A 128,467-nucleotide genomic window follows, 5' to 3' on the forward strand; every position below is an offset into this window, starting at 1 on the left:
TTCTTTGGAGATCATAATGAGAACTGTGGAATTACAGGAGGAGATGAAAGTTTCCTATTTAGCAAATTAAAGAGAGGTTTTGAGGTTTTCCAAGAGCTTCAAAACAGAGTGGACCAAAACTAAGCATCACCCAGACTAACCACAGCTCTGGTCAGAAGAACAGATCCAAGAATATTCTCTCTGAGCACCTGAGTCACAGCTGATGGGAGTATTCCCACTGACTTCCCTGGGTTTTGGACACATGTGGAGTTTTTTCCCCTCAGACAGACAATCTTAGACCCCTGCCTAAAGCTGCTACCAGAGGCAGTGTTTGCCTGTCTGCATTCCAGAGCTAAAGCACATTCCAGCCCCTGCCAGGAGGACTTTGCCTCACCTCGGATGCACAAGGTCACCTCACCTTTGATCCTCTGCCTCTGTGTCAGGCTGCCCCAGGAGGGCTGGGGAATGACTCAGCAGCTCCCAGCCCGCTCTGCTTCTCCCTTTAACCGGATTTCTTGCTCCAGTGGAGCTGCTCCCAGCCTGGCTGGAGCTCACATGCCCCATCTTGAAGCGCAATTACGCAGCAGGTGTAAAGGCAGCACAGCGTGCCCCAGGCACCACAGGCTGGCAAATCCTGCCACGGGGAGAAGAGCATCAGGTAACAACACACTGTCACATGTCACCTTCACCTGCCCCACCAGGAGGAAGGGACAGTGAGCTGGGAATGCTGGGGATCTTTGGGACAAGTTTGGTGAGTTCCGTTTGAGTTGCTGAACCCCAGCAGTGACTGGTGTAGCCATGATATTTTCTGAAAAATCCTTTCCTTAGGATTTTTCCTCCTGAGAAGCTGAGAGGCCTCAGGAACAAAATTATCTGCTGCTGTGGAATGCAACAGGTGGATCTGTGATTGGTCTCATGTGGTTGTTTCTAATTAATGGCCAATCACAGTCAGCTGGTTTGGACAGAGTGTCTGAGCCACAAGCCTTTGTTATCATTCCTTCCTTTTCTATTCTTAGCCAGCCTTCTGATGAAATACTTTTTTCTATTCTTTTAGTATAGTTTTAATATAATACATATCATAACATAACAAATCAAGCCTTCTGAAACATGGAGTCAGATCCTCATCTCTTCCCTCATCGTCAGACCCCTGTGAACACAGTCACAGACCGGTTGTCCTGAGCTCATGGGAGATGTAGCAGAAATTTAGGATGGTCAAAAGCTATAAGATCAGTGACCAGTGGAATGACAGATTGAAGGTAGGGCTTGAGAAGCAGCACATAGACCAGGTTTGTCAGCCGCTTCCCCTTGTGGGAAGGGGTCTGGCCATCTGATTTAGAATCACAGAATGATTTGGGCTAGAAGGGATCTTTAAGACCATCTAATTCCAACATCCCTGACATGGGCAGGGACAGCTTCCATTAAGCCAGATTGCTCAAAGCCCCATCCAGCCTGGCCTAAAACGCTTTCTGGGATGGGGAATTCACAACTTCTCTGTGCCAGTACCTCACCACCCTCACAGTGAAGATTTTCTTCCGAATATCTTACTTAAATCTGTCCTGTTCCAATTTAAAACAGGTATGGGCCAAGACACAGGGTGACAGCCCTAGGTGGTCCATGAGAGTGACTTCAGTAGGAATCTTGCCTGGATTCCTGCCTAGTTTTGCTTCACTCCATATCACTGGCCTCCCACAATCATGACTCAAAAGTCCCACTGATCACTGCCCCACATCCCACCACACCACACAGCTCAATTTAAAGCCCTTCAGGACCTGGCTCTGAAGACACCACAGGTACCCCCAACACACCTGCTGCTGAAATTCTCCCTGAATTTCAGCCATCATTTATGTACACTAATTAGTACTGGTTGGAGCCCTTGAGAAAAGCATGGATAAATACTAAGAAACTACTTAATGCCCCAAAGCCTAAAACATCTTGGCTTTAGCTAGTTTATGCTGTATCATAGTACCCAACTTGCAGCACAGGGCACAAAAATAGCTTCCAATGATATTATCACTTTGTTCTAATGGGCTAAATTCAGCCCTGAGGGGCTGTAAAAATTAACAGAGTTTGGCCCAACATGTAGTTAATGAGGATGGTCTATTTCAAACCCATAAGGTACCACATTCTGCCACTACAGATTGGCTGGGAATAACTCACCTCTTTAGAGACACTGTATTCACTTGCAGCCCTGGCTATGTTTGCTCTAAATAGAGGCAGCAAAAATAGACATCAAAAACAAAAACATTTCTTTCAGCCTCCAAATGCCTCTGGCTCTGATTTTGATCTTGCATGCAGTAGAAGCTCAAGTGAGTGGAGAGGTTTATTTCTCATTTGTGTCAGTAAAAATGAAATGGGCCCACTATGTTTAACACTGCTTTAGGATGCAGAACATTTAAGACAGTATCTAACAACTTAGAAATTGTTAATCTTGGTTCAACAAGGCTAACCTGTACTTCTTCCAATCTCTACCTATGGATAATCTCTTGGCATCTTTTGGTTTCTGTACCCACTTAGTTTCTAACTTCCCCTTCCCATGCAGCCAGACTCTCCTTGGCAGAAGTCCCTTCTCAGGAGCTTCAGAATCAAACTCATCCAGCATCAGATTTCTAGCTCTGCACAGCCCTCTCTTCATCTCTACAGAGCTTGTTCATCTAGCCAGACCAATATGTGTTTACCTGTTAGAAGAGATGCATAAGCATGGAGTTTTCTTGGAGTCTGCCCTGCTGCTCCCTCCTTTTGCATCTCAGTCTTAGCCCCCAGCTTGAACTTGACCTTTAAGCCTTTGCTGCTGTCTGTTTGTTCTGAAACAGGGCACAACCACAGAGGCTCAAAATGTACCCTCAGTTCCTGTACCCCAACTCTCCATCATGCCTTGTATTTTCCACAAACACTCTAATAAAAGCAGAATGATCCAGAAAGTACTAAATTTCAAATCAAGTGGTGCCAGATCTTCCAAACAGTCTTGTAATTTTTCATGTGGATGATTTGTGTTAGAAATTTCCCACCTTCCCTCTCCCTCTTACATCTTATCCCAGCTGTTCTTAGAGAGTAAGCTGAGGAAGGATCTCTCCTGAACGTCTCTTTTGGCTTCTTGGAGTGGACTAAATTCAACCAGGGGACATTTTATGGTCCAGAAGCCAGCTGCCACATTCCAGCTGTGTCAGAGTCCTCCAGCCCCCAGAAAAGGGTGACTCCATCCACACTGCTTATGGGGAAAGATCCCTCAGCCATGCAAACCTCCAAACACCAGCTGGAAACTGTTTGGGACAGGTCCAGGTGGTCTGGGCCAAAAGTTGTGCCAGGGATAATTCTAACAATAGAAAGAAAATTCTAGAGGCTCAAAACTATTTCACTATTGTAGATGTATACTTTAAAATCTTCCCATCAGTATATCATGGAAAACTATACTGGATCTCTTTTTTTTTTTCCTGGATCTCTTTTTTTTCCTGGATTACTTACTTTTATCTTAAGAGTTGTTCTCCTTTTCCCAGAAAGAAAGAGAAGTGTTTACTGCTGATGCAGGCTGAGCTGAAGAGGAGCACATCCACCTCTTTCCTTTGGAATAAGCTTCAGATTGAATTCTTACAGCTCATAAACTGAACCCCCCAAACTTGCTGACTTTCAGCATGACAGACAAGGGTGGGACTTGGGACTGTGAGTGTGGGCTCACACAGACTGCAGCTTTGGAGATGAGGACTTTCCAAGCAGGAGAAAGAGCCCACCTCCCTCCCAATCCAATGGTTCTTCCCTGACACAGACAGCACCTCCCAACACCACTCCACGTTCCAGTCAAGATGAATGGGCTGATAACCAGTTTATTATATTTGATCTTTTACCACATCCAAACACAGTCCATTCATTACTTGGATCACAGAAAATAAAGAGCTGATTTGAGATTCTCATCCACTTAGTCATTTGTTAACTTCTGATAAAACTGAGCTTTGTCTTCTTATCTCTCTTTGCCAAACAAAGAGGCCAAGGCCAGCAAGTGAACCTCATCTTTCACACTACCCTCCTGATTCAATCAGTCACATATTGTAGTTGATCATTAAATTTTTTGGATAACTACTTGCCCTCTATTCTAGGATGTAAGAAACATTTGGTGCACTAACCAGCTAATAGGAAGGAGGAGGAAATGCAAAGCTCCACTGATATCACATTGTTATCAATTTATTTGGTGTAAAACTGGCAGTAATTTCACAATTTATTTGGTCCCTAACCAGATGGAATAGCTTATCTGAGTGGAATGAAAAGAGTCTTTATCCTCAATGTACATCCATTATACCTCATTCCCCAGGGACCATTCTAATACAAGTTTCTCAGCAAACAAATGTCACCATCTTATCTTTTATCATTATAAAAAAGCTGCTCTTTCTTCAGGGAGTTGAGACACCACTTACTACATCTCACAACTCAGGTTTAAGGCCTGGCCCTTACTCTGTGAGTATCCAAACTTTCTCTCAAATACCAACATCACCAGGTCCATTTTTCTGGCTAATGTTCACATCTATCAGGCCTCTCATTTGGAGGATATTGGGACTTTTTTTGGGAACAAGATGACATCTCTAGCCTACACTCTTTGAAGTCACATTCCTAATTTGTCACCACATCTAAGGGAAAATGGAAATCTTGAACATTTTGAAAATCAACTTTAGAAACTTCACAATCAATTCTGAAAATTCTCAGTGTTGGGCTGATGCCCTAATGGTTGAAAGATCTGACTTCATTTTGTGGCAGTTGATAAAATTTTGCTCTCATTTTGAACAGCATCATTTTGCAGCAGATTTAATTATTCCCTGCAAACACTTCCTTTGGCTAAGGGTAGATTTACATGTGTGTAACAGATCATGACCTTTCTCCCACCCACCCCAAAGCTCTGGCACCACGTGTGTTCATGGCATGGTGCACACATCACCCTGCAAGACAGGAAGGCAGCTCTGGAGACTGAGTTGTTGCCAACAGCAAAGAAGTGGTTGGTTAAAAGGGTGGTTAATGTTCTGACATACTGAGTGGTTAACAACACGTCAAGTGGCTGTGGAGAGAACGCTCATATTTACTCAGAGGTCAATTATTCACTCATAAATTTATTGGTTTAATTTCCTTGTAGTCTATTTCCTCTATTACATATTCATAATCATCTTCTCATAAGTTCTCCTCCTACAGCTACTAATTATTCTCTATGTTCACCACACACCCTTTTGTGCCATATAGATGGAGAATATTAATTTCTGTAGAGCAGAGATTTTTTTCTTAATTAAAGCAACGTTCTTTGGAAATAAATGCAACAACCATCAATTAAATTCAACAAATAAGGAAAAGTCATTACACAAAAATGCCAATCAAGATGCTGAGCTGAAATTCAAATGACATCAATCACACTTCTGTTGTTCCAAAACGCTGATTTAATCAATGCAAAGTCCACAGGGCTTCAGTAAGGGAACCATTCTCACACATTACTTTTTATTTCTCTGGAAGATGCAGTTACAGCTCTGCACCTGGAACAATCAAACATCATCTCAGCTACTCTGGGAAAAGGTGTGCAAAAGGTCTGCTCCATGCTCTGGGTGTCTGAGAAATCAACATAGGACACATCTCAGACTCTGCATGATATCTTCACTCCTCCATGTGAACAAGAGTGGGTACAAATAACTGAAGTATTTGAAATATTTCACTGAAAATAAGGGCTCACATCCTCTAGGGGCTCAGAACTATTTACTTCTATGGGAGACAATCAGGTGTCACTCCTTTTTCAATGAGGATCTTCCAAGATCCTTGAGCCTTTTAAGGTCTGCAAGGGAGTCTTTCTGCATCAATGCTTCTCTGTTGTATTAAAAAAAAAAAAAAAAGCAGCAAAGAGGGAAGAACAGTCACCAAGAAACTAGAACTAGATTAAGAAAAGTAATCTGGTGGGTCTTAAAAAATTTAAGGGAACAGGGTAAGAAACTTGCAACTCTGTAACTGGTGATGATGGAGTATTTATTTCATACAGCTACATGTTACATAGGACAGAGCAGTTTCACACGGTCATTCATGCTGTAGTTACACAGAACAACAACAAAAAACCCATAATGTGCAACTTGCCAATTGTGTTTGGCCCCGAGCTAGAAAAACTTCTGCAGCAGAGGAGCCTCTTGGTCCAGAGGCTGGATTGTGTCCTGGAGCTATCCCATAGATCTGTTTTCCAGAGTGGTGGCCAGACGCACACAAGGCCCATTAAAGTAATTGATTGCTCTGTGAGCTTAATACTTCAACATCCCGGGATCCACAGATTACAGCACGATGCACTGGCTCATAATATATGGCAAATTGCACTGGAGTCAGCTGGCCCTGGCCAAGCAGAGACCAGGGAGAAGATGGATATCAGAGTCCAGGAAGAGGCATGAGGGATGTGTTAGAAGCCAGCAGCCAGCTGTGCAGAGTTTAACCTGTCGACGATATTTGTGTGAGGGCTGCACGCAGCAAATCCCATCCCATTATCTCCAGAGAGGGAAGAGGGATCATGAAGAGAGAAGGGTGAATTATTAAAGGATGGGCCGGGTATGACTGAGAGCTTATTAAAAAGGGAGGAGGATGGGTAAGTGGAGAAACAGCTTGCTTGGCTGGTTCTATTAAAATCTAAGGCCAGATCCTCTGTGTAAATTAGCATAGCTCCATTGACTCGGGTCGACTGGTTGACTTCTCTGGCTTTATGGCAGTTTACCAGCTGACATTTTAGCCCATTAACTTGAAGCATTGCATGTTTTCCTGGGAGCTTGGTCTTTGTTCTGTCCCCCACTCTTTTTTTTTTTTTTTTTCCTGCCAGAACCGACAAAATTCTTCAGCTGAAACATCTGAGGAACGACATCTCATCAAAGATGGACGTTTCCATGGAAATGTGTTTCGGATGAAATTTTTTGAGTCTTTCACAGATAAAATATAAATAACTGGTTGGACAAGTTTTCAATAAATCAAAATAGAAACTTTGCTGGAGAAACTGAAATGTTGTTTGGGTTGCATTTTTCCTCTGTTTTCTCAAATAAAGAACATAAAATGCCTAAAGAAAAAAAAAGGCCAAAATAAAAATTTGCTGAAAAACTTCCAAGAAGAGACGAAACCTTGTATTGGGTTATTCCCCCACAGATGCCTACATTTATACCCCTGAGGGCAGAAAGAGATGACGAAGAGCTGATGGCAGTGAATGCAAGGCAGAGGAGGGAGAGGGAGAGATAAGCACTCCTGGTTTTTCTCTGGATGAGAGCCTTTTCTTTTTTCTCCCTCTTTTCCCTGCTCCTTCTCTTCCCACTCCTTGCAGCTAGTGCATCAAAATGTAATCTGGTGGAAAAAAAACCCAGAGCAAGCTCTGCCTCCCCTGCACCAGACATTGCTGATAGAGAGATCCTCTGACATGGATCCAGAGGGGTTTTTCTTCCTCATTTTGAACCCTGATTCACCCACACAAAGGGACCAACATTTAATCATATGGGGAAATACATTCCAGGGGTGAAACTGCTGGGGCTGTTTCCCAAAATATGATCCTCAGGAAGAAGAACTGGTTATGGAAGATTATGCCCTGGAAAGCATTTCAAAAATGAATATGTAAAATAAAATAAAGAGCTTTGTTCGAACACATAGAGGAGTCTGACCACAATAGAAGTTGGTAACTACATCCCTGAGGGTCTCATGGGGAGTTTCATCCCAAGAATATTAGAAGAGTAGGAATGCACAGAGGATCCTGGACATATCATTACACCTCCACATGTGCTGGTAGTCCCATACCCCAAAATAGCACTGGGGAACCACTCCTGGGGACCTTAACCTGATAAGTTTAGTGACAGCCAAGGCTGTGATTTGCAATGCTAAGAGATTATCAGAGATACAAGACTCAGTTGAATATTTCCATGGCTTTACCTTACATCAACGGCCCAGAAAGCTCTCCATTAATGAAATCACAGAGTTATGGAAATATAGAATGGTTTGGATGGGAAGGGATCTTAAAGACCATCTCATTCCAACCTCCTGCCGTGGATAGGGACACCTTCCACAAGACCAGTCCAACCTGGCCTCAATTGCTTCCTGTGATGGGGAGTTCACAACTTCTCTGGGCAACCTGAGGACCTCACCATCCTCACAGGGAAGAATTTCTTCCTAATACTTAATCTAAACCTGTCCTCTTTGAGTTTAAAATCACTTCCCTTTGCCCCATCACTATCTGCCCATGTAAAAAATGTTCCAGCTTAATCAATCCCTGGTTCTGGAAATGAAGTTCCAGCTTCCTTGGCACAGCTCAGAATACCAAAAAAATTAAGACGCCTCCTACGACTGGGGAAGAGAGTTTGAGCTACCAGCTGCTTTGAACATTTGTAGATGAATACTTGGGGACTGGGTTGCAAATACACTGCTATATTCCACTTTCCAGCAGCCTGAAGTGTGTTTGGCAATATACAAGAGAGAACTGCTGTTGATGTGAAACACCAACCAGAACAGGGCCTAATCCTACACATGGGTGAATATGGCCATGCCATTTTACTGCTGTGCATGAGGTCCCATAAAGAATATGTCACTTGACTTACTTTCCCCACATAAAGAATAAAAGGTATGTTTAAGTCAGTGCTTAGCTTTAGGCAGTGATTAGCTTCTGACCAGCATGGAAATCCCATCTGGAAAAGATGCAGATTCATCATCACTGCCAAAGTGGTATTCTACAGCAAGTGCTAATGCAAAATGAGACAAGAACTACTTACTTTGGTGCAGGCAAACTTCAGCTTTTTCTGTGAGCCTGTTGGGTGAGGTCAGCCTCATTTAAAAAAAAATGGTTTGCTAAACTATAAATACAATTAAAACCAAAGAGGGTAAGAGGGTGCATATTCAGATTGTTTGAGGGGATGCCAGAGTCTGGCTCTGAATAGTTTTGATTAACAAACCTGGGTCTGAATTGCTGGAGAACTGTTCATTTCGTTAAGCCATTATTCATGGCCTGTGACTGGTCATAAGTAATGTTCTGCATCCTGATGAGAGGATTGAAGCTTAGGCTGGCATGATGAATGCCTGACAGCAGATAATGAATAGTGTACTTCCCTCACAATTCACAAGTGCTCCAGGGTTTCTGAATTGTAAACTACCAGGCCAACTCACTGAACAAGTACATTGAAATAACATTCCCAAAAGCAGCAGGATTTCAGCTCTTTCTCTATGGGGCAGAGCTTAATTTCCTTAAATCAAAGCAGTACAGGTCAAGCAGGTGTCCTAAGAGCTGTTTATTGGTTTTGTCTCAGGCCCAAGCACCCTGCAAATAAAACCCAACCCCTGTGACACAAATCCCTCCTCAGGGAGAAAGCTCAGGGTCCCCACCAGGTCAGAACACAACTTTCCCAAAAAGTACCATCCCTCCATGACTCTACCCGTCCCACTTGTAGCTGGAGCTGTTTAAATACTTGCAAACAACAAACCACATGGTCACATAAATAGCAGCCAATGGAAGCCCAAGTAATTCATTTATCAGTATATTGGCCAGCGGACTGTTTTAATTATTTAACTATTCTGGTAAAAGCTAATACATAAAGAACCTAAACAGTGTGTGGATCTTGCACAGGGCCTTCAGCCAAGGGGAAAATTCAGGCTGTTCAAAGCCTCCCCTGCATGCAAATGGGTTGGAGAATGTTCCTGCTGCGTGGAGCTGTGGGATGACTGGCCAGGGGCAAAGCCTTGCAAGGGATGCTTGGACCAACACACTGCCATGCTGTTTTCCAGCTTTATCACAGTCTCTAAATACCAGTTTGACTTGTCCCCAAATATATCCCCAGCTGAACATAACACAAGTATGCAAGGAAAGTATTTCATTCACTGACCCAAGGGGAAGTGAACTGTAGGATAGCTGCACTGTGAAGCCTGGAGAAAATCACCTGGGAACATCAAAATGCAGGTGCTGCAGCTGAACACTTGACAGCCAGCCATGTATAGAACACTTTACCCACAGCAGACAAAGAAAAAATTGTTTGGCTTGAGATGTTTGTATTTCATAGGCTGATCTCTCAACCACGCTGAAGAAGCAATTAATTGAATTAACAGGGCATATCAGTCTCTGGAGCACTCAACACTGTTGCTGTGACAGGCCTGCCCACACATCTTCATCTGAGCGTGCTGCACCTCTCTGCTTCCACTCCAGCCACGTCCTTGCTGTGCATGACAGCCCTGGCACTCATTAAATTGGTGGCTTGGGACAGGCTTTAGGTTGGGAATGGCTTCTGTGAGAATCCCAGTTCAGCGGGATCCTGCTGGCATGGCAAATCCAAAAATAAACAAGTGGAGGCTTCCCACTGACCCAGTGACCCAGCATGGGTTACGTTTTCACACTTGGCACCTTCCTAACAAACAATTATTGCTCTGGGGCTGCGTGAGGCCATCGTGCACGCTCCGTGAGCCCTTTGTGTCCGCTCAGAGTGCCGAGCTCCCCATCCCACTGACCCACAAGGGCTTCTCTTCCTCATGCATGGGGGACAGCACCAGGAATTATGGACACTGCCTGTCTTCCAGGAGGGGTACACTATCCAAACAGGACGACCCCCGTGGCAGGGAGGAATGATGAGGAGGACTCCATCTGTCGCCCTGATTTTTTAAGATTTTCTAAGCCTTCTGATGTTTACATTCTTGTAACGAACTTTCTCACACACTTTCTGTAAATAACTTATTGTTTTGCATTCTTTTATGGAAGAGGAGAAATTTGATGGACTGTTGGTTTGTCCAGTGTCACTGGAGAGGTGGCACTGTCACCCTCCAATCCACTGTCACTTTTGGAAATCTATAAATGTTGGAGTCTGAAAAGAAACTTCCGTTTTTTTCCCTTGAGAGCAGCGGTGTGTGTGTCGTGTTGTTTCATGTCCTATAGTGACATCCATCTTATCAGAAGGCTAATTAATTGCTTTATTATACTATATTATTCTATATTATATATAATATTATATATTATATAATCTATATTATATTACACTATATTACATTACCTCTAAACTGAACCTGCCAAGCACTCAACTCTGCACACACTGCACAGAATCTCGTGACTGTCACCGACAGTCCCAACTCACACACACACACCTGGCCCTGACAGGCCAAGGAACAAAACACCATCACTGTGGGTAAACAATCTCCATATTGCATTCTACTTTTGCACAAACACAGGCACAGCAAATAAGATAAGAATTGCTTTTTCTTTCTCTGAGGTTCAGAGAATGTGAAACCCAGAAATATTCTTGGGAAGAATTGTGCCTTGCTTTTCTCTGTGAAGAGAAATGTGGCTACAGTACACACCTTATCACACCACCCTACCTGTGCCCTACCTGCCATTACCAGGTTGGTTTTCAAGCCCTTCAAAGGTAGCTTGAGCCTCAGACAGGAGAGGGAGCAGCATGGGTATTCCCATCCCTGCCAGAAATTCCCTGTGTAATTGCAGTCCAATTACTCTTTTTATGCTTCAGTTTTCCACAGGAAATTATATTTCCTTTGACACTTAAAACTATAGATCTCTATGCTGTGGGTCACTTCCTACTACTTTTTGTACAGAACCCAGCACAATGAGACTAGTTTTGACAGGATTACTGAACTATCTTGATCTCACAATCAAATATTTTTATTAAGCTCAATTTCATCCTGGTCGTCCAACATAAGTGCTTCTTCCTGAGGCTTAGACACTTCTGTTATTTGTAGATATTTATCAGGGAACATTTTTCATGGCCTTTTTACTGGAACACAAATTTTACAGTAAAAAGTGGAGGATATTGCTCCAAACTGTTGGTGGGTGGCCAGTGCCTCTGGCTTTGGGGATCTCCAGAAACCAGTCAAGCAGCAGCAACTGTGTTGCTTTACATATTCAGAAAAGCAAAGGTATATGGAGCCCTTGCTGCATTCAGACTGGTTCCTTTTTATTACACAGGCAGCAAAAGAGACAATTGGAGAAGACAAAAATACTATTTCCAAGGATAGCCACAGAACTCCTTTAAATCATCTCTGCTTTTCCAATAAAGTGCCTTTTCCCAACAAAGGTCACCAGGTTTCTTTGCAGCTCTCCAGCAATCAGGTGCTGAAGACTACCCTAGATTTGAAATTCCGAGGGGAAAGACACTAGGATTGAAATGTCAAGATTCCTTGGGAGTTTTTCTTCAAGGATTTCCTATTTCCTCCTCTTTCTGTAGTCCATTTTCCTTTCCTCTGCCTTACTATTTCCTCCATCTACACTTTCCCCTCATAGCCTGTGTACAGAATTCACAGACGCCTTTCAAAAATCTGTCCTCTTTCCTTCACTCAAAGCTCCCCACTTTCACTCTGATTTCTCTACTAGCCACACAGACCACACCACATCATGAAAAATGCTCTTTCACATTCCTGACACTCTCAGGTTCCACTAGCAGCCACGTGAATGAAATCTCAATTGGAGGAATGGTGTAAGTGGAAGTGTCATAGCTCCAAAGGCTTCAAAGAGTGCCTGTGGTTCCCATGCCAGCATTTTTTGTGGTAGTCACTCACTGCTGGTAGGGTCTGGTATCAGCCTTAACCAACCAAGCCACTTCACTTTCCACAGCCAGCCCATAATTTTAAAAGGCCAATGGACTCTCGGTGATGATGCAATGATGTGTTCTCAGGTGCTTCTCTAGGCATAAGGCCAAAAGCTAAGTTACCATTTATGCGATTTGAAATGAAAAGCACAGAATTAGGCAGTGACTAGAATTTCTCATTGCAATTCTTTAACATTTTGACTTTATTTTTCCAACAGTCAGCAGGTTTTTCCTGTGAGGAGTCCTTTAAAAAATAAATTAGATGGCTACTTACCATGACTATCAGTTGACTCAGATGACAGGACATTGCACTTACAAGACCTTTCACGTTCCTCACTCCTCCTTTTCTGTTTCTCAATTAGGCCAGATTCTACTGCCTTTATTCATACTATTGCTTTATTCCATAGCTCACACTAATGATTTCAGCAGTGACTCCTGGAATAAATTACTGCTCCTGTGTGCCAAGATGACCTGAAGTCCTTGCTGAGGGCTGTTTCAGGCCTTTGTCATGACTTTCTTATCCCGTTTCATCCTCCACAAAGCCAGGAGTTTCTCACAGCTCATCAGCTGGTTCCCCCAGAATCAGAAGACAAATACCTTCCCATGTTTGCTGTGCCTCATGGGGAACCACAACTGTGTCACTAACATGGCATGTACCAACCATTGCTCTCATTAACTCAGAAACCCCACCATGGAACTATCAGTAAGAAGGTGTTTGCTGTCCTGTTTTATATGTGACAATGGTCAATGCCTCACTGAATCAGGTATTACACAAACATTTCCCACATTTACACACTTTTAAAAATGGGTACCAGCAGTTGGAATGAGAATGCTGAACATTCAGAAGCATTTAAAAATATTAACCTCTAAGACTTACCAAAGCATCATGGACCCATCCTATTTCCCTGCAGTGAAAGTCCAGTCAATCCCTTTTAAATGCTATGAAATCCTCACTGGAGCTGGTGCACAAGGAAGAGCCTAATTATGGAGCCTCCTTTAAATCAGTTGGAATCTTTGTAAGCATAAATCATAGAGCAAAATCAATTGTTTCTGAATCATGTCTCAGAAAGAATTACCAAGAGCATGCACAAAGTCAAATCCCCAAAAGACAGAGAATGCCAGAGTTAAGATGATCATGACCTAGTCTGGAAAGGACAGGCTGCTACACTTGATGCTGCGTAGCCTCAGGGGAATGTGCAGTAACTGGTTACCCCAGTGCCTTATAAAATCCACTCTCAGGCTTTCCACAGTTGCTATTAATAGGAGTTATAAACAGCTACGGAACCATAACATGAGATTAGCTGTTGTTATATCTGTTTCACAGATAAACTCTCTGACAACCAGTGAAACTGAAATGGAAACCAAGTCTCTACAGCAGTATTGGCAGGAGTGCTGCAGCAGGATTCTGGAGAACAGAGTGCTCACAATGGGCAACCAGATAAGGGCAGAGCCACCTTTTATCCTGCCCCACTCTTGTGCTCAAGTGAAACAGCACAACAATCAAAAGTGAAGCCCTGCTACTGTTGACATGTCCCACCTCTCATCTCTCACCAACATCAAACGGTGGTAGAATCATGGAATGGTTTGGGCTGGAAAAGACCTTTAAAAGTCTCCTAGTCCCACCCCCTGCCATGGGCAGGGGCACCTTCAACCAGATCAGGTTGCTCAGAGCCCCATCCAACCTGACCTTGAATGTTTCCAGGGATGGGGCATCCACCCCCTCTCTGTAGCATTAATATGGTCTAAGGCAGCAGATAAATAAGTATTTACACTGATGCCTCCTAAATCGTTGGGTTTTGGCCCTGTGCTATTGCTTCTGGAGTTTGAAAGATTCAGAGTAATCTCTGATCTGATCTAGGACAAATTATTTGGGCTAAAGAACTCAGCCTGCTGCCTTCAGTCACCTGGGTTTGATGGAGGGAGAGCTTTGGTACAAATGTTTCTGCCAGCTGCATCCTGGCAGCAGCTCCCCTCCAGCTCTAAAAGGTAGAGGAGCACCTTAGGGCAGCAGGAGATGGTTTAAACTTGACCAGATGAACTAGGAGATGCAATGAGCACATGAATGGGACTTTTCACCAGCCTCTGACAAGGCTGGAAGATGATTTGGTTGCTTGCCAAAAGAAAAAAAAATTAAAAAAATAGCAGGCTGCCTTGCAAAGGTGTAGCATTTGCAGTTAGGTAGAACTGGATATGTCACTTGTAGGTCACCTGGTGATGAGCCCTCAGAGCCTTCCAGCTCTGGGTCACCAGCTGAATTCAACCCAGAACCAAAATTACAGCCAGGCATTTTAATTATATGTTTGCTTCCCTCTGGGTCGAACACTTTCCAGGCATCGTTTCTCCTGGGGGTGTCTGACATCTGGCACAGTCAGGCTTCGTTTTAGTTGGATTCCTTAATCAAAGCTTCTGGATTAGCAGTCTACAGAAATTTGGGATTAAACATAAATTGTTAATGTTAGTAAAAAACCCATTCACCTTGTCTTCAGCACTAATTTAGCCCAAGGTAAGGAACTACATTTTCTATCATGTGCACAGTAAAAATCCCAGGAGAATAAAAAAGTCACAAGAACTCATAATTTCCAGTGTTATTTTTTTCCCTAAAAACCTTTATTTGGGAGAAAGAAGAGAGACAATTTCTGCTACAGTACTTGAAAGCCAGTTTCATGACTCTTTCTCAGATTGACAGTAATACTGATTCCACCCAAACAACTCAGCCTGAAAGAGACAACTCATAATGTTAAAGTTCAGGACAGTTACAGTTGACTGAAAAAGGGACTCAGAATGGAAATTGTTGTACAACTGCTACGTTATGACTTGCTGCCAGATCTGGAGATAAAACTAAAAGCAGCCATTTCTTCTGATTGATTTGGTTCTCTCTTATCCTTCTGTGGAATGACAATAGTAACATCTAAATGACAGCACTGCTTGGAGTTTTCTCAATTTTTTTTCCACAGGAATAAATGCATTGTATTCAAAGGCACAAAATCCTCAGAATTCACAGCACTCAGTGAAACCAAAAGTGATCAAACAAGCACTAGTTTAATAAATTCTGATATGCACACATATGTTCCAACAGGGAATATGCTGTGTTTTACTTGGGTAAAAGCAGAGTCCCAGCACACTTAAAGCTCAACTCTTTTCTCATCAGAATCTCTTCTGTCATAGCAAATAGGTCACTGTGTGGAAATCACAGCCACATTTTGAGTAGATTGAGTTAACTTTATGAATGCATCATAAAATGGGAACTTCATAACTTCCTATTGACACTGTTTTACTGTTGCAATTTACCATTCTAATGGCACTATTTAGGAAACAATGACTGAGCTGCAATGAGATAATTAAGGAATAATGTCCATTACTTCAAAGTATACAAAGCAGTAAACAGCTGCCAAACGTGATTAATAGCTGAGGTGAAGTTAAGACATTTAATCAATCTAATAAACCATTTATTGCGAGAATATAGCTGCTTACACTAAGTATGAGACATTTATCTTATTGATACAAACTGCAGTATTTTCCTTTCTTTAGGATATAATATCACGAGACCTTGATTGTTCTCCCTTTAAAGTCAAGGATAAAACTCCCATTGTGGGCCCAGGGTCAAGACTTCACAGAACTGATACCAATGAAAATAAATGCTTCCTTTTAATGTAGAATAGTTCTGCTAAAAACATCCCCCCTCCCCCCCCATTATAAAACATCCTGTGGCATTGAGAGAGGGACACATTTTAGTAGCAAGGACAAATGTCAGAAGTCATGATGAAAACCTGGATCTCCTATAAGCTGGTGCTGCAATTCCTTGCTAAGTATTGCTTTGTCTGTACCTCCACCTCTGATCTGTGACAGGGAGATGAAACCATTCCCTTGTTCCATGGGATTATTTAGGATTTAGCTCATGTAGCACACAAAGAAACATAGACAGAAGATACTGTACACACTTCAGAGTGTTCCTACAGTGAAACCAGAAAGGATACACCACGGATTGCTCTCGATTCTGTAACATCTATCTCATAGCTGGCACGGGACTGGGAGTGGTGGCGGCGGGAGAGGCTGATCCCACGGCCAGGGGAAGGGACCTGTTTCCGAGGTTACAGCCGGGACAAGAACAGCCGCCTTTCCTCAGCTTCCATTCTGCTTCTCACTGCCCTGCAGGAGTATGGACTCTCTACAGCTCCTTGTGTGCTGCCAGTATCTTCCCTGTTTGCTCTGCACCTTAGGCTGGAGGAGTGAGGCAGCTTCATGCAGCAGCAAAGGGACAGGCACGGGAGAGACAGCCCCTCGGGCACATCCTCCCACCCTACTTCCCCCTTTTATATCACCACAAACAGCAGTTCCCCCTCTAAACTGAAGCAAAGACCAAATTCCTGACGAAGATGAGAACACAGGGAGCCGTTGGACTGGAGTTTTACCACATGAGTTGCAGAAACAATCTTACCAGCATTAAAATCACACAGACCACATTGGCTCGAGGTGAACATTGTATTTGTCAAGCCTTGCAAAACGTGCTTTTCATCAGACAAGATGTTTCTGTCTCCTCATCCCTGCATAGAAAGGAGGCATTGGAAGGCTTGTTCTTCCACCACACGTTACAATTTCCTTTTCCCTGCACAGAAGTGGAAGGTGTTCTTAGTGCTGACTGACTCCTGAACTTGCTCTGAAGCAATTCTTTTGTCTTAATGGTAGCAGGAAGCTCCTTTGGTTTTTACCCAAATATAAATATTGATACAGAAACTCATACCAGATAATAACAGAGGTATGAATTTATTGTTTCAGCAAAAGCTCCTATGCAAATGAACCCTCAGATAATTAAAAATGCCTGCAGTGCCTGGGCGGGTAAAAGATCAAGCACTTGCAGGGTTACAACATAACCAGAGCTGTGATAAAGCTGCATAATAGCTCAGGAGCAGCAGCTCCCAGCCTTCCCAGGCAGCAGGGCTAATTCCACCAGCCAACATGTACCAACTCCTGCTCCTCTGTGCCCAATCCAGCCTGTGAGGGACTGTTTGCAACTGCAAGGCTCTTGTCTGGGGGAGCCAGAGCCAAGGAGCAGGTTGGAACTTGCACAGCTGGATGCAATGCAAGCAGTGGCATCACGCTCACTCCCCGTGCGAGTGTTTGTCATAAGAGTAGGACAGGAAAACCTAAAATACGAGTCCCAGAAACCTGCAATACAGGTATCTCTGCCTGTACTGCTCTGTTGGGAGTGTAAGTTTTGGAGACAGAAAGCACAGGTAGATTTGGAATGACTTTTTCTACAGTGAAAAAAACACAGTGATTTGAAGGCTCGCAGCAAAGTGTTTAAAATCTGTTGACTGCAGGAATGAAACAAGGCCCCCGAGCTGTTAAGTCATTTTCTCCAGAAACTGGATGTGGCACTGCTGCAGAGCAGAAATTCCTCGAGGCTGGGCCCATAGTCTTCTTTCACAGCAAGGAAGAGCTGCAACAAAAACAGCTGCTTAAATTGCTTGAATTAAACAAAATGGTCGTTTCTGCAACCCAGCTTGGCAGCTGAAAGGAATCACAGAATCCCAGAATGGCTGGGGTTGGAAGGGACCTTAAAGATCACCCAATTCCAACCCCCTGCCATGGGCAGGGACACCTTCCACTGTCCCAGATGACTCCAAGTCCTGTCCAACCTGGCCTTGGACATGTCCAGGGATGGGGAGTCAATGCCATGACTTTGTTACTGTTAGGGAAAACTGTTCATAAATAAATTTCTAAATATTTTGTTAATGTAAATTGTCACTGGTTTCCCCTTTAGTGCAAAAAGAAGATAATTGTAACCGACATTACTAAAAATTCATGTTGCCTGGGTTTCTGCTGGCTACAGAAGGATTTTCCTCATTTATTTAATTAATTATAAAATTATACCTATCTTTAGTGTAGCAAGGTTACAACAGAGGCTTGAATATACATGAGTTTGTTTTTTTCTAGGAGGTGCAGGAAGTTACAGTTCTTTATTTATGTTAAATACACCACCATGCTTTTTTTAAAGGTTTTCTCCTGGTTTTACACTCTGGCAGTCCCACAAAAGAGCCATAATTTGGGGTGGGCTTTTTCCCCATGTACTTTCCCCAGTATTGGGCCCGAGGCCCTGGGTAATGGCAGGTACCAAGAAGGGTGGGAGCAGGACAGGTACACCATAATTTATATCCTCATGCACCAGCAAACAGCAGCTCTGGGAATTCCTGGAGAGCCAGACATGCCTTTTAGGAAAAAGACAGAGGGTATTTGCTGTGAGAGAAGCAGCCAAGCTGCCATCACTACCTCTGCAGTGCAAGAGGGACATGGAGCTCCTGGGGTGGGTCCAGCAGAGGCTACAAGGAAGATTAATTGACTCTTTTGTGAGGAAAAGCTGAGGAAAAGCTGTTCAGCCTTGAGAGGATGCACTGAGAGGACCTCATCAATGTCCATCAGCATCTGCAGGGAGGGCTTGGAGCAGGAACCAGGCTCAGCAATGGCACAGGAGGAATGGGCAGGAATGATCCCAGGAATTTCCCCCTGGACATGAGGCAGAACTTTTTGTGCAGTGACCAAACCCTGAACAGATTGTCCAGAGAAGGTGTGGGGTCTCCCTCCCTGGGGATATTCCAGAGCCATCCAGACACAATCCTGTGCCATGCCCTGCTGGGGTCCTCTCTGCCGGAGCAGGGACACGGGACCAGGTGACCCACTGTGGTCACTCCCAAATGGAGCGATTCTGTGATTTGAGCTGCACACTTGCTACTGAAAAAGACACATTCACTGGTAAAAAGACTTCACTCCATACCTCTTCTAATAGAAGGCTTATATCTGTTCATGAATCTGTTAATATTAGGTCCAGATGGCCAACGGAGCTGAGAAGGGGTTGGAGCACCAGGAGCAGCTGAGGGAGCTGGAAAGGGGCTCAGCCTGGAGGAAAGGGGGATCAGAGGGGACCTTGTGGCTCTGCACAGCTCCTGACAGGAGGGGACAGCCGGGGGGATCAGGCTCTGCTCCCAGGGAACAGGGACAGGATGAGGGGGAACAGCCTCGCATTGTGCCAGGGAAGATTTAGCTTGGACATTATGAACAATTCCTTCACAGAAAAGTTGATTGATTAGACATTAGAAATAGGACGCGCCAGTCCTATTGGTGGTGGAATCACGGTCCCGGGATGTGTTTGAGGAAAGCCCGCACGTAGCACACGGTGGCTGACAGAGCAGCGCCAATCCCACAACCCTTTTCCCACCTAAACAATTCCGCCGCCGTGATTTATTTTTTCCCGCGCAGCCCGAGGCGGGAAATGGCGGCCGGGCCGGGCCGGGCCCGCCCCGCGCCCTCACGGCTGCCCGGCCCCACCCCCGCTGTAAGCCCGGCCCCGGCCCCACCCCCGCGGTGTTGTGCGCGCTGCCCGCCCCGCTCCGCTCCGCCCGGCCCAGCCCGGCCCGGCCCGGCCCCGCCCCGTTGTTTACCGCGCACCGCCGGGCGCTGCCGCTCCCGCCCCTCGCTCCGGACCCGGCGCGGGGCGGGCCGGGCGCGCTCACGGGCTCGGGGCGCGGCGGCGGCGGCAGCGGCGGCGGCAGCGGCGGCGGGCGGGTTGTGGCGCAGCGCGGGGAGCGGCTCGGCCCCTTTCCCCTCCCTTCCTCCCCTCGCACCGCGCTTCCCTCCTCGCCCGCGACCCGGGAACGGGGGGAGGAGGAGGAGGAGGAGGAGGAGGAGGAGGTGGAGGGGGCGGCCCGGCGTCGCTCCGCCGAGCGCTGCCCGCGGGAGGAAGGGGGGCGCGGGGATGAGATAAGCGCGGGGGCGGGCGGCGGGGGGGGGGAATGTAGGGGCGGCTCAGGTGGATGCGGGGGGCGGCGTGAGGCCGCGGGGGGAGGCGCGGAGCGGAGGGACGGGGGCTCTTCCCCCGCCTCGGGAGGCGGCGGGGGCTCGGGGGGCAGCGCTCGGCGGGCTTCCCGCAAGGGTGAATTGGATTAATTCGCTTTTTTTTAAAGGGGGGGGGAGGTTTGCGCTCCTTTCCCCCCCCCCTTCGCCGTGCAGAATTGGCGCCGGCAAGAGGCCGCTGTGGCATCGCGTTTGGCGTCCTTCCCGCCCCCTTCCCCTCGGTTTCGCTCCTGGAGGAGTTGCTTGTTGAGGTTTTGGTTGTTTTGGGTTTGGTTTTTTTTTCGATAGTTTTTTATTTTTTTTTTAAACAAACAAACAAACCCGCTCCCCCCCCATAACCCCCCTCCGCACACAAGCCTGCCTCTGAGAGGGAAATAGCCAGGTGGAATCTCACTCTGTTTCCATGGACAACCCGTCCATTATCACCCAGGTGACTAACCCCAAAGAGGAGGAGATCCTGTCCTGCACTCAGGATAAAGGTGAGCTGCTTTCTATCTTTCTCCGTGATTTTTTTTTCCCCCCCTCTGTTTAAAAATGCACGTAGTAACAACTCGCATTCTTCAGTGGCCGTATAATCCTCTCCAGGCTGCTGGGAATAGAGGAGGGCTTGTTGGGTTTGGGCTGGTTGTTGTTTTTATTTTTTTATTTTTTTTCGTGCGATGAAGGTATTTGCGTGAAGGGTGTCTGAAACTGCTTGTTGGATACAGCTGAGAACTTGTTAAAAGTGTTTCAATACCGAATTTCATCACTCATTTCAAAAAATACTCTTGTTCCTTGATGTTTGGGGAGGTAACTTTATAAGGTGGTCACTGTGCATTAGTGCCCTGCTTCAGGGAAGGGATACCTGTGCTGGGTGTGTTGGAAGGTTTTGAAATATCTGCTGGAAAGATTTTAAATTCTTTCCCCCCCCCCCCCCTTTTTTTTTTTTTAAACCAAATTTCTTTCATATATTCCTCCCTGCCTCCCCATTTCAGAATCTGTGCAGCTTTTGGGTTTGTTGGAGGTTACTTGTGCCTCTCAGAGAGAGACACAGGCTACTTGTTAAAGCAGGCTCTGTTTGACTCCTTAGATAAATAGTTGTTGCTTGCGTAAGGCATCACACTTGGACCGGGTTTTACTCCCAAATGAGATGAATCCAGCCTGGCTGAAGGAGCTGCTTCCCTCAAAAGTCTGGATGTTGACGAGTGCCTTTAACCTTGTTTGCTTTCAGAAGCTTGGAGCACTCTTGGGGCTGTAAGTGGTTCTGTTCTTGTGTCTGGTGGGTGAGCAGGAGGGTTCAGGTTTTGGGGGCTCGTTCACGGCTTTGGGAAGTTACTTGGATGTCACTTTTATGCTTTGTGACAGGCAGTGCTGGTAAACAGGGGAGAAAGGGCAGAAATCAGAAGTAAAGAGTTACGTCTCCATGTTCCTTAGTAGGTACGGTCAGATCTCTGAGCAGTCGTCTGAAATGGTAGATTGATAGCTCTCCCCCTGAAATTGGTGAATTTAGTGCCCAAAAAGCTTGCATTTTTGTGTGGCTCATCTTGGAACTAGTGAGGGCTCCTGTATTGTTGGAGAAGTTGCTCCCAGTTACTTTTGACTGTAAGGCCATACATGAAATCTGTGTCTTCTTGCTTCACTAGTGCTGACTGCACAAGTATGGAAGTAGAGGAAAAAAAACAAAAAAAAAACCCCAAACCTGATGGTTTGGGGGGTGTTTGAACAAAAAATTCTTTATTTTTGGCATAGGAGTGTTTATGTAACTCTCTAATTCCTTTTGCTTGTGAGATGGTAGTTCCACCACGAGGCCTGGTTTGGCTCAGGAGATTTTTGATGCTTTCCTCTGTTTTGGCAGTGTGGAGTGTGGGGTATCTACAGTAACTGAGGTGCTGTGCTCTGCCTGCCCCATCTCCTAAGACCTGGTTTAGGGTAGACATGTGTGATACTGAGCTCAGAGCTTGTGGTTTTAATGGCCTAGATGATTGTATGTCATGGAAGGGTTTCGTTGATATCTGTAGCAACTGCTTGAAATTTTAGTGCAAAAAAAGCCAGTTGAGACAAGCAGAGGAAGATTTGACAGCTGGGAATAAGAGTAGGCATCCACATCAAACAAGTGGCTTCAGAGTCCTCGGCAGAGCGAGTGAAAATATGCATCTAACTTGCATAACTCTGCAGTAACTTGCATAATGTGCATTGTGTTCTTGCTATTGGTTTGTCTTTGGCAGAAAATCGTGATGGTCTTCTTCGCAGAGAAAGAGCTTTTCAGGCTTGGTGTTAGCAGGGCTGGGGGAGAGGGGAAGGAGGGGACCTGGAGTTGGAGATGAGGAAACTCCAGCGTCATCTTCAAGCAGGAGGTGAATTACCATTTTTTTCGGCTTTTGGGGTGTGTGTGGTTTTTTTTAAACGTGGTTGGGTTGACGATGAGCTCTGTGGTAAGACTTTCACATCACTCCAGAGCAACTTTTGCAGCAGGAGAACCGCGGGTCTGTCAGTCCTGGGCTCTGGAAGGAGAGCACTGCCTGCTCCAGCCTCTTCCACTACAGGTTTTCCCGGTGCTGGAGGTAGGCAGCTTGTGGGAACCCGTGGCTCTGCCTGCCTCCCTGGCGTGGCTGCACATCCTCACCCAAATTTCTGTCAGATTTCAGAGCCTTTAGGTCCGGTGAGCTTCGAGAGAAAGAGCCCGGAGCGCAGATAGGGAGCCCAGATAACTCAGCTGTGCATGAGTCTCTGCTGCTGGTTCAGGGGATTGGTACAAAATGGCTCACAAGTGTGTTAAGGCATAATGAATTAACTCTCTGTTTCATGAAATCCACAATCAGCTGAGGCTGAATTCTGGAATTTTGTGATAAGGTGAAATACAGCAGCACTGTGCTGTGTGAGGCAAAGCTGTTCAGTTTAATGAAAAGCTGGGTTTTTTTTTTTCCTCTGAGTTTAGCATTTGGCTGCAGAAGGAAATTCCAGGGTACTAAGTGGCATGTGTTGGCTTTGGGAATCAGGGTTTCCTTAGGGTCCTTGAGACCTTGTGTTGGTGTTTGTCGTGGAAGAAGAATCAGTTATTTTCTTGTTGTTCAACTGGAGAGAGGCAGTTCCAGAGTAACTGAGCAGCTGCTAAATAATGCATGTGTATACCTTCAAGGTTTTGATTTTTTTCCCAAGATTTTTTTTAAGCTTTTAATCAGATGTGAGGCCAGCATTTAGCTTAATTTATTTATTAAAATGTATTTATGTTTTAAAAGGAATTCGATGTGCAGTTTAAGCTTTTGCCAGATTTCTCCTGTGTGAGGGAGCGAGGCTGGCAAGAAACAGAGCTGGTTCTCTGGTCCTGGGGCAGTTGTGTTTTTAGGTAAATATTGTGTTTTACAAATGCTCAAGCTTTTTCTTGCTAGTCCAGGTGTATTAACAATAGCCTTGGAGATGAGTGAAGCTGTGGCAACTTGTTAGGGGGATCTTTTAAACGCTAAGAAGGATTTGTTAACATTTATTTTTTAGGAAATAAAAAATTTTGAAGGTGGAAAAAACCAGGTCTTGGTATGTGAACCATTCCCTAATATGTTGCCACATGGTGGTGCACTGGATTTAGTTGTCTGTCAAGATGAAAGCTGAGCATGGAAGGTTTGCTACAATCATATTTTGTTATTATTGTTATTGTAATGTTCTCAAATGCCTGTGGTGTTGGTGCTGCTGGAGGATTTTGGTCTCTATTTGTGTTGTTAAATTAGTTCTGGGAAATAGAAACTTAGATTTTCTCAACTGGAAGTGATTCATAGGTGCCTGGAAATTCTTTTGACGCTAAATTCACAGAGAATTCAATTCTCTGTTAGTTTTTTAAGTAACAGAAATAGTAGTTCTTTGCAGAATATTTTATGTTGTGGTCATCTGGCACTTCTGGAAATTGGGAACATTAACAAACTTGAAGCTAAAATGGAGACCTAAGTATGTGAAAAGGAGTTTTTTTTTAATCGGGGTAAATGTGAGCAGAGAAGAAAATAGAAGAAAAATATAAAATGAGAAAAATATAAATAAAAAGTATGAAGAAAAACTGAAAGTCTGGATCTCTATAAATCATCCCCGATAAAATCAACTGGTTATTTTATTTTTAAATTTGTATTAGTTCATATTACTCATAGACCTCTAATGTAAAATCTGTATGATTAAATGTACAGAAAACTGAGCAGTGCTGACAGAGCTGCTCTGAGTGTCACATTGAGAGAGTGTGGTCATGGATGGGCAACAGGCATTCAGTCCAGAGAAATGAATTTCCTTTTTTTTACCTGCCTGCATTAATTTGATCCTCATAAATGATGCAGATTCTTGGCTGTTTCCAAGTGCCAAGTTCAATAGTAGTAAAAAAAACCAGTCCAGTCCTTCAGGTACCTCCTTCAGGCTGTGGTGGTTTGTTTTCTGTCTTCAGCTACATCTTTCCTGACTTCTCTAAAATTTTCCTGTCAGCTGAGTGTCTATTTTCAGTTATTTAGAGTAACAGAATGTTTTGGTGTCCCTACAGATGTGAATTGTCTTCTGCACTAAATTGGATGAAAAAGGTTCGCAATGGAACCTGAACCATTAGAGTTTTTTTTAATCACAGTGTGAATGAGTCTCTGGAGTTGTTTTCACAAACTTTTTTACCTTCTTTTCTTTCAAATAGAGTTGGAAAAAGCCAGCAATGAGAGCAATACTCATTATAATTTTAAATAGAGAGTTCTGAAGATCTCAAGTTAAAAGCCAAAATAAATGTCTTTAATTGTGTCTTCAATAAAAAAAACCATTTTGAATATGGCTGAAAATATTTTGAATGTACTTTTTTGCCATTACATCACCAGGATTCAGAGTATTCAAACACTTGAACATATGTTAATGATCCTGAGACAGTGTCTCAACAGATTTTTATAATACTGACTTCAGAATTTTAACACTAAAGTAGCATTTAAAGGGGAGAAGAAAAAAAAAAAAAGATTTGGAAACCACTCCAGCAATCCACTGGAATGTGAATTGCTTGCAGAGGGCAAAATTTTAAATCATTAACTAATGACATAGTTGTTATATGAAACCAGAGTAGCCATACAGTAGGTTTTATGTTCCAGGGAGGCTGTAGTAACCCAAGATTTGATTTAGGGTCCCAGTTAACAGGCAGAAGTGCACTGGCAGATGGGAATGGTAATTAGTCTGAATATCAAATATTCAGCCAGTTTATAACCCCTGCAGTGTGATCATTTCTTCACAGTGCCTGTTGTCACCTGAAATTCCTACTGGTTTCAATGTGGTGATTTCACTAAAGTGTTCAGAAGTTTAACATGCTTTAAAAAAAAAAAAAAAAAAAAAAAAGAAGAAACCCAACAAAGTTGACCTACATTTTGTTAATTCAGTATTCAGAAATGCAAATAGCATTTTCTGACATAATCAGTAAAATGCAGTGTGATCGATGCCACGCTTCAGCTCTCAGAGTTTAAGCTGAACATTCCAAATAAGCCTCTGGATAAGGGCTCCATTTGTGTTTCTTTAAAGGGATAAAAACTGAAATGCTGAGAAGGCAAAAGGCCAAGAGAAATGAAACTCCCTGACTTGGGCATTGTTGTGAAGGACTTTCCTGTTGCCCTCATAGATAGGTTTGACTGTGGGAAGCTTGTTTTCCCTTCATGGAATGCTTAATTTATGAGCTTGACTGTCCTGTAAAAGTCACCATTCTGACATGAAAATGGTTGCAAAATAGGTCTATCTCACAATTTTTATGTATATGTCAAATCTTAGCTGTTCCCTGTGTAAGGAAGTGCACTTTTGGTATCTTTTGAATTTTGAGTTGTTGGCAATGACCACCGTGGTTGGGGCTGAGTATTATATTTTCAATTAAAAATCCAGTTTCGGGCAATCCTGGCTATGGAAATGATAACTTAGGGGTTTAATTTGTCCATTTCTCATGCCCAGCCAACAGAGAACTGGACAGAAAAAATTTGAAATTTTTCTGTCAACAAGAGCTAACATTTTCTTAAAAAAAAAAAAAAGACTAGGAAAAGCAAAGACAGTTCTAATTACCTCCATTCTTGCTTAGGTTTTGCCCACTGTGTGAATCAGTGAGGGAAAATGTGGCTCATCCTTCTTTCTCCTCCCTGCCTGGGGGATATATCTTGCTGGGAGGGCAGAGGAATGTGGATGCAGGTAGGACCAGGAAGGAGCAGAGAGGTGCCCGAGTGCTCCAGCCTGTTTGGGGATGGAGCAGGGAGTGAAATCCTGCCTGTGCAGCCCAGGCAGAGGCTGCTGGGGCACAGGGAATAGTTCTGGGGTTTGGCATGGCCTCCCAGCCTGCCCTGAGCACTCCTGACCAGACTTCATCAGTGTCTATTTTCAGTTATTTAGAGTAACAGAATGTTTTGGTGTCCCTACAGATGTGAATTGTCTTCTGCACTAAATTGGATGAAAAAGGTTCGCAATGGAACCTGAACCATTAGAGTTTTTTTTAATCACAGTGTGAATGAGTCTCTGGAGATGTTTTCACAAACTTTTTTACCTTCTTTTCAGACCACTGATGAAGTCTGAGGGTCTCTGCCCACACATTTGGGTGGTTTAGTGTGCCCCCTTATCCCAGCTCAGAATTATTTCCAGAAAGGGATGGAATCTTCCAAGCTGAAACAAGAGAAGGGCTGATAGAACTCCAACGGGCCAAGCCTGTTTAGATGTTTATAAAGATCACATCTGGATTGCTGGTGAGGATTGTAAACCTTCCCATGCTTCTCAGCAGTGGAAACCTGGCTGGAAGAATCTCCCAGAAAAACATTCAGCAACATCTCCTAGGTCTCCATCAGTTGGGTGTTCCTGATCTAAACTCTATTTTCTGTGCTCAGCTCAAACATCTCACTGGGTTTAAATAATTATTTGTTGAACTCCCAGAGCTGCAGGCAGGCACAGAGGAAGAGCCTTTTGTGCTTTTATGTCATCACAGACAAATTTCCAAGAGTTTCATGCTGGAAATGTTAATCTTCTCTAAATTCTGCTTTGCTGGAGTTTGAGGGGAGCTTGCTTTATTTTTACTTGGAGAGGTTGAGGCATGAAATGGACGTGGATGGGATGGATATGGAAAGCTTAAGTAGCATCTAAATAGATCTGAGTGAAAATATGTTCCACGTGCTCTGCTGTGGTATAATTTTGGCCTTTTTTTTTTTTTGTATTTCTGGAATGTTTGCTGTAAGACAAGAAAAAAAAAATCTTAAGAGTTTTATACAGTTCAGTCCTTTCAGTGCCAGCTGCTACTGTGTAACACAAATACAAGCAGTAAAAATATCAACTTTAACCAAATGAGCAGAGAAAGTCCTGTTCTAAAGCTTGTAGGCTTTATTCAGCCTGTTATCAAAATGATCACTTGCAAAGTGCCACTTATTGTTTTCTTTGTACAAGATAATAAAGTATGATTTGTAAAAAGAAGAACCCAATTATTAGAAGTGATTGGCTGCACTAGAAATGAGAATTCTATTATCTAGAAAATTTATGGCGAGCTAAAGCTGAATAAATACATGATAGACTTGGATTCTAAGGGTGTTGGGGGGTTGAAATGAGATTTTTTTTTCTTTATTTATGTTTTCAAGAAGCTGTTAGTCTCTTCTGAATGTTTATTAATATATTTAAAGCCTGACAGATGGGAAAATAAGACGCTGCAGGACCTATTTTGTACAGAGGAGCAGCCCCAGATAATGGATGCCTGATCAAAATCAAATGTGTCTATAACTTTTAAAATGTTTCTAAACTATCAGAACAGGTTTGTAGGAGGCAAATATTTCCTGAACCTCAGCCTGCAGTTACAGTTTGCATATTGATGATATTGTTTTTAAGCCAAGTCCTCTCTGCTGAGTGACTTGCCAGTTGTTTGCTTCCACTGTTGCAAACCTTATTTTCCTGGTAGCAAGGGAAGTATTGATTTTTATTCGCTGCCCTGCTCTCCCCACCCCCGCAGCTCTCTGCTTCCTGACTTGTCCTCCAGGATTCCCAGCGGAATTGGCAGTAAAAAGAATCTTGCTGTGTCCTGGCCTGCTGTAATCAGCAGTAAAATTTGAAACTTTCTTGTTTATTTGATGATTTGCAAAGCTTGGCTGTTCCCTTGGTGTGTGGGACTCCTCCCCTGGTCTCTGGGAGCCAGAGGGAGGGATGTGCTTCCAGCTCTTGAGCATGAATTCCTGCCTTTGGCAACACTTTGGGCTAGATAAATCAGTTTCCATCCTCATAATCACCATGAAGAAATTGTGCCACAAAGGTGCTGTTACAGTGGACATGTGTAGAAAAATTCAGGTGTGGGTTTCTTTTTGAAGTCACGTTAGTAAAAAGTTTTTTTAAAAGATACAAATCTTAGACAAAGTCATTCTGAGCATGCATTTAACAATTGGCAGACAGTGCTGCTTTATTTCTGTCCACAAAAGCTGTCTTGTATTTTCATGCCTGAATATTTACACACTTGCATTCGTTGCCCATGAGTGCATGTCCATGTGCTTACCAGGGATCTGATTCCAGGAAAGCTTTCACAGGATCACAGAAGGCTTTGGGTTGGAAGGAACCTTAAAAACCCATCCAGTGCCACCTCCTGCCATGGGCAGGGACACCTTCCACTGTCCCAGGGTGCTCCAAGCCCCATCCAGCCTGGCCTTGGGCACTGCCAGGGATCCAGGGGCAGCCACAGCTGCTCTGGGCACCCTGGGCCAGGGCATCCCCACCCTCCCAGGGAAAAAATCTCTTCCTAATATTCCACCTAACCCTGCCCTCTGGCAGTTCTGAGTCATTCTCCTTTATCCTGTCATCCCAGTCCCTTGTCCCCAGTCCCTCTCCAGCTCTCTTGGAGCACTTCAGGCACTCTGAGATCTTCCAGAGCCTTCTCTTCTCCATGCCAGAGGTTTCCTCTTCCTCTTCTCTTCCTCTTCTCTTCCTCTTCTCTTCCTCTTCTCTTCCTCTTCTCTTCCTCTTCTCTTCCTCTTCTCTTCCTCTTCTCTTCCTCTTCTCTTCCTCTTCTCTTCCTCTTCTCTTCCTCTTCTCTTCCTCTTCTCTTCCTCTTCTCTTCCTCTTCTCTTCCTCTTCTCTTCCTCTTCTCTTCCTCTTCTCTTCCTCTTCTCTTCCTCTTCTCTTCCTCTTCTCTTCCTCTTCTCTTCCTCTTCTCTTCCTCTTCTCTTCCTCTTCTCTTCCTCTTCTCTTCCTCTTCTCTTCCTCTTCTCTTCCTCTTCTCTTCCTCTTCTCTTCCTCTTCTCTTCCTCTTCTCTTCCTCTTCTCTTCCTCTTCTCTTCCTCAGAACCTCTGGCATGGAGACATACAGAGGGTTGCTAACACCCTCAACCCTCTTGAGGGGTTTGTCTCCATGCCAGAGGTTCTCCAGCTCTCAGAGCTTTTTTTTGTGGCCTCCTGGTGTTTCTGCAGCAGGTCCACCTCAGTGAAGCTCAGAATGGTGGGTGTAGAGTTTGAAGTTGGTTTGCAGTGTGAGGTTTGGCAGTTTTTCCTAGTGATAGTCAGATAGAAGCATTCTGCAGAGGAGAGGTCAATAGTGACACATTCCTAGAAAATATTTAATCATTTATATACTTGCTTCAGCCAAGCACAAAGAAAGGTTTAACATTTACCACCTGGAGAGAAGGGTACAATTGTAAAGTGTCTCATTACACCTTCACAAAACCCTTAAAATTTTTTCAAATGGGCTTATGGGACTTCTTTCAACAAAAATTGGTTAAAAATACGCATTAACAATTTGATGAATGCAGTGTAAAGCGAAGCATTTCAGGGAAAACACTTCAAGTATGTATTTCACAGGGATTTTTGGAATTAATCTTTGACCTTTTGGGGTTTTTGAAAATTCTCTCCCTTGCTTTGTTTTGCTTTCTTGCCTTTTTATCTTCTCCTCAGAAGATCTGGGCTGCAGCAGCTGCCTCTGTGCTCTGATGCTGTTGAAGCTCCAGGGGCTGAGGTGTTTGGTGGCAGAATTGTCCAGGGATGATTCTGCTGTGTCAGTGTTGTGGTAAAGGTTGGACTCTACCTCAGAGATCTTTTCCAAGCTTTGTGGTTCTGTGAGAAGTTGATGTTTGGGGCTGAGGAGGAGCCCTGGACAATCCTGTAGGGACAGATTGTCTCCTGGGAAGTTGGTGATGTAGGAGCTGTCTTATAAGGAGAGATGTTCTCTGTGTTGAAATGTAGGAAAATAAAGGTCTTTTGTCACCTCCAGTGGATGTTGTGCTGTATTTAAAGGGAGGAGATGCATGAAAAATAACCAGAATAATAGAGTAAATACTCCAGGGCTCTTCCCAGGGTACAGCATGGCTTCAGAGTGAAAGGCAGAAGGTCCCATTTGGGTTAAAGGAAATGTTAGCTCATGCCTCATACAGGTGACCTGCATAACCTGTGAAGAAATGGTTTCCAAAACTGTTTATCTGGGAGTTCCTAAACAGGATTAACTGGCAGCAATTTGCATTTGTTATAACTGATGCAACCTTTTAAAGGTACTGAAAAGCAGTATTAGAAAGGTACTGATTGTGTTTCAGCATATGAATTGTGTGTCATCAGTCACAGAATGGTTTGGATTGCAAAGGACATGAAACATCATCCATTTCCAACCCCTGCCATGGGCAGGGACACCTTCCACTAGATCAGGTTGCTCCAAGCTCCATCCAGCCTGGCCTTGAACATTTCCAGGGATGGAAATGGGGCACTAGAGGAAGGAAGGGTAAAATTTCATTACAACTGAACACATCAAGTGTTTGTGCTTGTATTTATCCTGAACTCACTGACACTTTTCCTATGCTGGGTGCTGGAAGATGATTACCTTTGCCAAGTCATTTGTTGGCCAGCTGCCAGTTCTCATTACTTTTTATGATGTGAAGCTGATTTTGTTGAGAATCCACAAGTTGAAAGTGATTTGGAGAGTTTTGCAAGTGGAGAAAGGGGGGAAGGTTATGTTAGTTGGGGAATTAAGAAAAGAAAAGGAAAAGAATACTGAATGCAATCTGCAGAGCAATTCATTTGCTAATTACACATTGACATAAATTGGAAAGTCCCAGAAGGAGGGGGTTTACAGCATAACTGGAAAACAATTTGCATCTGTGTAGAGGTCTGTGCTTATCCACAAAGGAATGAGATTTTAACTGGATTTCTTTAATCGGGTTTATCATGAGTGCATAGTTATGGGCTTCCTTTTTCCTCACATTGCAGCAGCTCCTGTCTTTCTGGAAGATTCCCTCTTGTGTTGAGATTAGATATGTCAAAGAAGGATGTATGGTGAAGTTTAATGGAGATTGAAAGTGAAACCTAAGAAAAACCAGGAAGTGTCCTTCTGAATTTTAGAGTGGATTGAATACATGAATGTTTCTGGCTCCAGATTACCATGATGAAACTGACAGCTTAATGCAAACTTGGCCCTGAAATTCAAATGCCCTTTTTTTTTTTTTATCCCTGCCCTCTAAGAAATCTGAAACACTCCAGCAAATTCTTCCTGTCTCTACTGGGAAGGTTGCTAATGACTAATTGTACACACTAATTACATGCTAACTAGTATTGCTACAAAGAGCATTCAGTGTTACTCTTATGATAGTTTGAGGGGTTTTTTTCCTATAAAGCTTTCATATTTATTAGTGCTCAACATGTTACCCTATAGTTGCCTCCGCTCTCCCTTTGGTAAACATGTCATGATGAAGAAAAGACAAAAATTTGAACAAAACTAGAAATCAAACTTGACAGTTTTGAAATAGGAATCTGTTCAGGTCTCATGCCTGTATTTACTTGTGCTGCTGCTGCACATCATTATAAATTACCTGTTTAGCATCATTCTGGCAGGCAGGGGAGCTCGGAGAGCAGAATGTTTTTAAAAATGTCACTTGTAGCAGTGATGGATTCTTTTCAGTACCTTTAAATCAATCAGTTGTTTATCCTAAACATAAGAGCTAAATACTGTTACTAGCTCATGATACAAAACTGTAATAATATTCAAAGGAGAAAAATGAGCTTTCAGAGCAAACCTGGCCCAGATGCAGGGAACAGCCTCAGCAGATTCCTGAGGACCAGGTGTCCCTGGATCCCTCAGCCAGGTGCCATTTCCACAGGATGCAGAGTAGCATTCAGTAACTAAAAACAAGAGATCAGAAGGAGGTTTTGATTTATAATTTTCCTAAGTGTCCTTTCAGGAAAAATCCTAAATAGAATGAAACTCTGCCATTTCATTTTGTGTGATATGCTGGATTAAGCCCTGAAGTACAGAACTTTTTGTTGACCATGTGCAGCTGTGGTTCTGTTCAAATACAGCTTCCACAGTGGTGAATTTCTGATGTCCCAGATGGTTCTGGTTCTTTCCCTCATCACCCAAAATTATTTGTTTCACCAAACTCCTGAAATAACACTTGCAGTCTTCTTAAATTGTAAATATAAAAATATTGATTATGGCTTTACAACATGAAAAATAATTACCTGTTCTCCCAAATCCAAGAAAACAAAAAACCAACCCAAACCCCACCCAAGAATAAAATCAAGCCAACCAGAATAAAGCACAGAAAGAATTCCCAGTAATATTAGCAGGGTTATAAGCTGTGAGTGTGAAACTGCTCCTGGAAATGTGGAAGGTGACCTTGTGGTGGTGACCAGGAGGACACAGCAGGACAATTTTTAGCAAGGTGACGTGGCACTGAGCCTGAGCAAACCACTCTGCAGCCCCTTGAGAAAGGGGATGCTGCTCTACAAGGGTGTGCACTTGTCCAAGTGTTGTTTATACTAAAACATAGAAGTAACTCTGGTTTTATTTTGGAAATGCCTTCAATGGGCACTAAAAGACAGATAAGAGTAAAATAATTCTGGGCTGACTCATTGCAGAATGTGCTGAGATAATCCTGAGTTCCTGTTAAGGTTAATATCTGTTTAGTTTAGGCTTTGTTTATCCTTGTGCTGTGCATAGAGGGTGTTGGAATTCACTTGAAATAGTTTTAGAAGTTCATAGGTAAAAAAATCATTATTTTTTCAGCAAACAATGCACATAGTAATAAACAAACAAACAAAAAAAAAAACTTGATTTTTTTTTTTCTATTGCTGATGGTGAAAGGCTGAAGTAAAATGTTTCCACTGGCCACTTAAAATACCAGGTGGAGTCAGATGGGAAAACAAAACTTTATGGTGCTGTTTTTAAACTGTTTTCCAGTAATTGTCAGCCCAATACATGCTACTCTTGAAGAAAAAAAAAACAACAATTTTTCTTATGAAGATGATTTCTGAAGTCCCACTGTAGGTGGTCCTTGTATAAAAGCCTTCAAGTCATAAATGGCTTTATCTTCTCTTCTGCTAATAAGGTCAGTAAAGGTTTCTCTTTTGGATAATAATAACAAGTTTCAAAGGTGTAAAAATCCTGAGTGGAAACACGTTAAAGAGTTATCAGGTGATTGGCAGCTGCTGCTGCTAGGAAGTGTTGTACAGGAATAAACTCCTTTTCTTGCTTTAATTGGGACCATAAGTGTACAGCAACTGTGGTTGTCTGGGAAGCTGCATCCTGTATTTTCAAATAGCTGCTAAAATGTTGCAGTTGTGGAAATCACTACCAAGTCCAGTGGGCAGATATCTTGGAAAACTTTTGGTTTTGCTTTTTATTTATTCATTCAGAGCAGTCAAACATTGATTGAGGTTTGATGGTCTTGTGCTGGAACAAAACAGATACAGAATATTTCCCTTAGGTGATAAAATAACTCTTTGGGCCCAGTATCCAAAAACATGTTTAAAAACCCACCAAATTCCAAGTTTACTAAGCAACTAAAACACCTGTAAATTGTTGTTTTCTTTGCAAAGTCTGCATGGATTGATTTCTTTGCAATCAGTTGTGTTGCATGGTAAATTATAGCAAAAAATAACAAGAAATGGACAAGAGAAATTAATATGAACACATTTGTGTTCTAGTGAAAGGGACCATCAGGTATTGGCTAGAATTTTTTTTTTTATTCTAGAAAATTTTAGATTTAATTCTAGAATTAAACCTAGAAGTAATTCTAGAATTAACATTTTAATTCTAGGCTTTTTAATTCCAGAAATAAAACCTGTCAGCTGAAGGAAGGGCTTGGATGCTGGACCTAAAGATACTTCTTTGGCAATGTTTGGGTAAAAGTGACCACTAACGCCCTTCCCTCTGGAAAACATCCCATTTATTTATAGCACTTCCCAGAGGATAAATGCAGCCCTTGGAACACTCACAGGAAATAATAGCAATGTGCCTCTAGCCCATGAGCTGCCTCTTGCTCCAAGTGGCCAAATAAGCCACTTTTCTTGATTGCTGGAGTGACCACATCTCGTTATTCCTGCCCTGTGTGGAGCCAGGAGATGTCCCAGGGCACTCCCTGCCCACCACTGACTCCCCTCTCTGCTGGGGACAGTTTTTTGTTGGTTTGGTTTGGGTTTTTTTCTGTGTTTACTCACAAACACCACTGTGTTTCCACCATCCATTTCAGCCTTTTTCAGGAGAAGCTGAGCCAGATGTTCTGTTGTCTCTCAGCTGTGGGTGTGTGACTGAAAGAGGCAGTGTCCTGCTCATCTCAGATCATCCTAATTTGGCAATAATTGTCTTCCAGACAAGGCTTTCTGCCATCATTGGTGCTTGCAGTTCAGTCATTTGGCTTGCTTGGAGGGGTCCTAAATAATGCAGCACTTAAAAATCTGGTAGGATTTTTTCAAAAATGATCAAGTATTCAAACTGTTGCTGGAACCATTTCCATATCTGAAAAAAGGAAATATTGTTGTGCCTGTTCCTTACCAGGTGCTGAGGAACAGGAGAGTTTTCGTTTTTTTGGTGGATAAAGTTTGAGGTGAGGGCATCTTGTGTTTGAATAGTTTTTGGGTTTGGTGGGGTATTTCTGGATAAAATAATACTTGATAATAAAAATTTTAAGCATGGCTTTGTCCTGTGTGCATATAAATAAAATGGATTTGAAATCCTAAAAGTTGGTGGAGGAATCACAGGTGCTGTAGGATGACATGAATTTGGGGACTCCATTAAGAGTGAAGAAGCCTGTACAGATTTTCACTGACTTTTATGCAGAGATAAGTTAAATAGAGTTTAAAATCCTCATTTGTCAGCTTTGCCACCAGCTTTGTCACCCTGTGTGTCAGCACTGGGGTTTGGCTCCATCACAGTGGAACTGGGGATATGGACCTGCAGAGTGCCACCAGTCTGCTCCTCTTCACAGGAGAAAGGAGGAGAAGAGGGGAAAACTTGGCAGGAGAAATTCAGTGCTTGGTGGTGGTGTTCTGCCTCTCTAAGTTTAGCAGCCTTGGGGGTGGTTGTTAAAATGAATTTTCAGATTTTTGAAACCCAGCGTTGGGAGCAGCGTTAGGTAACGTGCTGGAAGCCCATCAGTGCTGCCAAACCCCCAACACCTGGGTGAATTTACAGGAATTCAGTAAAAATGGAAGAGATTTAAAAGCTCTCCCTGTTGCAGGCAAGAATTGTGTGCTTTGGTCACGGATGAGCTGGAGGCAGAGTATTTAAATTGGGATTTGTGGAAGTTTCATGTCACAGCCAAGTCCTGTCGCTCTGCTCCATAAAGCAAACCTGAACCCAGCATCAGCAGGGGCTCGTTGTTTTGCCACTGTAGAGAAATTTCTTGTGTCTGGTACACAGCCAGGAGAACAATATAGAGGCTTATGGAAAGGCTGCATTATCCCAGGGGCCTTTGGGATGGATGTCACTGTTTCTATAGGATGGTAGCAAATCACCCATTGCAAAAGGCTGCGAGTGAATCAGATAAAATATCACCAGTATCACCTCTCCTCATTCTTTCTCTGATGGATTTTGTCAGCTGCCTTCCTGAGTGAGTACCACCAACTTTTTTTTTTATGTTTATCCTTCAGCATTGCCATGAAATCTTGTCTTAATTGCCTGTTTCTGAATGAAATTATTTTTGCAAGATCTGGATGCTTTGCATGATTATTCAGGAAAAGTCTTTGTAAGAAATTTTTCATTTCCTGCTTTTTTGAAGGAAGAGCATTTCCTGCTCTTTTTCCCATGCATCAAAGGGAAATCAATACTCAGGTCTGGGAAGGGAGGGGGATTCATCTGAGATAATGACTTAACACTGGCTGGAGAGGGAAGTGGGATGCTGTTGTGGAGTGAGGGAAGAGATCACATGAACCCTGGGTTCTGACTGGATTTATCTTCTATAAATTTTGATAGGCCAGGGAACTGCTAATGGGAAAAAAAGAAGTCCAAAGCCTGCATCCCACTAGAAGAATTCCATACTGTCCTGTATTTCTCTTTTAATGTATTCAGGAAGCAGAAATTTGCTGCACTCACAGTAAAATAAAATTTTCATAGCTGTTTAGAACTTAGATTTTATATTATTTTTAATGAATTTCATTGGATTTTCAGTGATTTTGGTCTTCAAGGTGCTCTTGTCAGTGGAGAGAGACAGATGCAGGAATGGGGAATCCTTGGCAGAGTTGTTCCCATGGCTTTTGCCTCCCTCATACCCATCCTTCTCCTCTTGTGAACTTAGAGCTGGGATATTTTGGAATCTTTTCTCATCCTGCAGGTATTTGTGCCTGGCCCCTGTACAGGAGCTTAACTCTGGTTCAAGGGGAGGCATTAACACAGGTATTTGTGTTTTGGCTTGGGAGGGGGTTGAATTTACAGCCAACTTTAAACTCCTGCCCTGAAATCCTCCCTTAGGAGCAGATAAAATCATTCTGCAGACTCAGCTGTGAGCTCAGGGTGTGATTTTGGTGGGGCTGGTGCATGGCACTAGGGATAAAATTCAGCTCACTGCTGGAGCTTGGCAGGGTGAGATTCATGATCAAAGTTTGCAATTTAGGAAATATTTGCAGGGCATTTAGCAGACAGTGAAACTCTTAACACTGTTCACCCTTTTTCTGTGATCACCGATCAGCAAGGTGGTGTTTTATTTCCACTGGCAGACTGTGAGATTGCTTGCTCTACCTCTACTGTCAATGTCTCAGGAAATAATTTAAGGGAATGAGGATGCTTGAAGAGTTAAGATCTAGAAAAAGAAGATATTTCTACAGTAAATAGAAATCTGAGAAAAAGGAGAGCAAGGTAACTAAGAGAAAACTGGAGGAAAGCTTTTAAGGAATTCAGTGTGATGTAAATGTCAGTTTAAAAAAAAAAGTCACCTTTCAGGTGTCTCACAAGCCCTTTCAAGGTTTTCTTCCTTGGCAGTATAGGTTTTCAAGATAAAAATACTAAGCTTTAATTTTTTTGCTGCAGAAAAGAATTTCAAAGAAAAGGCTTATTGTTCATACAAGACTGGCAGACTAATGTTAGAGAGGGATTTTTTTTTTAAAGCAGTGGGGTTTTTAACCCATTAATGTTATTTCAGCCATTGCAAATAATTCTTTGAGTAGCTGAGGGTGAGTTTGTGCTCCTGTAATCACATGGAACAAGTGTAGATAAATACCTGTTGCCTGCTTTTGGGGTAGTTACTGTGACAGGGGCTTCCAGGCTCATGGCCCTGCCCAGGAATTCTGGAGATCCTTGTTCAGAGCAGGGCTGAGGATGCTCTGAGCATCCTCCTGTCAAATTTGGATTTCACAGCCTGCCTGGAACCCTGTTTGAGTGTTTAACCACAGTAATTATTAATATTTAGGGGAAATGTATCCTGCTGCAAATAGGATCTGTTGCCTCTTGTACTGCTCCTGTGTCTGTAGCTCCACAAATCTCAGTCCATGTTCTCCATAACCTCCTCAGAATCTGTATCTGCTTAAAATGTTAACCTAGGTGTGCAAAGGACTAATAAATGATTCTTTATCAAGTGATTCTCTCTTACTCAGGCAGTTCTGTGTTTACTTAAATACAATTTATCTGCAGAGATCCTTCTCTTCCACAGTGTTTGAGGTGATTTTCAGTTTTGAGACAGTGCTTCATTCTGTCCTCACACCTGCCTTGGCTGTATTTATTTCCTGAAGATACTGTGGCTATGGATTCCTCCTTAAAAAATAATAACAATTTTGTCATGCTCTCATCTAAGCCATTTTCTGGTATAGTATAATTATCTGTTGGGAGTAGCTGTGCATGCACAGCTTTTCAGGTTTTCTAGAGTAAATCAAAATTCCACTTTCAACTAAGTCATACTACATGCCAAAACCCCCTCAGAATTGTGAAGTCACTTATTTTGATAGAGATGTTCCTCTTTTCCAGCCCTCTTTTGATAAAGATTTAAGGTGCTGGTTCTTGAGATGCTCTAGCCAAATTACTGAGTGTTCCTAAAAAATACAAATTGTTCAACCACCAACTTTTTTAATTTGCCCAATGATGTATCCAGAAAAATGAGTGGTGTATATTCATCCTCATTCTTGAATTCAGCTGAAGTTTGGAGTCAAAATTTAGATGACATTCTTTACCTCTGAAATGCTACATTTTCTGCTTTAAAATTCAGCAGGTTTTAATATCCTATAGCAATTTTGTGTGGCACTTTGATAGATTTTCTGTAAAGCACACAGAATCTGGGTGTTTATAATTTCAGTGAGGATGAGAATGGCTCTTGCAAAGTGTAGAGTGGATGTGAGGAGGCTTTGGGCAAAAGGGTTCCTGCTCTACAGAAAATTGGAGTGAGGACTTCAATGGCACAGGGTGATTGTGGCCTCCTCCAGAAATGAGATGATGATCCATAAACAGCTCAGTGAAGAAGCTGAAATGATGGGTTACTTCTAAATAAATTTATATCTGACAACTTTTCCCCCTTTTTTTTATGGTGTTTGTGGTTTTTTTCCCTAAATAGATAACAGCTCAAAATAGAATTTGAGGTTATGCTGTAAGGTGGTGTCTGTGGGGGCTTCATGTACAGAAGGTTGGGTTTTGAGGGAATGGCAGCAGAGGAGACCTTGGTGCTTTGGGTTTGGGGGCATTTTCAACCCTTCTTCCCTTCTGTCTGTTCCTGTTTGCTGAAGCTGCCAATCTTCCTTCTGAGATTACAGAAAATAACTGTTGAGAATAAGAAGGGGATTTTTTGTGGCATTAGTTCTGGGAGCTCTTTGTATTCTTTTTTTTAATATTAATTTTTTCCTCTTTTTTTTAGTTTTTGTGGGTAGGATAATTTTCCTGCTGCTTGACTTTCCTAGGACATGTAGGAAAACCATGTTCTAGGTACTGCTTTTCACCTGTAAGACTCTGTGGTCTTATTTCACCACAGGACCTTCAGAGGTGAAATAACATCATGCTTCATACAGCCTGCTGTTCTCACAGCCTCAAGAATTTAAATAATAATAATAATAATTAGTATTATTATAATTTATTCAGAATATGATGAATGTTATTTTTCAGTGCAGAATATTCAGAAAAATCGAGGGCTAGATATCCCTGTAGAAAATCTCTACCTCATTTTACAAATCCCTGTGAATCCAGTCTTTAAGGAAAAAAAAATTATATATAAATAATTATATATATATTTAAAAATTATATAAATATATATAGTTAATATATATACTAATATATATAAAATTATAAAATTCCCTTTGTATCTCCCAGTAAGATTCTGACATCTCCTTTTTTTTAACCTTCAGCTTTACATTTTGCAGTGCCCTTTGTTTTATTGCTGTAACACCAGCTAGTCCATAAGAAGCCAAGTCCAAACTGCATCATGAAGGCAGGTTGCTTATATTCTGTTAATTCTCACAAATAAAACAATTTGTGTTAATTACTGCCTGGGTTTCTCACATTATTTGGGCAAACAGCTCTGTTACACTCAACAGCACATTTTCTGATTGTTTGTTTGTTTGGGGAGAGTATTAGTGTTTCCCTTCAGTGTTTTGCTTTAAGATTAACATATCATTAAGCTGCATAATAAGGCAGAGTCTTTATTCTCGTGCAGTGAAATGGCAAGGGAAGGCAGGGCATAGTCTTGCAGTTTAGTCAAGAGAAATGGAAAAAAACCCAACAAACAACAACAAAAAAACCTCAGAAAGTGGATTAGGGGCTTTCTGTCATGGGATAGCAATGCCCAAAGTGAAGCATCTGCAGTAAAATTCAGTTTGTGGAGGTGGTTATTTGTCCATTTTTGCCAAATGTTTCAAAACGTGGACTTCTAGTACCAAATGAATCCATGCAGGCAGGTTTTGCCCAAGGGGAAAAGTATTCTCTGATTCATCAGCACTATTTAGTATATTTTATATTATATATTCAGTATATTTTATATTACTTAGTATATTTTATATATATATATTAGATTATGCTCTGTGTCTCTGGTATGGATGAATTGAGTTCCCTCTAATAACTGCAGTTTGGGAGATTACCAGTTAAAGGAGTCTTTGCTTTTGGAGGCAAGAAGTCAATCTTTGACAGTGTATTTTTGACATGTTACTGGAAATCATTTTCTGCTGCTATTTCCAGCATTTGTTGTGGGGCTCATTTCAGCAAAAACTGAAATATTTTCAGCAAAACTGAGCTGTCAGAGCCTCATGAAGCAAAAAAAAACCCCAGCTGATCCACATGTGTTGTATCCAGGAGTTAAGCACTTCACCTAAATGGAACAGAGACTTGCATGTACAAAAACCCTCTTTTTAATGGGGTGCTCCACCTCAAATCCTGTCTTCAGTTTTGGGTTCCTTGATCCAAGAAGGACTTTGAGGGGCTGGAGTGTGTCCAGAAAAGGGAATGGCTCTGGAGCAGCTGGGGGAGCTCAGCCTGGAGAAAAGGAGGTTCAGAGGGGACCTTCTTCTCCTCTCTGACTGCCTGAAAGGAGGGTGCAGCAAGGTGGGGCTCAGCCTGTTCTCCCAGGGATCAAGTGACAGAACCAAAAGAAATGACCTCAAGCTGCACCAGGGAGGGTTGAAATTGGATATTAGGAAAAATTTCTTCACCATAAGGGTTATCAGGGCTTGGAACAGGCTGCCCAGGGCAGTCACCACCCCTGGAGGGATTTAAAAGAGGTGTAGATGTGGCCCTTGGGGACAGGGTTTAGTGGTGGGTTAATGTTGAACTCCTTGATCTTGGAGGTCTTTTCCAAACAAAATGAGTCTGTGCTGCACTGATGTGACAGCCTGCTGAAGCCTCATCTGTTCCTTCATGAGTTTGGCTCCCTTTATAACCTAAGTTTAAACAGGAGTTGTATTAGGCAGAAGAAAGACAAACTTAAACCACACAACCTTTCTTTTATTCTTTATGCTTCATAGGACTCTGCCTTTAAAACATGATTCCATGTGGAACAGATGATGGCTGTTCCTCTTCTGGCTTTTCTCTTCAGCTCCTTTATTGACTAGTACCAAAAAATGTAGGACACTGGGCTATCTACTAGCAGTGCTCCACTTAAAGTTCAGTGAGTAAAAGCTTTTGGCAATCCTGTGCTCTGAAAAGCTGCTTCAGAAGTTCTTGAAACATGTGGGCTTCTTTTCTCAGCATGGAGCCTGGTGGTGCAGTCCTGGTAGTTGTCCATCCTTGTCTGCCATTGATACTTGGTGGCTTCTCATTTCCTAAAGCAAATGGTGTGTTTGGAGTGAGATTAATATTCATTTTTACGCTTCTGTCCACAAAAAACTGGATTATTAATGTGCACTTACATCTTCTTAAAAGGGGTTACACACACACAGCCCTGTTACTTTAAAAAGGGACCATCAGGCTGAGGGTTTCTTGTGGGAACCCAGGAAATTCCTCTGGCTGCCCTGGAGGGCTCCAGCCCCTGCCCAGGGGGCTCAGGGACCTTGGCACAGAGCCCAAGACCCCTGTGGGTTTGATTTTAGCCCTTGGAAAAAACAACTCCCAACCTTTTTTGAAGAATTATAAGTCAAGAAAGTTTAAGTAGAATGATAGGGAATTTATCACAGGGTGAAAAATAGATTTTTGGGGTTTTTAGAATGGGGGCTCGGGGTCTCAAGATGGAGGAATTTGGGTGTTCCTTGTCCTTTTTCCTTCTTCCTAGCCTCCATCTTCTGAGTGATGTTGGCACTTTTAGGTTGGTGTTTTAGATTGGTTTAGAGTAGAAGCTCACTGTCTAACATAGGTGATGGGTATTAAGAAGTTATTGTAAATACTGTACATGTAGTTTTTAGTATAAAAGCTAACACTGCCTCTGAGGTGGTCAGAGTGCCTCTGTCTGTCCTGCTGAGTGGACCTTGGCAGGCCAGGAGAAAGAATTTTATAGATAAGATACAATGAACAACCTTGAGAAGGAGAACCTGAAGAGCTCTGACTCCTTTGACTGCTGGGCTGGGCAAAGAGACTTTGTGACACATCTTGGGGTCCCTGTGACCAGCAGAGATCCCCAGAGTTTCTCAAGTCTGACCTCCTACCATCACCTTCACAAGTGCCACTCGTTTTCCTTAGGATTTATCCTTTTCTCCCCACTCTTTTTGACTTCATGACCCACTTGTAGAGACAAATGTGCCAAACAGGCTGTTAATTGTTGTGGTTGCTTCAGCTGGGGTCTATAATAAGACATCTCATGATGGAAAGGTGGTTGCTTCTGTTGAAAACCTGATAGATGAGCGTGTCACCAGCGACACAGAACACGACAAATGTGCCTCCAGTCATTTCATTCATCACTACAAATGTGATTCTCTTCATCTGCTTGGCATGAATGTATATACAGAACAGATTTGAGCATTCCTGTGTCAAGTGATAGTGTAGATTGAGTGTGGTGGTAGAAACATTTGTAGTTACAAGAGCTCTCTTAAGTTTGGGGACCTCCTCTGTCAGCTCTGCAGTGTGGTGACAGTGGTTATTGCTTGACACATGATGGGAACCCCTTGATGTCCCTCTGAGTTGTCATTTGGCCTGGAACATTCTGTTTCGTCTTTTTTTTGCACTCCTTGAACTCTTCAGGTCTTCATTTTTTAGTGTTATAAACAGTTGAGCATACAAAGTGATGTTCAGAAATAGTGTGTAAAAAAAAAAATCAGTTTGGGAAAACCACAAAATAATTTTGATCTTTTCTTCTAAGTGTGTTTAATACTGATTAAAATATTGGTGACCAGTTTAAATCCTACCTGTAAGGAAATGCATAGGTGTTGTACAGACCCATGTGTTTTACCAATGCACCACACTGGCCTCAAAAGTTCATTTAAAAACACTACAAAATTGCACAAAGCTTGGTTTTTTGTTTTTTAATCCTCTCTCAAAGACAGTTAAGAATTAATTTTAAAAAATGCTTAAACAAGCAAAAAAAAAAAAAAAAAAGCATTAAAAAACACCCACCAAACAAAAATAGTTGGATTTGGTGTGGTGAAGGGGAGCCTTGGTCCCATTGATGACTTCCTTAAAAGCAGCTGGGCAGAGCTGGTCCATGTTGGATCAGAGGGGAAATGTAAATCAAGAGGTGAGTGTAAACCTGAGCTGAATTCCAGATCACTTCTGTGTGCTACTCTGCCTCTCTGGCAAATCTCAAACTCTGTAAAATACAACCTAAAATTGTCTTGGTAGGAAAGTAAGATTCATCCCTTAAGAATTAATAGGCCCCTCTCAAAATATGACTTTCATATTTCATCTGGACATGAAGATTTGTTACAGCCCTCAGGTTTTTAAATATCTCAGTTGTGCATTGGTGAGGAAGGATCAGTGTGGGCCTCATGGTGTGGTTGGTAAAAGTGTGGTTGTGAAAGGAAGGGATCAGGAAGATGCAGGGTCTGTCACAGGAGGGGATTTTGGTGGGGACAGCCCTTCACCTGTGACAGGGACACCTCTTCAGTCACAGCCTCACAGAAGGCTTTGGGTTGGAAAGGACCTTGGAGCCCATCCAGTGCCACCCCCTGCCATGGCAGGGACACTTCCACCATCCCAGGCTGCTCCAAGCCCCATCCAGCCTGGCCTTGGGCACTGCCAGGGATCCAGGGGCAGCCACAGCTGCTCTGGGCACCCTGTGCCAGGGCCTCCCCACCCTCCCAGGGAAGAATTCCTTCCCAAAATCCCATCCATCCCTGCCCTCTGGCACTTACAGCCATTCCCTGTGTCCTGTCCCTCCATCCCTTGTCCCCAGTCCCTCTCCAGCTCTCCTGGAGCTCCTTCAGGCTCTGCAAGGGACTTTGAGCTCTCCTTGGAGCCTTCTCCTCTCCAGGTGAGCACTCCCAGCTCTCCCAGCCTGGCTCCATCCTTTGGAGCACCTTTCTGCCTCTTCTGGACTCATTCCAGCAGCTCCTTGCCCTTCTTATGCTGTGGCTGTTGTTTAAGCCACATGAGGACTCTGGAGATGCTGCAAGGGACTGTCCATGGTCTGTGTGCAGACTCAGCACCTGCTGAAGGGCACTGAGATGTGCTTGGTGTGGAGAGGAGCAGTGCTGAGGACCCAGGGCACATCAGTGCCACCTGTATCTGCTGTTTGAAGGCTGCTGTGGGACATCACAGCAATGTACCCTCATTGTGTCCTTGCTCACCTTCAGATTGATGCTGCTGTGGAGTGCTGGGGCACCAGCAGCCTTGGGAAGGGTCTCTGTGACACAGTAATTAATAGCTGAGTTTCATTTATGGGGCTATCAAGAAAGGAAGATTGAGATGAAATGTTAACAATAAAAAGAACTGACAAATAAATGGTAGCACCAGAAAGCTGCAGCAGTGGGCAAGTTTCATTAAAGCTCATGTGTCCCAGCAGAGCAGGCTGTAAAATGAGCACTGCTGGTGTCACTACAGCCACATTGCAGTGGAAATTTTCCTTGGAAAACCTTACAAACCTTCACAGGGCCTTCCCTCATCAAGTACCTGCCCTTAGTGGGTGCCCTGTGGTGGGTGAGAGTTTACATTTTTTTGGGGACAGGGCAACCTTGCAGAAATACCACTGCTGTGATAGAATGGTGCCAAAGGGCAAAAAGGCCTCTGCTCTCTGCTGCAGCTTTTTAGATACTCAAAGCACTTGGTGTAAGTTTCTACTAAAAGCTAAAAATCTATATTCTAAATCTATGTTTCTATTTCACTTAGTGGCTTCATATATCTCAGTTTCTCCAGGGGTTTCAGTTCAATCCCTGTGCCCTGAGGGAAGCCCCTCACTCATTCCAACAGGTGAGTGCTGCAGAGATTCCAGCCACAGAGGGTGCTGGTAAAGTGATTTTTTTTTTTGGCAATAGAAACTTGGGGAAGGAGTACAGCAGGGCCTGATGTCCAGCACATCTTGTATTCCAGCAGGCTTTGATGCAGGAAGGGCAGCTGAGAGAGATCCCTAAAGGCATCACAGGACAAGAGTGGGAGGTGGCTCAGAAAGGGTGGCTGAAATGGTGACATTTACCTGAGGTTCAGAGGAAGAAAGAGCAAAATCATGAAAATCAGTGAGAAAATCAGGGAGAAAGTCAGTGAGCTGCAGGGTGGCAAACTTCACTAAGCTCTGAGAAGCTGAAGACATGACTCAGTTCCTTCAGATGCAAACCTGAAAGGAAAACAGGATTTAAGCTGCTGATGATGTAGCAGTTTAACAGGTTTTTTATTGTGGAGATGGGCACAGGCTGTGCCAGTTCAAATGAAGCATAGGAAATATTGTAGTTCACTAACTTGATAAGTTTTTCCAGTGCAAGGGGAAGGAAGGAAGCCTGCAAAAAGTCTGCCCTAGTTTCCAATAGGGATGCTTTGAGCAAGAATATTTTTGCTTCCCTGATATTTTTGGATGTTGTTTTTAATTTTTCCTTAATAACTTTTTTATGTTCTCCGTCTTGTGCTTGCCAGAACATGCACCTGGCAGTGGCTGTGGAGAAGGCAAAGGATTGGCAAAATATTGTAGTAATGAAAGGAAGACAAAGGATTTGGTTTGGTGCTCAGCAGGAAAGGGAAGTCACCAACTTCTGACACTAAAATATTGTATTAAACTGGGGGAGGGAAGCTTGTATCAGTCTTTGGCTATGACTTTAATTGGGAGCAGATGGTAAATTAAATCACTGGGTGCCTAGTGGCTGGTGTGAAACTGTACAACTTCAGAACTGTGAGCTGTTACCTTTGACACCTTGGGAAGAGTAAATAAGCTTCTAAAAAAACCCTGTAAGAACTAAAATAGTGTTTAGGCTGCCTTATTCATAATTTCCAATTTCAGTTTTCAGAAAGGAACACAGAAACTTGAGAAATATTGCAAGAAACCAGGGAAGCCAATAATACCCAGCAGATTTTTCTTCTCAAAAATAAACCACGCCACAGAGACTGAACTTAATTCTGTAACATGCTAACATGGGGAGCAAAAAGGAGTAGATTGCCAGGAGCTGAAAAGAAGCTTTTAAAGAATAAACTAGAAAAATGTTGCTCTGCATATAAGCTGCTGTAAAATGGGTGCAGAAATGTTTGCTGGTGTAGCACCACCTTTGGAGGGATGTGGCAGGTTGGAGTGTCCAGGGCTGGTCACTCATTGATGTCCTGGCTGGTGCAGTGGAGCAGACTCTGACTCTGCAGCTACTGAAATCTGAGGCACACTGGGTGTTTCCACTAAAAATAGAAAGGGACTGGAGGAGCAAAACATAAATCATGTGTTTTTCATATTACTCAATCAGATTATTTCAGGTTTTTGTGGAATAAATCACTGCAAACACCGAGAACGAGAAGACAGCTGGTAGTGTTGGTGGACCTTAGAAAATCCTGAGGTATTTGTAGTAGTCAGATCTGACATGTAGCAGTAAGAAAAAAAAGAGATATGTGTCTGTTTACACATTCCAGTGTGACAGCTGATTTGCAGGAATGGTGAAGTTGTTCTGCTGTACCCTGTTTTGGAAGGACTTCTCCTTCTCTGAGCTGCTGTGTAAAGCTTTGTCCTCTGGATTTAGAGTTGAGAGCTTTCCAAGGAGCTGGGAGAAAGCAGAGTAGAAAATCTGACCTGCAATAAAAGGCTGAACAAATTGAGAATTTCTTCTTTTTGTCCTGTGAAGGGGTATCCTGATTTTTATTTTTTTATTTACATATCTGCCCCTGGTTTCTGTGACTGCTGTGACCACAGCATTTCACCAGTGAGTTTGGCAGTAGAAATCACAGTAATGTGACACTGGCACACAGGTTTTCATGCAGAGAGGGTGTGATGGTGTGGTTAACTCTGCACAAAGTTAATCCAGGTATAGTCACTTCTTTTCCTTTCTTCCCACCTCTTGTTGCTATTCCATTATTAACCATTACATCTGTAGTTGAACACAAAATAAAGAGTGAGGGTTTAAAAGCATCAAGTTCATTCATACCATGGGAAGCATCTTGAATCAGCACTTCAGACAAATAAATCACTGGAATAAATTACTTCAGCTGGTGCTTTGAGCAGTGCCTGTTCTTCCCTCCCTTTTCAGAAAGCACCTTTTCTCTTACTCATCATATTAAATGCTTTTTGCAGAATACCTCCACTTCAAGGAGGATGCTTTAAGGCATCCTTGATTTGAAGGAGCCCTTTGCACATCCCCTGGTATTTCCATGAGTAGCTGCTGTTCCTCAGCCAACCACAGGCATCAAAGAGGCATCAGCTCCTTTGGCTGAGGCTCTTGCTTCAACAGTAAACAGCATTTTGCTGCTGTACATCTTAAATGGCATAAAATTATTTAGTGTAAAGCCTGGAAAAGTTGTGCTGATCCCAGCTGAAGGAAGGGTGAGTCTGGGATCCAGGCAATCCTGCCCTTCCAAAGTGCCATGGATGCATTTAAGCAAATTGCAGATGTCTTCATGTGTGGTGTAGGAGTTTTACCCACAGCCAGTAATTGAGGAAGCACCAGAATAATTGGAAAGGATGACAGGAAGGCTTTTTTACTCTATTTTAGGCTATGAGGTTCAGGAAGAAGGAATTGAGGAAGCTGCTGGGAGGGGACACACACACAAATAGCATTACAAAACACTGTGCTTCAATTTATGATGCTTGCTTGGTTTTTCCCCCCTGGAACATACTGGGATGAACCTGGCAATGCTGTAATGGCCAAGAGACAGGAGAAGGAGGTTCACCCTTCCAGGCTGAGAAAGAAACTGTTCTGAGGATGGAAGGGGCTGGTGGTGCAGTCCAGAGGCTGGCTTGGAGTGAACAGGCAGAGAAACTCAGCAGCTTTCAGAGAAAAAGGAGATGAATTAGAGCTGTACATGACTCCTTCCTCATTTTACTCCCTTGATCTGATGTTTTGGGTTCCCAGACTGCTGTGGCCAAGCTCAATCTTCTTTCAACCACATCTTCTCCATCTTTCTCCCCATCTCCCACAAGTGCTGCTGCTGTTGCCTCCCCAACCCCACAGGAGTGAAAGTGCTTGCTGAGTGACACTGAAACCTGTGAATAAAGACCTTGGGACCTTCCAGATTTTCTGGCCATAGTGGTGTTGCAAAGTTTGTTTGTACCTTTTAGATTTGGATTATCTGCTTTCTGTCTTGATGAATAATGTTCAGCGTGTTTGTTCAGCTGCAGGAATTTGTTAATCTTTCCTTCAGTTTTCTCCCAGTAAAACAAAAAAAAAAAAAAAAAGGAAAAGGAGAAAAAAAAAAGAGAAATAATCTCACCGTGGAGAATTTTAGCAAAGATTGGATTGCGAGAGCTTTCTGTGCCTTTTTTTTTTTCTTTTTTCTTTTTTTCTTTTTTTTTCTTTTTTTTTTTTTCTGAGAGAGTACATTTGTAGTGGTAGCTGGAAGAGCAGAGAACTGAATGTGCAGGATTAAGTTTGAGAGGCCCCAGCTTCCTGTATAAGGGGAGAGGAGCTCACGAAGCTGAGGCAGCAGCCAAAAGGAAAAGGGTAATGGACAAACATGGGCTGTGTGGATCAGGGCATTGCTTGCCAGCTGCTTCTGGGGGGACATCCTGCTCTGGGACACCAGGGACCCTGGGGACAGTCACTGTCACTGCAGAGCTGAGCACAGGAGCTGGCTCAGGGAGCTCCTCGTGGGTTTAACAGCTCAGAACGCAATAGGAGTTCATTTCTGAGAGGTGCAAGAGCTCCGTATGGATTCTGGATTCAAGATGATGGCAGAGAAGGAGGAAAACAAGTTAGTGGGGTAAAAAGTAACAGAGGAAATCCACAGGTCTTTAGTGGAAGAGACACAGGTTTGTAGAGCTTTTTTGTGGATGCTGCAAAGCCAAGCAACTTCTCAGTGCAGATTCAATGCCTTGCTTGGAATCCACTTCCCTTTGAAAGCTGGGTTAGAAATGTGTGTGTGACAGGGTTTACAGCTCAGTTCCACAATCTGTGATCTGGGAACAGATTAACAAACTGTGTTTGTAGATAATTCTGTGCAGAAGAGGCATGAGAGAGTCTCTGGTTCCCATGTCTTGCACCTTAAATCTGCTTTTTTGGGGGAATGTGAAGAGAAGTCCAACCCAGAGTGAAATCTTTGAATGCCAGTCACTAATGATAATTTTTATAATTGTGATAAATTAGGTGAAGAAGTAAGCTTTGTTTCCTACTGTTTTGCTGTAGTAATGAGCAGAGTATCCCAACTCATGTGGAACAGGATACCTTAAAGAGAAATTAGAAGTTATTTTGAAAGTGTGTTGGGGGGTGATGGTTGGCTGAAATCTGTAGTTGTAGCCACACAGTCAAGTTCATAACATTTCTTTCAGTCACCTTAATAAAAATAACTCTTTTGCCATTTCTTCTCTCCCATTTGACTCATGCTTCCACCAGGCAATGCATGGAAATCCTAGAATCATTTAGGCTGGAACAAACCTTTAAAACATTGAATCCAGCCCTTAGTCCTGCTCCGTGCTGAGGCTGCCCTGCTGGCCCAGCCCTAAAGAGTGAAAGCAAAGTTTCTGCTGCTTAAATTTGTCCTTTGTGCTGCAGATTGCAGTGTGTGCTCTTTCTCAGAGGACACCTTGTCCAGTTCTCAGAGTGTCATGAACTTGCTGCTGGCTTCCTGGAGAAGATGCTTGAAGCCTCCAGGGAGCTGAGCCCCGACGGTGCCGCCTCCCGCGAACGCTTAAAAATGCTTCTCCCGTAGCAGCACGATGGGACTCCTGCTTTCTGAGCCCTGAAACATCTGGGTTCGTGCTCCACAGTCTGTTTATTTTTGTTTATTTTTGTACGAGCCTGAGAAGGGCTGGGAGCCTGGGGCTGTGGCAGAGCCCTCAGCCTGCGGAGTCAGGGCTGGAGCAAGTGGCACGGGATCGATGCGGTTGCTGTTCTTAGAAGGACTCTCCTCTTCCTAGAAGTTTTCATCCTTTCACCAGGCATTTGTTTCCCTCCCTCTCCTCCCTTACATCATTTTTGCAGCTGTTTTTTCTTGTGGGTTTGGGTTTTATTTACATCTGCTCTTAGTAACGTGGCCTGGAGATGCCTCCTTGAAATCAGGATTCTCCTCCGTGTAAAAAAACTGGGTTTTGTGAATGGCTGAAAAAAATCTGTTCCACTTCAGATTGTAACACTGGGTTATGGAACAAAATGTCTTACACTCCTTATTGTGGATATGGTAAGGAATTATCTTTTTTAATGACAGTTACAAAGCTTTACAGAATTGTTACAGAATTGGGCTGATAAATGGTGAAATATTGTGTTGCAGCTTAATTATGGAGAACAACAGGAGCTTATGGTTTACCCTTATTTAAATGTGTTCATGAATCTTTTCAGAGTAATAGGGCAAATATAGTACTGTTTCTGGAGGCTTAAAAAGAAGATTTGTGCTCTAATATTAAATTTTTAATGTATTATTCATGAGGAGAGCCAAGCTGAAAGCTTTTTTTCTTCCCCTCGGTGGAAATGAGCTTGAAGAATACATTATCTGTATAGAAAAAAAGAAAAAATGTAAAGGATTCTAGCTCTTGCTAATATTGGTGTGGTGCATGCAATTTCCAATACTGGAATTTCCTCAGGGAAACAGAATTTGGTTGAAAATAAGCTGATACAATCATTGAATAATTCATACAACATTACTGGAATTCAATTCCTAAAATAAGTCAGGGTAATTCCAGTTAGAATGTGCTTTTTAGAATGATGGAGTGATTGTTTATTGAAGTTGCTTTAAACTCCATGTCTAAGAGTTATTGCCTCTGGTTTGGATACAGGGCTTGGCTGCATATTTTTGTTACTTGTGCCACTTTCAAGCTGGCTTTTGCAGATGTGTGTATGTGCACACCATGTATTCCTGCAGATCTCTGTGTACTTTTGGGTTGTTAAGGCTGGAAAAATGTGTGTGAGCTTTGGAATTTGGAGAAACTCTAAAGCATTATGTAATACATTGCATCTTTTCAATATGGAATATTTTATACCCGGTGCAGACTGATGTTTGTAATTATATTTCCTGCTGTGGTATAACTATAAACAAGAAGTATAAGCCAAGTGACATAATTTTTGGTGTTCTTTTTCCTTTGTACTTTCTCATTGCTAGATCATGCTTAGTTCAGTTGCCTGAGATGACTCCAGGAAAAAAAAAAAACAACAAGTTGCATGTTCAAGCAGCTCTAGAGATATTTTTTCCATTGCCTTAATAGAATCTTAAACAACAATTAGTTTATGAATAAGAAAAAGATCAGTAATTAGTAATAGCCAAACACCACAATTATATCTTATTTTAAGGCCTAACTTGAAATGTTACTTAAATGCTAAGATTCATCTAGCAGGATTTCCTAGATATGGTTAATGTCATTTCTAGACATTGGATAAAGCAGTAATATTTGCTTTGTGTGATAAGGGAATAAAGTTAGGATGTTACAAGCTAAATGCTCCTCTAGAACCTACTATTAAATTATATGAGCCCCTCTCAATTTTTAATATATATTCTGCCCCAAGGTCCTACTCAAAGGCTCTGTGTGTGTGTGTGTGTGTGTGTGTGTCTTGCCTAAGAATAAAACTGAGTCAGAAAATGTTCTGTAGTTGGTTTTTACCCTGGATTTAAAAAATTATGAACAAGGAACTGTTGTACAAAGACTTGGAAGCTGCTTGTTGAAAAAATGGAAATTTGGAGTGGAGCAGAAAAGTGGATCAGGGCTCTCTTTGGACTTGAACTGGTTTTCATGGGTGGGGCTGACTTATTCCCTGTGCTTTGCAGGACATACATCCTATTAAGAAGTACAAAAAGTACGTTTTTGTCACTTGATCCAGGGTTTAGGAAGCCTCAATTCTACGTGCCCAGCTGTCATTTGGTACAGTTAATACCTTCTGGCATTACTTGGAACTTTTGAATTGTCTTTCCTTTTGATGGGAGTGTCCAGAATTTGGGCTTGCAAGAGAAAATACCTGTCTGATACATACTGGGAGCCACATTCCTTCAATATTTGCTGTCAGACTTTCAGTGATGTAAATTACAAACTGATACAGGAGTACCCTAAGCAGAAGAACAGAAGGATGGTCCCAGATTTATAGAAATTGCCATTTTTTAATGTTAACCCTGGGTACAACAATCTTGGGGATTGAAGAGAAGATGCAAGGTGGTGATGGGAAACTTAAACCCAGAGAGCAGATACAAACATCCCAGGAGTGTTGTAATCACCCCATGGTGCTGTCAGGTGGTGCTGGAAGCATGTTTTGACATGTGGCTTGTCACAGGTGTTTGGAAATTGTGCTCATCCTTCATTAAAGGCTGGGCTGAAACAGCTTCCCCAGTGCTTGGGCTCAGCTGTAGGTGTGCACCAGCTGATTAAATAAGGCTTTTGAACAATTGAGTTTCCTAAAATGAGAGAGGGGAAAAAAACCCCAAGTTTTGTGGATAATGTGTTTGCTTAAGTGCTCAGTGGCCAAGGCATCCTCTGCCTGAGAAAACTTTCCACTTTCACCTCTGGGCGAAAGGAGGAAGGAAGAGAGTTTAAAAAAAAACCAAAAAAACTCCTGTGAAAGCCCATCCAGAAGCTTTGCCCTGTTTGTGTAATCTCTCCCCCTTGGGAATTGTGTTGTGGTCTTTCAGCTGGTACAAAAAATACTTGGAGCAAACAATCCTCCACTAAATGTTCTGCCATCAGAATTTTCTGTATGGTGGCATTTTTTTCACAGCACTTCATGGAGAATTCCCAGGGTCCCTCAGAAATCCTGGAGGCAGCACCTGAGAGGTGCAAGAAAATGTGCTGAGTGTCCAGAGCTCCCAGGTCAGCCTTGCTGAGGAACCTCATGTCAAGTCCTAGTCCTGTGTTTTGTTTTCCTTATGAGCAACATTTTCCATTTTGCATGTGCAGATCAGTAGCGTGGAGTGGTCAGGAAATAGCAGCACTGGGCACAGAAGCAGGAGGATTAAATGAAGGGGTTATTTTGCAGCATTTTTAGGATAAGCAAGTTTTGCTGGACTGTTCCTGGTCTTGGCCAACTGCAGTGACTTACAGGAAGGACTGAAGCAGTGATGTGGGGGATGGTGATCTTTCCCTTAACTGTAAATGTTTGCAGTATAAACAGCTGAGCTGTTCATCAGGGCTTCCCAGGGGAGAGAAGAAAAACAATATTGGCATTTTTAGGGTGGGTTCTGGTGTAGACAAATGAGATGCATTGTGCCCTACAAGTGCTTATCAGCTTGGCTTTGTGAGCTCTGCTGTGGTCAGCTGGGCTTGGTGGCTGGGCTGCCTGGAGGGTGAGGAGAAAATTCACAGAAACTACTTGGGAGCTATAATGATGTAGTTAAAACAAGAAAATAAATTTTTTTTTTTTTTTTTTTTCAGTGTCAAGACCCATTACTACCCAGAGATGTCCCCCCTCCAGCTGGCTGGGTCTTGGCAGGAGGTTTTTGGCACTGAGTGTCTCAAACACACTAGGCCTTATTTTGTTGGGTTTTTTTTGTAAGGCTGGAATTCCTTGTGTGTGTGGGGACCCGTGGGAGGCGACTCAGGCCTTGATTTCTGCTCCTGTGTCACTGGAGTACAGTTCTTCAGCAAAAGGAGAATGTCCCTGCAGCACTGCAGGAGTTGTATCAAGAGTACAAATCTGGGTGTTTGTTAGGTTTTGATCTCGGAAAATCCTGTTGGGTTATGGATTTTACAGAATCCCAGAATGGTTTGGGTTGGAATGGGCATTAAAGATCATCCAGTTCCACCTCCCATGCCATGCTGGGACACCTTCCCCTGGACCAGCTTGCTCCAGGCCCCATCCAACACTTCCAGGGCCTTGGGCCCTTCCAGGGATGGGGCATTCACTGCTTCCTTGGGCAACCTTTTCCAGTCTTTCCCTTGTCATGTTTTTCTATGTCACCAGGAGGAATAAGATCTAAGACAGGCCCTAATGAAGCCAATAATGCAGCTATTTGTCCTCATTCTGGTTATGTAGGAGTGGGAGAAGTGCCAGATATTTATCTTGCTTTGCAGCAGGCATGCCAGAGCATACAGAGCTTTCCTGCTGCAGCTCTGTAGAGCTTTGGGAGAGCAATTGAAATGCAGAATCTGTTTAGATTTGAGTAATTCATTGAATGTGCTGGGGCTGGCCAGAAGGAGCCAAGTGAGCTCTGCCCAAACTGATAGAGCTCAGCCAGTAGCCAGAAAAAGCTTTTCAAATTGCTTGTGCCGTGGTATGGTGCAGAACATAATACTTACTGTTGGTGCCAAAAGGGATTTTTAAAGCTCTCAGGATAAACAACACACCCAGCTGTGCAGGTGTGACTGTGCTAGGCACTGCTTTTCTCAGTGCAGCTTTGCTGCACACAGCTGGGGGGGTCCTGGAGGCACCCAGAGGGTTTTCAGTTAGAAATTGTTGGTTTTGTAGCCCTGTTTCCCTCAGTCTGAGTTACAGCCCACGTGGCAGGGGGTTGTTGTGTGAACACCTGGGTGTGTGGGGTCAGTGCAGCCACTTGAACTGCAGAGGGGCATGGGTGAAGCAGCTGAAGAGGAGTGGTGCTGGTGGCAGGGCAGCCCTGGCTGGGCTCCCTGGACTTGGAGCTTGTTACCTGCTGGGAGAGGAGGAGCAGCAAGAGCTCAGCCTGGCTTTCTGAGTGCTTGGGTATTTCTGTAAGTATAGACTTGATGGGATCCAGCATTTATGGGTCCTCATGCCTGGGGTTTCCCATATGAGCTGAGTGCAGGAAATGGTTTGGGTCCATCATCTGCTCAGGGCTCCTGGCTCAGCTCATGGAGAAGCCTCATCTGCTTCTCTGCCCTGAGCCAAAGTGGGACCTTTGGGAAGCCTCATCTGCTGCTCTGCCCTGAGCCAAAGTGGGACCTTTGAGAAGCCTCATCTGCTTCTCTGCCCTGAGCCATAGTGGGACCTTTGAGCAGCCCTCATCTGCTTCTCTGCCCTGAGCTAAAGTGGGATCTTTGGGGAGCCCTCATCTGTTTCTCTGCCCTGAGCCCAAGTGGGACCTTTGCTATTGAAAGTGCTGGAGGTGAGGCAAGGCTCCTGCCTCCCTAGGAGATGAAATGTGCTTCCTTCACCTCTGAGAACAACAGGGCTGTAAGATCTCTCACCCCATCCCTGGAAGTGTCCAAGGCCAGTTTGGACAGGGCTTGGAGCAGCTTGGGGTAGTGGAAGGTGTCCCATGGCAGGGTGTGGAACCAGCTGATCTTTAAAGCCCCTTCCAACCCAAACCATTCTATGCTGCTGTGACATGTTTGATGTAAATGGTGAAAATCTGGCTCTTCCATGCCAAGAAAGAAGGATGCAAAGCAGTGGGGATAGCATTGCATCATTTTGTACTAAACACACAGCTCACCCTTGCCTCTGCATCAGTGCTGGAGGAAAGCAGCAGGGATTTTTTGCCAGATTGGGCAGAGACCAGCTGATCTGGAGTGTTCTGCATAAACAGCTTGGGCAGGAATGTAGGCTAAGAGAGGCTGCTTGGACAAGATGCAGAATTAGAATAATTTCTCTTGCCTCATGCCTGGATTCTCTCTTAAAATTAGCACAAAGGCACATGCTAAAGAAGTAAGCTAAGGAAGAGATTCTGCTTTGTTAATGGGGTCAGTTACAATTTTTTTAACTCCTTTTAGTCTACCTTTGATAAGGTCAATATGTGGCCTTTGTTATGAATCAACATAGTTAACAATTATCATCATTTTTCCTCCAGTAAGCAGCAAAAAATCACTGTATACTGGTTTTGGGGTTTTTTTTCCCTCTAATATAATTAAGGAAACAGTTTATTTATAAAGTTTCTAAACTTGTAGTCCTGAAGACACTGGTTATTTAATATCCTCAGTTACACAGCACTCAGTTATTCATACTTTCTCATGCCTCCTCTGTGAAACAGCAAGTGGGCTGCTCTCAGTGCTGCAGGATTGTCAGGAGTTCAAGCATGGGCATTAAATCTTGTGCATTCCTTCAGTACAAAGTTTAGGATCTTTCAAATAGGTCAGAGGAGAGGCAGTTAAACATGTCTGCAGCTGTTCCAACCTGCAGCTGAATTGTCAGCATGGTGGAGGCATCTGAGTGCTTGTTCAAGACACCAAAATGCTTTTTTAAAAATCCCCTCCTCTTAAAACTTTTTATAAAAAATAATTTTTCTTATTAACTGAACTTCTCAACAGGCAGTAAACTGTGGCTTTGTTCTAGAAAGGAATTGCTGGAAGTTCATCAAGTTTCACTGCTTTTATTTTTTGTCAAAACTGTAGTCACTTTATCATACAGAGCTTGCTGTTTCCTGTATCTTTTGTTTCATTCTTAATCTAGTTTTAGCTTTCTAAATATCATATTTCCAGGTGGGAATGTGCTGCTTTTAATGGTCTGGGAATGCTGAACGGATAAAATACTCATGACTCCAAAGTACAAGGTCAGAAGATCTAGGGTTGAATATTTTCCAGCTTATTTCTTGGAATCAGTTGAAAACACAGTTAATATGGAAAAAAAAAAAAGAGTTTGAAAAGTGAGGGAGAGATGCAGCACCAGGGCAATGTGAGATATTTTAGCAAATTATTAATGAGCCTTTGGAATGTGCTTCTGTGGGGGATTTTTCCTTACTTCTTTCCTTAGTGTGTAACAATAGATGCTCTGTTACAGCTTCAATTTTTTGTCAGAGATACCTGGCAGAGCTGCTGTTCTGCAGGTGACACTTCAATTGAAGTGAAAACCCAGGGTGGTTGATATTGTAATTACTTTAGATCTAAAATAGTTACAGAAGATGTGTAGGTTTTACTGAAAACGTAAATTGATCAAAATCCTTTCCAGCTTAACTGGTGAGGGTGGATTCAACAGGTTGAAGAAGAAGGCAGCAAATAAAATTACATTTTTCTCTCTGTAATAGGCATTTGTATTACATGTCTATAAATATTGTAATTATCTTTAAAAAAGAATTTATGAAGAGTAATCCAAGATAGGGTAAAATCTGCTTCATGAAAGCTAAAGCTGGAGAAGAAATGACCTTGGCAACAATTTCTCCAAGTGAGATTCTGTCCCAGCAGATACACTCCAGTGTAACCCAGACCTCTTATTGAGAAATCCCTGCAACAAATAAGTTTATAATCAAAACCTGATGTTTTTATTTTGCTCCCAGAAGGGCTGGATTCAAGTAACATGCTAAGTTATACTTGCTGTATGATGCCTGTAAATTGATTTTAAGAGCATTTTGAGTTGTTAGAAACAGCTGTTACTTTCAGATTCTATTAATGACTGAAGCACAGATAATACAGTGATTCAGGGAAAGTTTCCTCTTCCAAGTGAGTGGGATTCCTCTTTATTCCTTTGTATCTGGGTTTCATCATACAGAGAAATTTGAGCAGGGGCATGGAGGAATGGGGAAAACCAGTAAGGACACCAAATAAATCTACATCTCTGTTTAATTCAGTGTCTTTTTGAAGCTAAGCCACCTTTATTTTTCTTCCAAAACACAAGGTAAATATTTCATACATGGTCACACATTGTTCCCCGCTCCATTAAGAATCTTTTCCAGAATTTACATGATACAAATGGCTTTGGTTCTGTAGAACATGTCACCAGAAGCAGAATCATTTTAGATGTATATTTTCTCACAGGGTGAATGTTTTATGAGACCTGCACTCAATATCTACAAAATACCAGTGGGCTGAGAGAAATAAATGGGGCTTAGAAAGGGAAGTCAAAGGAACTGCAGAAAAGATGTCCCAGTTTGATTTTTTGCTATTAGGGATGTGTCTTTTGGGGAGCAAACTGTGGATGAGTGAATTTCCCTGGCAGGAATTAGACTTGTAGCCTGGCCCAAAAATATCCCCAGGAGAGAATGAAAAATTCATGAGGCAAAATGGAGAAACAAAACTTTTCTTTGCAGAGACCCTTTAACATACTTGTGCAAGATGAATTTGTTAGAGAAGAGCTGTTCCTAGGAAAGAGAGGAGAAAGCTTGCAAAAATAGACTAATGCTTTGGATTTGATGTCTTGCTGAAGTATTTGCTGCAAAAAGTACCATATAGAATGTTGCTGTCTCTATGGGAACATCTTTGGGCTATATTTAGGAAAATTAAATTAAGCTTATTCTCCTCAGATGAGCAAGGTTTTGATAAGGCTTTGGTTGGAGGTGTAATGGTATTTTTTGGGGGGAGAGAGTAGAGGAATTTCTTTGACCTTTGTGTTTAGTGAACCACTTGTCTTACACTTTTCAAGTCAAATAAAAGAACTAAAGCTGTCACTTCAATTTGAGTCAACCTGCGTGTGGCAGGAGGCAGGAAGAAGCTCTGCTTAATTTCACAATCCCAGGCTCTGAATTTGGTCACTGGGAGGAAAGAAAACCCCATTAAAACCTTTATAAAGACCAATTTATTAAACTGAACTGATCTGATCAGGAAACGAGCTGATTATAGGTCCCATGTCCAGCAATATTCTTCAGGTTTGGATCTCTCTTTGTCTTGAAAAATCAATGCTTGGGTAAAAGCTGTGTGGCCAGGTGGGGAGCACAGAAAAAAGAGGTTTTTGCAGCTCTTCAGTAACTTCACACTAAGTTCATGGCATAAATTCTTCAGGAAAATGTGGCCTGGGGCTGCAGAGGCTGTGTGTGTGTGTCCGTCCTTCTGTCTGTTCGTACCCGGTGCAATAAGAAAATACTCTTCCAAACAAGCTAAAGAAAAATTTGTTTATCCCTCTTTCTTCTATCAGCATTGGTTCCAAGACTTTTTTAAATATGATGATGATGATGATGATGATGATGATGATGATGATGCCGCCAGCTGTGAGTTACATCAGTGTGTGGGGTAGCAGTGACTGCCTGGGCTGTGTGACGGTCCAGGTGCCGCCTGTTTCTCGCCTGTTCCTGCTTTTCCCCTGGGTTTGAGCTGCTGGGGATGGAGCAAATTGTCCTTCCCTGCCTTTCCCAGCATGTCCCACGTCAGCAGAGGCTGGAGCAGAGCGGATGCTGGACATATTTCTGCTCTATAAACACGTGCTTGTTTACATTCACTTCCCTGCATTCCCACTCGGATCCTCTCCCCATGCCAGAGGGGCTCAGCCCTGCCTGACAAACGCTGAGTTCTGGCCATTTTGACCCCGTGTGCTGCTCCTGTTCCCATTTGTTTGTTTCTCCTTTGTCTTCCTTCCCAAGTATTTACCAAATCATTATTAAATATTTTCCAGAATATTTTTTTCAATCAGGCCAACCTTGGAGTGATTGGAGTTGAGATATGCAAACATCTGATCTGGTTGCTTTGTGTGGTTGATGGTGGAAAACAAACTTTAAATGCTGAGTAAAATGGAAATAAAACAATCCTTTTTATTGTAAGCTGCTACTAATATTTGGCAAACCCTCCTCAAGAGAAAGCCTCTGCTGTGGGTGCAGCAGCTCAGGGAACCTCAGCAGTGCAGATTTTGCAGCTTTAAGCTGCCAGGTCTTTGCTGATCCAGCTCCACCAAACCGTGACGTGACACCAACATTGCAAATACATTGAATTCTTTTTATCAGCAGAAAAGGCTGGGTTGGATTCACAGGCCACATCTGCTGGTGAACTTTGTGCAGTGTATTTTTTCCCTCTCTCTCTCTTTTACTAGAAGAAAGGTTTGTTTGTTGGCGGCTGCTCGGGGCGGGACAGGAATGTAATGCATGCACAGACTGCGCAGTATTTCCTGTTCAACTGCCGCTCCAAACCCCAGCACTGGGAAAACATCCAGATCCAGCAGCTCCAACCTTGCTCAAACTGCAGAGAAACACCACACAGGCCCAAATGCTTTGTTTTTTCAGAAAAACTACCATTTTTAAAGGGAACAGTCATGGTGTGCCGGTGCTGTAAATGGATCAGTGTGTGGCTGTTGCTCTGTAATGTTTATAAATTATTGGGCTGAGACAAAACACTTGAAGTGCTACAGGGACAGGGAAATGGCTCCATAATGGCACTGCAGAAAGTTCTGTTTATTTTGTATCATAATACATCTCCCTAGCATTGCTTGCATGCTTCAGTTAGCTTGGTTTACCACCCAGTTGCAAACCATGGCAATCTCGTGGCACTGCAGCCACTTTCTTATTATTTGCTGTGTTTTACTTGGCCCTTAAACTGGTTTAAGGCATCACTTTTACACTACATGAGTTTTGTTCCAGGAGTGAAAGATTTCAAGGCAAAAAGCTTGGAGTCAAATCACTTTTGCCAGCTAGTACCGAACTCCAGTGCTGCAAACCTGGCCTTGAGTGTAGTGTGAAATGAGGGTAATGTAGTGTCAGATGAGTGCGTTGTTTCTTTAAATTTTTCATCTTTTTTTTTTTCCTTAAGTGGTTCTGGTCCTTTGTGTTTCAGACTATCAGCTGATAGAAGGGTGATTGTGGGGTGTGGCTACTTACTTATTTACTTACTTAATCATTTACCTCTTTAAGCACATGTGTATTTTGAGCATGTGTGTTCACAAGCTGCTCTGGAAGCTATGAAGTGCTATCACTCTTCTCTAAAAGAAGCACATACTAGGAAAAAGATTTTACTGTGAACTGTGTATGTGTGCATTAAAAATTGTTGTATATCCTTGTAGCACCTTCCTTAGTGTGTTCAGTAGTTTTTCAGCCCTGTGCAAAAAGGAAGTGTGCACAGGTAATCCTTGAAGGATGGGGCACATCCCTCCTGGCTGCTCCAAGGAGAGCACAGGCAAGGCTGGAGGGGCACATTCAGCTCCCCTTTAAAAACTGTCCAGGTATTTATGTCAAAGGCAAAGGTACAAGCACCTCCTTGGTTCTTCTTGCTGGGGGAGTTACTGGAGCTGAGCATCTCCTGACTTCTCCTTGTATTCTCATCCATCTTCTGATCCCAGTGGCTGTTTCAGTGCAAGCAATACAGGCACAAGAATGAAAGTGCTGCTTGTTAATTAGTTCCTTCCTGGATTACAGGAGCCCTACTTTTCAGTCCTTTGGAGATACAGATCTACATGTGCTGCTTCTCAGAATTGGAAGTGGTCTCAGTGTAGCCCTGTCAGCTTGTCAGGCACTGGAGCAGGGGAGGAGGCAGCCAAAATCTGCCCTGTTTAATTTGAGTTTGAAGGTATTTTGCTCAGAACATGGTTCAGCAGGTTAATTGGTTTCTTAAAGCAGTATTTAACTTTTGAGCTTCTCTCTGAAATGTGGATACCCCTGAAGCTGTGGATCTGCCTTCAGTCTTAGGGCTGAATAAATGCCAGAGTTGGGCTGTGACAGATGAATTTATTTTTACATGATCTTGCCTAGTAGCAGATCTCCTCACTTGTGGAATACTGCAAAAGATGTTTAAATCATGGCTTATATGAGAAGCTGACACATACATGGAGGTTATACCATCATATACATGTCCAGCCAAACCACAGTGTGAAGGCTGAAGTGCAGCAACAGCTTTAAAAGGTTTTGGAATTTGCCTTGAGATCCATCAGGTTCTTGTGCTGTTTTGAGCCTTTTCATGGTTTTTTTATCCCTCCTTGTCATTTAAGAGGCTTCTGTGTGCAGTTGGTGTTCTGAACATTTACTGGCTACATTTCATGAAGCATCACAGCCCTTACAGAGACAGCAGCGCTGAGTTCTCAGTCGTGTCTTTTAAAAGTGACTTCAGAATTTCACTACCTTTGATCCTTAAAATATGAGCATCCAATAACCAATAGCAGATATTTAATCTACCCAGATTTGAGGGCTGTAATAAATACTTTATGTAGGGCAAAATAAGGGAGTTTTTTTAGCTTTAAGCTGCTGCAACAGAAACATTTCCAAAGCTTTGTTTGGTTGGAATAGAGTTCTTTTTTCTTCATATAGCTTTAGCTGGTTTGATGGATGAATTAATATCCATCCTGATGATTTTTGTCCTAGGTATTATGTGAAATTGTATTTTAGAGGACTTTAAGAGGTATAGAAGTGAAACTGTAGTTTTCTGATATCCACTGGATAGCTTCTGTTACAGTAAGTAGTAGAAGGATAAGTTGGAGGAAAAGCAGTTCTTGTGTAGCTATTTCATCCTAGCATGCAGGTGCAGCTCATCAGCTTGTTTTCCAAAGCATCATGGAATCATTTCCTAAGAGTCATGTTCAGTTTTTTCCTAAAATTCCCTAAAAGCTCCTAAATCATGTTGACTTTTTTTTTTTTTCAGATCCAAGGGCACTGACCTAAAGAAATCCTCTCAAAAATAAAAATAAGTTACTCGGTTATTTTTCCCTCCCGTCCCCACCTACCTTATGTATTCAAGTTTTTTTCCTTGCCCATCAACTCCATCCAGAGCAAACTACTAATGGAATGCCTGGGAAACAGGTTGGTGGAGAGGGAGAGTCAAATGTTTTGGAAAGATTTTTTGTTTCACTGAACTAGTCTGGGATCTCTCCCTTCAAAGTAATAATTTCAGTGGAAAACCCAAAACCTTACTTTTAATTAATTGTGCTGCTGGGGGGAGAAAGATTGCCAGTTTCAGTTGAAATGAATGTAATTCTGGGGTATCACATGCTGAATTTAAGCAGAGCAATTTGCTTGGGCTTTACATGCTTGAAGGTTAAACCAGTTGTGGGTGGTTGTTTCAGGTATGTGACAGTGCTTTTATTGCTGTTTTTGCTGCAATAAAAGGAGATGAAACCTTTCAATGATAAACTGTAAATGGCATTTTGAAACCAAAGTTATGAGAGCATCACATGCAGATTTGGCACCAGGTGTTGTAAAACAATTCCTGTCCTGGTCACATCACAGAAAGAGGAGCTGTGTCAGCAAGTTGATGATTTTCTATTTAACTGTTTCTGAGGCATGCAGGATATAAAATTTCTTATTTCTGAGAAGATCAGATACAGCCTCTTAAGAAGTTGGAGAAATTGGGCATTTCTAATCATGTATAGATTTTAAAACTGCTTCCTTTGAAGAAAGGCTTTGTTTAATATCACTTAATTCTGACTCTCCTCTTTCCATCCTGTGTTACAAACAAACTGATGGTGAGAGCTCACCACACCCAGATGTTCATTTTATTGCATTTATTGAGTTCATCTGTAAGCAGAGAAGTCTCCTCATTACCCAGCTGATACTATTTGGAAGAACTGGATATTGCATTCATTTAATCAGGACAAATTCAGCAGTAATTAGCTGACTCCTGGCTGCAGAGGGGTGGCCTCAGAGCCTTCCAGTCATCCCGAGGTGGCTTCTTGTGGTGCTGTGGCTGCACAAGAATCTGCTTTTGTCATTTCACACCACCACAGCAAAATCTGATGGGGGAAGCCCTCAACTAAACTTTTTTAGAGTACAGTGCATGAGAGGAAAATCTTTTCCTTGGCTGTGTAAGTTGTGCTGCTGCTGGAGGTGTCCTGGTGGGAGAGCACCACAGCCCTTCTGCCTCCTCTTTCCTGTGTGTGAAAGGAGCTTGGAGAATGTGCTGTAAATTGCTTCTATTAGCACCTCTTGTATTAATTTCTGTTTTAACATTTGAGTTATTATACTGTGTGTATTAATACCTGGGGTTTGTTATGGCCTTTTTCTCCCTGTTCTCTTGGAAACCACCCAGTATGGCTCCATACTTCCCATTTAAGCTTATGTGCTTGCAGTAATTTATTTTAAAAATTGCTTTTATCTTTCCTTGGGCTCCTCCCCAGCCTTAGCAGTGCTATGGGTTTGTTAAGACTTGCCAGAAGACTTCCATAAGCACAGTTCTGGGACTGGCTTTGAATTCCAGACAATTCAGGGATTAACATGCCCTCAGCCCCTGGGTGGCACAGGGGTCCTGGGCAGTGAGCCTTGTCCCTAGAAATGGCATCTGGAAATTACAGATGAGACCCTAAACTGGGGCCAGTCTGCACCAGAGTTACTTCCCTTCTAAGACTGTGCTGTTTCAGACCCTGGCTGCAAATAATATTTTACAAATTCAAGGTAATTTGGCCAAGTGTTTCACTAAAGGCTCTTGCAGACCCCCAGGAGTGAAGCAGTTCTGGATCTGTGCACTCTGCTCTTCAGGGTGGCCTTAAACCACATGGAAAAGGAAAGAAAGTGCTCAAAATTAGTGAGGGAGAGGGCTATATATTGGTTGGTGTATGTAAATAGATGTGTGTGTTTATATGGGCATCTGTATATAGATTTAAAATTTAACTGTGAAAAGTTGTAGGAAAGCAGCATGACTTTGAATGACTGGCCTTTAAAATAGCAGATGGAATTCAATGTAGATACATGTGACATTTTCTGCATGGAAAGATATAAGAATTCTTGATTTATATTTGCAGTGATGCCTGAAATCCGTTCTAATGAAGAGATCTTGGTGTCATAATCAGATCTGAAAAATCACATTAGCCCAATGCTCACTTGTTGTAACCCTCAAGTAAGATATTAAGAATTATTAGAAAAGCAAGAGAACAAAGCATTGTGTGGGTGTATAAATTCAAGGTGGAATTCCTTCCTTTCATCCTGGATATTGTGTGTGCTTCCAGTCCCTCTCTTCCTGCTTCAAAAATACCAATTAGGGCCTGCAGAAAGGTAAGGAACAAGGATGCTCAGAGTTCTGAAGCAGCTGAACTCTTGGCTGAGCTGTGGACTCTCCTGCCATGTGATACTTTGGGCTCTAAAAGTTGGTATAGGTGCAAAAAGTGATGGGGCAAGGCCATGAAAGGGGAATTTGTTGAGGATTTTTGCACACACACATTTGGTGTGTTCAGGTCCTTCAGCTGCACTTGGAGTGAACCTGGGCTGGTGGGAGGGGAGAGCAGCTCCAGCTCACCCTGAGCCTTCCTCAGCCCTCCTGCAGGCACCTGCTGCTCTCAGCCTTCTCTGCTTTCACAGATAACATATTTTCATGTTGTGGGCTTGCTCTGCCTGGGTTTTTTTGGGCCCTGGTGTTGATGTGTTCCTTGTGCAGGGTTTGAGATGGAAAACGTCCCTGAGGTGTCCTCGGTGCTCAGAGTGCTGGGGTAATGATGCTTCACAGTGTCTGGGGAGGAAATCAGCTCCAGAAACTGAGCTTGTAACTTCTAGCAGATGGAGGGGGGAGAAAAGAAAATCTTCTTTATTTTTTTTTAAATTCCATATGTTGGATGCTGCTCAGACTTGCAGTTTGGATAACTCGGTTTGCCCTTCTGTTGTTGTTAGTACCTGCTCTCACCTATGAACTTTTTAAGGAATGCCAAACCTTTTTAAGGTTTTGTCCTCAGCATTTTTTTCTCCTTAAAATTTGCTGCCATCCAGAATGCCTAAATTAATGACGGTAATTCAACATCAGTGCTTCTTTGCACTTTTCTAGTTGTTACATTTGTGCTGTCACTGCTTCAAGGAGAAGAAATCCAGTAAACAGCACACAGATTGCAGGTGGCCCAGGGTAACTGAGGAGGGAGGAACTATTTTCCATGATGCACAACACTGTCAGAGTTACTAAAAATGAGATATGGGTGCAAACATCTTCTGTGTGTGCAGTACTTGTATTTTAATGTAACACAGCACATAAAACCCGAAAACTTCTGTTCCTTGCTGCATCCAAAATTATCATTTGTTAAGTCACTGTGAAGCCTCTATAATAGCTTATTAAAGAAAATCCTGTTAAAATAACATTTAAATTAGTGCAAAGACCTGTTTGAAACAGCGCTGTGTATGAATGGCAGAATTGTCAAGACTAAAAACCAACATGAAGGATTTTTTTCCTAGTAAAATGTTTCACTAAGTGAAGGGAGTGGCCAGATTTCAAATGTATGATTCAATCCAAGTATTCTTAGAAGGTTTGGATCAATCAGCATTTTTTTGTCTAGAGGTTTTTGAATGATTATTTAGATAATTTATTGTCTTTTTCTGTGGTAAGTAGAGATGATACAAGTATCAGTTGTGGAGTGGTTTTTGTGTTCCCATTGATCTGTTGTGCAGCTGATGCTGTGAGTTAGGAATTTAAGCACCCTGCTGTAATTGATACCTGCATTTAAATGAGATAATTTGCCCTCATATTTTTAAGCAGGGGCTGAAAACAATCCAGAAATTATTAGCAAGGTTTCTGTGGCAGTAGCTATAGGCATCAGGACACAGAGCATTGTTCCTCCTGTTCTAATTCCAGCATATTTCAATTTTTAATGTCGGAAAGGAGTTCTCCTTGCCAGGATTATATTGCACCTACCTTGCTTGTGCTGCAATACCATTTTCTCTGAGTGCTTTGAAAATGTCCTTCCCAACTGCCCAGGTACCCTTTGGGGATTTCTAAAACTGTCTTGTTGCAAACAGAATATGACATTTTGAGAATTAGCCTTTGACTGTAACTTGTAGCACTGGTGGCCAGAGTTCTTCCTGTGTTTTGTGTTTAACTGGAATATTGATGCTGGGTTGGTTTCAGTTTACAGGTGTTTTTTAAAGTAATGAAACACTTCCTTGAGAACACAAATCTCTGCACAGTTCTGACTTCATCCTGTTATCTGAGCACTTTTTAAAATAGTGAAAGTCTATTTAGTTTTTGATATTGGTACACTTTGCTCTTAATAGCAATTAATAACTGAACTTGAGCAATGCTCACTGCCTTAAAGTGGAAAAGTATTTTGGCATTTGGATACGGAAATGATGGGACTTAGTAAGAATTTCATTTACCCTCTAATTTTGGGATGGGTGGGGGGGGGGGGGGTGATTTCCTACCCAAAGCAGGAAAGAAATACTTCTAAATAAACATTATCTCCAAGCCTGATAATAGATCATTAAAATATTTGGTGAATAAATCAGATATTACTTAAAACATTCTAAAACTCTTCTTCAACTCTTTTATTTTATTATTTTTTACTTTAATGTGTATTCAGGAGTTTTTTTTTTTCTTAGGGGAATCCCTAGATGTCTTAGGTGCATTTCTTTTCTCTAAACTATTGCTTTCAACTATGTTTTCATTCCTTAAAAATGCTACCCTTGCTTTCATTCAGCTGTATGTAATTTTTTACCTCTTTAGGGTTATTTTTATCCTGGTAGACCAGTGAGCAAGTTGAAAGTCAAGGCCAGGGCTCCTGTTTCTTGAGAACCACCCTTGTTGTAGCCTCTGTGTTGTGTCTTCTGTCCTCCAGCAGTGCTGTCAAACAGAGGAAACTCAGCAACATCTCAGAGATTTTCCTGACCCTTGCAGGACTTGTAAATGTTCCACACACGATGGTGTAGTTGTGTAGAAACACTGCAGGAAGCATTTAGTGCATCTCTGGTTTTAGATCTCTTTGCTTCCTCTGTCCAGAGATGAATTTTAGCAGTGAGTTATTTTGTGTAATTACAGTATCCACCTTGGATGTTACTGGGAAAACTCTCTGTGTTGTCTCAGTGTGATTATGCAGAGTTCCAGGATGTCACTGTACGAGTCTGGCAAGGGAAAAAATGTGTTAAAAAAGAAGAAGAGCAGTCTCAATCTGCTGGAAAATCTCAGTAATCTTAAGACTTGATGATAAAGATTTCTGTGTACAGCAACCCTACATCTTCAATTCAGTTGTTGTAATCTAGAAAAACAGATCTGTACCACATGAATTTATTTTTCTGCTGTGTGCCCAGTGTCCCAATGTATTATCTGGAAAATCTCAGTAATCTTAAGACTTGATGATAAAGATTTCTGTGTACAGAAACCCTACATCTTCAATTCAGTTGTTGTAATCTAGAAAAACAGATCTGTACCACATGAATTTATTATTCTGCTGTGTGTTTTTTCCCCCCAGTGTCCCAATGTAATACCTGGAAAATCTCAGTAATCTTAAGACTTGATGATAAAGATTTCTGTGTACAGAAACCCTACATCTTCAATTCAGTTGTTGTAATCTAGAAAAGCAGATCTGTACCACATGAATTTATTTTTCTGCTGTGTGCCTTTTTCCCCCCAGTGTCCCAGTGTAATACCTGGAAAATCTCAGTAATCTTAAGACTTGATAAAGATTTCTGTGTACAGCAACCCTACATCTTCAATTCAGTTGTTGTAATCCAGAAAAACAGATTTGTACCACATGAATTTATTTTTCTGTTGTGTGTTTTTTCCCCAGTGTCCCAATGTAATACCTGGAAAATCTCAGTAATCTTAAGACTTGATGATAAAGATTTCTGTGTACAGCAACCCTACATCTTCAATTCAGTTGTTGTAATCCAGAAAAACAGATCTGTACCACATGAATTTATTATTCTACTGTGTGTTTTTTCCCCAGTGTCCCAATGTAATATCAGCTTGAAGAAGCAGAGGAGTCGAAGTATCTTTAGCACCTTATTCTGCTGCTTTCGTGACTACAATGTCGAGCCACCATCCACCAACAGCACCAGTGCTCTGCCTCCTTTGGTGGAGGAGAATGGAGGACTTCAGAAGGTCAGGATTTTGCCTTATTTTGCTGTCATGTGGGTGTTTTGTAAGCAAGGATTAATTCTGCTTCCAAAGGTTTGTCCTGACAGATTTCCCTCGTGGGGAACAGCTGTGAGGTACAGGAAAAAAAATTGCTGGCTTGATGGTGGATTGCTAATACTGACTATTTATCTGGAATATAAAACTGATTTTTCTGTTGTGGGTGTTGGCACTTTACATTCTGTAAACCAGCATTTAAAACCTGACTAAGACACTAAAAAAATGTAGACTCCTTGTAAAATTTCAGCTGCTGAGTTGTCCCCAGCTTTGGTTCCCTTTCCTGGCTACAGGAAAGTTAAAATGTGTCCCACTGGAGCATACTGGAACCTTTTGAGCATCATTTTAAAGGGTTCTCAGTGACATAAAAACAAATCAAAAGAACCATTATTATTTAGACTTCTTTTTTCTAAGCAGTCCACTTATATTCAATACATACAGAGTCCAGGGATAGCAGCTTTTGACCATTATTTTTCCAAGTTACTGAGTTTTGTTTAATGAGTTAAATGAATGGATGGAGATTTTAGATGCAAATACAGATAGAATACAAACAGTGCAACACAAATTTATTCTTTATAAATCTGGTACCACTGAGAGCATTTGTGTTATGGACTGAAGAATTTCAGATCAATATGGCAAATAATGCCAAAGTTTTCCATGCAGTTTCCAGGACTCTGAGGTTGTGAATCCATGGTGGAGAATAATGGCAGAAATGGAGATGTCTCTGAGTTTTTTACCCTTCTGCTTTTCACACAATTTTTCATGTCTGATGCAGCTGATTCCTTCCTTCCCTTGTCCGGTCCATATTATTCTGGTTTGAATTCTGCTGGTTGTGTTTTGAATTCTGAAAAGCTCAGGAGAAAGAGCAAGGAACTGTTTGGTGGGAGAGAGGGAAGGAGAGCAGATGAAAGTGATGGAGATTTTGGTGTGGAGGTAAAGTCTGAACTGTAACAGTTCCTGCTGAAACTGCTCTCACAGAGGTAAAATGCCCTGAAAATCCTGCCAAGAAGAGGGATTGTCCATGTATTTTTAGACCTCTTCTGCTAGCCAAGGTACATTTTGAGTGAAAGGAGGGAAATCTAGCCTGGATGTGCTGAAGGGAAACTGAGGAGTGTGTAACATGGATGCACACATTCATCTGAGGAAAAAAAAGGGATGGGAAGCTACTTTAATTTTCTTTTCCACTATGCTGGGGAATGGAAAGCAAAAAGAAGTGAGGCTACTGGCAAAACTACAGCTGAGAGAAAATGGGACTTCAGTAGAAACAAAAACATAAAACCAAGTTTGTTTTTTTCTGTAGAAAAACGTGAGTGGAAATGGTCTGGAGTCAGTAGTGTCCAGATTGCATTTTGCAAAACAATTCTTTTCAAAATGTATCTTGTGCCTTGAGAGGTTGCATGGGTGTCCACACAAGTTTTCATCCTCACTCTGTGCTGCCTCACTGAGCAGTTCTGGAGTTTTACAATACTTGGGCACAAGACCAGGACACAAATCACAGCATTCCTAAAATGACCAGATCAAAATGTACAAGATTAAAAAAAAATTCAAAGAATATATTGAAGAGAATTTAATTAAAGAGTGTTTTCTTCAACGGAATGAAAGGCACTCAGATTATTAATCTTTTTAGAAGAAATCAATATAGCTGAACTTTCAGGTGGTTCTTGAGGTAAAATAAGTCTGTGCCATTGCTATTTTAAATGCTGTCTTAAAGATTAATAAACTCTATATGTGTTTATGCTGTTTTTATTTTGAGTGCTAACACAGTGTAAGTAGGAAACTCTTCTAAAGAAATCAAAAGAGCACTGAAGACTTTTGAATATGTTTGAATATTGTTCCACCGTTGGACTGGTGATTTTGACCAGGAGAGCTGTTTCAGAGCTGTGCAGGCTGCTTGAATTTGGTGGGGTTACACTGAGCATCTTGTCTGGATTCAGAAATAAGCAAGGTGGGGGAAGCACCAGTGGGTCTTGGATTCTAAATTGGTGAAATGAAATGTCCAGGAATGACAAAATTGCCTCTCAGGAAAGAAAATGAAACCTGACAACCCACTGCTTAAATTCCTCTGCTGTTTCATTAAAGCTCTTTTTTTGCATTAGTTTCACTGCCAGGTAGGAATTGTTGAAATTCTGTTAAGCTGCTGCTCAGATGGTCACTTGGTTAAATCTGCTCTCTTTTCTGTGTTTTATTAATTATTTATCACATCACTGTTCACTTCTGGCTGGGCCCAGTCAGTTCATGTGTTGTGACCCTTTCTTTAAAAAATGGACAAGGAAAATTGCACAATAATGTCAAGCAGTTACCACCAGAAATGAGTATAAAATGGCTTGGAGGTACTTCCCTCATGTCTTTGCTGTTCAGTGGAGTTGGTACATGAAAACTGATGATAAAGACTTCAGAGGAAGGGAAGGAATGGGGGAAGCTTCTGCTGATTTCACTGGAATTCAGAGTCCTGTGTTGCTTCTGGCACATTCTGAAGCTGATGTGATAAGCCAACTTCCTTCTAATTAGGAATCTTGATTTTTGTAAATGCTGCCCTGTTCAAAAGGAGAGAAAGTGGGGGAAGGGTATTTTATGAAGTAGTTGAAAACACAGCACTGAAATTTTGTTCAGAATAATTGGGATGTGTGAGACAATTCTTATTGTTGTTATTATTTGGCTCTAGTAGAAAAAATGAAATCAGTGCTTCAGATTAATCAGTGCTTCATGAGGTGACTTGATGGTGCTTGACATGTCAAGTGTTCTGTCACTTTTCATGGGGTTGGAAGAAACACCAAATTGAGCATGGTTTTGATTTAAGATTTACTTTCAGTGCTGAATTCTGTTCTGTAAGTGGGAAAAAAAAAAAAAGCCCAAAAACTTCTTTAAAGTATTAAGGTCTCTTTTAAACCTTCTACTCACAGAGCAGCTGCTTGTCCAAGTGTGACTCTAATACTGGTAATGAATGGTCCATTCTGTCTCTAAAGTTTCAATACAACATTTTTTTCAATAATAACTTGTATTTACTGAAACTGTGGCATATTTGTTTTCCTTCAAATGCAGCAGCTATTCAGCAGAGCAGAAGATGCACTGTAAGATGTAACATTTGTGGGTATATCAGCCTGCCTGCAGCTCAGATGCTGAGCCAGATGTGTCACTTGGGAGCACAAAATACTGAGCCTCATGAACTCCTTTATAATATTTTCCTGCCTCTTCTGCAGCAGGCAGCTCCCCAACACCTTCCAGCCACTGTTTTTTTTTTTTCTTTAGAGTGTTTTGTTAGAATTGTGTTTTGTTTTCTTTGGGATAAATTCAAATTTCAGTTTCCATTCTTCAGTTAGCAGCTTGAATCAATTTTTGTATTTTCTGCATGTAAGTTCTTTCTTCTGGGTGAGTTTGTTACCTGACTTTTAAGGTGTTTGTGGGTACAGATTTGATTCATTCAGACTTGAAGGGGGAGTCCAGATAGAAAAAGGTGAGAAAAGCAAGATACAAACTCTTTTTTCCCTTTGCTTTCAGTCGTGGTGGGTGAGGGAGCCCTGACAAGTCTGTGGGCACTTTGCCATTTCACTCCCAGCCCACTTCCACTGGAGTCATCCTTGCTTTTGTTTCACAGCAAGATCCAGATCAGGCTGATGGCTCCAGCTAATGAGGTGAAGCATGAATGAGGAAAGGGATTTTTATACTTGCTGGGTTAGAGGAGAAGCTCTTGATCCACACACAGCAGGGAAGAAGACAGAACTAAGAGGAGGATTTTTCTGGGGGCTACAGCTGCTCCTTCTGCTTTTCCTGTCACTGAATTTCCACCTCACTCCAAAAGTTGTGGCTCCTCCTCCCCACTGCATGATGCCATCATCTCCCAGATGAATTCCTGTCACTAAATTTCCACCTCACTCCAACAGTTGTGGTTCCTCCTTCCCACTGCATGATGCCATCATCTCCCAGATGAATTCCTGTCACTGAATTTCCACCTTACTCCAAAAGCTGTGGCTCCTCCTCCCCACTGCATGATGCCATCATCTCCCAGGTGGTGTTGGGAAGCTGTGTAGATGCCCTGTGGTTGTGTCTCCAACACTCTCTTCTGCTTCAGGGGTCTCTATTTATAACATAGTACAGGGAAAAGGATCTTCTCTCAGTCCCACATGAATGTGGCCCAGCAAAATGAGAAAACAGCTTGGAGGGAGCACGTTCTTGAGGTCAAAGTAGCACCTGCTTCGTGCTGGAGACCTTGAGGAGCAGCAGGAGTGTGGGCTCTGTGATGGGGACATCATTAATGACAGGCTTGCTGAGCAGAGGTGGGAATCCATCTCCATGTGGAGGCAGATGGATGAGATTGATGTAAATCTTTGTGCTTTGTTTCCTGCTTAACCTTGGCTGATCAGAGCAGGAAAATTGCACGTGTTTGGTTCTGTTGGTCACCATTGAGATGTGGTATGGAAGATGTGTTTAGAAAACAAGATCTCCTCTCCATACCTGTTCACAGAATTCCCAGAATGACCAGGTTGGAAGAGACCTTCAAGGTCATCCAGTCCAACCCAGCCCCAACAGCTCAACCAAACCCTGGCCCCCAGTGCCACATCCAGGCTTTGTTAAACACACCCAGGCATGGGGACTCCACCACCTCCCTGGGCAGTCATTCCAGAACTTTCTCACTCTTTCTGTGAAAAACTTTTCCCTGCTCTCCAACCTGTATTTCCCCTGGTGCAGCTCGAGGCTGTGTGCTCTGGTTGTGTCAGTGCTGCTGCAGAAAGAGCCCAGGGCCAGCTGAGCACAGGCACCTTTCAGGAGCTGCAGAGAGTGATGGGGTTCCTCTCTTTGCCCACTTGTTCTGACCTTCTTGGCTTCCCAAAAAGTCTTCTTTATTAAGAGACAGCTTGAGAGTTTGTCAAATCATTTAATTGTCAAATAATAACTATACTGCTGTTTTAAAAGAGCCTGTCATGGTCTAGAGCAAGCCTTGTGCTAAAGAAACTAATAGGATAAATCTGTTATTTTGGTCAGCTTCTTCTCTAAAGTGAAATAGCTCCTTATCTTTCAATACAGACTACTCTGAAAAAAAGCAAAATATTGTGGCCTGTCACTTGGTGCTCATTGAGGTAGTGTAAGTGAGGAACACCGTGCTGGAAATTGTTGTTTCAAACTAAAAATTATGCAGCTAAAGGAAAAGATAGGATTTATCATTCCATCTGTATATAGCATGGAAAAAATAAAACCCATTAAAAAAATCCTGTATTCAATGGCTAGGGACAAATCAGTTCCTGGGTTGTCTTAGGGATACAATAGGGAAATTTTGGCATTCTAGGAACAGCTTTGTTCTGTTACCAACATCAGGAGCTCGTGGAAAGCCTTCAACAAATGCAGTCATCTGTCATCTCTTTCAACCTCTGCTGCTGTGACCCATTTCCCTTCCTGTTCCAAGGCATTAGGAAATGAGGCAGGACCTTGTAAGAAGTTTCCCAGAGCAGGCTTGTTTTTATTTGCCTGTTCAGGAACACTTTTGCTTTCCCAGCAGACTCTTGCACTTCTTTCTTCTTGTTTTTCCTGTTCTCATCTCTCTTACTACTATTTTGATTTTTGCATAGGTATTTCCAGGGTTCCTCTTAAGAAATTTGCTTGTTTCCCCTTTTTTTTTTTAATTTAATTTAAGAAATTCTTTGAGAGAAATTAGGCAAACAGTAATGCAACTTTGGTTTTGGGTTCCCATGAAAGTCAGTTCCACTAACAGGACATTAACATATTGAATTATATTTTTTTTTGTATTCTTATTGCTGTTACCCTGAGTAAAACTTGTATTCTTACCAACTTCTGTGTGTGTGTTTTTCTAGAAATCAGGTACTTTTTACTAGTGCCAAGTTTTTGATAGTTCATGGTAGTTGCTCTTTCAGGTTCTCAGGATTTTGGGCAAACTTCAGTAAAAAAATTTCTGCTGAGCAGCACTAAAAAAGAGCACTTCAAAAATAATACAGAATTATTTCTGTTTGTCAGTGATGTGTCAACACTGGTAGACTTGAAAACAAATAAGCAGGAGGCTTCTTCAGCTGGAAGAGGCTGTTCTAGAATTGAAAACAGCCCTTTCAATAATTTCTCTGCTGGAGATCACAGCCTGTGTTGCCCAAATATTAAAGAATAAAATCATCTACCCAAGCAACATCTATGCTAGAAGGATCAGCTTCCTTTTTTTTTTTTTTTTTATAAGTTGTTTTTGAAGTATTAGATCAGAAAATAGAATTCTAGCTTCAAAAATCTCTTAGATATTTGAGTGAGAGTTTGAGAAAATAGAATTCTAGCTTCAAAAATCTCTTAGATATTTGAGTGAGAGTTTGAGTTGAATGAGAGTTGCCCATTTGAGCCAGGCTTTGTCCATTTTGGGGCTGTCCTTGTTTCTGGATGTCCCAGGATGAGAAGGAAGGATCAGGCTGGCCAAGAATTTCCTGCCTTCTCCCAAGGGTAGTGCAAAAGTTGAGACCATTGGGAGCAGCACTGGCAATGCTGGATGGAGCAAGTGGAATTCCTTGGATTAGTTTAACATCATTGTTGACCACCCCCATGTCCTGCTCAGACATTCTGCTGTTGCCTGAATAAAAATGCTGTTTTTTGATGTCAGTTGTCTCAAATGAAGGTGGGCTCAAGGAGTGGGGTTCTGCCAGGCTCTGGCTCAGCCTCTTGCTGCTGCAGTGCAAATTGACAAATATACCCATTATACCCATTAGTAGATCTTAAAGCTGAAAAAGTTCCAGTAAATACAGGTACTTTCTTATTGTCATCTCTTATTAATCATAGCATGGGTTTTATCAGTCCAGTCTCTTAAAAATCATAAATGGCAGTATACTAACAGATCATATCAGCAACTAAAATGCAAAATCCTCTTTGTTTTGTTTTTTTTTTTTTACCCTGGTTTCTTGAATACTTGGAACTTTTGGTTTAAAATGTTTGAGTGCTACATTTACTGCTCCAGACCTTTGTTCTACCCTTTAAAAGCCATTTCCCTTACAGTGATTTTTTTTTTTCTTTTTCCCCAGGGTGACCAGATGCAGGTCATGCCTATACCAAGTGTATGTATTTTTATCCCTTTTTCTTTTAATAATTTTCATGACTTTTGCTTTGATTCATTTTATGTTGCAGTCTAACAGGTCTGTTTTGTGTTGCATGTTAACAAAAGGATTTTATGTTCTGTCTGTAATGTTGTATCCCCAGAGGTGGATTGAACTGCATGTCTTCTACAGGGACTGAAAGAAGAGTTTGGGTTTTATCTGGGTTTCTTCTGAATTTTTAGCCTTTTGAAAACACATGACATAGTCTGAAAATTATAACAAGAGGCAAAAGGTGATTCATCATCATTATGTGAGACACAATTACAAAAACCTTTTCCTCTCATTTTCCTCTATATACCAGTTGAAAAGAAGAGTTGGAAACTGCATAATTTATTTGAAATAAGTCACATTTAGAAAACAGAGCACACTGACTGTTGCTCATCCCTGCACTTGTTTGAGATGATGCTCTTGGTATCAGCTGCTGCTTTATGAGCCTCAGTATTTCTGTTTATCTTTCCTTGATTAAACTTGGAATGCTGTTTGGCATCTGAATTATTTTTCAAAGCTAAATAAAAGGAAGAAAAAAACCAAGTCCTTCAAACTGAAGCTTTTAATTTAATTAGTTTTAACCTTTTTTGGTCAAAAAGCTGCTCTTTTCTTTACAAGGATGAAGGCTTAGGCTTTGTAAAGCTGAAAATACTTTTTTTTTTGAGCTCCTTTGCTGTTTACAAGACTTCATCATTGCAGAGTTTCCCAGCAAACAGCAATGCTGATGTGTGGAGATAATGACCCAGCCCTCTTGTTTGAGATATTTGGTAGCTTTTAAAGACCTGGATATTCCCCAAGATGCCATTCTTTATCTTCTTTCCCTTCCTTCTCACGTAGCCCAGCATTCCAAATCCTGCTGTAAGAATCCATCCCCCTGTCTGTGCTGCAGTGCACCAGTGCCAGGAGATCCCTGGGACTGGGCACATCTTCCCTCTTCCAACAGCTTTTCTTGGGTTTGAGAACTGTTGGAAATTCCTCTTTATTGCTTACCTGTTATTTCTGGTGTGGCTCATGCATGGTGTGTATGCAGGCAGGCATGGACATGCATGTGATTTGTATTTCTGCAAGTCTAGGAATAGAAAGACCTCAAATGTAAATCAGAAAATACTGATTTCCAAACGACTTTTCTTTTTTACATACCTGCCAAATTCTGTTAGGTGACTGTAGTTGCTCCACCAGGAATTATTTGAACATGAAACATGTTCTGGCTGTGCTCTGACCTGGAATAAAACCTTTCCCAAGAGTGACTGTAGGTACTAACAGAATAAGAATTCAAACAGAACAGAATTTTGGAAGGATAAATGAGTAGAGCTCTGACAGGTACAGAAATTAAATCAGATGCTTTGTTAGAACACTGTCTTTGCAATGTTAAAGCAGTGCTCTGTTAGATTTGGGCAGTGGTAGGAAAATGAATGATTCAAGAAGGGCCATCTTTATTTTTCCTCCTTTTTTTAATTATTTTTTTTAAGCTCAGCTGTGATTTTGCAGACACATTGCCAGCACTAACAAGGCAGTAAAATCAACTTCTCCCTGCAGTCATGATGTAGAGTTCTGAGCAAGCAGGTGACTTTAAACACTCCTTCCCCTTCTCCAGTGCCATTTGATGCTTCTCCTTGCAGCAGGGCAGGGCAGTGTTGTCAGGCAGCCATGGCCCTTGGGCACTGCTGTGACATTTACTCCCAGGATCAAAGAGCTGCTGCCTCTCAGGAGCCAGCCAGCAGCACTGTGTCATCAGCTAAATAAAGCTGCAAGGGAGCTGCACATGCAGGGAGTGCTAGGAAGGAAAATGCAGCCTTGTCTTAGGACAAACACCTAAAATTGAAGTGTTGCTCTGCTGGTCTTAGGAGGGGTGTTGGTCCAAGACAGCTCTAATTCTGTGTTTCAGACCCATTAAGGCAGAAATTCTTGATTTTCTGCTACCTAGGGATGAGAAGTGGGGCTGTGTGAGCTGCAGTGTCTTGTACAAACCAGGAGAAAAATCTTCTGAACAGACCCAGAGCTTGGTCACAATTCAGTGGACATTTACATTTTACAGGGCTGGTTGCAAATCTCAGCAGTTCAAGTGTTCAGAGATTTCCTGAGTGGCTCTAAAAAGAGCTCTGCCCACTCCCCACTTTCAAATTGAAGCCTCCAGTCAAAATATGAGGATTTCTGGAGCTTTTTTGTGCTTTTTATTGTGTATTAAACCTGGCAGTGTGCTGAGGTCACCTGTTTGAAAGCTTCCATTGCTTCATGTGCAGTTTGCATTGCTTTTATTTGCATTTATGTGTGCAGTTCAGTGAAGTGGATCTTCTGCTCAACCAGATTTGTCCTGTATTAATTGAACTGGATTGAAAAGTTTGACTTAATGTGAATTTTTGCTTGGTTATTGATAAAGGTGACTGCTAAACAAGAAATATTCCAGCTTCAAGTTAGTTGCTTCAGAAAATAGAAACAGCATTACTTCGGAGGTTTTTTTTTAAACATGAACTTTACTGTGTTTGTAACTCATATTTTGAAACTGTTTCCAGTTAAGGCATAGGTTAAAGAGCAGCATAATTGATTATGTCCTTATACTGCAAAATTAATTATTTTTAGGGCTGAAATAAACACAGAATTTTTAAAAAGGCAAGCCCAAAACATCCCCAGCTGACACATTTTGATAGACCTGATGACAAATGTAAATGTAGCTCAGGATGCCTGTGTTTTCATGGATTTTATTCAGCTTTGTATGGAAAGGATATGGTAGAGAAATCATACAATGGTTTGGGTTGGAAGGAACTTTAAAAGATTATCTCCTTCCAACCCTCAAATCAAAGTAAACCCATAGCTTCACTGTTCTATATTCTTTTGAATGAAGATGGAATTCTTTTGAATGTAGATGGAAATAAAAAGCCATGCTTATGCAACAAATTAAATGAGATATTGTCAAACTTCAACTCTTAAATGAGTTGGAGTGTCCACTTTTGTTCAGCTTAAAATTCCACTGCTAAGGAGTGCTATCAAAATTATCCCTCAGAATCCCTGCAGGAGTTAAATCTTAGCACAGGGATATTGGGGCTTTTTTTCCACTTGTCCTCACCTACATTAGCTAAATCCTTGTTATAACTTCTTGTAGAAGAAATTTTGGGAGCTGCCTGCTCCACAAGAGGAGCTGGCATCTTCTGGCAGCTGTGTTTTAAGTAGGAATGATTTATCTTCTGTAAGAATATTTCTGCACATAGCTGCTGGGAGAAGCTGTTAGCCCTGCAAGTGCAGCCCAGAGTGTGAGCAGAGGACACAAACAGTAAATTAATGTGCTGCACTTGAGCTTAACAGCACTGCCAGGACAGAGAGAATAAAAAAGGCTTATTAATTCTGATACCTGTGGGAAATACAGGCCTACAGGGAGTAGAGCTGATGGTTGTTCTGTACAGTGAATTTCTGCAAGATTTGTGTTGACCAGCTGTTGATGCTTCAACCAAAAGTCCTGTTCTCTTGCCGCCACCATCCCCTTTTTTTTTGTTTTTTTCTTAGGGAATTTACTATTTCCACGGGACTGAAGCAGTGCAGCAGTCGTTCCACTACAAGGTCTGTTGAGCTGATCAGCCCTGAGACCTGGCTGGAATGCATAAATCCCAACCAGTGACTAGTTGAATTTGTGTACAGTTTGTGTCTTGTTGGAATTGAAGAGCAAACCAGGGGGATAGCACGTGTCATTTTTCTGCTGAGTTCTGTGGAAGGCTTTGTGCAGCCTTTTGGGGGAGTGTTGCATAGTAAATATGAGTTGCTGTTAGCCACAATGAAATATTCTTAATCATCTCAGATGTCTTGAAGTGATGTGTGTAAAAAAATCAAAGACATTGTCAAACTTCCATAACTATTCACTGTTAACTGTGATGGAACTCTGGTATTTAGAACTCTTCTTGGGTATGTCTCCATTAGTGAGAAAATTAAAATACAGTGTTGAGTAATGCTTGTTTCTGACTAAAAGCTTTGCTGCCCTTGACAGGTGGAAATTGCTTTAGATCAGAAAGCTTGAACAGCCAAACAAATGGGCTGATACTTTGCATACAAATCCTTTCAAGTTCCTAAAAGCCTCAAAAATGCCACCCTTGCTCCCAAGTCCTTCACCAGCTATTTAGCAGCCTCACAGCTTGCAGTGGCTTCAGCTTCAGAATCATTTCCTTCTGCCTATTATCAAAAGGTGATTGTTTTCACAGTTGAGGGCAACAGAATTGCAATTTGTGAAATGGAAAATTCATTCTTCAAAAGTGTGAACTTAAGGAAACAAGATCAGGCTGAACTCAAGATGCCAAAGCTTGTGGGAGAGTTGGTTTTGCCCTTGTAAGATGAAGTTAGGTCAGAAACTGCACATGACCTCCTAAAGCAGTACTGAAGAGGGAGAGGAGCTCCAGCAGTGACCAGAATCTCTGGGTGGGTACCACAGAGGAATTGTGCCTCTCCCAGCCACTGCTTTTGGGAAAGCAGAGGTGCAGGTGGGTGAAAAAAACAGTTGCAGGTCACCTCACTGTGTGCATTCAGGGAATTTGGGCTCTCAGAGATGAAGGTTCTTGCATTTTGTAGACCTTGGTGTGTGTCCATCCTTTTCTTGATGACAAATGCAACAGTTTGCAGCTAAAAAAATAAAGATATCTGTAAGACAGTGCTCATATTTTTCCTACATGCATTGTTATGTGGAAAAATATATAGTTCCATTTATTTTCCATAGATACAGATATTTTCAGATATTCCTTGGATAAGGGATTCACATAGCAGAAGGAATTTCTGGCTTTGAACTGCCTGTGCAAATTAATGTAGTCAAAAATTCAAAGGAGATAAGAGTTTTAAGTACAACAATAAACTGAGCTATTATTTTTTTAAGAAGTATGTTTAAGGTTTCCTGGGATGTTCCTACCTTTTTACCATCCTCAAAGACAAGAACTATTGGAATATGGGTTCTGAAGATTACTGTTTTTAAATGGGTCGAATTTTTCTGTCTATAAGCTTTTACTTTATTTAGGTTGCAAGTTTGGATCCTTCTTAATATGAAAAACTGAGGTGGGGTGCTGAATACCTTTTAGGCTTTGAATAGAAGGAAAAAACCAAAATTCTTTAGGTCTGGTTCTAGCTGCCCACAAGCAGAGGTGGAACTGAAGCAGCTGTGGGGCTGTCCATAGCCTAGCCCAGGGTGTTGTATAAATTCCAGCCTGCTTGGGTGGCTGTGGAGCCTTTGCAGGCATTAGGCAGAAGCTGTTTTGATTGGAAGGTCCTTGTCAGATGTGTGCTGAGAGGAAATGCACTGAGAAAAGTGGTTTTAGGCAGGGCAGCTTCCAGTTTGGTGGCTGAGAAAACTGTTGTCAATGTTAATTGTAAGGAACTTAATCAATTGCAGTGAATGCTCCTAAAAATCCCCCAAGAACTCCTGCTTTAGCTAAAACCACTTAATTTAAGTCCAGAATCTGATTTGTTAGGTGCTTCATTTAAGAGTTTATTAGGCATCACTGGCCAGTATCTATCAAGGTGATAGATTGAATTGAATCTATCTAACCACTTGAATTCAGCCAGTGGTTGATGATCTGTCCTGGCTGCTGGAGGGTGGCCCTGCCCCACCTGTGTCACCCCTGCCTGCACAGGGGTGGCCTCAGATCTCTGCCAGCACCCCTGCAAAGAGCAAACCCATAAATAAATATAAATGATAAATGATGAATCCTCACCAGAGTCACAGTGCACAGATAAAAAAATAGGAAAAGAATGGAGTTAGAGTTGTGTATCCAAGACTGAATTAATTTAATTTCCTCTCTGTCTTAAGCTTCTCCCTACTGATGCTTTTCTATTTTTCTCTAAAGCTAATCCTTTTCTTTCATCAAAAAAACCCCAAGTGGCAGCAGTGTTTCAGCTCCAAATGGAAGCATTCTCTCCCATTTCGGTGATTTCAGGAAATATGCAGTACCAAAATCTAAAGCAACATATTTCTATTGCAAACTGGGGTGTTGAAATGGGAAATGATCCAAAGAATATGAGACTCTGCATTGCTTTCAGAAAAATTATCAATTCATGGGATTGGTGCCATTTTTAGTAAGGGCAGTGTGCTGTAGAAGAGCCCAGTTCAGGTTCTTCACTGCAGGTTTAATACCTTGACTGGGAGCATAATTCACATGGAAGTTGATTTCCACCCTCCTAAGTGGTAAAAACAAGAGTGAAGACATGTCCTGGAAGATAAAATTAGTAATGCTGTCTTCCATCAGGATGGATTCCTCAGTTTCAGCATTTTTCATGGCAAACAGAAATAATGATTTGTGTAAATGTCCATCAGCCTGATATGGCTGCAAATGACATTGACTGGAAATAGGATAACAACAGCAACCAAACCAGGCATTGGGAAAAGAGCCACTGGAAAAAGATGTTGTATTAAATATCCTGGTTTTATGATTTTTTTTTATAGTGGTGGTGTTTTACCATTTTCATTTCCAGTGCTTTGGAGGTCATTCTAAACAAGGCTCTAATTTAAAAAAGAAAAGTTTGTATGGGTATTGCAATTGCATGAGCCATTAATATCCATACATAAACTTGGGATGAGCCCAGAAAATCATTTGATTTCAAGTCATGTATTCCAGCTGCCAGTAATTACTAGAATAGTAATGTTGACAGAAGGGTGCCTCTTCCATAGATGTTTTACTTTCTTTTTGTTGTCTTCCTCTTTTCTTTTTATTTATAGCCACCAGCTAAATACCTCCTGCCAGAACTGACAGCATCAGACTATGGGAAGAAGTGTGTGGTCATTGATTTAGATGAAACTTTAGTGCACAGTTCATTTAAGGTAAGTAAATTCAAAAGGGATCTCTTGCAGCTTGAATCTGTCAGTGAATGCTGCAGGAACTGTTAAGCCTCTTAACACTTGAACTCCTCTTACATCCTCTGCCTGGGAGTCCTCATTGCCTCTCCTGTGATTATTCATCCTAATTTAGCTCTCAGGGGAGTAACAACAGAGATTGCTTTCTTAATTTTATTTTATTTTTTTGAGAAAATCACACTGACTGCAACAAGGCCTGGAATAGGCATTGACTGCAGGGCTTTAAGTATTCCACCACAGACCTGTGTTTTGGACAGGTCCAGAAATTCATTGCTTTGAAAATAGGGGTTTGTTTTTGCAGTTTAAATAATGCCATAGTTAGTGTAGGAGAATGGAGAATCAGCACAGCTTTGTGCTGGGTTAGATGTACCTTAAACCAGGAGATTTTGGGCACCAGGGGTGGCTCTTCTCTCTTGCTGGAGGGTGTTGTTTTCCTGATCCCAGCAATTGTTTTTAGGTAGTTAGTTTTCAGAGCAGGAAAGCAAATACCATTTAGCTGTTGGTGGTGACTCAGTCATCTTCAAGAAGCAGCTTCTGTAACCCTTCAGAGTTCAGCATGTGCTGAAGGTACTGGTATTTTTTCTGTTGTTTAAGCAGGGCTAAAATTAGGAGACTTCAGAAATACAGAGTCTGAATTGGCTTAGGGCACTGATAGCATTTCTGGTTAGTACAGCTAATACTGATAAAGCATCTGCTGGTTTTATACATTGATTGGAGAATTTATAAAAATTGATAATGTTATTTTACTACTCCCAAACCAGATTAACCACCCTTACAGTCTTCTAGCTGCTTGCACTGCATTTTTCACTGGAAGTATCAACTCCACTTTTTAATCCTTCACTTGTTCGTTGCCAATATTTAAAATGCAAACTTGTAATTCATGTTGTGGTTAGAATTTGGCAGCAGCCTCTCTTTATTGACTTAAAGAAAACCTTATATGGAAATATTAGAACAAATATTCCTGTGCCTCAGACTGAAATGAAGATTTTTTTTTTTCTCTGTCTTTGTTGTGCCTGATGGTACAAAATAATTTCTTGTACAGGAACCTCCATGCCATATTTGTCTTGTGTAGCCAGACTGAGCTTGCTCTAGAGAACTTTTCAGGGAGATAAAATCCACAGCTGGATTGGGAAGGGAGGAGCCAGACCTTCCTATTTAAACAAGAGTCAAAAACAAGAAGGGAAAGCTCAATGTAAAAGTCTAATTGTGTATAATAAAATTGAAGTGTTAGGCTTATTGTTACCTGAAAGGTAAAAATACAATTTTGCTTTCTGAGTGCTGTGGGTAATTTTGTGCTGTGATTTTTTTTTTCTGGTTTTGAAACAAAATGAGATTCAGTTTAAGTGGTTATTAGTTATTTTTTAAACCATTTTAAAGAAATGCATGTTTAATGGTTGACACAGTTGCAAATCTCTCTTGTAGGACTGAGATTTGCAGAGTGTTTCTTAGAGGCCTCCTTTTAATCCTCCCACATTCAAGTGATATTTAATGGGTATTTAAATGATGTTGAGTAGATATTTAAGAAAAACCAAAAGATTTTTCTGCTTGATGATGAGCACTGAATAATGTTTTGTGTGAAGGAAAGAAAACTGGTCCTTTTTTGTGTGAGGTCAGTAGAGTTGGGCAGATGTTGGAGTTTCTGCAGAATTGGAGTTTCAGGGTGACAGTGGTGTTATTTCAATATGAAATATTGAATCACCCTGTGATTGAGGGTGTGTAGGAGAAAACCAAGTGCTGGAGGAAATTAATTTAGTTGTTCAGAGGCTGGCCCTGTCCAGTGGTGCTGTCTGGGGTTTGTTTCATGAAGGGAAATTCTTCAGCTGAATTCAGACCATTGATTGCCATCATTCCAGTAGAGCAGGGGTTTGAGCACCTGGGTGCACCCTGCTCTGCCTGGATAGTCAAGTTACTTTTGTAGTTTTTTATTTTGTAGGAGTTTGGGGGGTATTTGGGGGATTTTTCTTCCAATAAAACATATCTGCTCTAACCAGGTAGGTCCCCACTTAAAAGCTTGAAAAGCATACATAAATTTGAGAATTTTAGTACAAAAGGCTTTATTTAAAGCACCTGATACTTTAGAATTTGTAATTCTGTTATGAAATAGGCTTCATATTTCAAATGCAGATTACATGTTTTTTTGACACCACCAGAGAGGCAGAATATTTAAAGTGCTCTTTATGAAAGCAGCAACATCTGAGGGAGGGTAATTCTCATCTTTTTATGCCCCTGCATATTTGTGAAGCTTTAAGGAGGTACTGGTCTTTCATGTTAGGTGCATATTAAAGGAATAAAGTTTGGGGTTCTTTGGCAAGAGTAAAAAAGGAATAGATAGACAGGGTAGTTATCATTCCCATCATAAAACAATAATAGAAGCAAAAAATAATAAATTATTCAATCGAGGAGATGTAAACACGGTTTTGTATAAAATGTATTAAACCACATGCAAGCCTGGAATGTAGTCCTATTCAAAACTGGCAGTGAAACACCTTTAGAACATTTAAAATGCTGAAAGTTTGGGGTTTTTTTAATACAAAAGTTCAAACTGAGCTGAAGATTTTCAGTGGAAATGCATTCCCTTCTTCCAGGCTCTGTGCTTCCCACTGGAGGCAGGGATGTGCTTCATGTGCCCAAAAACCTTTGCCCAGCAAATTGCTGCAGACTTTTCTCCTCTTTTCCCTCCCTGAGGAGCACAGAACTCCAGGCTGTGCTCCTTTCCTTATCCCCAGTGCCAACAAGAAAGCAACAAAACACCTGAAGTAGAAGTGGGGGAAGCAAATTGGGAGTAGTTTGGTGACAAAGTCTGAGGCTGAGTTTTATTTGTTCGCAAAAACCAAAGTTGCTCACACTGAATGTGGTTTTCTCTGGCATCTGGTTGATGTTGCTCCTGATAGGATTAAATTCTGTAAAAGCTGTAGTTTTATCAGTGGATTTCAAAACCTCTGCAGCTTGCAGTGACCTCTTCTTTTTCTGCTGTTGCTGCTGCAGAGTGTTTCTCTTGCTGAAGGGAGTCATGCATATATAAATCCTTCAAGTGTGTGCAAGCCTCTTCAAAGTCTGCAGGCAGCTGGCACCCACTGGAAAACTGGTGGCTGAGGCTTCTTGACAATTCGTTTGAGGTTTGTTTTTTTTTTAAGGTGAAGCATCAGAACTTTGGTGTAGCTGTTCTGTGGCTGTTGGAGCTGCACAGTATCTTCTTTATCTGAAGGGCTTCATGCAGGGAGCAGATGGGAGCCTCCCCTTTGTCTTTTTCCACAGCAGAAAGGGGAAATTGCTCAGTGTTAGATAAGAAAAATACAGATTGATCTGTGTGTATTTGAGGAATTATTCAGATCACATCAGCACAGGGTCAGTAAGAGGTCTGTTGCCAATCCTGGCTGGTCAGGATGAGAGGATTCTGTGTATCCTCTCCTGTCCCCTCAGACCCAGCACTTGCAGGTGTCAGATCAAACCATCTTCTTTATTTCTTTTCTCCTGAGAAAGGGTGTTTCCCTCCACAGAAATTCTTTGTGGTCACTTTGCTCTCCTGGCAGGGAGGTTGTCTGACAGGGGAATTAGAATCTGGTTTATCCAGGGAGTGGGATCAAAGTGCTGCTGGCAGGTTAATACTGCAGGATCCTCTTTTCCCACCATTTTTTCACAGAGCACCTGTTTAGACTCCCCAGTTTGTGATCTGCTTCTTAAATCACTTTACCTCAGCTGCTTCTCTGCTTTCTTGGCACACCTTTGCCCCCCCCCAAATGAGTCTAAAGTCTGTTTCCAGTCCCACAAATACTTCAGGGGCATCTTTTTGGTGGTTCCTGAGATCAGCCTGCTGACTGATCCAGAGGAGAGGTGGGACCATCTGTACAAATCTCCCAGAGCTGAGTGAAGATGTTCTCCAGCCTGGGCAGTATCCATGCAAGACACTGGCTGTGAATCAGTCATGTTAAAACTGTCTTTGGCAGCTCTGTCTTAGCCATTTCCAGGCTGCAGGTGATGCACTGAGCTCCAGGCAGGTTTACATGACTGTTTTTTTAGCATGGGCACAGTGCATGAGCTGTACCTAAGTGTGGTGTCCACTTGAAGCAGTAAACATTGGCAGCAGCCTGTTCCCAGCTGCCCCTGCTGTGTAGCCAAGATTAGATTATGAACTCCTGAACTGTCTACAAGGCCACTCTGCTGCTTTCCAAGGCAATTTTACTTGACTGGCAGTTTTTCACAGTAAGTCTTGAGAATTAAGTTGTGTTCAACAGGCTGGAAAAATGGATTCCAGGACTTGGGTAGAGTGTGCCTGCTCTTCCTTTTGGAATTAAAATGCAATTTTACATGATTAGCTTGATTGAATTGGCATGTTTACAATCCTTTAGTCTTGTTGCAGCTGCTGATTCAAATATGACCATTAGGTATTACTTTTACCACTGTCTTTATTTTTAATTTAGTACCAGTTGATACCCTCGAGTAGATGGTGTACAGTACACAGTTGATTTTCTTGGTGGTCATTTATCCATAAAGACTGGATGGAAGAGTTTATCCAAAGAGATGTTTTCCTGATGAACACACTCAGTGGTAGTGAGGGTTATTCAAGCAGTGAAGCATGCTAGGTTTTATGAGGCTTAAAAATAGGAGAGAAAAGGGAAGGGCAGCATCTGAAATTACAACTGGGAGCTTCTGACTCGTGTAGGAGCACACACAGAGTGCATATGTGTGCTCAATAATGGTTATTAACTTGTTTCTTAGAAGTTGGTACTCTTCCCTTTCATGGCCCTGAAATTTTCCCTCTAACCATTTAGTTTTTAATGCTGATTATTTCCTTGTCATTCTTTCTAGCCAATTAGCAATGCTGATTTCATCGTTCCTGTTGAAATTGATGGAACCATACATCAGGTAAGTGCTGGTTTTTCCTTCAGCATTGTGTCCTGAATCCCAGAATGTTCTCTTCCTCCATTTGCTGCTTTTTGTCCAATAATTTCTCTTGCAAAGCATGGAAGCTGTGTATTCTGGAATGCAGACAGGCATCCCTGTGTGCTCAGGTGGAGTCTCTCTCTCAGGATTTCAATACTCAACTCTTTGTCAATTTTAAAACATATTCCAGCAGGAAATGATGTAAGGGTGGGGTTTCAAACGTTGCTGGGTCCATAAAAAGCTGTTTGAACACTGCATTTTTCATTCCTTCCAACATAAATAGGACATATGTTTGCTTTAATATATGTTGGTAGCTCATATGCTAAAGGTTATTTATATTTTATAAAAGTATAAAAGAAGAATAGGCATTTATTCAGTTTTTGTGGCAATCTGTGTTCAATTTCTGTCCCCTTTTATTCCTGTAAGTAATTCAAGTTCCTCTGATAGGAGTTATTATATACTTCAGCATATTTAAAGGTCTGGACAAAATCATGAGGAGACTGATTTCTGTGTCTTACTCTTTAAGAACTTCACTTAAGGCTCTGAGAAATGGTTTTGAGTAAATGCAAAACACCCATAATTTGAAAATCTGTCCCCTCCATGTATCTTGGATTGGTGTCTTTAATCAGTGATCATTTCTGAAGGATTGAATCAAATAAATTACAGTGCTGTTAGTTTCCCTCTTCAGGCAGACATTGAAGTTCTTGCTGGAGATGAATTAAACAGGTTAATGTCAAGTTGAGCCTTTCTGATACATGAGCTCTTTAAATTGTTTGAAACATCTTCTGTTGGGTGTTACAGTTAGCAAACCTTCCCTCCAGGTGATTTAACAGAAATTTTAAGTACTTTAAATTCTGAGATGTTGTTTACATAATATCTTCGTGGATTATTTCTACTTGGACAAAGAGGTTTGTATATTTTAAGAGGTTTTATATTTTATTTGTATATTATTTCTTGTACTAATTGGTGGGTCATAAAGATAGTTCATAATTTTGTCTGATTTCCTGTGATGGAAGCTCTCCATGTATTTGTCACTCTTAAAATGATTACTGAATATTAGTCAGTGGACTGAAACGTGCTTTAAAGTAATAGTTGTTTTTATAATTGTTACACTGTGTCTGTTTTATGTAGGAAAAAATCAATATCTGGGGTACCTCTACCTGTAATGTTCACCAGAGCTGATGCTTACAACATTTAAATGATGTTTTGGAGATTTGTGGTTTGTAATCCTGATTTGATGTGGACTTTATCTGTGTTTGGTGCTGTGGACAGACAAATTCTCTCTCTTAAAACTTTACAAAATCCTTTGAAAGTGAATTTTTGAGTGGCTTAGAGTTGTGATCACTTAGCTTGTCAGGATGACATATTTACATTTGGAAACAAATCCCAATAAAAGTCTTGGGCTTTATAGTCAAACATTTCAAAAGCCGGTTGTTTTTCCATTCCCTGCTGCAAACTCTGAGATTCTTCACCAAAAATGATGCAGTTTGGCACTTGGACATGACTCCATGTGGAGAAAAGAGAAAATAGCAAGAAAAAAAACCCTGAAAACAAACAAAAACCCATAGCTGGGTCCAAAGGGAGTGGATTTGTGCATCTCCCTCTCCTCTGACAGAGGTGGTCTGGTGAAATTGGTCTCTGTGCTTTGCTAGAAAGTCCCTGCATGATTTTCAAGGAAATTGCTTCACTCTTTGAATTTCAAGTTCTTAGCCTCTAAAATAGATAAAGACCCGGGGCACATTTGAATGGTAAAAATGAAGGTAATTGTAAGGAATTTTGTGATTCTTGAAATAAAGGTAATTTGTGTGGCACACAGGATAGGCAAAGCCTGGGTGTGGAATACCTCTTGTGATATTGCTGACATGCAGGAATCTTCTCTTTTTTGTTTTGCACTGTGAGAAAGGGCAAAAATGGATATTCTGGCTGAGTGTGATGTGCATTAACACAGCCTGTAGAGCTCTGACAACCTGTTCCCACTTCAAACCTGTAATTCTGTAGTCACTTAGAGCATAAATGAAGTGATCTGAGCAATTTCTGTCATTTATCAGGATTTGTCATCTGTGTAATGCGTGTCCATTTTCTTAAGCAGTTTATAAACTCCAGGATTAATCACTGACATTGAGAAATGTTTCCACCTGTGCAAAATATCCCAGGAGATGGGAAATATTGTGGAACCACACTTTCCATAGTGCATATCCCTGTTTTACCAGTGAGCTTGGTACCTTATCAGGCAGGAGGTTGACAGATTTTTATTGTCCTTGACCTCTGCCTTAGGCAGAACCCCAGTGGAAAGGAAATTTCCTTGCTGAGAAACACCATTTCAGAGGTGCTCATTCATATAGAAACTTGGAATTATATGAGATTGTTCAGCTCTCATATACCAAAAAATACAAGTTGTGGCAAATGGAATTGCTGTACTCCTGAAAGAGTTTTGAGATTGACTTATCTAGCAAGTTTTTTCATGGTAAATGCTGGTTGGGTTTGGTTGGTGTTTTTTTTTTTTTTTTTGCAGTTCAACAGAAGTCTTAAAAAAATAATGTCTTTAGTTTGGGGAATTTGCTTTCCCTTATATAATTTATAATCCAAAGGTCAGAAACACTCTTGGGGTTTTTTTTATAGGGAGGACAATTCATCATCCTAAAGGGTGCTTGGGTAAACGAGCTTCCCTAGATTAAAAACCAGCTTTTCTTAACATCCCTTCTCCCTTTCCCATCTTTCTTTCTCCAGCCTAAATTACCTCATCTTTTGAAAGGATTTGTCATTTTACTTTAAGAAGGAAATAAATCAAGTGTGAAGGAACCTTCCTTTGTTTCTCCTGTGGGTCTCTGGATGCCTCCAGAGCTGCCCATCCTGGGGCAGCTGAAGTTCCAGGGATGAATCCCAAATTTTCACAGAATTCCCAGAATGATCAGGTTGGAAGGGACCTTCAAGATCATAAAGTCCAACCCAGCCCCAACAGCTCAACCAAACCCTGGCCCCCAGTGCCACATCCAGGCTTTGTTAAACACACCCAGGCATGGGGACTCCACCACCTCCCTGGGCAGCCATTCCAGAACTTTCTCACTCTTTCTGTGAAAAACTTTTCCCTGCTATCCAACCTGTAGTGGTTCCAGTTGTGGGTTTCTCTGGGTCTGGATTGAAGGCACTTGAGACAGTAATTCGTGTTTGGACTCAGGTGTTTATTATTTCTTATCAGTAACACAGTCTCACTGCTGTGAGCTTTTCATTAGAAGGCACAAAATGGCCAACAATCTCTTGTTCCAAGGCCTTTTCAGACTAAACTATCCAATTAAGAACTGACACCTGGATTATTTTCCCTTTTAACCCAATAACTGATCCCAAAGAGCCCACAATGGGGACTTTTCTGCCCAATTACAAAATGCCACCCAAACCCATGGAGAAGGAGGAAGAAGAAGCATGAAGCAGAAACCCAGGATGACACCCTGTGCCCTCCATCTGCTTCCATCCACAACACACTAAAAACCCCAAAACCTCAATTTCTCACCAAGTGACACACCTGCACTGCTCTCTATAATCTATTTCACACTTTTGTGGATTCCAGTCTATCTTGAAGTCTGGGGAACTTTCTCCATGGATGAGGGTCAAAGTCAGTGCTGCCCTGGGGGTCAGGGCACCCCAGAGCAGATACAGAAATATTCCCAGTGCCCTGGGTTTCCACACCAACCTAAACTTCCCCTGGTGCAGCTCGAGGCTGTGTGCTCTGGTTGTGTCAGTGCTGCTGCAGAAAGAGCCCAGGGCCAGCTGAGCACAGGCCCCTTTCAGGAGCTGCAGAGAGTGATGGGGGCAGCCCTGAGTCTCCTTTGCTCCAGGCTGAGCACCCCCAGCTCCCTCAGGGCTTCCTCACAGGCTTTGTGTTCCCAGCCCCTCTCCAGCCTCCTTGTCCCCTCTGGATGTGCTCAGTGTCCCCAGGTCCTTCCCAAGCTGAGGGCCCAGAGCTGGGCACAGCACTCCAGGTGTGACCCCAGCAGTGCCCAGGGCAGGGCCAGAGTGACCTCCCTGCTCCTGCTGGCCACACCATTCCTGAGCCAGGCCAGGAGCCATTGGCCTTCTTGGGCACCAGGGCACTCTGCTTTGTGCTGGCCCAGATACACAAGGGAGGTTCTGCTGCAAGCTGACCCTTCTGGCCACTCCTCTCATTCCACTCTGGTTCTCTGGATGAAAGGAGATCAGAGCTGGACCTTCTCTCCCAAATACAAGTGGGGAGTCCAGTGGAGTGTGTTGGAGATAGAGGAGGCTCACTGGGGGTGGAAGTGGTGGCTGGAGATGTTCCACCTGTTGGGCACCTTGGTTTAACTCTGCAGAACACACCCTCTCCTTTGGACCCACCAACCAAGAGCAGAGTGACCACAGCCCCCAGACCAGAACTGCATCAAATACAGCTTTAATCCCCAAAGGGTGAAGGTTTTTAGGGAATGCTTGTCCTTCATCTTTCATCCAAATTGAATTCCAGTGCCTTTGTGCCTTGCTTTTGGTGTCCAAGAGTAAAGAGGGCAGCCAGGAAGAGTTTGATTTGGTGTTATTTTGAATTTTATTTTTAAATACAATTGGTTTATTGAGTAAAACTAATTCTTAAGTATTTGATTGAGGTGAGGTGGGAGTTAATTCAATTAATTGCTTATTTTTAATTGTTGAAAGCTGAAGGAACACTTGGCATGTATACTTTGAATATAATACCCAAATTTCTTTTCTTTTTTTTTGATGATGGGGGAAAAAGCCTGTTTGAATAATAAATTTCCTTCCTGTAAAGCACAGAATTCATGGATTTTCTTGCAGGAGGCTGTGGCCTGGTTCAAGTAATCCAGGATAGGCTGTATCCATTCTAACTGGCCTATTCTTGGTTACTTGCACTGGGACACAGCCACAACTGTGTGACCCAGGACTACGAGGGACACGTGGGATTTTCTGCTCAGAAGAGACATGAAACAGGAGATTACAGGAGTTGGAGTTGTCATGGGCAGAATTTTTGGCCATTACTTGCAGATTTCCTCATTGTAGAGCTGGTTTGGAAAGGCAATTCTATGTGTCCTGTTCAATTGGTTGAAAATGAGCTAGGTTTGTCTTTGGGTTTCACTAATACTGAGTCTCTGTAGGCTGAGGCTGCTTTGAGGTATGGAAAATTCATGTGGAAGTATGAAATGCTTGAAAACAATTAAAGATAATTGCTTGTGTTCTGCCATTAGCAGCTGTAAGAATCCTGTGGAAACATGCCTAGTGCCTGATTTGTGCTTAAAATGTTGAGTAGGGTTCATTTTAAATAATAAAAAAAATACTGTATTCCTCTAAATTCTTGCTATGATAAGGAAAAAAAATTAGTGAGCATGAAAGGATGGATTTTTTTTTTTAATGCCCTGAAGACAGTATATAAATCTCAGAAAAATGCCAGGAGCCAGTTAGTCTAGAGATTTCAACTGAAGACATCAGGCAATGGAGGAAAAAGCCAAGCCACAAACAACCATGCAGCATTGAGATTCAAGTCCAGCCACTAACAAAGTAAAGGGGAAAAAATTCCAAATGAGAAGGAAGAGGAGAAAAGAGCTGCACTGTCAGCTGAAGAAAGCTTTCTATGTGGAGTAAACCAAAGAGGTTTTGTAGCCCAGGATACCAATACATTTTGGAGTTGCTTCCAGGCTCTAAGTAGGACTTCTCAAAGAAAACTTCAACTCTGGAGAATAACTATCCAGAGTATTAAGATATTTTTTTTCTGCCAAAAAAAAGGGAAGAAAAAAAGTGAAGGAATTGGGGCTTTGTACAGAGGAAAATAATTAAGGGAAAAATTTGGTGAGACTTCATCTGAAGAGATGACATTTATTATTAATTAGGCATTTAACATGAGAAGCAAATCTGTTGGCCAGATCCCAGTAGGAGGAAAAGATTTAAGGCAAAGCAGAGGAGAAACTCAAGTAGAGGAGGCTGTGAGTGCTCTGTGGTGGAGCAGGAGCCCTAAACTGCAGAATGGAGACCATCCAGCTAAAAATGCTGTGTATTCACAGCTAATCCTGAATTAGGGGCAGAATTAGGAGCCCTAAAAGAGCCAGAGGAGTGTTTATTGCCAAGGCTGCCAGTGCAGCTCAGGGCTCTGGGGCTGATTTACAGAGTGCTCCTGATGGAGGAGGTGGCTTGTGTTGCAAGCAGCAAAGTTCAGATCCTTGGCAGGGAGTTTGTAATTACATTCCAAGTGGAAATACTTCAGTGACAGGGGCAGAGATAGGGATGGAGAGCAAAGAGGAGACTTCTTCTGCTGAAGCTGGAAGCACTGGGCTTTAAAAGGGAAATTAATATTAAATTCCAGCACTTACTCTCCAAGAATGATGTTAAGACTCTGGGGTGCCCCTCAAAAATAAGTGTAGGAATAAAATTAAGGCTAAAGAATCAAGAACTTAATTATTAACTTGGATCCTGCTGTCTTTCACATCTGGGAAGTTGGAAACTCTCAGGATACCCAAAAGCAGAGGGACTGCAGCTGTCTTTCTGTCTTTAAAAAAAAAAAAAATTCAAAGGTAGTATCTGGAGAGGAAATACTACAGCAGAACTTTGTGTAGAAAGAATTAAATGAAAAATTAATTGCCTTGTTATAGGAGAGGAAATTACTTGGTTTATGCCTGGTGAAATACAGGAAACATTGCTTTAATTATCTGGAAAGAGAGTGGTGGTGAAGTACATCTGTTAACTGTCTTTAATCCATAAAATGTCACCATTATTTGATGTGTTAGGTGCTGCAGTGGTTGTTTAAAAAAAATCAGGGTTATAAATTGTTATCTGTATCAAAGTTTGAATGTAATGTTTATGGGGTCAGAAATAGTTTAGATAAATTTCATAGAAATAACTTAAAAGAGATAAAGACTCCATGGTATGATCTGTATGCTGCATAAAGGGGAAAATTAACATTTCTGCTTTAGTCATTAAGGTACAGCTCCTCATATGTGTTTTTAAAAAAACTTTACTTTCAATTTTAGGTTTTCAATTTCAATTACACAGTTTCTTTTTTTCTTCTTTTGCTGAAGGCTTTAATTGTTACACTTGAGTTCAAGCTGCTGTTTCCATATTTTTCTCCTTCAGGCTTTTTCTCTGAGTACCTTGATTTTTATTTTTTTTTAATCTCTTATTAATAGGAATCTAGTAAAATACATACAATTAATCTAGTTTTACATATCAAAGAATGAAATTCCTGAAATAGCATCAGTCTTGCAATTCTTCCTGAATTCAGCTCTATGGCAGACTTCTCCTCTTGAAATTTCCAGCATTAGGGATTATTTGCCAAACAAAAGAAGATAAAATGCTGCCAATATTTTCTCTCAAACTTTTAATCTAACTGCAAACAAGACAGATAAATATTTTTCAAGCAGACTCCCCTCTTCAGCTTCCCAGTATATTGTGAGCTGTTTCCAAGCTTTCTGAGCAGCACTTTCCTTGTTCTGGTATCTTCTGTGAGCACAAAATCATCTTGTATGCTCTGCAAGGAGAAGCAGGGAGGTTTTAATAATCTGCTAATCAGGTTGTTGACAGCAGGCAGCCAAGGCAGTGCTAAAAGGCAGCAGAGCACTGCTGAAGAGGACAGAAATCCTGGGAATTTGCCATCTTCTGACAAGGTCCTCTTTAGAAGATGCTGTAGACTTTGTCAGATTTCAAACCCAGCACTTTTAGGCTTTTCTGCATAGTGCTGTGAAGATTTTTGGTGAAAAAAGTTCCCTGTAGAGCTGGAGGGCTTGATCACTCTCCATAGTGAGTTATGGTACTTAGCACCTGGAATTTCAGAAATGAGAGAATCAGCCACAGAAAGAAAACAGGTCCCTATTGAGCAATTCCTGCTGTCAGAGAGGTTTAATCAGATTTATTCCTTCTGTGGAGCTCCTCAGCTTTCCAGCACCAGAATGGGTTTGGTGGAAAGATCCAGATCCTGCCTTCTTGAGAAGCCCTCCTGTCTCCCTTTGCCTTTAATGAGATTTTTTGAGGAGCACCCTCCTGATGATGCTCAGTGTTTGCAGTTCCATAACCAGCAGGGGCTTGGCAGCCTGTGTGTGCCAATCTCTCATTATTGGAGCTCTACTTTTATCTTGCATACTTTCCTTTTTCCCCAGCATTTCATTTGAACTGCTTCCCTGTTAACTTTTGTTTCAAGTGCTGGCATTGCAGGAGTGGTTTTGTTTTTTTGGTTTGTTTTTTTTTTTCCTTTCCTTGAGCAGCATCTGACCTAAATGCTGTTATCATTCCAGGTTTATGTATTGAAACGACCACATGTGGACGAGTTTCTTCAGAGGATGGGAGAGCTCTTTGAATGTGTACTCTTCACAGCCAGTCTAGCCAAGGTTTGTTCCTCCCTTCATCTCTTTAACCCTTATGGTGCTGGTCAGTGGACTTTTGGTTGGGTTTTCTATGGATAATTATTTCCACAGTTGGTACTATCTTAATTTTTCCCCTTCTTTTCTGCTTCTTTGTCTGACAGTGTGTACTTTGTCTGCTAGTGTGTGGGTAAGTGTTTCCATGGTAACACCATCACATATGGGCTTGTCTCATAATGTAGCCTCCATGCATTGCTCATGATGCCAATATGAAAGGCTCCCAAGTTACCATGGTTATAGTGAGAAATTAGAACAAATAGAGTGCCAGTGAAGCAGCACACGAAAGCTGGGCATGAAATAAAACACCGAATTAAACCCTGTCTACACCATCAACCAGTGACTCAGAAACTCACTGGAAATTGGGAAACCAAGCTTCTTGCTCTCTTGAGGTGCAATTTCAACCTGGAGTTAGAAAATGAAGCCTTTTTTGCAAAGCTTGAAACGTCCCCAGGAATATTTTGTGCCCTCTGGTCCTGCAGTAGCAGTAGTGGCTCGTAGGTAGTTTTTGTGGTAGATGTTCCAGTAGTAGAGTGATCTGGAATTCTTCACTTCCTTCAGTGTATTGTATTTGTGGTGTCTTGTTTGTAAAATGACATTGGTTATTTCTAAGTAGTGCTCTAGCATGGCAAGCTTTTGCTCCAGCCTAGTGTAGAGATGGTGGCAGGGGACAGGACCCTGATCTTCTGTAAAGCCTTTTTCCCTGTATTCTCTTTACCACATACTGTTCAGTCATGTTGAAAAAATCCTAAATACTGCCCCAGTTTCATACTGAAATTATGTGCCTTATTTCATAATCAAAAGATGATTGATTTTAACATCAGGTTTTTTTCTTGGTTTAAAATATAGGAAAATGGTGACTCCTGTTGTGCAATAATAAGATGTAACTACCATTTTCAACTATGTGGTTATTCATGTTTGAGTTTATTTGGATGCTTCTTCTTGGTCACTTTATATAAATTGTTGGATTCTAAGCTGTGCCTCACTTAAAATACCATCTTATGTATAAAATGAGAATTTCCCTGGTATTGTACATGAGTATTTTTATTAATAACATCTTTGGCTGGTCCTTTTTGGCCTAATTATGCAATTTGGTAATATTAAGAGTCTTGCTGACCCAGTTGCTCCAAGGGCATCATTTGGCAGAGCCACATCAGGCTCAGATTTGTTCACTGCAGTTTATCTTCAGAGGCACATGGAAACAAATCAGCTGGGGAAAAGCTTCATATTGATTTTCTATTAGCATTGGCTGGTTTTATGGTAATGGCAGGTGAGATCTCTGGATCCATCAACCTCTAGAAAACTCTCAGGTTAACTCTTAAGCTGGCCCTGAGAATAAAACCTAATTAATAAATCACAGAAAACATTTAGAGTGCAAGTTAGCCTTCTCTATCTAGAAAGAGAATTGTCCTACTTTTGCTTTATCTCTTTATTAATCACTTCAGGTTTGCAGGCAATTGAGTTAATTAACAAGGAACAGGGACGAAAATGGAGAAAAGAGGCATTTTATCTGAAACTATTTTGTGTCCCTTCTCTGTGAATCAGCCTTTTCTGCATGTTGCTAACTTGATGTTTCTGACTTGTATTTTTAAGTATGCAGACCCAGTAGCTGACTTACTGGATCGCTGGGGTGTGTTCAGGGCAAGGCTCTTTAGAGAATCCTGTGTTTTCCACCGAGGCAATTACGTGAAGGATCTGAGTCGACTGGGCCGTGAGCTGAGTAAAGTTATTATAGTAGATAATTCTCCTGCATCTTACATCTTCCATCCTGAAAATGCAGTAAGTATTCTGAGTACTCCAGCCTAACTTCATCTCTCTGGCCCTTGCCCAGGTTTTGTGATTCAGAAAATTGACTTTTCAGAGCACTGTGTCAGATTTTGTGGGTTTTTTTAGGCTGCACTGGGTTTTGGGGTTCGCTGTCAAGTGGTGAAGGACATGGGCAAAGTGATCTTGACAGAGTGTCACAGCCATGACTGCTCCTGTGCTCTGAGCTTTGGCTGCTGCCTTGAGCTCCAGCAGTTTTGAGAAATACCAAGTGGTGTGGAACCTGAAAAACCAACCCAGCTCTGAGAAACAAAGCTGCCCTGCAGCACAGATTTTGTTCTTTGGAGTAGTGGTTGCAGAAAGAATGGTTTGCTTGTGTTGTATTTTCAGGCACCCCTGACAAAGGCAGGAATGATGAATCTGACTCCATGTTCTCATAAGGCTAATTTATTACTTTATAATACTATATTATATTAAAGAATACTATACTAAACTATACTAAAGAATACAGAAAGGATACAGACAGAAGGCTAAAAAGATAATAATGAAAACTCCTGACTCTCTCCAGAGTCCCAACACAGCTTGGCCTTGATTGGCCAAAGAGTGAAAACAACTCCCAGCAGAATCCAATGAAACAATCACCTGTGGGTAAACAATCTCCAAACACATTCCACATGTGAGCACAACACAGGAGAAGCAAATGAGATAAGAATTGTTTTCCTTTTCTCTGAGGCTTCTCAGCTTCCCAGGAGAAAAATCAGAGAATGTGAGTGCCACGTGCTTGAACTTCTTTTGGGTACTCCTATCTTTTTTCATTGTGTGAACAATATTTTATTAGGCAAGATAATTAATGATTTACTGATTGCTACTGAGATCTGCATTTGTTGTAAGGGAAAGAAGGAAAAAAAACCAACAAGATCCTGTTGTGTTGTTATGCTCCTCCCTCAATTATTTTTGTCATAGCTCCATAATTAGAACTGTTAGTCAACAAGTTAATCAAGGTTTAGGAATAAGGATAAAGGGCAGGCAGCAGTTCTGTAGGGCAGAACAATGAGGAGCAGTGTGCATTTTCAGTGTGTTTGTACTGGCTCTAGGAGCTCTGAAGGAGAGGTCTGGGGTTCTCCATCCATGGCTGCAGCCAGCACAGCTGCTCACATCTGCTTTAGCTGCCAGGGGAGAAGCTGGAACTCTTAGATCTGCTGACTTTTAGACAACCAGGCTGTGCACTGTTTGCTTTGATGTTTTTAGGTTGCCTTCTTTGTGAACTGTTAAAAATCAATGTAGGAAATCTTTTATTAAGAACACTGCTTTGCACAGTCCTGCCTCTCCAGAATCTTTTTTCTTTTTATTTCAAGAGCTATTTATCTTCCAGCAGTCAGCTTTCAAGTTCAGATCCTAATATTGTGATGCCCTAAGTGATAGGGTGAAAACATTTTTCTGGTTGGTGCCACACATGGTTTAAAGCTGCCATTTATAATAACCAGGACCTGTAGCTCTAATTTATGTTCATGGTTAAAATTAAGAACCTGATCCAAGATCATCATTTGGTATCTTGGAAATCAGTGCCAAGGAAATAATGAGCTGTAGAAATTTGGGAGATGAAATTAAGGGCCTTGTCAGAGTGGTTTAATCATGTATAGAAAAGTGCTGCTGGCTGACTGATACTGGAGTCTCTGCAGAAACCAGAGCTTGTAACAAGATCCAAGATAGTCTTGGAAAGACCTCAGTGTGCTGAAGATACACAGAACACCTTCCCCAAATCCAGCCTGCATATTTAAGAAGGGTTATTATCTGTGTTGTTCTCTGAATGCACTCACTAGATCTAACATTTTTACCTGAGCAATGTTCTGCCCTTGCAGTTAAACATTTCCTCCAAACCCCATGCTGGAAGGGGTTGTTGCTGCCTGCTTGTGCCTGGTGACTCACTCTGATAATTCTTAGAGGGGAAAAAATAAACTTGCCTGCAAATACAGTGTCAGTGCAGCTTCATAAGCTGTGCCTGCCTTCCAGTCTGTTCTGGATACCAAGGAGGCAAAGCAAGGAGAGCTGCCCAGTGTGGGGTCATGTGGGTCACCTGGACATGCAGGTGAAGCTCAGCTGTCCTCGTTGGGCTGGGGGTTGTCCCTGCTGCTCCACCTGCATGCTAATGAGTAGCTAATTGCCATGATTATTACAGCATGGTGGTGATGGTTACAGAACACCTACACAGACAAAACTCACGTGTCTTTTACATCATGAAACCCTCTCAGTGTTTGTTGGTTGCTTTGTTTCAGGTGCCTGTGCAGTCCTGGTTTGATGACATGACAGACACAGAGCTGCTAGATCTTATTCCTTTCTTTGAAGGACTAAGCAAAGAGGAAGAAGTTTACAGTATGCTTCATAAACTCTGCAACAGGTAGCCCTTAACTCTGACTGACTCCTGCTCCTAGATTGCAGTTGCTAGAGGCTGTCTCCATCTCTTTCAGCTCTTTCAAATGTAAGCTTGGGGAGGTCACCCCAGTCAGAAGTGCTACTCTTGATCTTCCTGTTACATTGGACACGAAGGACAATCATGAGTGATGCTATTAAGCCTTCAGAAGCCTGACTCCTAAGGTCATGTGTTCAGACTACTTTTTTAAAGGAAAAAAAAAAAAGCTATTTTAAATGGGACTCTTTTAATTAATTTCATAAATGGACATCTTTTACTGGATCAGCTTTTCTTAAAACATGCCAAAAAAAAGAAGCTTGTATTTCAGCAGTTGAATTTCTCTCCCTTTCTTCCCCTCCCACTATGCAGACAATTTTACCCCCCTGCTTAGAGCAGTTGACCTGACTCTGAATTTTTTCTTACAGAATGAAGTGCCTTTTTGAATGTTATTTTAAGATAAAAATTCATTTTTGTATAAGACGTATTTCCAGACATCTTTTAGTCTTGTATTGTCTAAATGCTTTAAAAGGAAAAAGGAAAAAAAAAAATTTATAGAGCACTGTAATATATAACAAAGGAAAAAGTTGAAACCAAGATGCTGGGTTCCTGTCTCCACGATGACAATGAGTTGTGTTACACTTTGTCATGCTCAGAAGGTTCAGGCGGTCGTGGGAGGGGTGAACTGGGGTCATTAACATGGTTGTTTCACTGATGAGGATTTTGGGCACAGTTTTAAAACATATCTGCAGTTGTTTTGAGTATTTAGGGAGTGATGGAGTTGAGGAAATGAGGTGGCTGATAGACCTGAAGCACCTTTAATTGCAGGCAGATGAAGTTCTGCTGTCTCTGCTCACGCACAACTGCCATGCCTCTTCTTTTTTGGAAAACCATTATCTTGGGAGAACAGCAAGGAGATCTATTTATTAGCTTAAGAGTCTTTTCTCAAAACAACCCATCTGGGGAAGCTGGATCTACATTGAGCTGTCTGGAGTACTTTTTTCTTTTCATTGCTGCTACTGTATACTCACCAAATGGAGTTGACCATCGGCTGTTATACTGTTTTTGCCACTGTGCCTGTGCTATGAGACATTTTCTGTAAGCTGCAAACTTGGGCAATAAATAAAATGCAGGCTTCATAACCCACCCCCATGGATTAATACATTGGTATCTGATATACCAGTTAAAGGTGACCTGTAAAGGATTTTTTTTTTCAATTTTTTTTTCAATTAAGATGAAGCCCTCTCCTTTTTTTGATACATGAAAATGCAGGAAGTTTGCTGCCCACACCTTTGATTTGTATTTCTTGTTCCCCAAGGTGGAAGGTGCAGATTATGAGCTGTATCAAGTCTTGCTGGAAGGGCAGAAGTTACTAGCCTAGACTAAAATTGACCCTCTGGCTTTGGAGTTGAGTTAGACTCATCTCTGAATCTGAGAGCCTGCTTAACATCTTCTGCAGTGCCATAGGTATTTCAGATGAATGATTTTTAAATTTTTTATGCCTTTGAAGAACAAGGCACACCTTTTTTTCCCTCCCCCTTTCCAGTGTCACCTTTCAGTTATTGTCCACAGCAGAAATCTGCAAACATAAAAAGTGCAGCTGTGTTTGGCTGTCATCAGAGAAGACTAAATGGATTATTTGGTGCTTCTAATTAGCCTTGTGCTAAATTCTGAATTGTAGACCCCCTTTGCCTTTTCTCTTTTCCTTGAAAAGTCCCAATGACTTGGGAAAAAACCAAATTCCTTTGTGATGGACCTGGGGCTTGTGATCCTCGTCTCAAAACCATTGGTGAAGCAGCTTAACAAATCCATCTGAGAGGGGCAGGCCAGTCTGCACAGGCAGTGAGTGGGTGCTGGTGGGTGCAGTATCAAACTGAGCCCCCCTTGCAGTGCAGCTGTGCTCCAGCTGTGGCTGGGCCCAGGGGTGCTGGAGGCAGTCCCATCACACCCATGAGTCTCTAGGGCATCACCCTTTTGTTTCTCAACCAGCTGGCATCACCTTAGTACTGTATAAATCTGTGCCACAACAAAAAGACAAAGTGTCGAGTTTAAAAATGAAAAATCTGAAAAAAAAAAGAAAAAAAAAAGCCTACTTTGTTTAAAAGATAACAAAAAGAAATCAAACAAGAAAAAGGACGTGTGGATTCTGGTTAGTCCATTAACGTTTACTTTCAGTTTAAGATGGTTTAATTTTGTATTTGACTCCAGAGTAATGAAACTATAAGCTGCCAAAAAAAAAAAAAAAAGTTGTTCTCTGAGCAGTATTTTCAACTGTGCCTGTGGCTCCAGGGCCCCAGTGCAGTTTGCAGGGAAGTATTCAGGTTGTAGTTAGTCGTGCAGGTATGAGAGGAATGGCTGAAGAAATTCAAAGACTTTTTCTCGTTAGCATTAGACCAAACAATCAGACCAAGAGTAAACAACCCACGAGCCAGGGCCGTGTGACAGTTGTGACCTGTGGGACGTGAGACAAACCGTGTCACCCGTCTGCATCTCTGCAAGCAGCGATTTCATGAACCAGTTGCCTTAAGTCTGTGAATGAATGTTGATTATATTATTAAAGTGTCTTGTATTGTTTTCCAATCCACATAGAATGGGCAACTGAACTTCTGCACCAGCCTCTGGAGGAACAGTTCTGATGATGCTCTGTACAGCCATACTTGTACTGTATCATTTTGGCTCTTAAAACCCCCCCAAATTTTAAAAAACCCAACTTACTGTAACTTAGTACAGCATTAAAATGACACTTAGTGACAATACAAAGACAAAAAACGTAGCACAGCTTTGATCTCTGTTAGCATTAAGAGTATTTTCTATAAGTTCTCATCAGTTCTATTTTTTTTTAACCCACCCAACTCGTATGGGAATAAAACTCAGAGTGCTCTGCAATCAGGTTTGGACTCCCCTGGGTATTCAGATTTGGCCAACAACTGTCACAGTTGTTTATTTTGACACTATCATCATACTTGAAATTTCAAGTGTTGAGTTTGCGTGGATATACATACGCTATATATTTAGAGTTTCTAGATTCTGAAAAAAGCAATAGAGTTCTGTCCATAAAGTCAGAGAACGAGTGGAATGTTTGTAAAATTTGCAATACGGGTATTTGATTGTATTTTAAATACAAGATTTAAAAAAAAAAAAAATCAAATAGGAAAAAAAAAAAAACAACCCTTGTTTCCTAAATGTCTTGCATATTTTGAAGTGCAGTTACTGCATGCAGGTCACCAGGGCTGTTCTAAACCCTGGGTTTCAATTCTAGTTCTGGATATTATAGAAATATTAAAAACTCTTTTTCCCAGTTGGTCATTCTAAAGACATGCTGCCTGGCCTGAAGTTCTGTTGTCCTTTTATGTTGGGTTAAAAAACGGTTTTTTTTGCCTGTATGGGTATTTTTAAATGAAGCTGTAAGGCAGAATGCCTTAGACCCTTGAAACCCAACAGAAGTGTTCACAAAGAAATTGCCATTTGTAACCTTAGGGCTGTGCACAGAATCTTTGGTCACACCACGAGGCGTGGCAGGCTGGGCATGGGGAGGTGGTGGCAAATGTACAATATTGCTGTGTTCATTTAGGTAGCTTTGGAAGAATAATTTTGTCTCTTTGTTTCGCCCTTTTGATCTTTATTAAAACAGCAAAAGTTGTACGTGGAAGAAACTCAACACCTGGAGGCGTTTTTGGTTGTCGGTGTACGCAATCACTTTTCTTACAGCATGATTTTGATTAGACTGGTTGGGGACAATAAAGTATCTAAATGACACTGGTGTGTGCTGATGTTGCAGCTTTTGAAATTTCAATGTAAAAAAGAAAAAAGAAAAAAAAAAAAACAAGAAAAAGAATCTGTAGCTGTGTGACTTCCGAAGGCGTAACCCTCTGTTGGTCAGATTGTTTTTAACCTAATAAACCACAGTTCTGCACAGCCCTATTTGTAAAACAAAAACAAGTTTGTGCCTCTGATTCCAAGGTGCTGTGATGTTTTTTGCCTTTGTGGGGTGAGGAGGGGCAGGTGAGGCTGGCGTGGGGCAATTGCTTCAAAATCTCTGGGCTAACTATGCAAAGCCAGCTGTCAGTTCTCTGTTTCACATGATGTTGTAAAATCCCAGCTGACTCTCTCTTATTTCTTGTTAAAGATCTATTGGGAGCTCCTCAATAGAGGAGTGAGCAATGGAAATGTTTCTTTTTTTCTTTCTTTTTTTCCTTTTTTTTTTTCCTTATGATGGAGCTGTTTACACTTTGATGCAATGAACAATCCAGCAATACTTGAGAAACACTACAGATACCATATGAGTGTTTGCAGGAGAGAGAAGTGTTGTCAATCAGGTATTGAATGGTTTCTTTACTGTCACAAATAAAAAATTTTAACAATATAGTTACTTGTGCATGTAATACTTCTCTGGGAAAAAGCATTTCTGCACTTCTCCTTCAGTACCAGGCACTGATTCAGCAGGGGCTTCCCTCCTGCTAATGCACATCCATGTCAGAGGGTAAAGCCACCCATCCCTGTCCCAGCCTCGTCCCCCTGTCCTCTCTCAGTCACGTGCAGGACTCCTCAGTGGCTGCCCTGGCACCTGCTTGTGCAAACAGAGCTGATGAACTGCTGATGAACTCTGCTGAATAAATTGGTGGCGACTCTTGCAGATGTTCCAGCTATTTAGATCTCTTGGATGAGATCATACAATAATTTGTTCAAGTCTCAAAGCTGTGTGACTTCTTTTGAAGGGCTTACTTCAGCTACTTGAATAGCTGTTCTTAACATCACTGCCATATCCACATGAATATCTGAATAAAACACTTTATTTGGTTGGAAAAATCTATTTTGGGACTTTTTATCTGACACAGTAAGACTTAGGCAGAGCCTTCCTTTCTAGGAAAGGCACATATTGATGCTTTATGAGCACAAAACCTCAGGCCTGTTGGAATTAGCAGCTGGCTCAAGATAGCACATTAGTTGCAATTAAAAATATTCTTTAGTTAGTCCTATAATTGGTTGGAATGACCTGGCCTGCCTTTACTTTGTACTGGTTGGTCAGGTTTTTGATTATTTAGGTTTGGTTTGGTTTTGGTTTTGTTTTTAATTTTACCAATCTCCTTAGCTGCTACTTAGGATAAAGATGAGGATAAAGATGCCTTTCTCTTTTTTTATTTTCCACTTGGTAAAACATGTGTTTCAAAATTGATAAAACAGCTCATTTATAGTGGTGAGAAAGCTCCTGTTGTTCTGTGCTGACAGAAACCAAGTGTCTGCACAACTGAATACACAATAGTCTGTACACCTCAAGGCTTTCCAGTGGGTTTTCCCCCTTTTTGTTGTCTTTTTGACTCAGAAGGAAATCCAACTGCTCTGCAGTTCCCTGCAGGGTGGGGTGGGGCTGCTCCAGGTGGGATGCAGCCTCCAGCAGTTTTCCTGGCAAGCAGCCTTTGCCATCCAGACTATCCAGACTTCCACCAGCCCAGCCACGCTGGCAGGAGCCCAGGACTGTTCTGGAAAGTTCTGGACTTCTCTGGCTCTGCTGGAGAAGCAGGGATCAGTGGGTAACCCAGTGTTTTGGACAGTTGTCAGCCTTGGACAGCTGCAGGAGTTGTGCTGGGAGCAGGGTGTCCATGGTTGAAGCCGTGTTCAGGGCGTTTCTGAGCGACACTCAGGGGTCAGAGTGGCTCCACAGGGCAGGGTTCCCTCTGCACTGTCAAAAGGGGAGGTTTGGCCGTGGCTAAAAGGGGCTCACAAGGAGTTTGGGAGGTGGTGGCTGTGGCTGTGTCCCCCTGTGGTGCCTCCCAGCTCTCTCCCCAAACCAGCAGCGCTCGGTTTTGCACCCAGGCTTTGGTTTCATGACATGGACACACCTGGGGATGGAAAAGGCAGGAAAAGCACAGCTTTGGACACAAGCACAGCTGGCACCCATCACCCTCCTCACCTCGGGCTGCACCCCAGCAAGGACCAGGCTGCTGCTGCTCAGAGGGAACAGAGGAGTCACCACTCAGCCAGACACGTGTCACCCCCTCAGAGAACCTGTGTCACCCCCCTGGAGAACCTCTGTCCCTCCAGATAATGAGGGGCTGATCCTTTTGTCCCTACAAACGTGATGTCACCGCCTCTGAATTCCCAGCCTTGCAATAAATGTTGCACTCAGAAGCTCAGGGGGGTTGTTGAGGAGTTGCTGGCTTGACAATGGGTTGTTTTCTTTGATTTTAATGAGCTTTTGTGATGAAAACCAAATTTCTTTACAGTGTAACCTTGTAATTTTTTTTTTCATGCTTTGATTCAGTTTGACAATAAACTCTGTGTTATTTTTTTTTCATTCTCTTCATGTCTGATAATGCAAATAGTTTAGGTCTGTTCCCAGAAATCCCCTTTTCTCTGTCCACATGCCATTCTCTGTGAGGAAAGCATTGGGAGGGGGAAGCAAAGACTTCAAGAGAATCAGGCCAGAAAGTTCTCATTCCATTCTTCTCAACTCTTGGGAGCTGCTGGGCTTTACTAAAGATGAAAGCCTTGACTGCTGAGCACCAAGGCCTTCTTCCTGTGCCAGCAGATTTGGCAGAAAAGCTCAGCTCCTGTTCCTTTTGGTTAACCTGCTGAGGTTTGGATAAATCCATCTGGCTGCTTTCCAAAGCCACTGAAGCCTGTAAGATGGAGCTGGGAAAAGCAAGATCCTGGATTGTGGGAGAGGGTGAGGGGACAGGAGGAAACCTGATGGTGGCTGGGGTGGGTTCTGTACAAACCCCTTCCAGTCCCGGCAGGCAGCACCCCCTGTATGATGCCATTCCCAGCATCCCTGAGACAGTTTGGTTCCTCACCTGCCTGTGCTGGGTTTTTGGGGTAAATGGGGCTGAGAGTGGATCAGGATCACTGCCTTCCTCCCAGGCTGTGGTGTCACCTCTCTGTGGCAGTGTCTGCTGTGCGTGCTGCTGTTGGGCAGCTGAGCTGGCACAGGTCTGGGGTCCCCCGGTGTGCAGCAAACATTCATCCCCTGAGGGAAAGGAGAAGCTGGGGGAGCTGCTGGACCTGGATGGGGTCAGGGTGCCCACGGGAACACCACGTGTTTCTCACCTGGCTCATGTCTCTCTTGGGTTTTGTGTTGCTGAAATGGCTCCTGAGGTATTAAAAGTCTTTTTTCCCAGCCCCACAACCGAAGAAGAAGTAGAGGTTCCTCAGCTCTGGTTTTCAAGGCTGTTTATTTTCTCTTATCCATTACATTCTTTCTCTGACCTGCTGAGGTCTGTCCAGCAGGTTGGTTTGTGGCACACTGACCACCCTTGGGGTGGTGTTAGTTTTTTATACTAAAAATTACATGTACTTTATTTACAATAATTTTCCAATACCTATCACCTATGTTAGACAGTTTGTCTCTACCCTAAACCAATCCAGAAGTGTCACCTTCACAGCAGAAGATGGAGGGCAAGAAGAAGGAGAAGGAGGACAGGACATGCCCAGATTCCTCCATCTTGCCTCTTGAACCCCCATTCTAAATCCCCAAAATTCTACTTTTTCACCCCATGAAAAATTCACTATCATTCTACTCAAACTCTTGTGGCTTGCAAATCTTCACACAAAGTTGGTAATTGCTTCCGTGGGCTAAAATCAAAGGCACAGGTGGTTTTGACTCTGTGCCAAGGTCTCTGAGCCCCTGCCAGGGTCTGGAATCCTCCAGGGCAGCCAGAGCAATGTCCTGGGTTCCAACATGTCTCGAGTTAGGTCTGCATGGAAGGATCCGGCTGAAGAAGGTGGTTGCAAGTGAAGCATTTGCTGCAAGACAAACCCACAGAAAGGTGAAAGTCTGGCATTTTCATGTGTGTTTTTAATAGGAAAAATATTTTATAAATGCTGTTAGGTTTCTTTCTTTCTAATCTCTACCTGATCCCCTGGTTAATCCCTGCTGTACCCTCAGAGACTGAGAACCAGAGATCTGTGTAAAATTTATCTGTGGGGTTTTTAGTGCATCTTTCTCCTTCACAAGCAAATGCATCTAGAAGAAGAGGGGGAAATTTTTGTCAGAAGAACCTAAAGAACCCGTTTAATGACAGAATTACAGAATCATTTTGGTTGGAAAAGGGTCACAGCTGCGAGGGCCCAGGTGCTGTGTGGGAGTAGGGCTGGGGCTGAGCACGTACAGGTCCTGCCCTTGGCTCTGCACCACAGGGCTGGAGCTCTGTGACTCTTAACTTTCCCTCTGATTTTTCCTCTCCATACTGGAGCCCTGGTCTCACTGGAATCCTCTGTACCAGATCTCAGTCACCCTCAGCAGGTTGAGATGAGTAACCAGCCCTGACCTGCTGGATAGATCTTGGAATAACAACCAGAGGGATCAGGCAAATGCTCAGGGTGATGATGATGCTTGGAAAACAATAGGATTGTTGCATCCCAAAGAGGAGCACGAGGGAGGAAAGTCTGGATGGCTTTTGTGGTGGGGATTGTGGTGCTCCAAGCCGTGCCATGGTCTGGCAGTGGCAGCGTTTGGCTTTGACGTGTCAGTGATGGAAGTCTTGGAAAAAGGCAGGTTTGAAAGGCTCTGGCCGTGCAGGGCTCGGTCACACCACGAGATGGTGCAGCCGGGCAGCGCTGCCCTTTAAAGGCGCCCTAGAGGAAATTTAAATGACTTTATTATCTCATGGAGCATCACCACAGCTTTGGATGTCCGAGTGCCCTGAGGGCCAGGACTGTGCTCCACAGGTCCATGGATAACACCTCCCTTCAGGTAAAAAAAATCCCTTTTGGTACTTCAAAATCCCTTTTGGTACTTCAAAGCAATTTCTTCATTGCCTTCATTGCCCAGTTATTCCTGAGTTTCTTTTGACAAAGGAACTGGTGGCTGCACACCTGAACACAGGATAAGTATTCATGATAATTCTACTCACTGGTTATTTTTTCTTCCATGAAAATGCAGAAAAATAAAAGAGGGAAATCAGTGTTTCTCAAATAGTTGAGCTCTAAATCATGTCCTTACACCTCCCCTAGTGTGCTAAACCATTTTTTCCTACAAAAGCTTCGCTGCTCACCTTTTTTTTTTTTTTTCAAGCAACATCATTTTAAATTGAGCTTTGGCTGAAGTTCACAAGGAGAACTGTGGACAAATGTTGAATCTCCAGGAGGGGGAGGGAAAAAAAAAAGAAGGAACAGAAGTGGTGCCAAGCTGGCAGGTGTGTGACAAGGCACATTCCCTGTGCCAGTTCCACTCCCTGCCAGTGTCCAGGGAGTGGGGGCGAGGGGACAGGGCAGCCAGGGGCACAGGGACAGGGGACAGCCTGCACCCAAGGGTGGGACCTTTCCAGGGAATGGAAATGGGATCCTTGTTAGTGACTGCAGCATCTGCTTCTTGGGTTTTTTGGGAGAAAGGTGGGTTTGCCAAGCCATTAGCCACCCCTTTCAGCCCATCTCCTTGGCTTTCTGCTCTCCTGGCAGGCTCCTTCCCACCTGGAAGCACCTGAGGAAAAGCCAGAGGAGCTGGGTCCCTGCTGCCTGGGGATGAGGAGGCTCAGGGGGCTCCTCATCACAAGAGCCCAGGGCTGAAAGGTGCCACAAAAAGGATGGGGGCTCTCTCCTCCCCTCTCTCTTCCCACAGAGCCATGGAGAAGACAACTAGGAATGGCTACAAGTTGCCCCAGAAGAGGTTTTATCTTGACACAAGAAATCTTTACAGTCAGGGAAAATCATGAAAATCATTTTCATGAATCACGGAAACAACTTCCCCAGGGATGTGGTGGAGCCCCCAAGGCTGGAGGGTTTCCAGGTGGGACTGGACAATGATGGAAAGCCTCACCAGGCTCCCTTTCCATTCCATGAGAGGCTGGAGCAGATGATCAGGATCTCTTTCAGCCTGGGCTCTCCTTTGATTCTGTGATTCCCATTTCTCACCCTCTCCCTCCTGGCCGGCTGTGCCCAGGAATGGGGTGACCATGGTGAAGCAGGGGGGCTCTGCAGCCCCAGCAGCTGAGGAGGAGCCACCCAACCTTGGCTGTTTCCCTCTGGCTTGGATGGTGCCAGAGCATCGGGGGGTAGCACAGTCGGGATGGATGGAGATGAGAGATCTCTGAGGCCAGGTCGTGGAACTTGGGGTTTATTGCCAAGGGCCTGGGTGCAGGGCCCTGCTGGGAGCTGCCAGCCACAGCTCAGAGCAGACCTGAGAGAAGAGAGGGGGAGAGAGGATGAGAGAGTAAGAAAGTAAAAAGGGGTAAGAGAGCGAGGTTCCTGTTACAATACCATAAATCTTCTTCTGTGTTGAATATTCTAATTCTCACTAACCAATCTAGTCCAAGATACAAATCCTACAGCATTTACATACAGCCTATAAGAATCATTACATTACCATACTGTGTTACATTTTAAACCCTATAAACTCCTCTTTGGGCCCCTTCTGCCAAGCTGGCAGGGTCTGCTCTGACCCTTGGGCCTGTCTGCAAGCAGAGGGTGTTGTTCCATCAAAAGGGGATCACCTTCAGCTGGCCACACCATTGTTTTCCAGTTGTTCAGTAACTGAGGGATCTCAAAGCTTGCTTTCATTTCAATCTCGCTTATAGTTTCTATATTCTCAAAATCTTTTGCCAGACAATCATATTTATAAGGCTTTCCTATTTCATCTTCCCCAACAGATGGCTCCTCCTCTTTTGCCTCAATTCATGAGAGCAAGACTGCCCTAAAAGTTAAATCCCATCTGGGATCCCTGCCTGGGCCCAGTTCCTGGCTTTTCCAGGAGACACCTTTGGTCCAGCCAGACGGGACCCCGGGGGCTGTTGGAGCTGAAGGGAAGCTGCTGCAGGGAACTCTGCATCTCTGTTAGCAAAACAAAGACATTCTTGGCTGCTAAAATCAGATTATCTGCAAATCCATGTTCCCCATGGGATGCAGGATGAAGGGGTGTAACTTGATGAATGTTACCCAGCCAATATGAAAGATTTAAATTAAAAGGAGAAAAATTCCTTGACAGGCATTTCTGAACCTTTGCAGTGTGCCAGGGAAAAGGTCAGGCCCCAGTTAATGATTTGATGGTAAATCTGGGTCTCTCCAAGATCCAGTTTCTCCTCAAATTCTTTCAGTTCCTTGGATGCTGTTGGGGCACAGGCACTTCTCACTTTCACTTGAATGAAAGGGAAGGAAATTATCTATACCTCATTGTCTTGGTTTGGAAAGACAGGAGTCTGCTCAGGAAGGCAGGAGCCTCCCCTGAAATGGAGAATGTAAACCCTCCCCACCCCTCCCAATTGCTATGAATTTGAAATTAAGGGGCTCTCAGGCAAAAATATGGGAGCAGGAATAGCAGTTCTTTAATAGGGAAGAAAAAAAAATAAAAGGATAAAATAAACAATGCAGTGAACTAGAACAACACTGACAGAGTCAGAACCCAGCCTGACACCCTGTGGGTCAGGGTGCTGGCAGCAGTCCCATTGGAATTGTGGCTCAGCCCTCCTGCAGTGTCAGGGGTGGCTCTGCTGGAGCAGGGATCCTGTAGAAAGGTGCAGTCTCTGCCTCTGAAGATCCAGGGGAAGAAGAGGCAGCTGCTGTTCCTCTGGGGAATCCAGTGGAGAAGCTGTGCTGGTGTTCCAGAATCTCCAGATTATATCCAGGTAGGAATGCTTGGCTCCTCCCCCTGGGCTCACATCTCCCAATGGGATGCTGCAGTTCTTATCAGCCATGCAGTGACATTCCATAGCTGTTATCAGCAGGTGTCTCCTCCTGAGGGAGGAGTGACTGTGGTCACTCAGAGAGAGAGATAAGGCAAACTGCCCACTTGACAAAAGATAATCTGCCATACAGATGGTGATAGAATACATCTTGCCTGGCAATCTGGAACACTCATTGTCCAAGGGGTAAAACCATTCCACAAATAACAGATTTTCTTTTCTATTCTGTAAAGGTTGTGGCCTCATGTCATTTAATTCCACATCACTCTTGTTCTCCTGAAAGTCTTTGGGTGCTGGGGGATGTTTTTTTATCTGCCTGCAATGAGTCAGCTACAAGGCAGCAAAGGGAGCCAGATTTTCTAAATTTCAACTTTATAGAAAAATCAAGTTCTTCTTTTAACTTTTTCATAACCAGGTTGTCAGCTGTGACACTTTGTTGTGATGTTTTTTAAAATAATGAATTTGATGTGCTTGCTGACAGGCTGGATCACACAGGCACTGGGTTTGTGTGCTGTCACCCATTTTTAGGGATCTCACTACCAAAATAGGTCTCAGCTCCATCTTGGAGACAGCCAGAAATGCTGAAGCAGAGCCACTAATTAGTCATAATGGTGGGTTCTTTTCCCTGATATCATCTTGAGCTTTAGAGCAGGTACCTCCTGAGAACTGATGTGTGATTATCAGTGAAGCAGAAATGGGATCATGAAGAACCTGGGCAAATGAAGAGAGCAGCAGCTCATCCTCCAGCAAGTGGAGCCCATCCTGGGCTGCATCACAAGGATTGGCACCTGCTGGTGGAGGGAGGTGATTCCCCCCCTGCTCTGCCCTCCTGCAGGGCTGGGAGCAGCTCTGGGGCTCCCAACACAACAAAAACCTGTTGGAGTGACTACTGGAGGGACTCCAGAGGAGGCCATGGGGATGTTCCAAGGGATGGAGCCGGGCTGGGAGGGCTGGGGGTGCTCACCTGGAGAGGAGAAGGCTCCAGGGAGAGCTCAGAGCCCTTCAGGGCCTGAAGGGGCTCCAGGAGAGCTGGACAAGACAAGGGATGGAGGGACAGGACACAGGGAATGGCTTTAAACTGAAAGACAGAAGATTTGGGTTGGATATTAGGAATAAATTCTTCCCAGTAAGGGTGGGCAGGCCCTGGAAGAGGTTCCCAGAGCAGCTGTGGCTGCCCCTGGATCCCTGGAAGTGCCCAAGGCCAGGCTGGATGGGGCTTGGAGCAGCCTGGGACAGTGGAAGGTGGAACTGGATGAGTTTTAATGTCCCTTCCAACCCAAACCATTCTGGGATTCTAAGAGATCCCCCCTGCCATGGCCCTGCTGAGAATGACAGCAATTAGAGATGGGTCAAAGAGCTCTGAGCTGCCTCTTTAAATGCCAATATTTTATCCAAACAAACCTCAATATTGATTACAAACTACAAACTTTCTGCTCCCCTCTCCTATTCTTAGGCACCTCTGGAACAATGAAAAAAAAAGTCAGTTTTTCAACAGCATTTTCAAGGTTCATAACAATTCTGTGATTATTATTTTATTTCTTTTTCTTTAAACAAGCAGCAACTGCAGCTTTACTGCTTTATCAACCAACAGCCTTGAGGCTGTCATAAAAAAGCTGCACTGCTGTAATGAAAGAAACACAGAGATGGGAAAACTAAGGCTGCTGCTGTACCATGGAGCTGTATGTGGCCTCTGAACATTCAATTTTAGCTTGCAGGTAGCCTAAACCACTATTCAAGGGAGAGAAGGGGAGACAGAGGCTGAAATCTAAATTATCCCAGTCCAGCTCTGTAAATTATGTGAAAGCACAGCCCTGTTTTCCTAAATGCTCAGAGCTTATCCTGATGCTCTATTTAAAATTGCACAGTGCAAGGTGGGAGGGGAGGATGACTGTGTCAGGCAGGAGGGAGGATGGGGAGCACAAGCTGTCAGGAGCTGGAGCTGCCCTCAGATCTCCAGCAGCAGCTTCAAAGCACCAAACCTGAGCTGGGAAACATGCAGGAGTGGGGAAAATAACATCAGGTGCCTGTTTCACAGAATTCCCAGAATGACCAGGTTGGAAGAGACCTTCAAGGTCATCGAGTCCAGCCCAGCCCCAACAGCTCAACCAAACCCTGGCCCCCAGTGCCACATCCAGGCTTTGTTAAACACACCCAGGCATGGGGACTCCACCACCTCCCTGGGCAGCCATTCCAGAACTTTCTCACTCTTTCTGTGAAAAACTTTTTCCTGCTATCCAACCTGTATTTCCCCTGGTGCAGCTTGAGGCTGTGTGCTCTGGTTGTGTCAGTGCTGCTGGAGAAAGAGCCCAGGGCCAGCTGAGCACAGGCCCCTTTCAGGAGCTGCAGAGAGTGATGGGGGCAGCCCTGAGTCTCCTTTGCTCCAGGCTGAGCACCCCCAGCTCCCTCAGGGCTTCCTCACAGGGTTTGTGTTCCCAGCCCCTCTGCAGCCTCCTTGTCCCCTCTGGATGTGCTCAGTGTCCCCAGGTCCTTCCCAAGCTGGGGGCCCAGAGCTGGGCACAGCACTCCAGGTGTGACCCCAGCAGTGCCCAGGGCAGGGCCAGAGTGACCTCCCTGGGAAAAACAGTGCTGGGAGAATCCTCTCTCATCTCAGGTCAGTCCAAGGTGGGAATGGCCAAAAAGTCATTCACAGAATCATGGAATGGTTTGGGCTGGAAGGGACCTTAAAGCTCATCCAGTCTCATGGGCAGGGACACCTCCCACCAGGCAGGTGAGGTCAGTGTTTCCCTTGTGCTCTATCACCATCTCTCAGAGCTGGGGCAGTTCTCTGCTGTCCATGGGGCAGTTTTTTCTTTATCTCTCCCACAGCCAATCCTCCCTCCAAGAGATCTCTGCTGTCCATGGCCACTGAGTGTCCCTGCAGGGCTGAGCCAATCCCAGCATCCCATGGGGAGATGCTCCGCCCAGGGGAGGAGCCAAGCATTCCTACCTGGATATAATCTGGAGATTCTGGAACACCAGCACAGCTTCTCCACTGGATTTCCCAGAGGAGCAGCAGCTGCCTCTTCTTCCACTGGATCTTCAGAGGAAAACTCCACCCTTCTACAGGATCCCTGCTCCAGCAGAGCCACCCCTGACACTGCAGGAGGGCTGAGCCACAATTCCAATGGGACTGCTGCCAACACCCTGACCCACAGGGTGTCAGGCTGGGTTCTGACTCTGTCAGAGTTGTTTTTATTTACTGCATTGTTTATTTTTTTATTTTCATCCCTAATAAAAGAACTGTTATTTCTGCTCCCATATTTTTTGCCTGAGAGCCCCTTAATTTCAAATTCATAACAATTCAGAGGGGTAGGGAGGGTTTACATTCTCCATTTCAGGGGAGGCTCCTGCCTTCCTTAGCAGACTCCTGTCTTTCCAAACCAACACACCTTGCTGTTACCTGCTCCAGCTGATGTCTGCCTCCACCAGAGGTTTGTAACACAGCTTGCTCATCCTTCAGCTCCCCCAGCCTGACCAGAAGTGCTGCTTACACAAAATCTGAGGGAAAAATTGCTTTAGCCATGCCCAAAGCCCCCTGGAAAGAGCTGAACCCTCCTGTCTCAAGCTCAGCTACCTGAGCTGGGGGGGCTTGGAAGGGCTTTCCAAGCATCATTTCTTGCAGCAGCTTCCCCAGGGAGAGCCCTTGCCTGTGAGGATTTGGTGGCTGCCTTGTGTGAACTGAACTGTGGAGCAGGAGGTGCATGAAAGCAAGGCCCTGTGTTAGACACTGCTGCTGTTTTAGGGAAGCTCCCTGCCAAATCACCTCCTCTGTCAGTGGATCTGTGGACACAGCCACACCTGAGTGATGCTCCCCCAGCCAAACCAGGGAAGGGTCTCTGAAGCCATGGAGGAACAACCTGCAGTTGAAATCCAGGAGGAGCAGAAGAGAGTTTTCCCTGGGAGTGACTGAAATCAGAGGTGTGAGCAGGGAGATCTCCTTGAGTGACAAATCCAAGCAGATCAAATACATGAATAGAGAGAAGGGGGATAAATGAGGGGGTAATGAAGTGGGAGTTGGTCTCTTCTCCCATGTAATAAGGCACAGGACAAGAGGAAACGTCCCCAAGTTGTGCAAGGAGAGGTTTAGTTTGGGTCTTAAGGAAAATTTCCTCACCACAAGGGTGGTCAGGCATTGGAACAGGCTGCCCAGGGCAGTGGTGGAGTCACCATCCCTGCAAGTGTCCAGAAAATGTGTAGATGTGCCCCTTGGGGATAGGGTTTAGTGGTGGGCTTGGTAGTGCTGGGTTAAAGGTTGGACTCATGGATCATAGATTAATTTTTCCAAATTTAAAGACTGAATGATCCTGTGCAATGGATGACAAGGTCTGGCTGAATCTCCTGTGCTGTGCTTCAGAAGGAAAAAAATACCATGAGTTTAAACCAACAAAGCATTGCCCAAAAAATCCCCACCTCGTTCAAGGAATGGGGGTTTTCAAAAGGGGAGTTCCATAAAAACTGGGAAATCAGTGCTGCTGCTCTGCTGGGTGCCAGAGAGGCTTCCACAGAGCTGTGGTCAGTGCCAGTGGGCCCTAGGGCAGAAATCAGAGATAAAGTGGGCTAGGAGTGCCACAGAATGGAGTGTGGAAAGCACAGGGGGAGAAAAACACCACAGAGAGAGGCTCTGCTCTCCTCTGGTGTCCCTGCCCGTGGCAGGGGATTGGAACTAAACAATCTTTAAGGTCCCTTCCAACCCAAACCACCCCAGGACTCTAGAAGAGGGGGAAAGTTGTGACCAGGATAAATTCCTGGCTTTCAGCAGGATGTCTGCTTTGTGTCACATCTAAAAGGAGGATTAATTCTCAACACAAAAACGAGATTTCAGCAATGTGTAAGGACAACCATGCAGCTCCATCCTTCCTGCAAGGGCATGTGCTGCAGCTGGAGTGGGTGATTTCTGTAGATCCTTCCCAACTGAAAACTTTCTTTTCTTTTCTTTTCTTTTCTTTTCTTTTCTTTTCTTTTCTTTTCTTTTCTTTTCTTTTCTTTTCTTTTCTTTTCTTTTCTTTTCTTTTCTTTTCTTTTCTTTTCTTTTCTTTTCTTTTCTTTTCTTTTCTTTTCTTTTCTTTTCTTTTCTTTTCTTTTCTTTCTCTTCTCTCTCTTCTCCTCTTTCTCTTTCTCTACCTCTTTTCACTCCTCTCTCCACTATAAATGCCAAAACAAGATACCTGTAGCACCTGTTAGAGCTTCTTTCAGTGCAGATATTGAACACCAAACCCAACCACTGGGCTCCATCAGCAATCAGCTCTGCAGACTCCAAACACAGCTGGGCAGGAGCCGTGTGTCCTCTTCAGCTTCCCCCACACTTCCCTTACCTCAGTGGGGACACCCCTGACGTGTGTCACCAGCACACAGCCTGTCACTGTCACCAGCACTCACCCTGGCACTGTCACCGTGCTGCAGAGGAGGCTTCTGCCCCTCCCTGCATCCCTGGGGCCACAAGAGCATCTGCAGCTGGAATTTCCTGGCACAAAAGCAGCTGGGCTCATCCTCAAAAGTAAATTCTGTGGGAGCTGCCAGCAGCCAGGAAGGGGTTACCTGCTGCTGCTCTGCTGCCAGGGAGTGTGAGGTGCAGAGCAGCCCAGGGAGGAGGGTTGGAGACTTTGGGAAGTGGGATCCAGCTGGGAAGGCTGATCTGGGAGAGGAGAAAGGGGATGGAAGGAAATAACTTGGAGCCTGCATCATTGGAGATTTGCAGTGGTTTGGAGCTTGGCTGGAATGGCTGAGAGCTGGGGCGTGGGCTTTATTGAATAATCACCATTTTCTGGGTGAAGTGCAAAAATGTTCCTGAGAAACCTCTGGGTTTTCACTTGTTCAGACCACACATTTCCTGTGTGTAAAGTGTGATCCTTCAGAAATGTCAGGTCCTTTTCTCCTTGGGCAGGTTATCTGAGCAGCAATCTCTGTGTCCTCTGAGCTCCCCAATCCCTGTGTCCTCTGAGCTCCCCAGTCCCTGTGTCCCTGCAGATCCCCAATCCCTGTGTTCCCTCAGTTCCCCAGCCTCTTTCTTCCCCAATCCCTTTGACCCTGCAGTTCCCCAATCCCTTTGTCCCCCAATCCCTGTGTCCCTTTGTCCCCCAATCCCTGAGTTTCCTGCAGTTCCCCAATCCCTTTCTTCCCCAATCCCTGTGTTCTCTCAGTTTCCCAATCCTTTTGTTCCCCAATCCCTTTGACCCTGCAGGTCCCCAATCCCTGTGTCACCTGCAGTTCCCCAATCCCTCAATTCCCCAATCCCTGTGTCCCTGCAGTTCCCCAATCTCTTTGTTCCCCAATCCCCGTGTCCCTTTGTTCCCCAATCCCTTTGTTCTCCAATCCCTTTGTCCCCTGTGTTCCCCAATCCCTTTGTCCCTGCAGTTCCCCAATCCCTGTGTCCCCTGTGTTCCCCAATCCCTGCAGTTCCCCAATCCCTGTGTCTCTTTGTTCCCCAATCCCTGCAGTTCCCCAAACCCTGTGTTCCCCAACCCCTGTGTCTCTGCAGTTCCCCAATCCCTGCAGTTCCCCAACCCCTGTGTCCCTGTGTTCCCCAATCCCTGTGTCCCTGCAGTTCCCCAATCCCTGTGTGCCCCAATCCCTGCAGTTCCCCAATCCCTTTGTCCCCTGTGTTCCCCAATCCCTGTGTCTCCTGCAGTTCCCCAGTCCCTGCAGTTCCCCAATCCCTGCAGTTCCCCAATACCTGCAGTTCCCTAATCCCTGTGTCCCTGTGTTCCCCAATCCCTGCAGTTCCCCAATCCCTGCAGTTCCCCAGTCCCTGCAGTTCTCCAATCCCTGTGTTCCCCAATCCCTGTGTTCCCCAATCCCTGCAGTTCCCCAATCCCTGTGTCCCTGCAGTTCCCCAATCCCTGCAGTTCCCCAATCCCCGTGTCCCTGTGTTCCCCAATCCCAGTGTCCCTGTGTTCCCCAATCCCTGTGTCCCTGTGTTCCCCAATCCCCGTGTCCCTGTGTTCCCCAGTCCCCGTGTCCCCGTGTTCCCCAGTCCCTGTGTCCCGTGCTCGGTGCTCTCCCCGGGTCCCTGCCCTGCCTGCAGCTCCCAACCCGTCCATCCAGTTCCAGCCCCTCCCTCGCTGCTGCCCCAGTGCCCCAGGGCTGGGCTCCTTCCTTCAGGGACCGGGGATGATTCATGCCCAGCACGGCAATGCGGCCCTGGGGGCAGCCCTGGGGCCTCTCCCAAAACCCTGCTCTGGAGCTGCTGCGTTCCTGTGCACAAGGAACGTGGAGAGAAGGCCTGGAGAAATCCTGCCCAGGAAATCTTTGAGTAAAGAGGACTCGAGTCCCACTCTGGTTTTGATCCTGAGCCTCACCCAGATCCTCACTGAGGGGAGAAAACATCCCAAACCCAAGCAGATGTGCCTCAAGGGCCAGGGCCGCTGCCCAGGTGTGAGTGCCCTGCCCTTCCCTCCTGCCCTGGCTGCTGAGCCTCGGTGCCACCCTCCTCCTCCTCCTCCTCCTCCTCCTCCCTGTTTGCAAAGGGAGTGATGCCCGAGCAGACACAGGGGAGGGCCCAGTGCCAGAGCACATGGATGCCACCAGGTGCGTGGGGATGTCACAGGTGCCATCTCTGCCTGTCCCCAGGCAGTTTTGGTGAGCAGGGAGATTGCCTGGCACCTTGGGTTGTGTTGTGTGCTGGTGCCCCTCTGCTCCACTGGGTAATGTGTTCATCCAAATCAGCCCAGCCCTGGGTGTAAGGAGAGGAAAGTTCTGCAATTCTCGTGGTTTCCTCTGGTGCCAAAAATAGGTGAGACAGCCCTGCCCTTGAGTGAGTGCTGCTGTCCAGAAGAGCCTGGAAAAATCAGAAGGAGACACAAGAATCCAGCCAGCTCCTGCTGAGGTGTGGCACAGGGATGTCCCAAGAACAGCCTCTCACTTGTGTTAGGAGGAGTCCCACAGGGAAGTAACGTGAGCTTCTTGTTTGGTGTTCAAACACAGTAACCAGAACTTCCTGGGAAAAGGCTCTGGGCTGAGCTCAGCTCTGAGCTGGTCGTGTGAATATTCCAGTTATTCTCATGGAATAACCCCAAAAGGCTCCCAGGAAGCACTGGGCTTATCAGCCTTGTGGCAGTGAAAATGAAAGAAAAAAAAAAAGAGGATTTCAGGCAGCAGCCTGCTCCTCACCAGCCTGCCATGCACAGGCTGGGGGTGACTGGGGGACACCAACCCTTGCTGGCACCCAAGGCTGTGGCTGGAGGACACCAATTGTGAAAAAATGTGTATTTTATGATTGGCTTTTCACAAATATTAACATGAATATTATATGTGTTGTGTTAGAAAGTAATGAAAATAATGCTGTATTAATTCTATTAAATAGTGTGTTAAATATAGTTTTAGATTATAAAAATTGTTAAAATAGAAACTATGCTATGTAGGATAATTTTTTTAAAGAAAGGACTCACAGTGACATAGCAGCCACAGGACACCTGAATCTTTCAGAGAAAAAGAATTTATTGCCCTCTTATCAGGAGAAACAAACTTCTTCCCACCTCAAAGGCGCTGTTAGGATTCAGAGGAAGAAGCTGACACTGACCAGACAGAATCCTGTGTTTGAATGGAATTTATGCATCATGGATGAGGTGTATGAATATACAACAGGTTACTGTTTTTAAGGGTTAATCCTCTGTTAACCTGGGTCCTTTTTCGGGCTTGTGCTGCCCAGAAAAGGTACCCAGACGTCAGTAACTCTTTGTTTCTGTTGTCTCATATTGTCCTAATCCAAACTGTCCAAATTATTATTACTCTAATTGTATTACTATTTTTATAACCATTTTATTCCTATTAAACTTTTAAAATTTTAAAAACAAGTGATTGATGTTTTTCACACCAATCCTTGCTGGCACCCGAGGCTGTGCTGGCCTTTTATCTCCACATGCAGCACAGCAGCAGGTGTGGCCCAGAGGGGACAGGGGACACAGAGCTGGGTCTTCAGCTCAGGCTTGGACATTTTGGAGATCATTTCTGACAAGGCAGCTGAAGTCTATGGACTGTGACATTGCTCAAAAAATGGCTGCTTGAATTCTTCACTCAATGAAAAGCTGTAATAATAAAATGAGACTTGCACTTTATCTTGGGTGTATAGTTTGGTGGTAAACGTGGCAGTGCTGGCTTAATGGACTTGATAACCTTGGAAGTCATTTCCAGCCTTAACTATCCTATCTTCCATTTTTGAGAAGTCATTTCCAGCCTTAACTATCCTATCTTCCATTTCTGAGAAGTTCTGTGGTCCCAGCCCACCGTGTTTGTGCTCCTTGGGCGGATCTACAGGAAGGAGGTGGAGATGGTGATGCAGAACTGCACGGGGAGGTGTGCACAGCACCTGGTGGGGTGCCTGCTGTTCAAACATCAGCTGGAGCAGGCTCTGGTGGGGATCATCATCCCTCTGGAGCTGGCAGCAGGGGTGGCAGAGCTGCTCCCTGCACCCTGATGTGACCAACACATGACACGGGGCCTAATGGGCCAAGGAAGGACATGAGGCCCTGACTGCACCCCTGGGGACTGCACAAAGCAGGGAGGGGTGACAGCAGGGTGGCATTTTCCCAGCCTTTAGGGGTGGGTGGTGGATTTTTGTTGCTCCTTCCTGGTTGGCACAGGCAGGGCTGCATTCCTGCAGACAATGGCTCCACCCGGGCAGCTCCAGCCCTGGCCACCCTCTGTCCCCTGGCTGTGCAGGCACAACCTCAGCTCTGCCTGCAGGTTCTGGGCTCAGGAGTTTGCAGGGTTTGTCCTCTGTTGGGGAAGATGAAACAGGGAAGCCTTATAAATATGATTGCCTGGCAAAAGATTTTGAGAATATAGAAACTATAAGCGAGATTGAAATGAAATCAAGCTTTGAGATCCCTCAGTTACTGAACAACTGGAAAACAATGGTGTGGCCAGCTGAAGGTGATCCCCTTTTGATGGAACAACACCCTCTGCTTGCAGACAGGCCCAAGGGTCAGAGCAGACCCTGCCAGCTTGGCAGAAGGGGCCCAAAGAGGAGTTTTTAGGGTTTAAAATGTAACACAGTATGGTAATGATTCTTATAGGCTGTATGGAAATGCTACAGGATTTGTATCTTGGACTAGATTGGTTAGTGAGAATTAGAATATTCAGCACAGAAGAAGATTTATGGTATTGTAATGGGAACTTTGTCCTCTCACCCTCTCATCCTCTCTCCCCCTCTCTTCTCTCAGGCCTGCTCTGAGCTGTGTCTGGCAGCTCCCAGCAGGGCCCTGCACCCAGGCCCTTTGCAATAAACCCCAAGTTCCAGACCTGCCTTCAGAGATCTCTCATCTCCATCCATCCCCACCATCCTACCCCTGTCACTCCCACAGTCCTCACACTCCTGCACCTCCTCAGAGCTGGATTCATGAGCTCTGTTAGCAGATGTGAACAAGAGCAGTGATGAACTCAACTCAGCTGCCAAACCTACTGTCCTGGAGAAACCTCTGTTTTGGGGAACAAACTCAAAAATCCCAAAGAAAAATCCAGATTATCTCCCAGGGCACAATTCCCACCTGACCCAGGAAAAGGACATCCCCTATGCTCTCCACAGCTGCTGTGCTCCTCACAATTTCCTGGGAGAGGCTGGTGGGCCCTGGCCAAGGCAGGGGTTCAGGATTTCACCCCCATCCCATCCCCAAGCACACACTGACTTTCTGTGCCCACACGTGCAGCCTGGCCACTGAAGTGAGACGGGTTAAAAATTAAGTTTGCAAGGGAGGGTGGGGTTATTTTGTGGGCACTTGGGTATGGACTCCAACAGGAGCAACCAGATTTCCCACAGTTGTGAAAACTTCTGGTCTGCCTGAGGAAAAAGGGAAATAAGGCAAAAAGGAAATAAGGAAAAAAGGAAATAAACAGTGAGGGTGAGAGCTCCAGCTGCCTTCACCACTAAAGCCAACATGTTCCAGCTACCTCAGCATCCAGTGATCCTGACCCACAGTAAAACCATTGGGATTGAAACCCACTTGGGTTATGAGTGCTAAAGGGACAGCCTTGTACTCTGCAGGGGAGAAACCCAGGCTACCTCTCCTGCAGGATGGGCTGTGGGGAAACTGAGCCAGCTTTCTGCTTGCTGCATGGACATCCCAGGAAATCCTGTCCAAAGGGCATAAATTACCTCTGTTTACCTCAGCTCCCATGTTAGAACAAGGTATTAATCCCTCATCTTGCTTGCTCATGGTGTGATTCCCATGAAAGGCCAGTTCCAAGGGACCTGGACCTCAAGGGTTGTCCCTGTCCCAGCACAAGTGATTTCCTCCTCCCCAGGATGCCATGGGATGACCTTTGCCAGGCTCCCACAGCCATTAACCAGCGCTGGGGCTGAGCCTCCCCTGCCTGTGAAATGTCTCCTTTCTGCTGGATCCAGCTGGAAATGGCAGAGGCTCTGCTTGATGACCCTGACCAAAGTGTGCTGGAATTTCCTGGGTTTCATAAGGTTTTCATTAGGGCTGCGAGGGAGCCCCTGAGGTTTTGTGTAACTCCTAAACCATCCATACAGCAATTTGCAAAACTGCTCTCTTTGCAGGGGTGTTGGGTTTTTACTGATCCTCTCTGGTTTTTTTTTCCTTCCTCTCCCACTGTCTCCCTCTTCAAGGTGCACACATTGCTCTGAGGGAAACATCTGATCCCCACTGGGGCTGAAGGGGTGGTCAGGCATTGGCACCCAGGGAAATGCTGCAGTCACCACCCCTGGAAATGTCCAAAACCACCTGGATGTGGCACCTGGGGACAGGGTTTAGTGCAGGACCTGGCAGTGCTGGACTCAATGATCTGAGAGGGCTTTTCCAGCCTCACTGGTTCTGTGGCTGAGGGACAGGGCAGGGACAGGATGACCAGGAGGAGGCTGGGTGCCATTACCAAGTTCCAGGTTCGTGTTTAGGTGATCTGGGTGTCACAGACATATTTTCTGAAAAATCCTTTGCTAAGATTTTTTTCCTCCTAAGAAGCTGAGAGGCCTCAGAAACGAAATGCAAATAATTATCTGCTGCTGTAGAATGCAACAGGTGCATCTTTAATTAATCTCATGTAATTGTTTTTCATTAATGGCCAGTCACAGTCCAGCTGTCTCAGACTCTCTGGTCAGTCACAAGATTTTATTATCACTCCTTTCTATTCCTTGCAAGCCTCCTGATGAAATCCTTTCTTCTATTCTTTTAGCATAGTGTTAATATATAATTTTCCTTTAATATAATATATATCATAAAATCATAAATCAGCCTTCTGAGACATGGAGTCAAGATTCTCATCTCTTCCCTCGTCCTGGGACCCCTGCAAACACCACCACAATCTGGGTTTGGTTTTTTACCTTTATTACCCAGTTCCTGCCAGTGATCCTGGCTGGAAAACCTCTGTGTGCATCCTCTGCTCCCTCCCTGCTGTCATCCCTGTCAGGGATGAGAATGTCAAGCAATAATCCCTGCTGCCTTCTTGGGACAGGAAAACATCTCAGTGCAAAGCTCCCACAAATGCCTTACCTGGGATTAAATCCTGAATCAGGATTTAAGGTCTCTAGAAGATTGCAATTTAATATCAGGAAACAGCAGGTGATAGTCCAAATGGCTCAGCCAGCTGTGCCTGGAGTGCCACTGAGGAAAACCCTCAGGAACAGGACCAGGAAGAGCCCAGCTTTGTTTTCCTACTCATTGTTCCCCCATGGTTACTCTGTGAAGCTGCCCTCAAACTCACCCTGTCAGACTGCATCTCTTTCCCTAAAGGATCAGCTCCTGCTGAGTCTTCACTGCCACCATCCCTTCCCTAAAGCTTCTTGGCATCCTGGAAAAGCTGGCTCCTTTTCTGCAGCAGCAAAACCAAGTTTTTCCCAGCACAAACCTCCTCCATCTTTGCAGACATAACCCAAAGAACAAATTGTGCCCATCAGCATTAGGAGAAAGGTTTAACAGCAACAAGGGGGTGATGGGCCTTGGGGATTTGGGGACTTCTGAAAGTTTCCCCAGACAAAACAATGGTGTGAACACATCCAGATCTGGCCTGGGGCCCATGTGCTGCATTCCTCCTGGGCTGGAAGGCAGCCAGGGTGTTGGGATCTCTACCTTGTCACAGTGACCCCAAGATACATCAGAAAGTCTCTTTTCCCAGCCTGGTGCTTGAAGAAGGAGTCAGAGCTCTTCAGTTCTCAGTCTCAAGGTTGTTCATTGTTTCTTATCTATAAAAATTTTTCTCCTGCCCTGCCGAGGTCCATCCAGCAGGACAGTTCCAGGCACTCTGCCTGCCCCCAGGGCAGGGTTATGTCTTTATACTAAAAACTACCTGTACAATATTTACAATTGCTTCCCAATACCCGTCACCTGTGTTAGACACTGAGCTTCTACTCTAAACCAATCTAAGAGTGCCAACATCACAGCAGAAGATGGAGGCCAAGAAGAAGAAGGAGAAAGGCTGGACATGCCCAGTTCCCTCCATCTTGCCCCCTGAACCCCCATACCAGAAACCCCAAAATCTATTTTTCCACTCCATGATAACTTCACTATCATTCTACCTAAACTGTTGTGGCTTGCTGATCTTCATATAAGGTTGGTAATTTGCTCCATGGGTCATAATCAAACCCACAGGCACCTTGGGCTCTGTGCCAGGGTCTCTGAGCCCCCTGGCAGGGGTCCTGGCAATCCAGGAAAAAGGGAACTAAGGAAAAAAGGAAATAAACAGTGTGGGTGAGAGGGATGTTCTGGGTTCCCACACCAGGGCTGCCAGGTCAGGCTCCCACCTGGGCTGTCCTGCTCTCTCAGGGCACTGCTGATTCCATGGTGGGAGAGGTTAAACAGGGAGAGGTGCAGAGGAGCCCCCAGTGCCCCCAGGGGCAGCTGCCCCTCCTGTGCCACCTCCCCTGCCCCCAGCCAGCTGCAGATTTACCTCCTGGAAGGGGATGGCAGCTCTTCTGCTCCAAGACAGAAGCCTGGAATAAACCTCCTTCCCAAAGACTGGGAGAATGTAATTGTCCCAAATGTAATTTTGGAAAACATGCTGCTGCACATCCCTCTGCAAAAACTCCAGCCAGAGCTCACAGGGACAGACCAAGGGACATGATGCAGCCATTCCATCAGATCTGCTGGAGTTGTATTCACTGAGGTGTTTCTCTTGGCTAGCAGAGACACAGAGTGGTGCATCCCACCTCCAAGGGTGGGTTAGAGACACTTTAGGATGCACAAGAGGGTTCAAGACTGACCAGAAGCCCTGTCAGACCTTGCTGTCAATGATGCAAGAAGTCCCCACCTCTTTCTCTCTCTCAGGGGGTGCTTTTGCCCATAAGCCTGGGCACACATGAGCCCCATCTCTCCAGTCCACAGCCCAACACAGATGGCTTAAAATGGATTTTGCACTAATATGGCCAAACAATCAACTGGAATAACAGCTCCAGGTTTGTCTCGTGTCAGAAACTGCTCCTGTCTTCACCTGCTGTGAGCTGCTGGCCCTGGAAGGGTGAACTGCATCTCCAGAGCTCTTCCAAAGCTACTCCTGCCCCAAATCAGCATTCACCCTGGTGCCCTTGGCTTGCCAGGGCCACTCCTTTCTCCAGAACAGGGCCCACCCTGCCCCTGCCTCCACAGAGTCTGCAGCTCCCAGGGCTCAGAGCACAGCAATGCTGTGACCAGAGGAGCCACTGACTGCCAGGAGGTGACCAGGGGAGGATGCAGCCACTCCCTGTGGCTGGAGAGGTGTGTGACAGCACTGCTAGGCACTGCAGCACAGCCACACTCCTGCCCTGAATGCCCAGGAACCTCCTCCTGCCCCCAGATATTCCCAGCTGCTGCTGGGAACCATTCACCAGCACCCTGATGTCTGCCAGGGGCTGCCCACAGAGCTCCAGAACAGGATGACAGGATCATTTAGGTTGGAAAAGGATCATTTAGGCTGGAAAAGACCCAAAAATCAAGTCCAGCTGTCAACCCAGCTGTCGCAGACATCTTTCATGGAAAATCCTTTCCTTAGGATTTTTCCTCCTGAGAAGCTGAGAGGCCTCAGGAACAAAATGTAAACAATGGTTATCTGCTGCTGTGGGATGCAACAGGTGCATCTGGGATTGGTCTCATGTGGTTGTTTCTAATTGATGGCAAATCACAGCCCAGCTGGCTCGGACAGAGAGTCCAAGCCACAAGCCTTTGTTATCATTCTTTGCTATTCTATTCCTAGCTAGCCTTCTGATGAAACCTTTTCTTCTATTCTTTTAGTATAGTTTTAATATAATATATATCATAAAATAATAAATCAGCCTTCTGAAACATGGAGTCAGATCCTCGTCTCTTCCCTCACCCAAGAACCCCTGTGAACTCCATCACACCCAGCACTGCCAAGGCCACCACTAAGCCCTGTCCCCAAGTGCCACATCTCTTATCTTTTAAATCCCTTCAAGGATGGTGACTCCACCACTTCCCTGCTCAGCCTGATAACCCTTGTGGGGAAGAATTTTTTTCCCAAATATCCAACTGAACCTCCTTTGGCACAACTTGGAGCCACTTCCTCTTTGCTTTTGTTACCTGGGAGAAGAGACCAAGCCCCAGCTCCTGTCAGGGAGCTGCAGGGAGCCATAAGGTCTCATCTGAGAGATGATCTGGCAGTCAGCACACAAGCATTTGCATTGCCTTCTCAACTTTTCCCCCACAGCCAGGGGCACAGGAGGTGAGGGAGCCGGGGGTTATAACCCAATCCTCCTCTATCAGATCAGCTCTTACACCTGCAAGAGGCACTATGCAGGTTTTCGTGTGGGCATTTTGATTTTTTAGGGCAGAGAAGAGTCTGAGTGAGGCTACATGAGGGACTTGCAGGGAAATGTCACTTGGTTGGGTTGTGGGTCAAGGAAAGCTCTCCTGAAAGCTTCTCAGAAATTCATGCAGTGCTTTTGCTCTTACAGGTCAGGGTGTTTAACCTCTACTGATGGCTGAAGCACTGGTGTTTTGAGCAGCTTGTGGGGTTTTTTTAACTCCTTCCTTTGCTTTCCCGAGGCAGGAGGCCCCTGCTGTGTTATCTCATCTGCAGGGCTTGGCCCTTCCCTCTTCCTCCCAGAGCTCCAACCCAGCAGCAGGCTGGAAATACCTTTGGAAGGTGTCACTTTGCAAACACATCCTTGGCAGGGCCTGTTCCCCCATGCACAATGTCACCCTTGTCCACAGGCAGGTGGGATGGCCCAGGCTGAGGCAGATGTTGGGCCATTCTGGTGCCAGACCCTGAGCTTGCAGTTCTGCTCTCTTCCTGCCAGCAGCCTCTGATTAACCCAGAGTGGACCTGTGACAATGCTCTCAGTGTCCTGGGCTTGCCCTGGGACACTGCCAACAGCCTCATCTGCCACCTGCAAGCACGAAAAAAACCCCAAACCACAAGGTCTGTGAGCTCTGGGAATACCAGGGCCAGGATTAGGGCCAGGACACGAGAGCAGCAAGTTGAGCACAGCTGGACAGGGACATCTCAGATCATGTTTCAGTTCTGAATCAGGCCAGGCTGTTTTCCACCACTGCTGAGTTAAACTGCTTGGAAATAATGTTTTCTGCTCTATAACCCCATGGCATGACCAGAATTAGCAGGAAGCAAAAGTGCCTACAGCTCAGCCCTAAATGAGCCCACGTTTTATGACGAAGATCTTTTATTTCCCTTTGGCATTGACTGTTCTAAACTGCTTTGCACATATTTCTGCAGAGTTGGGCTCCTTAAAAGCTCACCAGGATAATTTAGTGCTTTTTCACTGTGGCACTAATGGAGAGGAGGAGAGGGCAGGCAGCTCAGGCATCACCTGTGTGTGAGCCTGAAGTGCATTAGCAAAGCTCTGGGTATAGCAATGAAAACTCCATCCCAGAGCTCAAATCTGTGTAGCCACAGCCATGGAAGGGACTTGATTTACATCAGCACAAAGAATTCACCCAGATACACAACTATTAATGAAATCCTTGGTTCTGGGGATAACAAGTCCATGTGGCAAAAAGGGAATGGGAAAACACCATGATTTGGTGCTGATCCTCCAAGATTCCAGGTGTTTTCACCCCACCTTCCAATGGCTCCCAGCAGATCT

The 128,467-nt window shown here is 43.3% G+C and overlaps 1 protein-coding gene across 3 annotated transcripts; it reads left to right on the forward strand.

Moving 5' to 3' along the window:
- The first annotated feature begins 20,362 nt into the window (after nt 1-20,362).
- Nucleotides 20,363-106,167, forward strand: CTDSPL (CTD small phosphatase like). 3 transcript variants are annotated; one of them, XM_071428503.1, is made up of 9 exons: nt 20,363-20,824; nt 68,424-68,578; nt 75,604-75,636; nt 79,159-79,212; nt 82,340-82,441; nt 87,281-87,337; nt 95,587-95,679; nt 97,303-97,488; nt 99,747-106,167. In XM_071428503.1, the coding sequence occupies exons 1-9, from the start codon at nt 20,749-20,751 to the stop codon at nt 99,870-99,872; spliced, it is 882 nt and encodes a 293-aa protein (XP_071284604.1). In that variant the 5' UTR covers nt 20,363-20,748; the 3' UTR covers nt 99,873-106,167. The 3 variants fall into 3 exon arrangements, with proteins under 3 accessions (XP_071284604.1, XP_071284605.1, XP_071284606.1); XM_071428504.1 differs by lacking the exon at nt 79,159-79,212; XM_071428505.1 differs by lacking the exons at nt 75,604-75,636; nt 79,159-79,212.
- The last annotated feature ends 22,300 nt before the right edge of the window (nt 106,168-128,467 follow it).

The sequence above is a fragment of the Agelaius tricolor genome, unplaced genomic scaffold, assembly GCF_023055355.1.
Source record: "Agelaius tricolor isolate 1412-34295 unplaced genomic scaffold, bAgeTri1.0.p SCAF_6, whole genome shotgun sequence".
Lineage (NCBI taxonomy): Eukaryota > Metazoa > Chordata > Aves > Passeriformes > Icteridae > Agelaius > Agelaius tricolor.

Excerpts from the sequence above, each read along its gene's own strand:
- CTDSPL (XM_071428503.1), top strand. The coding sequence starts at position 20,749 with ATGGACAACCCGTCCATTATCACCCAGGTGACTAACCCCAAAGAGGAG. Across the intron at positions 20,825-68,423 it reads GTCCTGCACTCAGGATAAAG|TGTCCCAATGTAATATCAGC; the intron begins GTGAGCTGCTTT and ends TTTTTTCCCCAG. Across the intron at positions 87,338-95,586 it reads TTGATGGAACCATACATCAG|GTTTATGTATTGAAACGACC; the intron begins GTAAGTGCTGGT and ends TTATCATTCCAG.